Below are 143,525 nucleotides of genomic sequence, written 5' to 3' on the forward strand. Positions count from 1 at the left end.
TGTCTAGGCGCTTCTGTAATAGTGGCATTCTGTTTGTGCAGTTGTATACGGGTCTCTCTCTTGAAAGGTGCACGCAGTCTGACTGATCCCTGTGTCTCGGAATTCGTGCTAAATATCGAGTCTGTGAATGAATGAACGAACGACAAAAGGTAAGGTTTGTCTCTCAATTAAGACGTTCAGATGGGGAGGCGGTCCATCCCCCTACTAATGAAGTTAGCTACTTCAAGTTTCAGTGAACTTAAACTACAAAATGGGCAAACGGACACCTCAGACCTCACAGCGCAGTACTGAGATCTGATAAAACGCTGGATTTGAAGCCTTCGTAAAAGGAACATCCTCTCCCAACCTGGGCGTGCTGCCGGGTATCGGAGACGTCCCCGCCCACACTGCAGAGGCCGGCGCCGAGCCCCCGCTCCGCCCTCTCTTCCTGGTTTTTCCGGGCAACCCGCCCCTCCGGCGACACGTGACAGGGGTGCCCGACCGGACCCAGCCCCTGATTGGCCGGGCTGTGGAACGCCTCGCGATTGGCCCGAGGCCGGCGGGCCCCCGCCTCCCTCCTCCTCCTCGCCGCGGCCCACGTGAGGGGGGCGAGTCACGCGATTTCCGGGAACCCGTCAGGAAGGACATAAACAAAACAAACCCGAGGCAGCATGGAGAGGGGCCGTGGCCCCTGCAGCGGAACCGGACCCAGTCCCTGAGCCGCCCCTACACCCACAGGTGAGCGCCGCCACCCGCTGCCCGGAGCCCCCAAGGGCCTGGGCTGGGGGACGAGCGGAGCGGGGGGCAGAGGGCCGCTTGCCTAGGCGGCAGCAGCGCTGGGACTCTGGGCCGGGCCGGCGCAGGGCGGGGGCCGGGACCACGGCCGAGTGCCAGGGCGCGCGGGCCTTAGGCCACCGCCTGCGGGTCACGGGGGCTCCGCTCCCCTCCCCCACCCCCAGCCCGGGACGGTTACATAAAAGCGCGGGGCGGCGGTAGATGGGACACGCGGGCGGGCAGTAGGTTAGGCCGGGGGTGGGCAGCGCCGGGCGTCCGTACTGCCGGGCCGCCCGGCCCTTCCCCGCTGCCTCCGATCCCGGGGCCGCTGCTGCCGGCAGTCGGCCTGTCAGAGAAGAGAGCGGGTGGGAGGGGCCCGGGAGGGGAGGGGAGGCGAGACTGGCGGGGGAGGAGGGGAGAGAGGGGCGTGTGAGGAAGGGCTGGGGCCGCGGAGGTTGGAGCCAGGCTGGCAGGAGACGAGGAGGCGCGGGCTGGGGCTAGGGGGCTTCAAGCAGGGCGTCTCGGGGGTAGCCGCTCCCCCTTCTGTCCCCGCCTCAGAGGCGACGGGCGAGAGGGGCCTCCCTCCCGGGATTTGTTTATATGTCTTCTCAAAGTAGCTTGAAGCGGCTCAGGGGCGGAGCCCTCGGAGCTGAGTGGCAGGCTCTGGCGTCCAATGGACCGGGCGGATGGAGACTTCTGCACCAATGGGCGTGGGGGAGGCGGTGCCGCGGGGGCCACCAACTGGTTAGGCTGTGCCGGAGGTGGGCCGGGCGGGGCGGCCATGTTAGATGGGAGGGGACCAGCGGTGGTGGGTCACTGAGAGGGGAGGAGACAGGGCAAAGGGCGAGGGAGCCGGGCCGGGGGTGTTTCGGGTGTCCGAAGGCGAGTCCGATCGGACCAGGAAGTAGCTCAGGGGAGCCTGACCCCGACCCGCCTTTCTCCTCACACGAGCTGAGGAGGCAGGGAAGTACCGAGGGCAGTCAAGCCTCCTCTGGGGGTGGTTCCTGGGACTAGATGGAGCTCAGTCTCTGGATTCTCCCTCTTTCTTGGCCCTATGCTTCCTGACAAACCTGGCCGCCAAACGCTGTAATCGCCCTCCTGTTAACCCAAGAAAGCAAATCTTTCTGCCGTTTCTGAGCTGGCTTGAGCCTTAAGACTACCTTAAGGAGGTACTTGGATAAATAGCGATCTGAATTTCTGTACCAGGCCTCAGATAAGAGACAGGCAGTGAGGGGGAAGTTTTGCTTTTCTCAATTTTGTAAAAGAAAACGGGACTAGAAAAGCTGAGAAAGTTGAGGGCTGGGCGAGGTTTCTCTCCACCCCCCCCCCCCCCGCATCAGGATGCCTTTTAAAGATTAGGCCCCGTGCTTGTCCTAGTCTTCGTAGTAATTTGCCCCTCTTGCTAACATAAGTTGGTGGCCCACATTAATCAACTTCTTGAGAAAACTGAGCCCAGAGAAAGTTATTTAGTTTCGAAGATTCTTTAGGACTTTCTCTTGCGAATACCCTGCAGGTGAAAAATAGGATCAAGGCCTAGAATTTCTTTTTTTTTTTTAAAGCAGAAAACAAGACTTCTGTGTAAATCTTGTGATCTGTTGTAAACTAGTTGTCACTTGATTGTACTTTTAAATATCTTTAATCTTTTAATCCGAAATAGCTAGGATATACACCAGAGGCAGGGAAAAATGGTATGAATAATTTGAAAATAACTTATTTTAATCTAATTGTATTATTATTTTGGCATCCTTTTGGCCTTATTAAATGCTTAATTTAGGCTTGTGTTTACATCGGATTACAACCTGTGGCTACATTGGTATTGTCAAGGGTACCAAACTGTTGATGCATCTTTGGTTAAGTACTTAGGCATAGGAACATGCCTTGGATAGATCATGCAGGGGCTAATCCAGAGTTAGCTGTATTAAGAATTTGCGTTATCTTCTATTTTATTAGCTGGAGAAAAAGAATAATTGGTAAATGATTCATCAATTTTTTATTTTTATTTTTATTATTTATTTTTTTTTGAGGCAGAGTCTCTCTCTGTCGCCCAGGCTGGAGTGCAGTGGCGCCATCTTGGCTCACTGCAGGCTCCGCCTCCCGGATTCACACCATTCTGCCTCAGCCTGTCGAGTAGCTGGGAATACAGGAGCCCGCCATCACGCCCGACTAATTTTTTGGTATTTTTAGTAGAGACGCGGTTTCACCGTGGTAGCCAGGATGGTCTCGATCTCCTGATCTCGTGATCCACCTGCTTCGGCCTCCCAAAGTGCTGGGATTACAGGCGTGAGCCACCGCGAACAGGCTTTTTTTTTTTTTTTTTTGAGATGGAGTCTCCCTCTGTCGCCCAGTCTGGAGTGCAGTGGCACGATCTCGGCTCACTGCAACCTCTGCCTGCCGGGTTCAAGCAATTCTCCTGCCTCAGCCTCCCCAGTAGCTGGGACTACAGGTGCGTGCCACCATGCCCAGCTAATTTTTTGTATTTGTATTTTTATTTTTAGAGACGGAATTCTCTCTCTGTCGCCCAGGCTGGAGTGTAGTGGCGCGTTGTCGGCTCACTGCAAGCTCCGCCTCCCAGGTTCACGCCATTCTCCTGCTTCAGCCTCCTGAGTAGCTAGAACTGCAGGCGCCCGCCGCCACCCCCGGCTAATTTTTTTTTTTTTTTTTTTTAGTAGAGACGGGGTTTCACCGTGTTAGCCAGGATGGTCTCCATCTCCTGACCTCGTGATCACCCCGTCTCGGCCTCCCAAAGTTCTGGGATTACAGGCGTGAGCCACCGCGCCCGGCCTGTATTTTTAATAGAGACAGGGTTTCACCATGCTGGTCAGGCTAGGTATTAGCTTATTTATCAGTTCTTATTTTTTTCTTTCTTTCTTCTTTTTTTTTTGAGACGGAGTTTCCCTCTTGTCTCCCAGGCTGGAGTGCAGCGGGAAGATCTCGGCTCACTGCAATCTCCGCCTTCCAGGTTCAAGCAATTCTCCTGCCTCACCCTCCCCAGTAGCTGGGACTACAGGTGCGTGCCACCATGCCCAGCTAATTTTTTGTATTTTTAATAGAGACGGGGTTTCACCATGCTGGTCAGGCTGGTGTTGAACTTCTGGCCTCAGGTGATCCACCCACCTCGGCTTCCAAAGTGCTGGGATTACAGGCGTGAGCTACTGCGCCCGGCCTGATTCATCAATTTTTGTAGTACTTTGGCATGACTGACTCAGTTCTGTTAATAATGATACATAAAAACATCCCTGATTATTTGATAAACTTGAGTTGTTAAGTATAACTTTTGGGGTCAATAAGGGTATTAGCTTATTTACCAGTTCTTCTTTTTCTTTTTTTTTTTTTTTTTTTCGAGTTTTGCTCTTGTCACCTCGGCTCACTGCAATCTCTGCCTCCCGGGTTCAAGCAATTCTGCGTAGCCTCCCGAATAGCTGGGATTACAGGTGCCCGCCACCACACCCGGCTAATTTTGTATTTTTAGTAGAGACGGGGTTTCACCATGTTGGCCAGGCTGGTCTTGAACTCCTGACCTCAGGTGATCTGCCTGCCTTGGCCTCGCAAAGTGCTGGGATTACAGGCGTGAGCCACCACGCCTGGCCTATCAGTTCTTATTTTATCAGGTGGCATTGTGTTGCTTTTGAAACCGTAGCCCTTACAATGCCCTAATTAGTTTAACAGAGAAGTATAGTGAAAATTAAAATAAAAACTTTTCATTGATACCTAGAATATTCCAGGCAGTTTTCATTGTTGCATTGGTCGATGAAGTCAATCAATTAGCATTGCTTGTATAATGCTCTCTTATTCTAAGAATGGCAAATAGATGCAATAGAACTTATTTGGGTATAATTCCTTCATATGACTGGTATATATCAGCTTTGGGATTTTTATGTTCATAAACATAGAAGAGGCTAAATACTTCCAGAAGAGAGTCTGGATGCTCCATTTACCATCATTCTGTCATGGCAGGTGAAAGCAAACTTTTATATAGACAATGTTCTACTTAGTTTACAGGGTGGTTGTGTGTGGGTTCTAGGATACTAGTGTGAGAAGTAAAGGAATAACTAGCATGGTTCCTGGTGGTGGTTAACTAAATACAAGTGACGAGTACAGTAAGTTTGTGTATTGATTCTATTAATGTAACTCAGTTTTTAAAAGATAAAGAGCTAAAATCGCTGTTTGCTTTTAAAGCTTAATTTTCAGTCAAGATGGGCATTTATATATTTATTTAAAAAATACATATATCTATTTTTTTGAGACAGAGTCTGACTCCATCGCCCAGGCTGGAGTGTGGTGGCATGATCCTGGCCCACTGCAAGTGGGTTCAAGCGATTATTCTGGGTTTCCTGGGTTCAAGCGATTATTCTGCCTCAGCCTCCTGAATAGCTAGGATTACAGGCGTGCCCCACTATGCCCAGCTGATTTTTGTATTTTCAGTAGAGACAGAGTTTCACCAAGTTGGCCAGGCTGGTCTTGAACTCCTGATCTTAAATGATCTGCCCGCAGTGGCCTTCCAAAGTGCTGGGATTACAGGTATGAGCCACTGTGGGCCCCCCCCCCCCGCCCCAGTTTTGTGATTTTGAAATAAATCCATGCAGGGTTGAACTTGGATTTTTTTGAGGAACAATTCACTGACACTTTCACCATATTCAGTAGCTCATTTCGGGATAGATAAACTCTTAGACTAGACATAAATTTGTCAGATAGTTGGTTCTGATTATTTTAAGACAAGAGTTGACAGACTTTTTTTTTGTACAGGATCAAATAGTTAATATTTAGTCTTTTTCAGCCTTATAGTCTCTTCCACAACTACTCAACTTTGCAATCTGTAACATGAAAACAGCTGTAGAAAATATGTTCTGCATATTTTTGGGCTGTATTCCAATAAAACTTTATTTACAAGATCAGGCTGTGCCTCTATTTGTGCTTCCACGGCTATAGTTTTGTCAACCCTGTTGTAAGACATCACTGAGGTTTTTTTTTTTTTGTTTGTTTGTTTTTTGAGACGGAGTCTAGTTCCGTCCCCCAGGCTGGAGTGCAGTCGCACGATCTCGGCTCACTGCAACCTCTGCCTCCCAGGTTCAAGTGATTCTCCTGCCTCAGCCTTCCAAGTAGCTGGGATTACAGGTGCCTGCCATTGCGCCCAGCTAATTTTCGTATTTTTAGTAGAGATGGAGTTTCACTGTGTTGGCCCGGCTGGTCTCAATCTCCTGACCTCGTGATCTGCCTGCCTCGGCCTCCCACAGTGCTGGGATTACAGGCGTGAGCCACCACGCCCGGCCCAGTCATTGAGCTTTAAGTACTTAGATGTTAAGGTATTTCAGAATATACAAATAGACACTTTAGGTAAATTTGAGCATTTGTAGATTGTACACATTTTCTGCCTTGAAGAATTTTTAGTACAAGAGCATATGGCAACATTGTATTTTGTATTTTTGCTTCATTTACATATAAATGTTTTCTTGAAAAGCTGTTTAAAGCAAATATTGGTACAAATCCTGTTGATTTTAGAGACGCATTCTGATTGAAAAAATTTCGGCCTTAAGATACATTCAGGATATGGTTGTCTTGAGGTTTCCAAGCACATTTAGCATATAATCCTTAACAAAACTGTTTGGCTGTTTCAAGAGATGATAGTCAGGTGAATAGTCAACACGTGTAGTTCTTATATTCAAATATACAGTTAATTTAGAAGCTATGAAGACATCGAGTGCTTATTGCCTGAGGTGCCTGAAGAATTAAAGAGAGAAGGATGATTTTTCCAGGCCCAAAAGGTACAGGTTACCTCCTCTTTTTCCGGGGAAAATGTCAAGTGGTGCTAAGTGCCTAGTGAAGCAGAGATGCCATAATCTAAAAATATAACTGGCAAATACTTAATTTTTTTGATAGCTTTTGCTTTGTTTTTAATGTAATATTTCACCATTTTTGTTGACTTGAACTGGATTTCAAGTGGAAGCATAAAAGTTTGGAAAAGAGAATATATTGACCTTTATGAACTGAAAAACATGTGGCCTGCAATCTTGTTTCTAGTTCTAGCTAGCCTAGGTTCTGGCTGGATGACTACAGATAATCTCAGTTTATTAATTTGTAGTGGTAGGGATTAATGATGTTTTCCATCTCACAAGGGGATACTGGGAAATTTTTAGTTACTATATTCTTAAACTCTTGTACTTTGAATATGCTAATATTGTGGGCTGCTTGAAACTACTTCTCAAATCTGGATTCGATTTTCTCTTGGCTTATTTGTCTTCTTATTAAACTGTGAGCTCCTTGAGGTCGGAGTCTGTGTTTTATTTCTGTATTCACTGCCTCACACTGTGCCTGATACCTTTTAGTGCTCTTGAACTGTTTAAATGAATGCATGCATTGCTAAGAACCGCTTATCTGGTAAGTAATAAAGTCTACTATTAGAGATGTTGGGCTTTTCTTAGTTAGAAGGGAGGAATTAATCACCATCTGTTCAAACAAAAAGCTTTCATTCTAAAATTGATCCGCTCTTTTAAGAAAGTTTTTAGAGAAGCTATTTTGATGTTTAAAAATCTCTTTAATTCCTTTGTTGTTTTCAGATGAACTCCATTAGTTAGACTTGTTGAATATTCCTTGCAGGTATTTAAAAAAAAAAAGTTGTGCTTTGTTCTTTGGATTTGTCCTATTTGGCATATATGAATGGAATCTCTTATTTCATATAGGTTTGGGATAATTTTTCATCTGCATAGTAGGATCCTTTTTTTTTTTTTAGGGGGGCACTGTAAAATCATTCTTGCTAATAAGACTGACTCACCTTTGTAGGGTAGGCTAGGATTTGGAGCAAGTTTGATGCAGGGTGTGGCAATGGTATCACCAGCCAAGCCTTATATGCATTTTTACCAATTTATGACCTTTCGTCCAAAGTCTATGTTGTAACTCTCCTTCCTAAACAGCTTTCTAAACTACTGCTTTCCCTACTTACTCTTGGCAACTTAAATCATCCTCCACTCTCCTTTCAACACGAAAACCACTTTTATATCTTTTGGGTATTATTGATTTTGAGAATTTCCTATGAAAGCCTCACAAATTTGCTGATTTCTTTTTCTCTCTTTTTTTTTTTTTGAGACGGAGTCTCACTCTGTCGCCCAGGCTGGAGTGCAGTGGCGCGATCTCGACTCACTGCAACCTCCTCCTCCCTGGGTTCAAGCAATTTTCTTGTCTCAGCCTCCTGAGTAGCTGGTATTACAGGAGCATGTCACCACACTCAGCTAATTTTTTTGTATTTTTAGTAGAAATGGGGTTTTACCATGTTGGCCAGGCTGATCTTGAACTCCTGACCTCAGGTGATCCACCCGCCTTCACCTCTCAAAGTGCTGAGATTACAGACGTGAGCCACTGTGCCTGGCCTGCTGATTTCTTTTTCTTAATTTTTAATTTTTTTTTTTTTTTTTGAGACGGAGTCTCGCTCTGTAGCCCGGGCTGGAGTGCAGTGGCCGGATCTCAGCTCACTGCAAGCTCCGCCTCCCGGGTTTACGCCATTCTCCTGCCTCAGCCTCCCGAGTAACTGGGACTACAGGCGCCCACCACATCGCCCGGCTAGTTTTTTTGTATTTTTTTTTTTTATTAGAGACGGGGTTTCACCGTGTTAGCCAGGATGGTCTCGATCTCCTGACCTCATGATCCACCTGTCTCGGCCTCCCAAAGTGCTGGGATTATAGGCTTGAGCCACCGCGCCTGGCCAATTTCTTTATTAAAAAATAATTTTTTCTTGTTTTTTTAAATTTTTTTTTGAGACAAGAGTCTGTGTCAACCAGGCTGGAGTGCAGTGGCGCAATCTCTGCTCACTGCAACCTTCTCATCCTGGGTTCAGGCAATTCCCCTGCCTCAGCCTCCCAAGTAACTGGGACTACAGGCATCTGCCATCATGCCCAGCTAATTTTTATATTTTTAGTAGAGTCAGGGTTTCACCATGTTGGCCAGGCTGGTCTCGAACTCCTGACCTCAAGCCATCTGCCCGCCTTGGCCTCCCAAAGTACTGGGATTACAGGCGTGAGGCAATGCATTGGCCTAAATTTTTTTTTCTTAAAGAATAGTGTGATAGTAAAGCTTGCTGGGTTTTTTTTTGTTTTTTTGTTTTTTTTTGCCCTCCAGTTTTTTTTTTTAGATTCTTGTTGTGCATTTGTTTTCTTCAGTGTAATGTTTTGTCCTGAGGGTTTGAGGTGCTCCTTTTATAAAAGCAGTTTCTTTTTTGGCTGCTGATGGAATTGCTGCCTTTTCTATTATAGGTTAGTCATTTACTGAGAAATTTAAAGCATTACAAAAATAAAACTTTAAAAAGGTCTTTGATGATATGGGGGGAGGAATTAGGGGTAGGGTGGATGTACTTTTGAAAATATTCACTGTAGAATTCCTTAAAACAGCAAGGCTTCTAGCATCCTATTGGTGTGGTATAAATGAGGTGGACTCGTGCAGATTTTGTTGTTGTTTTTTGAGACAGGTTCTTGCTCTGTCACCCAGGCTGAAGTGCAGGGGCACGATCATGGCTCACTGCAGCCTTGACTTTCCAGGCTCAAGCAATCATCCTGCCTCAGTCTCCTGAGCCTCCTGAGTATCTGGGACTACAGGTGCACACCACCACACCTGGCTAATTTTTTTTTTTTTTTTTTTTTTTTTTTTTTTGAGACAGAGTCTCGCTTTGTCACCCAGGCTGGAGTACAATGGAACACTCTTGGTTCACTGCAACCTCCACCTCCCAGGTTCAAGCGATTCTCCTGCCTCAGGCTTCCTTGTAGCTAGGATTACTGGGATGCATCACCATGCCCAACTAATTTTGTATTTTTAGTAGAGTTGAGGTTTCTCCATGTTGGTCAGGCTGGTCTTGAACTTTCCACGCCAGGTGATCCATCCGCCTTGGCCTCCCAAAGTGCTGGGATTACAGGTGTGAGCCACTGCGCCTGGCCCACCTGGCTAATTTAAAAAATTCTTTGTAGAGAGAGAGTTTTACTGTGTTGCCCAGGCTGGTGTTGAGCTCCTGAACTCAGGTGACCCTCCTACCTCAGCCTCCCAAAGTGTTGGGGTTACAGGTGTGAGCCACTGTACCCAGCTGTACAGTTTTTGAACTGCTTTTTAGTAAGGCTTTCATCTTTACCTTTGAATCCCCTACTAGAGTTGCCCATAGACTAGGAGAGGAGATACACATTGCAACCCAATGTTACGATGGTTTTTCAGAACAAAATGTTCTGAAATATGGAAGAAGGACTGCTAACTCTGCCTGGGGAAAGTTGAATATTCATAGAAAAAGTGGTGTTTGAACTTAGTTTTGAAGATTAGTGAAGGAAGCATTCTAGTACAGTTGAAATGTAAAAGATGTGTAGTGTGGGGTTGGGTATGAGATGGTTTGAGCTAAGGCAGAGGTGGGAGGGAGAATGGAAGAGGAGGAAACTGATTTGTAAGATTTAGGAGGAAATAGCTTTTTTTGCTTTCTCTTTGTCCTCTAATTCTCTTCAGTCTGTTCTATGCTGTCAGGTCTCCAGTCTCTTTTCTCTGTAGCTCCCTGTACCTCTGACTTTGGTTGATTCGTCTTTTCCCGTAGTGTTTCATTTTTCTTTTAGTCCCACCTTTTCTAATGTGTTGGTACTAAGGTACTGTTCATTCTGACTCTATTTGTCTCTTGCCTTTATTTCACCTCCCACCCTCCCTGCCTCTCTCTCTTTATTCCCTTTGGGTTATATTTCTTTTCTCTTCTTTCTCTCCCCCTTCCTTCCTTCCTTCTTCTTCTTCTTCTTTTTTTTTTTTTTTTTTTTTTTTAGACAGGATCGTGCAGTGGCATAGTCGTGGCTCACTGCAGCCTTGACCTTGGGTTCAAGTGATCCTCCCACTTCAGCCTCACGAGTAGCTGAGACTACACGTGTGTGCCACCATGCCCAGCTAATTTTTTTTTGTAGAGACAGGGTCTCCCCACATTGCCCAGGCTGGTCTTAAACTCCAGGGCTCAAGCCATCCCTTGGCCTCCCAAAATGTCCGATTACAGGCGTGAGCAACCGCACCTGGCCCCTTTGGGTTTCTCTTTGCCCCTACCTTTACATTTTATTTGCTTTATTTATTTTTTATTTTTTTGAGGTGAGGTTTTGCTGTGTTGCCCAAGCTGGCCTGAAGCTCCTGGTGTCAAACAATCCCATCTCAGTCTCCTGAGTAGCTCAGGCTGCAGGTGTGTGCCACCTCTCATTATGTTTTATTTAAAATCAAAGCAAAATAAATTCTTCCACACTATCTGCTTATTTTGCATGTAAATAGCATATAAATTGATTCCCTCTTAGGAAATCTTGTAAGATCAACTCCTTTTGATACCTGTCCAAAGACTTAATTATCCATTTTTATGAATTTCTTTTTATGAAACATTTTCCCTTGTATTCAAAGATGCTACTTCAAAGGCCACAGTGTAGAATGTGACTGCCCGTGTACCCTGTTTTCTATTTCTTATGCACCTACAAATTGTTCTATAACAAAGTGCAATTCACCTTTTCCCTAAAGCTTTCCCAAACTTTCCCAGTTAGTATTCTTCTTGGTAGTTTTCTATTATTTTCTAAACACCTCTTTTTAAAATTCAGCTTTATTGAGTTATAGTTTATGTAAAAGAAAATTCAACCAATTTTGAGTTTTGACAAATACATGGTGTCATCTAACGACTGTTATATCTCCATCATTTTTATTACCACAGAAAGTTCCTCCTGCCGCTTTCATTTAGTTCTCCTGCCCTCGTCCTTGGCTCCAGTCACTGATTTGCTTTGTATCACTATTTTCTCTGGAATTTCATATAAATCTTTTGGTATAATGTGTTGTCTTTTGAGTCTGACTTCTTTTAGTTAACAGTGATTTTGAGATATTCATATTGTGTTGTGTATTCGTTGAGTCTTTTTTTTTTGTTTGTTTTCTTCTTTTTGAGACAGGGTCTCGTTCTGTTGCCCAGGCCGAGTGCCGTGGCGTGATAATGGCTCATTGTATCCTTGATCTCCTGGGCTAGAGTAATTCTCCAGCCTCATGAGTGTCTGGGACTACAGGTGTCATCATCATGCCTGACTAATTTTTGATTTTTTGTGGAGATGGGTTTTTGTCATGTTTCCCAGGCTGGTCTGGAACTTTTGGTTGCAAGCAGTCCTCCTGCCTCAGCCTCCCAAAGTGCTGGGATTACAGGTGTGAGCAACCTTTCTTAGCCTGAGCCACCATGCTGGGCCTGAGCCTTTGTTATTGTATGGACATACCACAATTTATGTGTTTACCAGTTGATAGACATCTGCATTGCTTCCAGATTTTAGGCTATTATAACTGAAATGGTTTTAAGTATTCATGTACAAGTCTTTTAGATACCTCTCTTTTAACATTAATTATATTTTATTTGGAAGTTGAGTTGCAGAGCTGTCAAGAGTGAACCCCCAGCATTCACAAATAGGCATTTTGCTAGTTCTGTGGTTTTGAGCATCTTTCAGCTTAGATTCATCATCTGTAAAATGGGACAGGCTGGAGATCCAAGCAAGCTAGAGAGCACAGGCCAATTTAAGGAGGAGATCTCTTTCTTCAAGTGATCATCTTTCTGGGAATATGTACCCAACGTCTAATTTTTTCCCCCAAAAGAGTGGTATTTGAGATCAGACATCAAATTTTATATGAAATTTTATGTGAAATTTAAATACTGGCAGTTACAATTTAAAAAAACTAATGCAACTGATTTGCAACTGAACACAACTTTGTGGGCATTGTTTTCTCGCTGCAGTCCAGTTTGAGACCTCAGCTATAAATCTTCAGTTGATTTTGTCTTCTGTTTTAAAATGTATATCCTCCCAGTAGAGTGCACTTGTTAGGTCCTTTTTACCTTAGTTTTATAGCTCAGCATAATAACTTGCTGGTTGTCAAAATTCCCAAGTTAAAAACTAACGAGTTACTGTAAATTTTATTCTTTCCTCTGATTGGAAGGATATTAAGAATACTGACTGCCTGATGGAGGAGTGGAACTAGGTTCTGGTTACTCTATGTACTTCTTTAAGAGCTGCTGATTCTATTCAGTGCTATGTTTTCTCAGCAGTTGGAATAATCTGCCTCACTTGTTAGATTTATCTCAGCACTTTTGAGACAAATATGGTATAGATTAAACTCTGCGTGTCTCTTTATTAGAAACTATGCAAGGTATTACAAATATACATATAAATTATGTATCACTCTATTTCCTCAAATTGTCTAGAACCATTTGGTGAAGCCAGTATAATGAACTATGAAAAGGTAATAAATTGTATTTGTTTGAACAATAAAGAGCAATAATCTCTCTAAAGAGGTCTTTTCCTCTTTATCTGCTATTTCTTTATTGTGTATAGAGATGACTAGTTTGGAGCTTTATGAATTACTTTGTAAGTCCAGAGATTCTTTTGCTGATTAAACCTGCATAATTGACATACACCCTCATAAGGCTGGGGGCAAGGGTGTTAAGTGTCCTGTGTTGCCTGAGTATCCCATATTCACCCTGGTTCTAGCTTGGTGGAATGTGGAATTTAGACAATTTAGGATTCTGAGTGGGCTGGGCACGGTGGCTCACACCTGTAATCCCAGCACTTTGGGAGGCCGGGGCAGGCAAATTGCCTGAGCTCAGGAGTTCGAGACCAGCCTAGGCAACATAGTGAAACCCCATCAGTACTAAAAAAAAAAAATTAGCTGGGTGTGGCAGCATGTATCTGTAGTCCCAGCTACTCGGGAGGCTGAGGCAGGAGAATTGCTTGAACCTGGGAGGCGGAGGTTGCACTGAGCTGAGATCGTGCCACTGCACTCCAGCCTGGGCGACAAAGGGAGACTCCATCCCAAAAAAAAAAAAAAGGGATTCTGAGTTGACTTTGGTTTTATACCTTAATAGCAGCAACATCCCAGGAGTATCACATACCAAGGAATAGATTTGAGAATAAAAATAGCCACCATTTATTGAGAGTCTGTTTTATGCTAGGGCTAGATACTTTATATGTTATTTTATTGTTAATCACAGTATCCCCACAAAGTAAAGGGGAATTCTTGCATTTATATGTAAAGTAAGGGAGATGAGAGTCTGGAATGAAATTCTTTTTTTTTTTTTTTTTTTAAATATATTTCTTTTTTTTTTTTTTTGAGACGGAGTCTCTGTCACCCAGGCTGGAGTGCAGTGCCTTAATCTCCACCTCCCAGGTTCAAACAATTCCCCCATCTCAGCCTCCTGAATAGTTGGGATTACAAGTGTGCGCCACCACACCTGGCTAATTTTTGTGTTGTTAGTAGAGATGGGGTTTCACCACGTTGGCCAGGCTAGTCTCAAACTCCTGACCTCAGGTGATTCACCCACCTTGGCCTCCCAAAGTACAGGGATTACAGGCATGAGCCACCATACCTGGCCATGAAATTCAAAATGTTCATTCCCAATGCATAGCCTTTACCTAGAGTTTGTTCCTCATAAAGTAAGCTTTTTAGGAATGTTAGAGCCAAAGAGGCACCAAGCTTTTCTCAGTGTTAAAAGAGATGACTGCAAAACCATGTTCATATAACCTCTGTACTGACTCTTACATAGTTTATGCTGGTAGTAAAACCTATTTCACAGTAGGAAGGAATTTGAAGAGAATTTGAAAATTATCTCTAGTATATGTCATGCTGCTTTTGAAACGGTGCCAAATCTGAGAAAAGAGGAAGGAAACAATTTTTTTTTTTTTTGAGACAGAATCTCTCCTGTAGTCTAGGCTGGAATGCAGTGGCGTGATCTCGTCTTACTGCAACCTGCACCTCCTGAGTTCAAGTGATTTTCATGCCTCAGCCTCCTGAGCAGCTGGGACTACAGGTGTGCGCCGCCACACCTAGCTAATTTTTGTCTTTTCAGTAGAGACAGGGTTTCGCCATGTTGGCCAGCCTGGTCTTGAACTCCTCACCTCAAGTGGTCTGTCTGCCTTGGCCTCCCAAAGTGCTGGGATTATAGGCAGTTAGCCACCATGCCTTACCCCTGCAATGAATTTTGAAGAAGAGCTCAAATCCTTGCTAACAACAGCATCAAAGTTGTTAGAGTGTGTGAAGAACGTCTGGTGTCACTGGAATCCTGCTGTGTGCTCCAGTGTGTTCTCGCTTGCATCACTGCCTGTTTTTATGGTGCTGCCATTAATTGTACTATTCTCTTTTTAACATTTTGTAGATTTCTGCAGAACAGCTTAAAAAATGAAGTGATTCTTTTTTTTTTTTTTTTTTGAGACAGAGTCTCGCTCTGTCGCCCAGGCTGGAGTGCAGTGGCGTGATCTTGGTTCACTGCAAGCTCCGCCTCCCGGGTTCACGCCATTCTCCTGCCTCAGCCTCCCAAGTAGCTGGGACTACAGGCGCCTGCCACCATGCCCGGCTAATTTTTTGTATTTTTAGTAGAGATGAGGTTTCACCGTGTTAGCCAAGATGGTCTCGATCTCCTGACCTCGTGATCTGCCCGCCTCGGCTTCCCAAAGTGCTGGGATTACAGGCGTGAGCCACTGCACCTGGCCACAAAGTGATTCTTTAAAACTTAAATATTTAACATCCTGCATAAAATATTTTGTTTTAATATGGTGAGTTTATCTTCCTGCTGTGTAGTTTAAAACATTAAAATACAATAATGACGAGGGAGAGAACAGTGTAACATATATCAGTCCAGTGCCTGAATTCAGTTGATTTAAATTAAATTTAATTCTACTTCTTCCTCTATCCTCTTTTCCCTAGACAATAATTCTATCAGGTCTTTAAAATGGACTAAAATTTAAATATCACTCTTCTTGGAAATTAAAAAAAATTCAATAGTACAATTTTTCATATTTTTACTATATGATACTACAGTAGTTCAAGACTCAGTTTAACAAACTAAGATCTCTGGAGCACATAAAAGATGCTCAATAAATATGTATTGAATGACTGACTTTTTTGTAATGTCCTCATTGTGAAGAGCACCGCACTTTTGACTCCTTATCCAGAAGGACATGTGGTCTTAGGGGATTTCCCATTCATTTTCAGCCAACTCTTGTGTGGATGACTGCTCGGAAAGGCATTGCTTTTGGCACTGTAGTGAAACAGATGTGAGATGTGATGGTCATTCTCAAAGATGTCACAATCTGGTAGTGGAAGCAAGGGAATAGGAGAGAAGAGGAAAAATATGAGCTAAGATATGAAGGTCAGAGTCTCACTACTGGAAATTTTTAGTGGAGTGAAGTAGGATTGTAACTGTCTTGAGGATTAGGGGAAATGGTAAAATCAATCTAATATTAGACTTTAAAGAAGAGTAGTGGAAGACAGGGTTGGAAAGATAGTGTCATTGTGTATGAGTATGTATATGTGTGTGTGTGTGTGTGTATATATATGTGTGTGTATATATTATATATATATATTTTTTTGAGATGGAGTTTCGCTCTTGTTGCCCAGGCCGAGTGGAGTGGCACGATCTCGCATCACTGCAACCTCTGCCTCCCGAGTTCAAACGATTCTCCTGCCTCAGCCTTCTGAGTAGCTGGGATTATAGGCATGCACCACCACGCCCAGCTAATTTTTTGGGTTTTTTTGGTTTTTTTTAGTAGAGACAGGGTTTCGTCATGTTGGCCAGGCTGGTCTCAAACTCCTGACCTCAGGTGATCCATCCACCTCAGCCTCCCAAAGTGCAGGGATTACAGTGTGAGCCACCGTGCCGGCCTTGTTTTTGTTTTTTTTTAATGAGACTAGGTCTTGCTATATGGCCTAGCTGGGCTCACGTGATCCTCCTGCCTCAGCCTCCCAAAGTGCTGGGATTATAGGTATGAGCCGCTTGTGTCTGGCCTAAGGTCTGAGTAGTTTGGACATTATCCAAGAAACATATGGGAGTTGCTGATGACTTTGGAGCACAATGTTAATATGACATGTGATAGGTTAGAAAGAATAATTTTATATTAATAATTATTTTAGGCTAAGCGTGGTGGGTCATGCCTGTAATCCCAGCACTTTGGGAGGCCAAGGTAGGTGATTGCTTGAGCCCAGGAGCTTGAGACCAGCCTGGGCAACATGGTGAAACCCTCTCTACAAAAAATGCAATAATTAGCCAGGCGTGGTGGCATGTGTCTATATTCCCAGCTACTCAGGAGGCAGAAGTGGGAGGGCTTGAGCCTGGAAGGTGGAAGTTGCAGTAGCTGAGATCACACCACATCTCTCCAGTGTAGGTGACAGAGCAAGACCCTGTCTCAAAAAATTATTTTAATAATTTTCATTAATTTTTAATAATTATTAATTTTAAAATAATTTTTCTTTTTTTTTTTTGTAAGAGATCGAGTCTTACACTGTTGCTGGGGCTGAAGTGCAGTGGCACAGTCATAGCTCACTACAGTCTCAAACTCCTGAACTCAAGCCATCCTCCTGCCTCAGCTGAATAGCTGGGACTATAGGCATGTGCCACCATGCCTGGCTAATTGTTTTATCTATTTTTTTTTTTTTCTTTTTAAGATGGAGTCTCACTCTGTCGCCCAGCTCAGGTCGGAGTACAGTGGTGCAATCTGGGCTCACTGCAACCTCCGCCTACCGGGTTCACGCCATTCTCCCACCTCAGCCTCCCAAGTAGCTGGGACTACAGGGGCCCGCCACCACGCCCAGCTAATTTTGTTTTTGTATTTTTAGTAGAGATGAGTTTTCACTGTCTTAGCCTGGATGGTCTCAAACTCCTGACCTCCTAATCCGCCCTTCTCGGCCTCCCAAAGTGCTGGGATGACAGGCATGAGCCACAGCACCCGGGAGGCTCTGTTGCCCAGACTGGAGTGCAGTGGCGCGATCACAGCTCACTGCAAGCCCCACCTCCCAGGTTCACGCCATTCTCCTGCCTCAGCCTCCCGAGTAGCTGGGACTACAGGTGCCCGCCACCATACCCGGCTAATTTTTTGTATTTTTAGTAGAGACAAGGTTTCACCATGTTAGCCAGGATGGTCTCCATCTCCTGACCTCGTGATCTGCCTGCCTTGGCCTCCCAAAGTGCTGGGATTACAGGCGTGAGTCACTGCGCCCGGCTGCCAGGCTAATTTTTACGTGTTTTTTTTTTTTTTTTTTTCTGTAGAGACAGGGTCTCACGATGTTTCCAAGACCGGTCTCCAACTCCTGGCCTCAATTAATCATCCTGCCGTGGCTTCCCAAAGTGCTAGGATTATTGGCATGAGAATAATTTTAAAATGGGGCATAAGAACTCGAGAGCAAGGGGAGGATAGAGACAGGAAGACTGTAGGGCAAATACTAGAATGGTAAATATAAGATGATGAGGGCCAAGTAGGGGTTGAAAAAGAGGGAAGGGCATAGTGAAACAGATGCATTTGTGTGCAGTACAAGGTAAGTGATCTGTATATCTTTGTTAAAAAGAATTGGTATGATTTAACAAAGCAAGTAGGGGAGAAGAAGTTAGAGTGAAGGCTGAAATCAGCCTTCTATCCCTGAATGTCAGAGAGTGATAGTATTATTGACAGAATAGGAATGTTTGGATGGGGAGATGGCATGTTGTATCTGAGGTGATGGAATGTGAACATGGAGATAGCCACATATCAGATGATAGAGCTCATGCATGCACATGTTTAGGTTCAAAATGTAGATTTGGGAGTCCTTTGGAAATGATCTTTGAGGCCCTAAGAGTAGAGATAGTCTTGTGACGATGGGTTTGCTTGGAGGCATCCATTTACTGAATGACCTTGGACAAACCTCTTATCCTTGCTGTAGTTTTTATTTATTAATATAAAAAGGTTGGACAGGGACTGGGGGATAGTGGTTACCCTGATACCAAGACTATGTTAACTAGATGTTTTATCAAAATACTGGTTCTTGTTACTTCACCAAGTTGTTTTATCAAATGACAGGGTATAGAAATGTACTTTAATCTGTAAACAGCTACACAGATACAAACTGTGAATATTTTGTCCCCAGTAGTAATCAGAGTTGGCTGGGATTAGAAATGCATCCTCTGGTTCTGTCTAAAATTGTTCCATGCTCTTATTCTTTGCTCTGAACAACTTAATTGACAGATACCAAGGCTGCAGAAAGCCTCCAATACCTTGCAATTGATAGTTTTCAGAAAAAAAAAAAAAGCAGTCCTTCCCATTCAACTCAGATGAATCCAGACACTTGCTTTAATAGTCTTCTTTTTAGGGCTGGGTGCGGGGTGGCTCACGTCTGTAATCCCAGCACTTTTGGAGGCTGAGGTGGGCAGATCATGAGGTCAGGAGATCAAGACCATCCTGGCTCATATGGTGAAACCCTGTCTCTACTAAAGATGCAAAAAATTAGGTGGGCGTGGTGGCAGGTGTGTGTAGTCCCAGCTACTCGGGAGGCTGAGGCAGGAGAATCGCTTGAACCCAGGAGGCGGAGGTTGCAGTGAGCCGAGATTGCGCCACTGCACTCCAACCTGGTGACAGAGCGAGACTCCGTCTAAATAAATAAATAAATAATAGTTTTCTTTTTGGCAGGGTGCGGTGGCTCATGCCTGCAATCCCATCCCTTTGGGAGGCTGAGGTGGGTAGATCACCTGAGGTCAGGAGTTCGAGACCAACGTGACCAACATGGTGAAAAACTGTCTGTACTAAAAATACAAAATTAGCTGGGTTTTGTGGTGCATGCTGTGTGAAAGTAGCTGTGGTAAAAGTAGCTGTGGTAAAAGTAGCTGCGTAAAAGTAGCTGTGGTAATCCCAGCTACTTTGGAGGCTGGGGCAGGAGAATGGCTTCAACTCTGGAGGTGGAGGTTCCAGTGAGCAGAGATCACACCATTGCACGCCAGCCTAGGCAAGAAGAGCGAAACTCTATCTCAAAAAAAAAAAAAAAAAAAAAGCCTTCTTCCTTATTGGTTCCCAAAGAGCTTTGACTAAGCTCCCATATGTTGCCCCTATAACCCAAAGATTAAAGTTGGATAGAAGCCTTTGGAAAGGAATTGAACAAAATTGTAACTGAGAGTTCTTTCTCTAACATGGCATTCTAAGGAGAGATCGCTTTTGAGATTTAGTATATTCTCTTTGCTTTTTAAGATTTTCAGTAAAAGGTGGTTTTCGTTATTTTGTTTAATTACATTTTTCATGGCAGACCTAATTCACCTCCCATATTTTATTTTTTTAATTTTTGTTGTTTTTTTATTTTCAGAGTCTCACTCTGTCACCCAGGCTGGAATGCAGTGGTGTGATCTCAGCTCACTGCAGTCTCCACCTCTGGGGTTCAAGTGATTCTCCTGCCTCAGCTGCCCAAGTAGCTGGGATTACAAGTGCCCACCAACACACCTGGCTAATTTTTATATTTTTAGTAGAGAGGGGGTTTCGCCATGTTGGCCAGGCTGGTCTCGAACTCCTGACCTCACATGATCTGCCTGCCTTGTCCTCCCAAAGTGTTGGGATTACAGGCATGAGTGACCGTGCCTGGCTACCTCCCATATTTTAAAAACTCTCTGAGTGTGAGGATAAAAGACTATTGGATTGATCATGTATACAGAGTGTGCAAGGTGGTATGGCAAAAGGATCACAAATTCTTATAAGGTCATTATAAGTACCGCTTTGGCTAGGAAAATGATCTTTTTTCACCTAATCTGAGGGAAAAGATACACCTTCTTCCTCCTTACTTTCCTCTTTTCCCATTGTTCTTCCTTAAAGAGTAGCAGCAGCAGAATTTGGAAAATAAATAAATAAATATTTTTTTTCCAAAAAAAATTGGAAAACTAATAATCGTGACATAAGCTATAATAATGTATTTTGAATTTTACTTGCCTATTTCTAAATTTTGGAGTCTAGAGAACTGCTCTCAGAGGGTAAAATATAGTGATTCACCTGTAGTTTTGGTTACAGGATTCATATTACATAATAAAGGGAGAACTTGAGCTCCACCTTTCCCCCAGTGTATTTCTTGCATAGGCAACCTCTGCTGCTTAAATGTTTTGGAGACTTTGGGATATCTGATTTCAACTGTACCATGAAACAGGTAGTGGCTTGACTTAGTAAGCATCTGAAGGACTGTTTTGTTCTACTCTTGCAGAGTAGGGTAGTTTTCAAAAGGAAAGGAAAGGAATTGTTGAGCGGGACCTTTGAAGTATATATAGCAGGTATAGCAGGATGGATAGAATATAAGGCAGATGGGTCCTAGTTTGCTAAAGAGCTTGGGCAGTCTGATAAGTTGTCTTTCTTGCCAAACAAGGGAGTCACGTGGGGTATACACATTGTATAACCTTTTCAATCACCAAGGTTGCCTGTTCTTCCTGCCTCCCTGTTTCCTTGCCTCCTTGCCTCCCTTCTTCACTTCCCTTCCTTCTCCACCTCCCTGTCCATACCCCTACCTTCCCCTGCCTCTCTTCCTTTCCCTTTCTTTCATTCTTTCCTGCCCTCCTGCCTACTTCCCTGTGTCCTTTTCTTTACCTCCGGTCTTAGTCTGTTTTCTGTTGCTATAACCACAGATTAGATAATGGATAATTTTAAAGAAAAGAGATTTATCGCTAGGCATGGTGGCTTACGCTTCAAATCCCAGCATTTTGGAAGGCCGAGGCAGGAGGATCGCTTGAGCCCACGAATTTGAGACCAATATGGGCAACATAATAAGACCCCGTCTCTACAAAAAAAAAAAAAAAAAAGTAATTAAGTAAAAAGTAAAAGAAAAGAGATTTATTTGGCTCATGATTCTGAAGACTGCAAAGTCCAAGAACATGACACTGGCATCTGTTCAGGGTCATCCCATAGTAAAAGGCGAGAGGGTGAGAGCACATGAGACAGGAAGTTGATCTGAATTCATTTTTTTCTATTAAGAACCCACTCCTGTGTCCAGTGATAATGTCATTGATACCTACCTCTTAAAGGGTCAGCATTCCAGTACTGGTAGGATGGCAATTAAATTTCAAACATGGCCGGGCGCGGTGGCTCAAGCCTGTAATCCCAGCACTTCGGGAGGCCGAGACGGGTGGATCACAAAGTCAGGAGATCGAGACCATCCTAGCTAACACGGTGAAACCCTGTCTCTACTAAAAATAATACAAAAAACTAGCCGGGCGTGGTGGCGGGCGCCTGTAGTCCCAGCTACTCGGGAGGCTGAGGCAGGAGAATGGCATAAACCCGGGAGGCAGAGCTTGCAGTGAGCTGAGATCTGGCCACTGCACTCCAGCCTGGGCGACAGAGGAAGACTCTCTCAAAAAAAAAAAAAAAAAAAAAAATTCAAACATGTTTTGGAGGGGACATTCAAACCATAGCATCTTCCTTGCCTGTCTTCCTTTCTTTCCTTTCTTCCTCTTTCAACTTTACTGAGGATTAAGCCTTAGGAGAAATGATTTATTTAAATTAGGGGTCATGACCAGGCACAGTGAGGTTGAGGTGTGGTGGAGGTTGCAGTGAGCTGAGATTGCACCACTGCACTCCAGCCTGGGGGACAGAGTGAGACTCTGTCTCAAAAAAAAAAAAAAAAAAATTAGTGTTTAGAACAGTTTCTGCCTCCTAGAATTGTGGATCTGGAACAGTTTAAAGACAACAGAGAGAGGAACAAGACCCCTGGTCACATGAAAGAAATGAGCATGAACCAGCAAAGATTAGGAAAGATCAAAGTAGACCGTAGTATATTAACTACATAGCAGTATAAATTTATTGGCGTTCCTTTTTTGTTTTTCTTTTTTGAGACAGTGTCTCACTCTTAGCCCAGGCTGGAGTGCAGTGGCGTGATCTCGGCTCACCGCAACCTCTGCCTCTCAGGTTCAAGCGATTCTCCTGCCTCAGCTTCCTAAGTAGCTGGGATTACAGGCACCCGCCACCATGTCCAGCTAATTTTTTATATTTTATTAGAGACGGCGTTTCACCATATTGGCCAGGCTAGTCTCGAACTCCTGAACTCAAGTAAGCCGCCCGCCTCGGCCTCCCACAGTGCTAGAATTACAGGATGAGTCACTACGCCCAGCCTGTATTCAGGCACTTCTTACCTAAAAAACTTTAAAAAAAATTGTGGTAAAATGTATAAAAATTTACTATTTTAACCATCTTTAGCTGTATAATTTTATGGCATTACGTACATTGACAGTGTTGTGTAACCATCACCACTGTCTATTTCAGAACACTTTTTTTTTGAGACCAAGTCTCACTCTGTTGCCCAGGCTGGAGTGCAGTGGCACGATCTGGGCTTACTGCAACCTCTGCCTCCCCGGTTCAAGCGATTCTCCTGCCTCATTTTCCCAAGTATCTGGGACTATAGGCGTAAGCCACCACGCCTGGCTAATTTTTGTATTTTTTGTAGAGACAGGGTTTCATCATGTTTTGGCCAGGCTGGTCTCAAATTCCTGACCTCAAGTGACCCACCCGCCTCAGCCTCCCAAAGTGCTGGGATTACAGGCATGAGCCACCACCCCCAGCCCCCAGAACACTTTTATCTTCCCAAACAGAAACTGTGTACACTTATTAAATAATAACTGTTGCAGCCTTTAGTAACCGCTGTTCTACTCTCTTTCTCTATTCTAAGCACCTCATATAAGCCTAACATACAATATTTGTCCTTTTGTGTCTAGTTTATTTTACTTACCATAATGTTTTTAAGGTTCATTCTTGTCGTAGTGTGTATCAGAATTTTATTCATTTTTATGGCTGAATAATATTGTTGTATTTGCCATATTTTGTTGATCCATTCATCTGTTTGTGGACACTTAAGTTGTGTTTACCTTTTGGCTTTTGTGCATAATGCTGCCATGAACATGGGTGTACACATATCTGTTTCAGGCTCTGCTTTCAACTCTTTTAGGTATATACCTAGGAGTGGAATTGCTAGATTATATGGTAATTGGATTTCGCTTTTTGAAGAAATACCAAACCGTTTCCCACGCCAGCTGCAGTCCTACCAGCAAATGCACGAGGGCTCTGATTTCTCTATATCCTTGCCAATATTTGTTATTTTCCACTTTTTGGATAATATTCATCCTAAATGGTGTGTCAAAAATGTTTTAGCATTTACTCTGATGAATGTTAGATGACTCAGAAGAGCTACTTACTGTTGTGAGGAACCGGTCTCCTATAAGGTACTAAAAGGGGGCAATGGCCTAAGTCAGTTCCATATAAAAGGGGAGCTGCAGGGATTCTGGCCATCATATACAGCATCTCCTTATTCATAAAATACTCTCATTTACAAAAAGGTATGTTTATTTACAAAAAGCTATGTTTATTATTAATATATAATATATATTATTAATACATAATAAATATATATTGTTTGTAAAATACTCTCATTTACAATGAGGTTTATATATTTCTTGATGTGAACTTTTTCTTTATATGTGGGCTCAAGGATTAGCTGAAACTCTCAGATTCAGAAAGAGCACAATTGAGGAGCTCTTGAAAATACGTAAGCTGCCAGGACACACCAGTCAAGTCTTGGGCTTGGCTTTTAAAGTTACGATTACTTGTTTCGGCAGTTCTAGGAATGAGCTTTTTGTAAGAAGATTATACCTATTACTTTACCTTTTGTCTTGCCTATCATACATAGTAAGCCTCAATATATGTTCAGAGAAACAAAAACAAATAGAAAAAAAGCCCAGGATAAGACATAGCAGAAAGGGGCTATGTAAGAATTTGAAGCTGTGGCTATTTTCAAGTGATACCATTGAACCTAAAAAATCATGTGTTCCTCCTCATGCTTCAGCCGTCTAGGATCTAGTTCTCTGTTACAGGAATATCTTTGTCTGCCTAACAGCTTTTGTTATTTTTTGAATGAGCCTCAGGTACAGGAAATCTGTTGATAAATAATATTTCTAATGTACCACAGTCCTCTCTTGAAAAATCCATAAAATTGTATTGGGGGCCGGGCGTGGTGGCTAATGCCTGTAATCCCAACACTTCGGGAGGCTGAGGTGGGTGGATATCCTAAGGTCAGCAGTTCGAGACCAGCCTGGCCAACATGGTGCAACCCCGTCTCTACAAAAAATACAAAAATTAGCTTAGTGTGGTGGTACTTGCCTGTAATCCCAGTTACTCGGGAGGCTGAGGCAAAAGAATCACTTGAACCCAGGAGGCAGAGGTTGCAGTGAGCTGAGATTGTGCCATTGCCATTCCAGCCTGGGCGATGAGTAAAACTCCATCTCAAAAGAAAAAACAAAAACTGTATTGGGAACTGGTGGAACAATGCTATGAATAAAAGAAGATAACGACTAGAGGAATTTGGCCTTTCCCTTTCTCCCCCAACTTCCCTGGAAGAAATACAAATCTTGAGGTAGGCATGAGGGCAGGATGGAAGATTTGATGATCAAATACATTTAGGAAATGGTACCTGGGTATACTCACCTTTTGGTGATTTATAAAACACATTAACGGCCGGGCGCGGTGGCTCAAGGGCCGGGCGCGGTGGCTCAAGCCTGTAATCCCAGCACTTTGGGAGGCCGAGACGGGCGGATCACGAGGTCAGGAGATCAAGACCATCCTGGCTAACCCGGTGAAACCCCGTCTCTACTAAAAAATACAAAAAACTAGCCGGGCGAGGTGGCGGGCGCCTGTAGTCCCAGCTACTCGGGAGGCTGAGGCAGGAGAATGGCGTAAACCCGGGAGGCGGAGCTTGCAGTGAGCTGAGATCCGGCCACTGCACTCAGCCCGGGAGACAGAGCGAGACTCCGTCTCAAAAAAAAAAAAAAAAAAAAAAAAAAATAAATAAATAAATAAAACACATTAACACAAAGTTTCCATGAAGTCCTGTATCAAAGGCAGTATACAACTTCATTTAATGTGTTTTTCAAACCTCACAACCCTTTCCTTGAGTAACCATTGAACATTCTTTGTAACAAATATTCCTTGGTTCACACTTTGGGAAATTGACACCTGTTTTGTAAATCGAATTTTGTGTTTATTTTTATTTTTAAAAATACAGACAAGGTCTTGCTGTTTGGCCCAGGCTCGACCCGAACTCCTGGGCTCATGCAATTCTCCTGCCTCAGCCTCCTAAGTAGCTGGGCCTGCAGGCATACACACCATGGTGCCGGGCTACTAGACCGTTGCTTTTGATATATTTTAATATCAAAGCTTCAAGTAAGATATGGATATTCTTGAGTCCAAAGACGTGTAAAGCCATCCTGAAAAGCAAGTTGTTACACCTTCCTCCTCATTGTTGTTATTCTTGCTTTTTTTTTTTTTTTTGAGACAGAGTCTCCAGGCTCCAGGCTGTCACCAGGCTGGAGTGCAGTGGCACAGTCTCAGCTCACTGCAACCTCTGCCTCCTGGGTTTAAGTGATTCTTCTGCCTCAGCCTCCTGAGTAGCTGGGACTACAGGTGTGTGCCACCATGCCCAGCCGATTTTGTGTTTTTAGTAGAGACGGGGTTTCACCAAGATGGTCTTGATCTCTTGACCTTGTGATCCACCTGCCTCGGCCTCCCAAAGTGCTGGGATTACAGGTGTGAGCCACTGTACCCGGCCTTATTATTCTGCTTTCTAAATATTAATGTACCCTTTGTATATGGTTTGCTGGTACAGGATACAGTTTTTGAGTAGTGTATCATTATGAAAAATGCTATGTAATGGTAATTTCTATAGAAAACTTTTTTCTTCCTTCACTTTTGGGTGGGCACTTTCATTCTTTGTGGTTGTGTTGTGATAAATGTTTTGGAAGAGTACTAAGCATTTCTGGAAAATGGGTATGAAATGTTGGGGATGAAGATAGTTTGTTGTGAAGTTGTGTCATTAGTTTTAGAGACTGGGAGAGTTTATCACTGAAAAGGAGTTCCACAGCATAGAATAGAATTGGTCCTTTCCCTGTCCTATTTGCTGCCACTTGTGAGACTAGGAGAAACAACTAGGTGAACGAACTCAACCCATTACTTGGTAAAGACCCTCTCTGGGAATCAGTGCCTTGAAAACATTTAGCCGTGCTGCTAACAGTTATCACAGGTATTGAGCTTTTGAGCTAGACTCACTGTAGGACAAATAATGAAAAACTAAAAAACAAAAACGAACAACAGGCCGGGCGCGGTGGCTCAAGCCTGTAATCCCAGCACTTTGGGAGGCCGAGACGGGCGGATCACGAGGTCAGGAGATCAAGACCATCCTGGCTAACACGGTGAAACCCCGTCTCTACTAAAAAATACAAAAAACTAGCCATGCGAGGTGGCGGGCGCCTGTAATCCCAGCTACTCGGGAGGATGAGGCAGGAGAATGGCATAAACCCGGGAGGCGGAGCTTGCAGTGAGCTGAGATCCGGCCACTGCACTCCAGCCTGGGCGACAGAGCGAGACTCCGTCTCAAAAAAACAACAACAACAACAACAAAAAAACAAAACCAGAAAGCATTGGCACAATATACCTATGGATGATAATCACCTTTCCAAATTAATTTTATTACTACATCATAGTGTAATATGTCATTCATTCCCATAACATTTCTATTACATAGTTAAGAGAGAGTAAGTGTTATTTCTCTGATCTGGGAGCTAAGGCATAAACTTAACAAATTTACTCCAGTTTGTATGGCTGTTTCAATTACGGGATCAAACTTGGAATCCAGATCTCCTAAACAATTGCTCTTTTTGCTAACTGCATTTAACTCATTTGATGTGTTTAAATACATTTTTAAATAAATACATGTATTTGTATTGAAGTTTTATGGCTTAGACAGTTAAATAAACAGGAAAGAGTATTGTTTTTTTTCTCTTAAAGATCAGAAAAGTGAGGCTTAGAAAGATGGCCTTACCTAGTGTTGTATAGTTTGGAGGTGAGAGCTGTGACTGAAATTTAGCCCTTTTTTTGTCCACTGTTGATAAACCAAGATGTCGGTAGATAGTGTCTTTACTGGATGCCAGTAAGTGTGTATTGAATAGAACTCAATCTCTTCCTATTTTTTTTTTTTATTTTTAACAATTTTTAAATTTTTTTGAGACAGAGTCTCACTCTGTCACACAGGCTGGAGTGCAGTGGCGCTATCTCAGCTTACTGGAACCTCTGCCTCCTGGGTTCAAGCGATTCTTGTGCCTCAACCTCCCAAATAGCTGGGATTACAGGCGCATGCCACCACACCTGGCTTTATTGTATTTTTAGTAGAGATGGAGTTTTGCCATGTTGGCCAGGCTGGTCTTGAACTCCTGACCTCAAGTGATCTACCTGCCTCAGCCTCCCAAAGTGCTGGGGTTACAGGCATGAGCCACTGCGCCCAGCTGACCCTATTGCTAGTAAGGTTAATTTTTCAGATTTTAAAGGATATCAAACTTTTCTCCCAGATCCAGGTTTTACACCAAGATTATACTAGTCGACTTTATTGAACACATGACTTGAATTAGATGCCTTTTGGGAGGCCTAAATCATAGGTCTAGAAAAAGTGACTGACCTTCTTATAGGAGTCAGGAGAGAGAATTAGGGCAATGACTATGACTACATACCAGTTGTAGGACAACCGCATGAGGTCACATAAGGAGAAACTGTGCAAGAACAGGCCTTTGGCAGGAACAGGGAGCAATCTAGTTATACTGTAGCACTGAATTGAAAAGCACAGTTAACTCTGTTTCTAGGTGGGCGCTTGACATTGTTTCCTAGGTTAGACCAGTGAGTTGGGAATGACAGCCCACTGGAGGGGAGAGTGCAGCAAAGATGCAGGAAACACAAATTGTAGTCAGTTTATTAATCTAATTAAGTAGAACAATGATTGAGTCCCTGGGCATGGTGTTGTGTGCCTGTAATCTCAGCTGCTTGGGAGGCTGAGGCAGGAGAATCACTTGAACCCAGGAGGTTGAGGTTGCAGTGAGCCAAGATTGGGCCACTGTATTCCAGCCTGGGTGACCGAGTGAGACTCTTGTCCAAAAAAAAAAAAAAAAAAAGGAAATTAATATAATGTACCACTCTAACCCTCTAGCCCAGACAGTGTGCTGATTTCAGAAGGCAAATTCATTGTAAATTGATTGTTTACCAATATAAGAAGTGACACTACATCTAGACCGAATTAGATCAAGGATAGGGCGGTGTGTGTCTCAAACTTTAGAGAGGACCACAATCACCTGGAGGGTGTATTAAGAAACATTGCTGGTACCCACTCCTAGAGGTTCTGTTTTTGATTTTGCATTTTAAACAAATTTTTAGGTTGATGCTGATGTTAATATTGCTGATCCTTGGATCACATTTTGAGACCCACTGATCTTGGACAGGAAAATGAAGCGAGTATAACTGTTCAGTTCCTCCTGATTAAGGTCTTCACGGAGAAGGGAAAAAACACTAACATTTAAGTCTGTACCCTGTCAAAATCCTGTGCCACGTGATTGGTAGTCATTGTTTAACTTAACCCTTGAAACCACTCTGCAAAGCAGTCCCCAGGCCCATTTTCCCTCAAACATACACCTGTTAAAAACTTGCTGGAATAATTCTTTCTTCAATGGCAGCTTATACCTTATAACTGAAAGAATAATGTTGGCATATACCATTACAAATGGGATTTTATTTAATGTAGAGGATATGTTAAGTTCCATTGCTGACTATTACGTATTCATTACTCTTCTTGTTGACTTACGAGAGAGATAAAATGTAGATTAATTTAGCAGTAATGATTATACAATAAATGGAATTAAATTTTGAGATATGGTTTCTCATAACAAAGTGAATGAGAGCTTGACTTTAAAAATCAATATATTACATCTTTCAGATCACAGAAAAAATGAGCCTATGTTAATTTTGTGTGGTTTTTTTTAATGTTGCCAATTGGTTATTGACCAGCTGTACTTTAGAAAAATACAGGAGGAGGAATGGTAAATTTCAGAATAGTAAGTATTAAGATGTGACAAAATCCTTGATAACTCAACCATAAGACTTACTCATTTAAAGCACAGTATTCTCTGCTAATATTGTTTTTGAAAAGTCAACTTTTTTTTGAAACGTCAACTTGTTTTTCCTGGAACTCAGTGAAGTTACTTTGTGTTGTTTGACAGACAGCATCATACAGAATTATTAAAAAAAAAAAAAAAAAAAAAAAAAGCAGTGATCCAAGCAGTTGAATTGGAAGCACTCTGGGGAAACCTGCTGTTTATTGTGAAAATCATCTTCGATCTCGGAATTAAAAGTAAAGCTGGAAAGGAATTTACAAACGAGAAAAAAAAGAAGTTTGGAATCGGATTCACAGGATCTGGGCTTGGAAATGCCTCAGGTAAATCATACAGAGTAGGTGCAAAGTTTTATATTTTCCTACTACAGAAAGTCAATACCATTGACTCTTAAATGAATCTTAACACAACTTTGCATACTACCTTTTTACGATATCTTATTTCTGATCTCAGCTAGTTTTGAGTACATGTTCTTCCTTCTATTGGCTTCTATTTCTTTCTTTGCTATCACTTGAAGTTTAATGAGTTCTACATAGGTAGTATTGTGAATAGGTAGAAGGGGGACAGATCTGTTGGCTTTATGGGGCAAAACCAACTCCCCTGAAAATTAATCTGCCACAGCAATCCCATTTCTGTCTCCTCACTCTTCCTATTTCCCAGTTCTTACCTTTCATTTATGCCAGCTGAATTTAAAAGTAATTAAGAGGAAATAGTGAGAGACTTCAGGCTCCCTCCCCCAACCCCTCTCATCTCTCTCTTTCTCATAGACACACACACACTTGCATATGTGTGCACATATAAATATCTCCTTACAAAACATATCTAAGAATGATTGTATCTGTTTATATTATGGCAGCTACTCTGAATTGATCGGTTTTGTTTTGAGGCAATCACTGAGACAATCAATGAAGCCCTGTTAGTCCCTATTCTGCTTATCTAAACTCCTCCTTTTCTTCTCCAGTGTTTAGCTCTTGCCCCTCCGCTGTTTGTTTCAGTGCTGGGGAAGAACCTAGCAGTAATGAGTGGGCAGGGACTCTTGGGTGACTTTTTGTGTCTGAGCTATCCTTTGAGCATAGGGAATCAACAATTTGCTGGGATTGTCTGGTGACTCGAGACAGGCAGAAGAGGCAAAGAAAGGGGACTTGGTTAATGGATATTGACAAGACAGTGGCCGGCCAGGCCCAGTGGCTCACGCCTGTAATCACAGCACTTTGGGAGGCCAAGACAGGCGGATCACAAGGTCAGGAGACCAAGACCAGTCTGGCCAACATCGTGAAACCCTCTTTACTAAAAATACAAAAATTAGCTGGGTGTGGTGGCACGTACCTGTAATCCCAGCCACTCGGGAGGCTGAGACAGGAGAATTGCTTGAACCTGGGAGGCAGAGGTTGTAGTGAGCCAAGATCACGCCACTGGACTCTAGCCTGGGGAAAGAGGGAGCTCCGTGTCAAGAAAAGAAAAGAAAAGACCAGCGGCCTACTGCCACCCCAACCTCTGTGACAGATGGACTGCACATACCCTTTTGGAGTGGTTGCCCATTCAAGGTTTAGTTTTATATTTACTGAGTACTTGAATTTGGGGCTTAAATTTTAAACTTATTTTCTCAAGCTAACTTTTTCTAGGAAGAAAGGTTCTGCAGGCCTGGAAATGTTGGGGGAAGATAAGAGAAAGAGAAAAAGAAAAACAATAAGATGGGACGTACCAATGAAGAAAAATACGATGAGAAGGTCTATGAAAAGTCCAGTTTGTAAAAGATAGAAAATATATGAAAAGAATAAGCAAATAGATTAATACCATTTAAAAACATTTCTGCAGAAACTTGTAAAAAAAAAAAAAAAAAAAAAAAAAAAAAAAAAAAAAACTAAGAAATTTTTGGCCTGGTGTCAGTGGTTCATGTCTGTAATCCCAGCACTTTGGGAGGCCAAGGCGGGCGGATCACTTGAGGTCAGGAGTTTGAAACCAACCTGGCCAACATGGTGAAACCCTGTCTCTACTAAAAATACAAAAATTAGGCCAGGCGTGGTGGTGTGCACCTGTAGTCCTAGCTACTCGGAAGACTGAGTCAGGAGAATTGCGTGAACCCGGGAGGTGGAGGTTGCAGTGAGCTGAGATCATGCCACTGCACTCCAGCCTGTGCGACAGAGCGAGACTCTGTCTCAAAGAAAAAGAAAAAAGCTGGGTACAGTGGCTTGCACCTGTAATCCCAGCACTTTGGGAGGCCGAGGCAGACTGATCACTTGAGGTCAGGAGTTAGATCAGCCTGGCTAACATATAGTGAAACCCCCATCTCTACTAAAAGATATAAAAAGTAGCTGGACTTGGTGGCGTGCTCCTGTAGTCCCAGCTGCTTGGGAAGCTGAGGCAGGAGAATCGCTTGAACACTGGAGGTGGAGGTTGCAGTGAGTTGAGATCTTGCCACTGCACTCCGCCTGGGTAACAGAGCGAAACTATGTCTCTCCAAAAAAAAAAAAAGAAATTTTGTATTCTTTCTCATTCTCTTTCTTCAGCTCAGTTAGATTTCAAAGTGAAGCCTTTCTATTATTTGACCCACTTTAGAAGGGTGAGCCCAGACTTGACTCTGGAGGGATTTGTATAGATGTTAAAATGTAAACAGAAGATAGAGAAAAAAACAAGAAGGAGAATTAATACTGGGTCTCAAGTCTTTTTTTTTCCCCTTTACTTATTATGGAATGGACTGTGCCCTTTTCGGGAATCAGGATTAAGGCTACAGCGTTCATGCCCAGGTTACTGGTCTTACCAAGGAGATATTTGGGTATTTAGTTGATTCTGTTTCCGTTACCTTCCTGCAGGCATTGGTTGTACTAGATAGTGAATCCCAAACTGTCTTCCAGCTTGCTTTGGAAAATAAGACATGGGACTCACTTAGCAGCACAGAGTGAGAGTGATTTGCTGTATCTGCAGACCCCAGGAAAAAACAGGGAATTCTCTACTGATGATAGTTAAAATAGTGTTGTTAGACAAGGATGTGAAGAAATGTTATATAGCTAAGTGAAAGTACTTGATAGGTGCTGTATGGTGACTGGTGGCTAAATAAGCTTTACTTTCTAGAAGATACTAATTGCTGCTCTATATTTTTTCAATTTTTTTTGACAGGGAAACACTTCTTTAAATTACAAACGCAATTCATTTGGTGTATTTCAAAGGTGCAATACTTTTCTTCATGTATCAGTGAAAGAAGTTAGAAATTAACTGCCCAAAAAATCAACAAATGGCAAACCAGTGTCCGTGAAAGTCACAGTCACATATAGTGTGGCCTAGAAAACAGAGGGGCAAGACAGGCTCCACCTACTTTCATGAGTTTCATCAAATACTGGATCTACTCAAGGGTGGAAAGAAAAGGCAACTTTCAAAAAGGAGTATGTTATTAAATGAGGCGTTTACTATACTCCTTCTTGACAGCACTAGATGGGGAACATGTTTTCTAAACTAGATCTAGGAAGTGGATCCGTCCTCCTCCCCTTAAGGGCTATCCACTGGTTAATGAATAAAAAAAACAAGACTGAAAAACAAATTGCACACACACTCTCCTCAAAAAAATAGGAAAAAAAACCCAACAACATACCAAGATGTCCCAGATTACTCTCCAGAGTGGAACTGGGGAACAGCTTCAACAATTCCAATTAGTTTGTTACAGAGTCAGCCATAAGCATACCTTGCTTTTAAACAAATAATAAAGAAGTTTTAAAACAACAAAACCTAGTACTAATCACTTTTCTGACAATACACAATTACTCAAAATTAACTAGTACTGGGAGGGGGAAGGGGGGAACTATACCTATGGGCCTTGTCCTACACAAGTGCATGTGGGTAGGTTCACGGCATGTGTCATTATTGCAAAAACAAATTTATTTTTATTTATTTATTTATTTTTGAGATGGAGTCTCGCTCTGTCGCCCAGGCTGGAGTGCAGTGGCACGATCTCTGCTCACTGCAAGCTCTGCCTCCCGGGTTCACACCATTCTCTTGCCTCAGCCTCCACAGTAGCTGGGAATATAGATGCCCACCACCACACCCGACTAATTTTGGTTTTGTGTTTTTAGTAGAGACGGGGTTTCACTGTGTTAGCCAGGATGGTCTCTATCTCCTGACCTCGTGATCTACCCGCCTCGGCCTCCCAAAGTGCTGGGATTACAGGCGTGAGCCACTGCGCCCGGCCTATTTTTTATTTTTTGAGTTGGAGTTTCGCTTTCGTTGTCCAGGCTGGAGTGCAATGGGACGATCTCGGCTCACTGCAACCTCCACCTCCTGGATTCAAGCGATTCTCCTGCTTCAGCCTCCTGAATAGCTGGGATTACAGGTACGTACCACCACACCTGGCTAATTTTTGTATTTTTAGTAGAGACAGAGTTTTGCCACATTGGCCAGCCTGGTCTCGAACTCCTGACCTCAGATGATCTGCCTGCCTTGGCTTCCCAAAGTGCTGGATTACAGGCTTGAGCCACCGCACCCAGCCTGAATTTTAACTTTTACTCTTTAGTTTGATTTAAACATTGCTTTTACTATGATGCCGACACCAGCTGTGCAGAAAGGGCTCTGGAGAGACGTTCATAGCAGCACACACCTGCGGCTCTTCTTCAATTCTCGAGGCTCCAGGGCAGTCAATATTGCGTCGACAAATATGTTCTATTTTTTTTTTTTTTCTGGAGATGGACTTTCGCTCTTGTTGCCCAGGCTGTAGTGCAATGGTGCAATCTCAGCTCACTGCAACCTTCGCCTCCCAGGTTCAAGCGATTCTCCTGCCTCAGCCTCCCGAGTAGCTGGGATTACAGGCACCTGCCACCACGCCCGGTTAATTTTTGCGTTTTTAGTAGAGACAGGGTTTCACTATGTCCAGGCTGGTCTCAAACTCCTGACCTCGGGTGGAACACCTGCCTCAGCCTCCCAAAGTGCTGAGATTACAGGCGTGAGCCATCGCGTCCAGCTGTCAAATACATTCTTTAGGCCTTTTTGTGTGAGTGTAGAATACTCTATGATACCTGACAGCCTTCAGGTCACAGGCCAGCTTTTTAGCAGTCTCCAGAGTGATAGGCTTCTGTTTGTTCTTGGAAAGTTTCTCAATAGTAGAGGGGTCATCTCTGATATTAGTTTGGGTCCCAACAAGCAAGAAAGGAGTCTTTGGGACGGTTATCTCAGGCACCCACTTTTTTCACATTTTCAAATGAAGATGGAGAGACCACTGAAAAACAGAGTAGAAATACATCTGTTCGTGGATAACTCAGCAGTTGTAATCTGTTATAATCCTTTGCCCTACAGTATCAAAAAGTCCAAGAGTGTATGGTTCTCTGCCATTCGTAACGGTGACTGCATAGTTGTCAAAAACAGTACGTTATTCTGATGGAAATTTGTTTGTTGTGTAGGATATCAGGAGACATGTTTTACCAACAGCACCATCACCCACAACACAATTGTCTGCATTGCTGAAATAGTTTTGTATCCACTTTCAATATTTCAAATCTGATGTTGACCTCAGCTTCTCCACCGGGGCGTTGGCAGCACTCTATTTTTTCTATTTTTAGGCATTTTCCTAATTTAAGTCTACGGTTCAGTGTTAGCCAAAGCTCTTAAATATACTATACAGTAGAAAAAAGTATAGAAATGTTTTCTGAAAAGAGTAAATTACTTAGTGGGTGTGGAGTTGGGACTCATATGTGATAAATTGGTCTCAAAATAGTCTTTAACTTTCTAAAATAAAAATCACTCTGTTGTAGCCTAGTGTAAGCGGAATGGATCCGCCTTTTGGGGATGCCTTTCGAAGCCACACCTTTTCGGAACAAACTCTGATGAGCACAGATCTCTTAGCAAACAGTTCGGATCCAGATTTCATGTATGAACTGGTAAGCAACATTTTCTTGGTTTTGGTCTTGATTGATTTGGGGTAAAAGTTTGTGGGAGAGTTTTTTACTTATAAATGCCTGGGGGGGGGAAAAAAGATATGCTTGGGCCAAGTTTAATTCTTATGATTATACCTCTAGTAATTTTATTTGTTTGTTTTTGTTTTTTTGAGACGGAGTTTTATTCTGTTTCTCAGGCTGTAGTGCAGTGGTACGATCTTGGCTCACTGCAATCTCCACCTCCCAGGTTCAAATGATTCTTCTGCCTCAGCCTCCCAAGTAGCTGGGATTACAGGCATGTGTCACGACATCCGACTGATTTTTTTTTTTTTTTTTTGTGACAGTCTCGCTCTGTTGCCCAGGCTGGAGTGCAGTGGTGCAATCACGGTTCACTGCAACCTCCGTCTCCTGGATTCAAGCAATTATTCTACCTCAGCCTCCCAAGTAGCTGGGATTACAGCCACCTGACACCACACCCAGCTAATTTTTGCATTTTTACTAGGGATGGGGTTTCACCACATTGGCCAGGCTGGTCTTGAACTCCTGACCTCAGGCTATCCACCTGCTTCAACCTCCCAAAGTCCTGGGATTACAGGCATGAGTCACTGGGCCTGGCCTACTTTTTGTATTTTTAGTGCAGACAGGATTTCACCATGTCAGCCAGACAGGTCTTGAGCTCCTGACCTCAGGTGATCTGCCCGCCTCGGCCTCCCAAAATGCTGGGATTGCAGGCATGAGCCATCGCACCTGGTCTACACCTAGTAATTTTAAAAGTATGCAGCTGTTGGTTGGGTGTGGTGGCTCACATCTGTAATCCCAGCACTTTGGAAGGCCAAGGCAGGTGAACCATGAGGTCAGGAGATTGAGACCATCCTGGCCAACATGGTGAAACTCTGTCTGTACTACAAATACAAAAATTAGCTGGGCATGGTGGTGCGCACCTGTAGTCCTAGCTACTCAGGAAGCTGAGGCAGAAAAATCGCTTGAACCAGGGAGTCAGACGTTGCGGTGAGCTGAGATCGCCCCATAGCACTCCAGTCTGGTGACAGACTGGAGTCTCAAAAAAAAAAAAAAGCAAAAAGCATATTGCCAGGCATGGTAGCTCACGCCTGTAATCCCAGCACTTTGAGAGGCCGAGGCGGGTGGATCACCTGCCTGATTTTTAATTTTTAATCTTTAGTTTGATTTAAACATGCATTTATTTATTTGTTTGTTTGAGACGGAGTCTCACTGTGTAGCCCAGGCTGGAGTGCAGCGGCACAATCTTGGCTGACTGCAACCTCCACCTCCTGGGTTTAAATGATTCTCCTGCCTCAGCCTCCCGAGTAGCTGCGATTACAGGCATGCACCACCACGCCTGGCTAATTTTTTGTATTTTTAGTAGAGATGGGGTTTCACCATATTGATCAGGCTGGTCACGAACTCCTGACCTCGTGATCCGCCCACCTCGGCCTCCCAAAGTGCTGGTATTACAGGCGTGAGCCACCGCACCTGGCCTTAAACATTGCTTTTAGTATGATGCCAACACCAGCTGTGCAGAAAGGGCTCTGGAGAGACGTTCATAGCAGCACACACCTGCGGCTCTTCTTCGATTCTGGAGGCTCCAGGGCAGCCAATATTGCTTCATCAAACACGTTCTTTTTTTTTTTTTTTTTTTGAGATGGACTTTCACTCTTGTTGCCCAGGCTGGAGTGCAGTGGCGTGATCTAAAATTAGCTGGGTGTGGTGGTGGGTGCCTGTAATCCCAGCTACTCAGGAGGCTGAGGCAGGAGAATCGCTTGAACCCGGGAGAAGACGGAGGTTGCAGTGAGCCGAGATTGCGCCACTGCACTCCAGCCTGATCAACGAGCAAGACTCCGTCTCAAAAAAAAAAAAAGAAAAAAATTAACCCATCAAAAATGGTAAAGGATTATGTAAATATTTTCAAATCTAGTTTTTGATAAAGATAATGGGCTTTTCAGTGGGAAAACATTGAGCAAGGCATATGAATGACGTAAAGAATGTGGCAGAAAAATAGCAGTTCCAAACAGGATCTGCATATACTTATCATTTATTCTTGAGGTAAATAGACACTTAAAATTCATAAGAAAAACATTTTAGGCCGGGCGCGGTGGCTCACGCCTGTAATCCCAGCACTTTGGGAGCCCAAGGCAGGTGGATCACGAGATTGGGAGATTGAGACCATCCTGGCTAACACGGTGAAACCCCATCTCTACTAAAAAATACAAAAAAATTAGCCGGGCGTGGTGGCAGGCGCCTGTAGTCCCAGTTACTTGGGAGGCTGAGGTAGGAGAATAGCGTGAACCCAGGAGGCGGAGGTTGCAGTGAGCCGAGATCAAGCCATTGCACTCCAGCCTGGGTGATAGAGCGAGACTCCATCTCAAAAGAAAAAAAGAAAAACATTTTAAAAACAGTTTTAATTACTTCAAATTGAAACAACACAAAAATATATAAAAACTGGAAAACTGAGTGCTTAAATGCATAAATCTACTAAAAATTATTGAATTGTATACTTAATATAGGTTGGTTTTATGATATGTGAAATTATACTTCAGTAAAACTGTAAAAACATACACAGACAGGCCAGGTGCAGTGGTCACGCCTGTAACCCCAGCACTTTGGGAGGCTGAGGCAGGTAGATCATGAGGTCAGGAGTTCAAGACCAGCCTGGCCAAGATGGTGTATCTACTAAAAATACAAAAAAAATTAGCTGGGTGTGGTGGCACGTGCCTGTAATCCCAGCAATTCGGAAGGCTGAGGCAGAGAATTCCTTAAACCCGGAGGCAGAGGTCGCAGTGAGCCAAGATCACGCCACTGCACTCCATTCTGGGTGACAGAGTGAGATTCTGTCTCGAAAACGAACAAACAAAAACAAAACGCAGACAACGCACGCACACACACACCCCCAAAAATTAAAAAAAAAAAAAAAAGCTCTGGAAGACTGAAAACTTCCTCATTTTCTTCCTGTGCCTCCACCTTCCAAGCCTTTTACCAAAACATAACTAACAGGTTTTTTTTCTATGCATATGTAAACATATGTATATCTTTTTTTGTATATATATACTTTTTAATTGGATAATATAGATAACAGTTTTCTGTAACTTGCTCTTTTAAAAATAAAAATATATGGTGGGCAGTCTTTCATGTTTGTACATTAGAGCTAAGCTGCATTCATTTCAATGACTGCAGAGTCTTAACTGATATTTGAAATTGACATCTCCAGTGGCACAAGCCTGTAATCCCAGCAATTTGGGAGGGCAAGGTGGGCGGATCACTTGAGGTCAGGAGTTTGAGACCAGCCTGGCCAACATGGTGAAACCCCATCTCTACTAAAAATACAAAAAAAAAAAAATCTCTAAAATTCATGAGGAGTATTTTACTCTGCCTGCCCAAGTGTTGTTATAAGATCTTGCAAAAGATCTTACCATTCTGTGGCTGAATTCCAGCTCTCTTTGGATTGTTCTTTGCCTCTATATTTAAGTTCCCACTGAAAAGCTATCTTCTTCTGTAATGAGGGTGTCTTTATTATTTTCATTGTTATTAATATTTAAAATTTTCCTCTCTCACATATCACATTATTTGCTTTTTAATTGAAGTGTCCCCCCACTCCCCACTACTGCTAAGGAGATCCCCAAATCCTTCTAAGGTAAGGAAATGTAAACTATTTTCAGGAAGAATGTTTATGGTAAACTCAAGAGCCCTTGATACTTGGATCATACCTGAGCCTCTTAAGGGGCACACTTTTTCTCTTTTTTAAATTTAATTTTTAATTGTTTGTTGTTTGTTTTATTTTCACTCTACTTTTTCTTGCCTAAGGAAATGATAACATTATATGGAATAATAAAGCATCATGTCAGTAGCCTTTATGTTAAAACAGATCAAAAGTCAAGTATTGATTTATCAGTTTGACATATGGAAGTGAATATTTCCTTCCTAAAATATGATGTGCAATTTCTTTTTTAAAACCTTTCTCAGGATAGAGAGATGAACTACCAACAGAATCCTAGAGACAACTTTCTTTCTTTGGAGGACTGCAAAGACATTGAAAATCTGGAGTCTTTCACAGATGTCCTGGATAATGAGGGTGCTTTAACCTCAAACTGGGAACAGTGGGATACATACTGTGAAGACCTAACAAAATATACCAAACTTACCAGCTGTGACATCTGGGGAACAAAAGAAGTGGATTACTTGGGTCTTGATGACTTTTCTAGTCCTTACCAAGATGAAGAGGTTATAAGTAAAACTCCAACTTTAGCTCAACTTAATAGTGAGGACTCACAGTCTGTTTCTGATTCCCTTTATTACCCCGATTCACTTTTCAGTGTCAAACAAAATCCCTTACCCTCTTCATTCCCTGGTAAAAAGATCACAAGCAGAGCAGCTGCTCCTGTGTGTTCTTCTAAGACTCTGCAGGCTGAGGTCCCTTTGTCAGACTGTGTCCAAAAAGCAAGTAAACCCACTTCAAGCACACAAATCATGGTGAAGACCAACATGTATCATAATGAAAAGGTGAACTTTCATGTTGAATGTAAAGACTATGTAAAAAAGGCAAAGGTAAAGATCAACCCAGTGCAACAGAGCCGGCCCTTGTTGAGCCAGATTCACACAGATGCAGCAAAAGAGAACACCTGCTACTGTGGTGCAGTGGCAAAGAGACAAGAGAAAAAAGGGATGGAGCCTCTTCAAGGTCATGCCACTCCCGCTTTGCCTTTTAAAGAAACCCAGGAACTATTACTAAGTCCCTTACCCCAGGAAGGTCCTGGGTCACTTGCAGCAGGAGAGAGCAGCAGTCTTTCTGCCAGTACATCAGTCTCAGATTCATCCCAGAAAAAAGAAGAGCACAATTATTCTCTTTTTGTCTCCGACAACTTGGGTGAACAGCCAACCAAATGCAGTCCTGAAGAAGATGAGGAGGACGAGGAGGATGTTGATGATGAGGACCATGATGAAGGATTCGGCAGTGAGCATGAACTGTCTGAAAATGAGGAGGAGGAAGAAGAGGAAGAGGATTATGAAGATGATAAGGATGATGATATTAGTGATACTTTCTCTGAACCAGGTATTATCATGCTTGCAAGCTTACCAGACTGACCTTTGTATTACTATTTTGAAATAGAAAGGTTTTTGTTTCTATTTTGTTTGGATAATTTCTTTATTTTAGTTTGGGAATTAAATGACTTAAACCTTGGCTTGGATATGTAACTGATTTTTCTATTCAAATAGCTCTAAAATGATCACTTTTGCTTACATAGGGATTCATAAGCTGATTCCTTGAGGGCTTATTTTTTATTTTATTTCTTATTTTCAAAATTAAAATAGAGATGGGAGCTTGCTGTTGTTGCCCAGGCTGGTCTCAAACTCCTGGGCTCAGGCTATCCTCCCACCTTGGCCTCCTAAAGTGTTGGGATTACAGGCATGAGCCACTGTGCCCAGCTGAGGACTTACTCTTAATGTATCTTATGTTAAGTGACCTGTTTTGTCATTCACTTGAGCTTTTATGCTAAGACACCAAGAATTTATTGTTTTAAAAATAATCCTGTTTAGGGCCAGGTGCAGTGGCTCACACCTGTAATCCCAGCACTTTGGGAGGCCAAGGTGGGTGGATCACCTGAGGTCAGGAGTTAAAGACCAGCCTGGCCAACACAGCAAAACCCTGTCTCTACCAAAAATACAAAAATTAGGTGTTGTGGCACGCACCTGTAATCCCAGCTACTCCGGAGGTTGAGGCAGGAGAATCACTTGAACCCAGGAGGCTGAGGTTGTGGTGAGCTGAGATTGTGCCATTGCACTCCAACCTGGGCAATAAGAGTGAAAGTCTGTCTCAACAACAACAAAAAATAATAAATAAAAATATTCCTGTTTTTGCTTATGTCTCTCTATTATAGTTGAGATAAGTTAGGAGTATACAGAATGTTGAACCAAGTGATGATGGTTTATATTACTCATGCCAATACCCAGCAAAGTCTATTTATGAATAATGTAAAAGAGAGCATTTTCTTTGTGTCTGCTAACATTTTAATTTACATCATATTTTCCTATTTAAGAAAAATACATGCTGTAATTTGGTGAGCATGAAGGAGACTCTGCTTTATTTATATACAATGCATATAAGTAAAAGGGACAAAGAAAATGAAATCTGTGGGGGAACTGGTTCACTTTAGCATTTACATGCTTGGGGCTTTTGGCACTGTTGGCTTGTGCAGTTTATAAAAATGGTATTGCCGGCTGGGCGCGGTGGCTCAAGCCTGTAATCCCAGCACTTTGGGAGGCCGAGATGGGCGGATCACGAGGTCAGGAGATCGAGACCATCCTGGCTAACACGGTGAAACCCCGTCTCTACTAAAAAATACAAAAAACTAGCCGGGCGAGGTGGCGGGCGCCTGTAGTCCCAGCTACCTGGGAGGCTGAGGCAGGAGAATGGCGTGAACCCGGGAGGCGGAGCTTGCAGTGAGCTGAGATCCGGCCATAGCACTCTAGCCTGGGTGACAGAGCGAGACTCCGTCTTAAAAAAAAAAAAAAAAAAAAAAAAAAAAAAAAAAAAAATGGTATTGCCAAGTGGCACATGGTTGAAAATGCACAAAGAAGTAAAGATCTTCAAATTTAAACTAAAGTGATTTTCTTCAAAAATAGTGTTGATACTAACTCTGCATGAAAACTAAGTTATTATTATAAAAAAAGAAACCGAAATATCAAAGAGAACCCTTTTGTTATAATGATGATTGCTGGAATTTCAGGTAGTGTAAACATAGATACTTAATTTTCTGAAAGGTGTTTAAAGTATAATACCTGTATTGTAACTAGTGAAACATTATTATTACTAAGAATTTTTCCTTTGGTGAAATCTTTCTATTACACAAATGTTCAGATTTATGCATTTGACACAAACAAATTTTTTGATTTGGGTGGAGTTTCAGGTGAGTAAAAGATACTTGAATATGGAAGAAAAGGGTTTGTGCCTTCTTCGTTGGTTTACTGTACAACTCTGTGTAGTCTAGGTAGAATAATGGTCTTTTTATAATACAGGAAAATTTTTCTCTTGGCAAGTGAATAAAATCTGCTTTGAGATGTTTCAAGGAGACTTGACTATAGGTAGGGGTAATTTATGTAACTCCCTGCACTTGGAAGATCATAGTGCTGTTCATGAGTGGTCCTTAAAGTCTTGACAGATTGGTCCTGTTGCTTTGAATCTCGTATGTAGAGGTAGGGGAAGGGTGAGACAAAGAGAGGATGGGTAATTAAGGGAAATGGCAAATGTAGGGAAGGAAATGCCTTTAGCAGCTGGTGCTTAAAGGAATATATAGATCAGAAGGAGTCAGTAAATCCTATAGTAAACCCTACCATCATCAAGGCAGCAAGGACTACATTATCTACCTGACTTTTGATTGTAGTTTTGCTTTTCTTTGACTTTCCCCCCACAACTTTATCAAGGTATGTTTGGTAAATAGAAATTGTATACGTTTAAAGTGTACAACATGTTTTGATACATGTACACGTTGTGAAATGATTACCAAAATCAGGCTAATTAACATACCCATCACCTCACATTGTAGGGTGGTAAGAACATTTAATATCTACTCTCTTAACAAGTTTTGCCTACACAATACAGTTTTGTTTTGTTTTGTTTTGTTTTGTTTTGTTTTTGAGACAAGATACGGCTCAATTGCCTACGCTACAGTGCAGTGGCACAGTCTTGGCTCACTGCAACTTCCGCTTCCCTGGCTCAAGCTACCCTCCCACCACAGCCTTCCAAGTAGCTAGGACCACAGGTGTGCACCATCATGCCCAGCTAATTTTTGTATCTTTTGTTGAGATGGGGTTTTGCCATGTTGCCCAGGCACGTCTTGAACTTGGGAGCTAAGCCACCTGCCTGCCTCGCCTCCCAAAGTGCTGGGATTACAGGTGTGAGCTACCACTCCCAGCCCAGTATTGTTATATGTAGTCACAATGCTGTATGTTAGATCTCCAGAGCTTATTCATCCTGCATAACTGAAACTTTGTACCTTTTGACCAACATCTTCCCATTTCTCCTAGCCCCCAGCCCCTGGCAACCTCCATTCTACTTCCTACTCTCTGATCCTGAGTTTGACTTTTTTTCTAAGATTTCGCATGTAAGTGAGATCATGCTGTATTTGTCTTTCTGTGCCTGGCTTATTTCACTTAGCATAATGTCTTCCAGGTTCATCCACGTTATCACAAAGACACGATGTCCTTTATTTTTAAGGCTGAATAATATTCCTGTGTGTGTGGGCATGTGTGTATAACTCTTACATTTTCTTTATGTATGTGTTCATTGTTGGCCCCTTTGTTGATTCCTTATCTTGGATTATGTGAATACTGTTGCAGTGAACATAGGAATGCAGATATCTCTTCAAGATACTATTTATTTTGGCTGTATCCCCAGAAGTGGGATTGCTGGATCATATGATCTTTCTATTTTTAATGTTTTGAGGAACTTCCAGGCTGTTTTCCATAAAGATGGTACCAATCTGCATTCCCACCAATAGTTTACAAGAGTTCTCTTTTTTTTTCACATCCTTAACAACACTTGCTATCATTTATCTTTTTGATAATAGCCATGGCGACAGGTATGAGGTGGTATCTCATTGTGGCTTTCGTTTATATTTCTCTGATGATTAGTGGTATTGAGCATGTTTTCATATACTTCTTGGCCATTTGGATGTCTTTTTAAAAATGTTTATTCAGGTCCTTTGCCCGTTTTTTAATTGGATTGTTTTCTTGCTATTACGTTGTTTGGGTTCCTTGTATATTTTGGATATTAACTCCTTATCAGATGTATGGTTTGCAGATATTTTTCTTTCATTTCATAGGTAGTCTGTTCACTCTGTTAATTGTTTATTTTGCTGTGTGGGGAGCCTTTTGGTTTGATGATGCAATCTCATTTGTTTATTTTTGCTTCTGTTGCCAGTGCTTTTGGAATTATATATTTAAAAAATCATTGCCCATACTAATGTCAAGAATCCTTTTTCGTGTTTTCTTCTAGTATTTTTATTGTTAGTTTTTATGTTTAAGTCTTTAATTCATTTTGAGTTGATTTTTAAATATGGTATGAGATAAAAGTCTCCAATTTCATTATTCTGCGTTTGAATATCCAGTTTTCTCATAACCATTTATTGAAGAGACTGTCCTTTACTTATTGTTGTTTCTGGCACCTTTGCCAAGGATTAATTAATTGGACATAGTGTGGGAATTTATTTCTGGGCTGTTTTATTGGTATATATGTCTGTTTTTATGCCAGTACCATATTGTTATAATTACTATAGCTTTGTAATATATTTTGAAATCAGATAATATGATGCCTCCAGCTTTGTTTTTCTTGCCCCAGATAACTTTGGCTATTCAGAATCTTTTGTGATTTCATATGACTTTTAGGGTCTTTTTCCCTTTATTTAAGGATTGCATTGAATCTGTGGTTCACTTTGGATAATATGGATATTTTGGCCATATTAATTCTTCCAATCCATAAACACAGGATATCCTTCTATTTATTTGTGTCTTCAGTTTCTTTCACCAGTGTTGTATAGTTTTCAGTGTATAGATCTTTCACCTTCTTGGTTAAATTTTTTTCTAAGTTTTTTTTTGGTGTGATACTATTGTAAATGGGATTGTTTTTCTTATTTATTTTTTGGATAGTTAGCATATAGAAACACAACTGATTTTCGAATAATGATTTTTATCCTGCACCTTTACTGAATTAGTTTATTAGTTCTAACAATTTTATGGTGAAGTCCTTTTTCTTTTCTTTTTCTTTTTCTTTCTTTCTTTCTTTCTTTCTTTTTTTTTTTTTTTTTGAGGCAGAGTCTTACTCCATCGCCCAGGCTGGAGTGCAGTGGCACGATCTTGGCTCACTGCAAACTCTGCCTCCTGGGTTCACACCATTCTCCTGCCTTAGCCTCCCAAGTAGCTGGGACTACAGGAGCCCGCCACCATGCCCAGCTAATTTTTTGTATTTTTTTAAGTAGAGACGGGGTTTCACCATGTGAGCCAGGATGGTCTCGATTTCCCTTACCTCGTGATCTGCCCGCCTTGGCCTCCCAAAGTGCTGGGATTACAGGCGTGAGCCACTGCGCTTGGCCTTCGTCCTTTGGGTTTTCTATATACAAGATCATGTCATCTACTAACAGAGACAATTTCTTTTCCTATTTGGATGCCTTTCCTTCTTTGTTTTCTTTCTTTCCCTGCCTCCCTTCCCTCCCTTCCTGTCTTCCCTCCCTCCCTCCCTCCCTTCCTTTTGTCTTTCCTTACCCCTCCCCTCCCCCTCCCCTCCCTTCACTTCCCCCTTCCCCTCCCCCTCCCCTCCCCCTCCCCTCCTGTACTCCTCCTTTCCCTTCCCCCATCCTGTCCCTCCCCCTCACCCTTCCCCCTACCCCCTCCTCCACCTTCCCCTTCCCCTTCCCCCTCCCCCTCCTCTCCCCTTCCCCTCCCCCTCCTCCACCTCCCCCTTCCCCCTCCCCCTTCCCCCTCCCCCTCCCCTCCTCTCCCCTTCCCCCTCCCCTCCTCTCCCCTTCCCCCTCCCCCTCCTCCCCCTCCCCTCCTGTCCCCCCCGTTTCCCCCCTCTCCCCTTCCCCTTCCCCCTCCTCCCCCTCCTGTCCCCTCCCCCTTCATCTCCCCTCCCCCTCCTCTCCCCTTCCCCCCTCCTCCCCCACCCCTCCTCTCCCCTTCCCCCTCCTCTCCCCTTCCCCCTCCTCCCCCTTCCCCTCCCCCCTCGTCTCCCCTCCCCCTCCCCCCTCATCTCCCCTCCCCTTCCCCCCTCGTCTCCCCTCCCCTCCTCTCCCCTCCCCTCCTCTCTCCTCCCCCTCCTCTCCCCTCCCCCTCCTCTCCCCTCCCCCTCCTCTCCCCTCCCCCTCCTCTCCCCTCCCCTCTCCCCTCCCCCCTCCCCTCCCCCTCCTCTCCCCTCCCTTTTCCCCTCCCTTTTCCGTCTCCTCCCCCCTTCCCTCCCTTTCCCCTCCCCTCCCCTCCTTTCTTCTCCCCTTTTCTTCCCTTCCCTCCTCTTCCCTTTCCTTTTGCATAATTTCTCTAGGTAGGACTTACATTATTATCAATATATTGAATAGTAGTTGAGAGAATGGGCATCCTTGTCATGTTCCTGGTCTTAGAGGAAAAACTTTCAGGTTTTCATCACTGAGTATGATGTTAGCTATTGGTTTGTCGTGTATGGCCTTTATTATGTTGAGGTACGTTCCTTTTATATGTAATTTGTTAAGTGTTTTTTATCATGAAAGCATGTTGAATTTTTTTAAGCAAATTCTTTCAGATCTTAAAGCATGTTGAATTTTGTCACGTTTTTTCCATATCTATTGAAATGATCATATTGTTTTTATCCTTCAGTCTGTTAATGTGGTATATCATTAGTTGATATGCATATATTGAAACATCCTTGCATCTCAAAGATAAATCCCACTTAATCATGATGTATGATTCTTTTAATGTGCTGTTGAATATGGCTTGCTCGTATTTTGTTGAGGATTTTTGCATCCATGTCCATCAGGGATACTGGCCTGTGGTTTTCTTTTTTTTTTTTTGAGATGGAGTCTTGCTCTGTCCCCCAGACTGGAGTGCAGTGGCGTGATCTCGGCTCACTGCAAGCCCTGCCTCCTGGGTTCACGCCATTCTCCTGCCTCAGCCTCCCAAGTAGCTGGGACTACAGGCGCCCGCCACCACACCCGGCTAATTTTTTTTGTATTTTTAGTAGAGACGGGGTTTCACCATGTTAGCCAGGATAGTCCCAATCTCCTGACTTTGTGATCCGCCCACCTCGGCCTCCCAAAGTGCTGGGATTACAGGCTTGAGCCACCATGCCCGGCCTGGACTGTGGTTTTCTTACCTCATGTGTTCTTGTTTAGGTTTGGTATCATGGTGATACTGGCTTCATAAAATGGGTTTGGAAATGTTCTCTCCTCTACATTTCCTTTGGAAGGATTGGCATTCTTCCTTCAATACTTGAGTTTTTTGTAAGTTTTTGTAAGTTTTTTGTAACTCATTGAGAGTTTTTTGTTTGTTTGTTTGAGACGGAGTCTTGCTCTGTCACCCAGGCTGGAGTGCAGTGGCACGATCTCAGCTCACTGCAGTCTTCACCTCCCGGGTTAAGTGATTCTCCTGCCTCAGCCTCCCAAGCAGTTGGCACTACAGGCACTCACCACCATGCCTGGCTAATTTTTGTATTTTTAGTAGAGATGAGGTTTTGCCATGTTGGCCAGGCTAGTCTGGAACACCAGACTTCAGGTGATCTGCCCGCCTTGGCCTCCCGAAATGCTGGGATTACAGATGTGAGCCCCCGTGCCCGGCTGACAGTTTTTAATTACTGATTCAATGTTCTTTCTTGTTATTGGTTTGTTCAGCTTTTCTATTTTTTCTCATGATTCAGTCTTGGTATGTTTCTAGGAAGTTATCAGTTTCTTCTAGGTTATTCAATTTGTTGGTGTGTAATTGTTTATAGTAGTCCTTGATGATTCTTTGCATTTCTGTGGTATTAAATCTGATTTCTCCTCTTTCATTTATAATTTTATTTGAGTCTTCTTTTTTCTTAGTTTAGCTAAAAGTTTATAAATTTTGTTTTCATTTCAACAAAAAACTCTTCATTGATCTTTTTAGTGTCCAATTCATTTATGTCTGCTCTGATCTTTATTTTCTTCCTTCTGCTAACTTTGGGTTAATTTGTTCTTCTTTTTCTACTTCCTTGAGGTATAAAGTTTGGTTGTTTATTTGAGATCTCTTTTTTTTCTTGATATAGGTATTTATTACCGTAAGATTCCCTCTTGGATTTACTTTTGCTGCATCCTGTAAGTTTTGATATGTTGTGTTTCCATTTTTGCTTGTCTCAACATATTTTTGTGTTCCTCTTTTGATTTCTTCTTTGACCCATTGGTTGTTCAGGAGTATGTTGTTTAATGTCTACATATTTGTGAATTTTCCTTCTTTTTTTTTTTTGAGACAGAGTCTCGCTCTGTCGCCCAGGCTGGAGTGCAGTGGCACGATCTTGACTCACTACAAGCTCTGCCTCCCCGGTTCATGCCATTCTCCTGCCTTAGCCTCCCAAGTAGCTGGGACTACAGGCGCCCACCACCATGTCCGGCCAATTTTTTTGCATTTTTAATAGAGATGGGGTTTCACCATGTTAGCCAGGATGGTTTCAATCTCCTGACCTTGTGATCCACCTGCCTTGGCCTCCCAAAGTGCTAGGATTGCAGGCTTGAGCCACCGTGCCTGGCCCCAATTTTCCTTCTGATTTCTAGTTATACAATTGCCAAAATATCATACTTGGTGTTATTTCAGTCTTCTTAAATTTGTTAAGACTTGTTTTGTGGTCTCACATATGATCTAAACTGGAGAATGTTGTGTTTGTGCTTGAAAAGAGTATATATTCTGCTGCTGTCAGGTGAAATGTTCTATATAGGTCTGTTAGGTCCATTTGGTCTGAAGTGTTATTCAGATCCATTGTTTTCTTAATTGATACTCTGATGATCTATCCATTGTTGAAAATGGAGTGTTGAAGTCCCCTGTATTACTATCTGTTTTTTCCTTTAGTTCTGTTAATATTTGCTTCATTTACTTAGGTGCTTTGATATGGAAATACATATATTTACTATATATATAAAACCTCTTGATGAATCAACAAACCCTTTATTGTTATATAAAGACCTTCTTTGTCTTGTGACAGTTTTTTTTTTTTTTTTTTTTTACTGTAGTTTTTTTTTTTTTTTTTGAGACAATCTTACCCCGTTACCCAGGCTGCTGGTGTGACAGTACCAGTACTGTCACAGCTCACTGCAGCCTCAACTACTTGGGCTTCAGTCTCCTGAATAGCTGGGACTATAGGTGTGTGCCACCTCTTGTGACAGTTTTTGATTTAACATCTGTTTTGTCTGATAGTTGGTATAGCCAACTCTGCCCTTTTTGGTTTCCGTTTCCGTGGAATATCTCTTTTCATTTCTTCACTTACAGCTTACATGCATCCTTTTTATTTTTTATTTTATTTTTTTTGAGACAGGGTCTTGCTCTGTTGCCCAGGCTGGAGTGCAGTGGTGCAGTCACTGCTCACTACAACCTTGACCTGCCAGACTCAAGCAATCTTCCCACCTCAGCCTCCTGAGTAGTTAGGACTACAGGCATGCACCCCCATACCCAGCTAATTTTTGTATTGTTTGTAGAGATGAGCTCTCTCTTTGTTGCCTAGGCTGGTCTCGAACTCCTGGACTCAAGTGATCTACCTGCCTTGGCCTCTCAAAGTGCTGGGATTACAGGTGTGAGCCACTGTGCCTGGCTATGTGCAGGCAACATAGAATTGGTTCTTGGTTTTCTATTCATTCAGCCACTCTGTATCTTTTTATTGGGTATTGATAGGTAAGGATTTACTATTACCTTTTTTTTAATGTTTTCTGTTTTATAGTCCTTTTGTTACTTCCTCTTTTGCTGTCTTCCTTTGTGATTTGTTGGTTTTTTTGTAGTGGTATGCTTTGATTCCTTTATCTTTTGTGTTATCTATACTACAGATTTTTCTTTGTGATTACCATGGGACTTACATGAAACGTCTTTTTTAAGCTGGTAATAGTTTAACTTCTGATATATATAAAATATCTACACTTTACACTTTTTATTGATACCACTATTAACATCTTTTCATATTGTGTATGTGTATCCCTTAAGAAATTATTTCATATAGAGCTTTTTTTTTTTTTTTTCAGACAGAGTCTTGCTCTGTTGCCCAGGCTGGAGTGCAGTGGCACAATCTTGGCTCATTGCAACCTCCTCCTCCTCCCAGGTTCAAATGATTCTCCTGCCTCAGCCTCCCAAGTAGCTGGGATTACAGGCACCTGCCACCACACCTGGCTAATTTTCTGTATTTTTTTTTTTAGTAGAGACGGGGGTTTCATCATGTTGGTCAGGCTGGTCTTGAACTCTTGACCTTGAGTGATCCGCCCACCTCGGTCTCCCAAAGTGCTGGGATTACTAGTGTGAGTCACCATGTATAGCCAAAATTATTTTATATATAGTTATTTTTAATGCCTTTTTCTTTTAACTTTTATACTAACATTAAAAGTGTTTTGCATACCACTGTTAAATAGTATTAGTATTAGAGCATTCTGAATATGACTGTGTTCTTACTTTTACACAGTTAATTTTATACTTTCATGTTTTCTTTTCTTTTTTTTTGTTGAGATAGAGTCTCACTCTGTCGCCCAGACTGGAGTGCAGTGGTGTGATCTCAGCTAACTGCAGCTCCGTCTCCCGGGTTCAAGTGATTCTCCTGCCTCAGCCTCCTGAGTAGCTGGGATTACAGGCGACCACCACCACGCCTGGCAAATTTTTGTATTTTTAGTAAAGACAGGGCTTCACCATGTTGGCCTGGCTAGTCTCAAACTCCTGACCTCAGGTGATGCACCCACCTTGGCCTCTCAAAGTGCTAGGATTGCAGGTGTGAGCCACCGCCCCTGACCCATGTGTTTTCTTGTTGTTGGTTAGCATCCTTTTATATCAACTTGAAGAACTCCCATTAACATTTCTTGTAAAGCAGTCCTACTGGTGATGAGCTTCCTCAGCTTTTGTTTTCTGGGAAAGTCTTTTTTTTTTTTTCCCTTGAGAGATAGAGTCTCACTATGTTACTCAGGCTGGTCTTGAACTCCTGAGCTTAAGCAATCCTCCCAGTTCAGTCTCTCTCTTTTTTTTTTTTGGAGATGGAGTCTCGCTCTGTTGCCCAGGCTGGAGTGCAGTGGCGTGATCTCGGCTCACTGCAAGCTCTGCCTCCCAGGTTCATGCCATTCTCCTGCCTCAGCCTCACGAGTAGCTGGGACTACAGGTGCCCACCACCACGCCCGGCTAATTTTTTGTATTTTTAATAGAAATGGGGTTCCATCCTGTTAGCCAGGATGGTCTCGATCTCCTGACCTCGTGATCCACCCATCTCGGCCTCCCAAAGTGCTGGGATTATAGGCATGCGCCATCACGCATCGCCCCAGTTCAGTCTCTTGAGTAGCTGGAACTACTGATGTGCATCATCATTCCCAACTCAGGAAAGCTTTTATTTGTTTTTTTCCTTTGTGAAGGACAGCTTGCTTGCTGGATATGGTGTTCTTTGTAGGTTTTTTTTTTTTTTTTTTTTTTTTCTTGAGACAGGGTCTTACTCTGTTGCCCAGGCTAGAGTGCAATGGCGTGATCCCAGCTCACTGCACTCTCAATCTCCTGGCCTCAAGCAATCCTTCCACCTCAGCCTTCCAAGTAGCTGAGGTGTATGCCACCACAGCCAGCTAATTTTTTTCTTTTTTTTTTGCAGAGATGGGGTTTTACCATGTTACCCAGGCTGGTCTTACACTCCTAGGCTGAAGCATTTTACCCACCTCGGCCTCCCAAAGTGCTGGGATTACTTGCATGAGCCACCGTGCCCAGCCCAGTGGTTTTTTTTCTTTCAGCAATTTGAATATGTTATCTCATTCTCTTCTAGCCTTCAAGGTTTCTGCTGAGAAAACCACTGACAGTCTTATGAGAGTTTCATTGTATATAACAAGTTGCTTTTCTCTTGCTGCTTTCAAATGAGAGTTTCATTGTATATGATAAGTTGCTTTTCTCTTGCTGCTTTCAAAAATCTGTTTTTGTCTTTGACTTTCCAGAATTTGATTATAATGTATCTTGGTGAAGTTTTTTTTTTCTTTCTTTTTTTTTTGAGGCAGAGTCTCGCTTTGTCGCCCAGGCTGGAGTTCAGTGGCGTGATCTCGGCTCACTGCAAGCTTTGCCTCCCGGGTTCACGCCATTCTCCTGCCTCAGCCTCCCAAGTAGCTGGGACCACGCCCACAAAACATTAGCCCACCACCACGCCCAGCTAATTTTTTGTATTTTAGTAGGGACAGGTTTTCACTGTGTTGGCCAGGATGGTCTCGATCTCCTGACCTCGTTATCCACCCACCTCGGCCTCCCGAAGTGCTAGGATTACAGGCATGAGCCATCGCACCTGGCCGAAGTTTTTTTTTTAAGATGAAGTCTTGCCACTCTGTCGCCCAGGCTGGAGTGCAGTGGCACCATCATGACCCACTGCAACCTCTGCCTCCTGAGTTCAAGTGATTCTCCTGCCTCAGCCTCCTGAGTAGCTAGGATTACAGGCGCCCACCACCTTACCTAGCTAAGTTTTATATTTTTAGTAGAGACGGGGTTTCACCATGTTGGTCAGGCTGGTCTTGAACTCCTGACCTCAGGTAATCTGCCCCCATCAGCCTCCCAAAATGCTGGGATTAAAGGTGTGAGTCACTGCGCCTGGCCTGTCATTATTACTTTAAATAAGCTTTCTGCCCGTTTCTCTTTCTTTACTCTTTTCACTATTCCTATAATGTGCGTTTCATTTTGCTTGTTGGTGTCCCATAAATCTTGTAGGCTTACTTTATTCTTTTTCATTCCTTTTTCTTTTTGTTCCTCTAACTGGATAATTTCAAATGACCTGTCTTTGAGCTCATTGCTTCTTTCTTCTGTTTGATCAAGTCTTCTGTTGAATTGCCTTGTGGAATTTTTCATTTTAGTCCTTGTGTTCTTTAGCTCTGGATTGTATATAGTTGTCTATGTTCTCTTGTTGCTCACTGAGCTGCTTTAATACAATTATTTTGAATTCTTTGTTAGGAAGTTCATAGATCTACATTATTTGGATCAGTTGCTGGTGCTTAATTTTCTTCCTTTGCAAGTGTCATTTGTCCCTGATCATTTGTGATCCTTGTAGCCTTGAATTGGTGTCTATACATTTAAACATGTGGGCACCTCTTCCAGTCTTTATAGACTGGCTTTGTCAAGGAAAGCCCTTCGCTTGTCAGCTCATCTAGAGGTTCTGGGTGGACTTGCTGAAGGGCTCTGCAGGCAAGTTTGCTCCTGGAGTCCTTGGATAGGCTGGTCTGTTGCTGGAGTCAGCGGGCAGGTGGACCTGAGGCTTGGGTCTGTAGAGGTCATCCTGGTGCCTGGAACTGTGGAAGCAGGCCTGGAGCCTGGGTCATTTGGGGTCAGTCTGAAGCCTGGGTCCATAGGAGCTGACGCGGCAATGGGGTGGGCTTTGAGTCTGAATCTACGAGAACTTACCTGGCACGTGTATCTGTGGGAGTGGACTTGGTCCTGACTCCACAGGCACCAGCGTGGCATGGGGTTCTGTTGGGGCAGGCCTGTCAACTAGGACTGTGGGTATGAGCCTGGAGTCCAGGTTTTCAGGGATGGGTGAGCCCTGAGCCTAAGTCTGCGGCTGCTGGCTTGGTGCTGGGGTAGGCCTGTAACTAGGTTCTGTTGGGGCTAGCTTGGGGTCATACTTTTCTTTGATCTTTAACTCCACTCTAAATTCATTCTTGATCCCTTGACTTCATTCCCTCTGGATGTGATGAGAGATAAGGAGGTCTGTGAAGGGAGATCACATGGTTAATTGATCGCCATTTTTATTTTCTCATCCCTTTGACTCTCACAGGGAGGCAGAACTAGTGTTGTAGTTGTTATTGTCCTGTCATGTCACATTCTATTCCCTTGACCTTAGTAGAAGCCTTATATGTTAGCGTGTTGCTCTTACATAACAAGACAGTGGCTTTATACATTAGCTGGCATTTGGCAGGGTCAAGTTCTCTTCTTGGACCTATTTGACAATTATTCCAAATTTGTGGATGGTATTTAATTCATTCAGTTTCAGTTGACTTGAAGTAAAACCCTTTTGATTAGTATTATTTGGACAGTTCTCACAAATGTTAATGAGCAGCAGGCTTTCACCACAAAATTGTGTTAATTTTGTGGTATTATTTGGACTTTATTCACATTTGCTAGTAAAATTTTCTCCTTTTCCTAGAAGAGCTAAGCAGCTGACTTTAAAGATGCAAAAGTGAGGTACCGGTGAGGAGCAGAAAGAAATTCTTCGTAGCAAAAGAGTAAGGATAGCTATAGTTTCTTCAGTCCTAGTTTAGAGTGGATTGATTGGTTTAATTTATAGCTGACAGTTTACAAAGGCCCTTTTGTGAGGACTAGCTCCCTTGATGCTGTTTCTTGGCACTTGGCTACAACAGTTCATGAGCCTACAAAGTTTCAGGAAAGGTGCAAAATGGAGTTTTAGTTTCTTTTCTGGATTGGCTCCCAAATTTTAATAGAGCCTTTTCTGTGGACAGGCTACAACTGTTTGGGGTCATGAAATTACATGGTTGTAAGGCTAAGAATTGGGCTCCTAGAATGATAATTTATTTTGTAATTTTCACTAAACATTTTCACAGTTGACTTTACCAGCTTATTGACAGTCTGTACTAACCAGAGATGTGTGATTGAAATTTTAGGCAGTAAATGTGGTATTTGTTACTTTTACTTTTTTGGTAATCATGTTGGATAGGAATGAGTTAGGTCAGGATGATGATCTGTCACATGGAAAGAAAAGAGAAAGGCCCTAATGGGAAATGTTGCATTAAACAAAATCATTGATTTGTTTAAAAAATTTTGAGTGCCTACTTTTGTGGTGGGCACTGTGTATATTAGGTACTGGCTATACAGAGATGAAAAAAGTAGACATCTTTATCTTCATGGAACTTAGTGTTAAATGGGTTTATTTACTGTTATGATTTCTTAGAGTCTTTTAACATGTCTATGTGTACTTTGATTTGGCAAGAGAGATATGCAGGATGAGAGATTTTTAAACTTATCTGAGTACATAATTCACTTTGGATAAAACCATATCTTATGGTAATAGTGTTCTTTGGAACCTAGTTTGAGAAATATTTACATTGGTAGTCTCTGTATTGACATGGTAATTCATGCCTGTAATCTCAGCACTTTGGGAGGCTGAAGTGGGAAGATTGCTTGAGCTCGACTTCGAGACCACCTTGGGTAACATAGGGAGACTCCTGTCTCTACAAAAAATACAAAAATTAGCCCAATGTAGTGGTGTGTGCCTGTAGCCCTAGCTACTCTGGAGGTTGAGGTGGGAGGATTGCTTGAGCCCAGGAGGTCAAGGCTGCAGTGAGTTGTGATCACACTGCTGCATTCCAGCCTGGATGACAACACCACCATCCCAAGAAAGGTGGATGGCTTTAGGCAACAGAGAGAGAGAGAGAGAGAGAATGTGTTTGTGATGGTGAATTTATGGTGTATGCTATTAGAAAACGTTACTATATTAAGTCAAAGAAAACTGATAGCTTTTAAATACTTCTGGGAAAAAGGCTGAACACCTACCTATAGGTAATAAAACTAGTAACTAATTTGGATGGGACAGAAGAAATAAAAACATTTCATGATTATTTAAACTTGACATGAAATATATGCAGGAAAAAATCTATTCAGATCATTTAATTAGGCACAAGAAAAGTGGGAAGCCCACTTGGAGCAAGACACCTTGAGTTGTGGGGCCTGACTTAGTCCCAGCTGTGCCAAATCATGTCAAGTCTCCATGAGCATTTTAGTTCATATAAATGGAGCTGATAACCTTCTTCCTAACCAGGGACGGTTTTTTGCCAGAGATCCAGGTGCCCGCAGAGAGGCAAAGGTAGTTACTATCTAAGGGAGTATATCAAGTAAAGTATCCAGAAGGATGGTGTGCATTTATATATATGTGTGTATATAGGCGTGGAACACCCAATTACTGACATTGATAGGAAGGTGGGAGTGTTTTGGTTGGTGCATCTGCCTGTGTTGAGGTGTTCACAGTCAAACTAGGGTAATCTATGTGAGCCAGTAATTTTTGCTTACCTAGTGCAACAAGGGTTTGTTTGTTTGTTTATTTATTTATTTATTTATTTATTGAGATAGAATCTTGCTCTTGTTGCCCAGGTTGGAGTGCAGTGGTGTGATCTCGTCTCACTGTACTCCGCCTCCTGCGTTCAAGTCATCTCCTGCCTCAGCCTCCTGAGTAGCTGGGATTACAGGTGTGCACCACCATGTCCAGCTAATTTTTGTATTTTTAGTAGAGATGGTTTCGCCATGTTGGCCAGGCTGGTCTTGAATTCCTGACCTCAGGTGATCCACCTACCTCAGCCTCCCAAAGTGCTGGGATTATAGGCGTGAGCCACCGTGCCTGGCCACAAGGGCCTTTTTATTTATTTTTTATTTTTTGTATTTTTAGTAGAGATGGAGTTTCATTGTGTGAGCCAGGATGGTCTCGATATCCTGAACTCATGATCCGCCCGCCTCGGCCTCCCAAAGTGCTGGGATTACAGGTGTGATCCACTGTGCCCGGCCACAACGGCCTTTTTCAAGGCCATTTCTGTTGACACAATATGGCCCTTGCATCTTTTCCAAAATTGGATTGATAATTAGAACAAAACAAATCCTATAATTTGAAAAGAAACATAAGCACAAATAAATAGGCCAAAGCCATTGCTTTATTCTAATACAATTTTAAAAAATTAGACTTCTAGAAATGATTGTGTCACTCAACTTGTGCGTCATTTTTTAAGAAGAGCCTAAGGGTCACCATCACACTGCTTGCTGTTTTGTTTTAAACTACCACATGTGCACTAATAAAATGCTGTTAATGCCAGCAGTGCTACAAAAGCTTGTCTTAACTGTTGCTCAGAAATCATTCTGCTTTCCAAATTGATTCCTTTTTTAAAGTCATATTTATTGTGGCATAATTTTCACACAGTAAAATTCACCCCCTTACAGTGTACACTTTTATGAGTTTTGACAAATCATGTAATCATATAACCACCACCACAATCAAGATACAGAATAGTTTCATCACCTCCCAAAATCCCTATTTTATTTATTTTATTTTATTTTATTTTATTTTATTTTATTTTATTGAGATGGAGTCTTGCTCTTGTTGTCCAGGCTGTAGTGCAATGGCACAGTCTTGGCTCACTGCAGCCTCCACCTCCTGGGTTCAAGTGATTCTCCTGCCTCAGCCTCCCGAGTATCCAGGATTACAGGCACCCACCACCATGCCCAGCTAATTTTTGTATTTTTAATAGAGACGAGGTTTCCTCATGTGGGCCAGGCTGGTCTCAAACTCTTGATCTCAGGTGATCCACCCACCTCAGCCTCCCAAAGTCCTGGAACTACAGGCGTGAGCCACCACACCCGGCACTTTATGTTCTTTTATTGTCATCCCTTTCCTCCACTGTCAATCCCTGCCAACCACTGTGTCCATATAGTTTTGCCTTTTCCAGAGTACTATTTAAATGGAAGCATACTTCTGATTCATTCTTTGTTTGGAGAAAACCTAGTTCCTCAAAGCAAACATGTCATCACCTTATGTTTTCAGGAAGGAAAAATGACCATTTTACTTATGGCCAATGCTGCCCAAGTTTTCCTGGTTACCTTAGGTTTGGATTGTGTACGTTCTTTGCACAGCTCATCCCTCTTCTTCATGTACCTAACATTAAGGATCCGGAGTACATCAGAGGTGGCCATTCTCTGAGGGTATTTTAGATTTATAGGTCATTCAGTATTGGGTCTGACCAACAGTTCTAGCAACTCAGAATTTAAGTATTTTCTGAAACTTCCTTTTAGGAAAATCCCCCCTTTTTAAACAGTGAAGTTAATACAGATAGCTTTCAATAAAATATTAACTGGAATAGGCATGTAAGTTTTTTATCTGATAGCCAGTATGAGAACTGTCATCTTTTATACTTTTCCAAAAGAAGTAGGATGAGAGGTAGGAAGAAAACTAATGCTGCCTCATAAAATTCTGCCCAGTAGAACACTATCATAGAAATGTATATAGCTGGGCTAGGCATGGTGGCTCATGCCTGTAATCCCAGCACTTTCAGAGACTGAGGCCAGAGGACCGCTTGTGAACCCAGGAGTTTTAAGACCAGCCTGGGCAACATAGTGAGACCTCTGTCTCTGCAAAAAAAAATATATTTTTTTTGGAGACAGAGTCAGAGTCTCATTCTGTTGTCCAGACTGGCGTGCTGCGGCACAATCTCGGCTTGTTACAACCTCTGCCCCCTGGGTTCGAGTGATTCTTGTGCCTCTGCGTCCTGAGTAGCTGGGATCACAGGCATGCACCACCATGTCCTGGCTAATTTTTGTATTTTTAGTAGAGACAGGGCTTTGCCGTGTTGGCCAGGTTGGTCTCAAACTCCTGACCTCAAGTGATCTACCTATCTCAGCCTCCCAAAGTACTGGGATTATAGGTGTGAGCCACTGCCCCCAGCCTACAAAAAATTTTTTTTTAAATTAGAAAAAGAGAAAAATAAGAAAAAATAATTTAAAAAATGTACATAGCTCTCTGTCTGAGATGTTTCAGATACATAAATATTAGAAGGAAGACATTTAAAAGTCATAGTATATGTATCTAAGTACCATTATCTGATAGTACTTTTGATATTCCTGTGGCTATCCTGTAATTGTTCTCTCAATCCTGTGTGAAGATAATAAAAATAGTATTGCATACTAACTTATAAAAACTAAAGAGAAACCCAAGGAAGATGAACAGTGTAGTTATCCATGTTAATCTCTGAATGTTTTATGAGTTAGAGATTTACATAATAAAAGTTCTCTTATAGACCTGGTTTTTATTGTCTTTGACGTGCCAGTGATGTTTTCAGATGCAAGGAAATGTATCAAGTTACAAATAGAAGGGATCTTTTCGTTTGTTCTGATTGATTTATTGAAATTTATGGAGCTTAAAAATTGCGGGACCTTTTTTTTTAAGGCTATGAAAATGATTCTGTAGAAGACCTGAAGGAGATGACTTCAATATCTTCACGGAAGAGAGGTAAAAGAAGATACTTCTGGGAGTATAGTGAACAACTTACACCATCACAGCAAGAGAGGATGCTGAGACCATCTGAGTGGAACCGAGATACTTTGCCAAGTAATATGTATCAGAAAAATGGCTTACATCATGGTAAGAGGGGATTGCAGTCAGATATTTAGTGTCACTTTAATTAAGTTGAGATACTAATCCATAATGCTTTGCTTATTACTCCATGTACCTAGACATTCAACCCTTCCTAGCAAACTGGAGATGGGGACTATAATAGAGCTGCTACGTTGCATGACTACTCTTCATCACTCACAAATAGCTTTTATCAGTGTTAAGAGTTCTCACCTAAGCAGGGAGGAAGGACTATGTAAACATGATTTCATTTCTAGTCCCTTCTTAATCTACTTACCCCATCCAGGAAATGACCAGGAGGCTGCTGATTTCTGACCTGTCACAGTTGCTATAACCAGAAAGGGTTGAGGAGAAAGTGAACGGGCTGTCTTACATTCTTGTCTAATCCCCAGATCTAAATGTAAATGGGGGGACTGGAATTCAAATCATAGTGGGGATAAAAGGACAAGGAAAGAAAAGAAAGGGAGGATGGTTATGGAGAAAAGGAGTAGTAGAGAAGAGTTGAATACCTGTAGTAGGAATCAAAGTTTATAAGCTTAGGTAGGTCAGGTCATGTGCTGTGACTCATGCCTGTAATCCCAGCACTTTGGGAGGCTGAGACGGGAGATCACTTGAGTCCAGGAGTTAGAGTCTGTGATGAATTGTGATTGTGCTGCTGTGCTCCATCCTGGGCGATAGAGTGAGATCCTGTCTCTAAAAAAATTTTAAAAATGACAGTCTTAGGTAGGTCAGACTTTTTATTGTGATTCCGTACAAATGTTACTTTTTTATTTTTATTTTTATTTTTTTGAGACGGAGTCTCACTCTGTCGCCCAGGCTGGAGTGCAGTGGCCGGATCTCAGCTCACTGCAAGCTCCACCTCCCGGGTTTACGCCATTCTCCTGCCTCAGCCTCCCGAGTAGCTGGGACTACAGGCGCCCGCCACCACGCCCGGCTAGTTTTTTGTATTTTTTAGTAGAGACGGGGTTTCACTGTGTTAGCCAGGATGGTCTCGATCTCCAGACCTTGTGATCCGCCCGTCTCGGCCTCCCAAAGTGCTGGGATTACAGGCTTGAGCCACCGCGCCCGGCCCACAAATGTTATTTTTAAATTAATCCAAAGTTTCTAGTTCTTCTGCTCTGAATAAAAAAAAAAAAAAAAATTAATACCAAGTCTTTACTGGAAAAAGTGGGGAGGGGAACTACTAGTAAGCGTGATGGTCAGTAAACAGGTTATTCACTCATCGTACAGATGTGAGTTGCTAAGGATTTTTGAGGACAAGAATTCCATCTGACGTATGTTTGTGCCTCATTTTCCCTTTCCACTCGCCACCATGTGTACTATATTGTCGCTCACTAAATAATTACCAAGTGTTTGCCTTCAGATAAGTTTTCTACCAGAAATGAAACATTAAGTCCAGTCAGTATCCCAAGTAGCATATGATGAGTACTAGGAAAGTTGAAGGAGTTCGGAGGACAGAGCCATCCCTTTTGCCTAGAGTGATAGACCAAGACTCCTTTGGTCTTCTATAATGTTATTTATCAAAGCAACCAAAGAAGAGCTTTTAAACAAGGTTATGCTTACTTGTTGGATTTTCAAGTTCAGTACAAAAATGTGTATGTCTGACAATTTTCAGACATAACATCAGAAACATCTTGGTTTGGGTAAAATCTCCAAGCTTTCTTCTGACTATATATTATACCCTAGTCCTGATTTTGGTGTTTAGTTGAACTCCTACTCATCCTGAGATTTGAGATGCTTAGTATGCCATGCAAATAATGAAGAATCTGTCATGCTAAGACTATAAGCCTAGGGTGGGGAAGAGCTTGGAAAAAGTTAGAACTCTGCTATATCACCCCCCCATTTCCTGCAGCCACAAGATGGGAAAGAGAGGAGGCCAGCCCTTCTAGGATAGATTGTTAAACATGCTAAGACTTCTGAAACATGCCAAGACTTCTGAAAAGAAAGGGTAGTGGTGGGAAGTGGTTTAAAATGTGGCTGTGAAAAATGTGTCTCTTGTTAATTAAAGTGATCTAACTTAAACTTCTTTTAAACTGTTTATAGGAAAATATGCAGTAAAGAAGTCACGGAGAACTGATGTAGAAGACCTGACTCCAAATCCTAAAAAACTCCTCCAGATAGGCAATGAACTTCGGAAACTGAATAAGGTGATTAGTGACCTGACTCCAGTCAGTGAGCTTCCCTTAACAGCCCGGCCAAGGTCAAGGAAGGAAAAAAATAAGCTGGCTTCCAGGTAAATGCTAATAATGTTCACTCATGTGAAAAAAGTTTATGAGGTGAGGTTAGGCCCTCAGTGAGTTTTTATAGAAGGACAACCACTTCAGCCATTATTCAGAAATTGTATTTTTATTTTATAAATACTACAATGAGAATATTATAATTTTTCTTTTGAAAGTAGGAGATGGTATTTTTGTTTTATGGAAAAAGTTTTTTTTTTTTTTTTTTTTTTTTTTTTGAGGCGGAGTCTCGCTCTGTCGCCCGGGCTGGAGTGCAATGGCCGGATCTCAGCTCACTGCAAGCTCCGCCTCCCGGGTTTATGCCATTCTCCTGCCTCAGCCTCCCGAGTAGCTGGGACTACAGGCGCCCGCCACCTCACCTGGCTAGTTTTTTGTATTTTTTTTTTTTTTAGTAGAGATGGGGTTTCACCATGTTAGCCAGGATGGTCTCGATCTCCTGACCTCGTGATCTGCCCGTCTCGGTCTCCCAAAGTGCTGGGATTACAGGCTTGAGCCACCGCGCCCGGCCGGAAAAAGTTCTTAAGAGGGGAGAGATGAATGGACTCTGGTGCATTATGTTATAGTATAACAATAAAAATTTTTTGATAGCTTTATTTTGTGTTTGCTTTTTTAGTAAATCAGAGTTATTGAGCTATAACTTAACAGTAAAATGTATACCTTTTAATGTATACTTTTATGAGTTTTGACAAACATATCCAATCACATAACCACCACCACAATCAAGATATTGAACATTTTCATCATCTTAAAAAGTTGCCTTCGGCCGGGCGCGGTGGCTCAAGCCTGTAATCCCAGCACTTTGGGAGGCCGAGACGGGCGGATCACAAGGTCAGGAGATCGAGACCATCCTGGCGAACACGGTGAAACCCCGTCTCTACTAAAAAATACAAAAAAAAAACTAGCCGGGCGAGGTGGCGGGCGCCTGTAGTCCCAGCTACTTGGGAGGCTGAGGCGGGAGAATGGCGTAAACCCAGGAGGCGGAGCTTGCAGTGAGCTGAGATCCGGCCACTGCACTCCAGCCTGGGCCACAGAGCGAGACTCTGCCTCAAAAAAAAAAAAAAAAAAAAAAAAAAAAAAAAAAAAAGTTGCCTTATGTCTCTTTGTAAAAGCAAACCCTTTCCTGCACCCATAGCTCCTCAAAGCCACTTACCTATTTTCTGTCTCCATAGTTTTGCCTTTTGCATAATGTCATGTACATGGAATATACTGTATGTACATAGCCTTTGATTGAACCTGTCTTCCTTTTTTTTTGAGACAGGATCTCACTCTGTCACCTAGGCAGTGGCCTGATCTCTGCTCACTGCAGCCTCTGCCTCCAGTGCTCAAGGGATCCTCCCACCTCAGCCCCTTAAGTAGCTGGGATTATAGATGTGACCCATCATGCCCAGCTAATTTTTGTATTTTTTGTAGAGATGGGGTTTCACCATGTTGCCCAGGCTGGTGTCAAACTCCTGAGCTTAAGCGATTTGCCTGGCTTGGCCTCCCAAAGTGCTGGGATTACAGGTGTGAACCACCACGCCCAGCTGAATCTGTATTCTTTCACTCAACATGATGCATTTAAGATTCATCTATATTGTTGCCTGGAGTAATAATTTGTTCCTTTTTGTTGCTGAGTTGTATTCCTTTGGGTGGGGATATACTACAGTTCATCCATTCACCAGTTGAAGGGCATTTGGGTTGCCTTCAGTTTTTGGCAATTACGAAAAAAACCACTATCAACATTCACTTACAGATGTTTGTGTGAATATATTTGCATTTGTCTTAGATAAATATCCAAGCAAATATGTTAATAAGAAACTGCCAAACTATTCTCCAAAGTAGCTATATGTACCGTTTTACATTCCTACTAGCAATACATGAGGGTTCCACTGGCATCACATCCTCTACAACTTTTGGTATTATCAGTTTTTATTTTTATTTTTGTTTTATAGTCACTTTAATAGGTGTGTACTGATCATAGCTTTATTTCTAAATGTGTGCTAAATTTTTAAAAATCAATTTGCATAAATGATTATGTTGTGTTTTCTGGTAACTCAGTCATTTGATAAACATCAGTAGGCAGCGGTTTTGGATTGCTGTTAGAAAATGAAAGATGAATATTCACTTAAAAGAGAAAGCAGGCTGGGCATGGTGCCTCATGCCTATAATCCCAGCACTTTCGGAGGCCAAAAAGGGAGGGTCACTTGCAGCCAGGAGTTGGAGAGTAGCCTGGGCAACATAGCAAGACCCCTTCTCCATAATTAAAAATAATAAAATTGAAATTAAAGAAAAAGAAAGTGAACTAACTGCTCCTTCCTTTCACAGAGCTTGTCGGTTAAAGAAGAAAGCCCAGTATGAAGCTAATAAAGTGAAATTATGGGGCCTCAACACAGAATATGGTAAACCTAAAGTTTTAAGAAGTTGATTAACCACCTATTGATTTGCTGAGCACTCTCTTTTCTTTGGTTTGTGATTTGCTTTCCCTGTATTCTGCCTAGTTTTTGGCTAGCCTCCTATTTGTTTATCTGTTCAGTAAGCCACATACTCATTTTCCTTCATTCTTGTCCTCCTTTTAGTATAAGTTTCTGTACTGGTGACTTCCCAATCCACATCTTATCTGTACGCTAACAAGCTGATCCACTTGTGACCATGATAATGTATTTATTTTATTTTTTCTGTAAAAGATGTGGAAAGTTTTACTATTAAGAATAGGCAGCAAAAGCAACCTGCATTTCTCAAAAGATCACAGTAATTTCTTGTTTTATAATTGTGTTACTGGGTTAGCCACTTCTGTTGACTGATTTTAATATTTTCCCTAAATTGAATAATGATATTTTAGGCTTCATATGAATAATTTAGACCTGTGTTTTTCAGATTTGATTGCTCATTGGAATTGTCTGTGTACTTGGTTAAAATACACATTTCTAGGCTTCTCTGCAGATCTTCTGAATTAGATTGTGTGTACAAGTAGAACTCAAGAATCCATATTTTTAACACTTCTCAGATCATTCTCTTTTTGTGTGTGTGACAGGGTCTTACTCTGTTGCCCAGGCTAGAGTGCAGTAGTGCAATCACAGCTCGCTGCAGCCTCTACCTCCCGGGCTCAGATGATCCTCCCACCGCAGCCTCCCGGGTGACTGGGAATACAGGAGTGCGCTACTACGCCTGGCTAATTTTTTGCATTTTTTATAGAGGTGGAGTTTCTACTGTGTTGCTCAGGCTGGTCTCAAATTTGTGGGCTCAAGCAATCCGCCCACTTCACCCTCCCAAAGTGCTGGGATTACAGGCACGAGCCGCTGCATCCAGCTAAGATTATTCTTTTTTTTTTTTTTGAGGCGGAGTCTCGCTCTGTCGCCCGGACTGGAGTGCAGTGGCCGGATCTCAGCTCACTGCAAACTCCGCCTCCCAGGTTTGCGCCATTCTCCCGCCTCAGCCTCCCGAGTAGCTGGGACTACAGGCGCCTGCCACCTCGCCCGGCTAGTTTTTGTATTTTTAGTAGAGACGGAGTTTCACTGTGTTAGCCAGGATGGTCTCGATCTCCTGACCTCGTGATCCGCCCATCTCGGCCTCCCAAAGTGCTGGGATTACAGGCTTGAGCCACCGCGCCCGGCCTAGTCTTTTTTTTTTTTTTTTGAGATGCCCTGTCGCCCAGGCTGGAGTACAGTGGCTCCACCTCGGGTCACTGCAACCTCTGCTTCCCAGGTTCAAGCAATTCTCCTGCCTCAGCCTCCCGAATAGCTGGGACTACAGGCCTGCACACCACACCTGGCTAATTTTTGTATTTTTAGTAGAGACGGGGTTTCACTATGTTTGCAAGGCTGGTTTGGAACTCCTGACCTCAGGTGATCCACCCGCCTTCGTCTCCCAAAGTGCTGGGATTACAGGCATGAGCCACTGCACCTGGGCCCAAGATTATTCTTAATGCAACCATTCTAGCACTTATTCAGGAACTACTGGTTTTGATCTAAACCAAAGTGCTTCTCGGCGTTTCACATCGTAGCACATGTAGAAAATTATCATCTCTTAGGCATCATGGAATATAAGAGGAGTAGGCTGCTCATGGGAGGAGATCCCCATGAGCTGAGGGGATAATTATTTTACACATCTAGAACCCTTTTACAGCACTTCACGGGTATGGGAAGCTCTGGTTTTGATCTTCTGTGATAAGAACACCTCCCTTCTCTCTTATTTTGTTTAAGCCTGGTGTTATAAGTAAGTTAGTATATTCCTTTGCCTCAAAATTTGTCCTCTTCAATGTGTGGTTCTTTTGGGCAAGTTGAATCTGAAAGTGAAACAGTGTGAAAAATGATCAGTTATTTGTTTCTAGAGGTTTTCTTAAGTTTAGCATGTCTGGCACATAGGTGTTCAATAAACTGTGCAGTTTTTCTTAATCCTTTATCTTGATTATTTTCCTTTGGTGAGGGCAGAAAAATAATTTTCAACTGTAAAGTTTTCAACTTAATGAAATGAACTTGTGTTTTATTTAACAGCCACTCAGTAAATGAATGAAATAAAATAATTGTTGGTGTGTTGTAATGCAAAGCTACCCATTTTCCTATTGTTCTTTCTTTTTTTTTTTTTTTGAGGCGGAGTCTCGCTCTGTCGCCCGGGCTGGAGTGCAGTGGCCGGATCTCAGCTCACTGCAAGCTCTGCCTCCCGGATTTACGCCATTCTCCTGCCTCAGCCTCCCGAGTAGCTGGGACTACGGGCACCCGCCACCTCGCCCGGCTAGTTTTTTGTATTTTTTAGTAAAGACGGGGTTTCACCGTGTTAGCCAGGATGGTCTCGATCTCCTGACCTCGTGATCCGCCCGTCTAGGCCTCCCAAAGTGCTGGGATTACAGGCTTGAGCCACCGTGCCCGGCCTGTCTTGATCATTTTTAATATGTCATAAACTGGCATTGTTCCAGGGACTAGCTTCAGGGGCCCACTATACTACTCATCTCATCCTATCCCACCAAACTTCCTTCTATTGATTCCTCCTGCCAAAGCTTACTGGAGACTACTCTGTGAATCCTGTGGAAACTGGTTGACTCCGAATGAGAAATAGAAGTGTTAACCCTTCACCCTGACTGACGTATTTTGTCCCTAAGAAAGCTATATGGAAAAATTAAAACCAGAAAATCCCTTGATGAATATGGCATCAGAGGAGGAGGATCTGTTTATGAGTTGAATGTTTGGACTCAATTTCTGAGAGCCAGGTGCTTCTATTTCCTAAACCGGAGGTTTGTGGTAGCATGAGAGCCCTTTCCCTTTTTTCTCCCTGCCCCGTAATGTGCTTGGACACTGTCAAGGCTTGAGAAGAACTATTCTGCTCAGTTTTACTTTAGATTTTATAGTGTTTTTTCTTTTTCTTTTCTGTTTTTTTTTTTTTTTTTTTTTTTTTTTTTGAGACAGAGTTTGACTCTTGTTGCCCAGGCTGGAGTGCAATGGCGCTATCTTGGCTCACCACAACCTCTGCCTCCTGGGTTCAAGCGATTCTCCTGCCTCAGCCTCCCGAGTAGCTGGGATTACAGGCGTGCACCACTACACCTGGCTAATTTTGTGTTTTTAGTGGAGACAGGGTTTCTCCATGTTGGTCAGGCTGGTGTCCAACTCCTGGCCTCAGGTAATCCGCCTGCCTCGGCCTCCCAAAGTGCTGGGATTACAGGCATGAGCGAACATGCCCGACCATGTTTTCTCTTTTAAAAGTAACTTTATTTACTTTTAACGTATTGAGTATGGGAGAACCCCATTGTTTTCCCTAAGTCTAGCCTGTATGCAGATATCCTTGAGTAAGTAGTATTCTCTTTCAATTATTCATGGAGGAGAAAACACAGATTTTTTGTTTCAAGTGATTTAGGAGGTTAGCTGTACTTTACTTGTTCAGTGACACATTTTACACATATTGGCCCTGAATGTGGTTTTTTTATTTTTATTTTTATTATTTTATTTATTTATTTTTGAGATGGAATCTTGCTATCTCACCCAGCCTGGAGTGCAGTGGTGCAATCTCGGCTCACTGCAAGCTCTGCCTCCTAGGTTCACACCATTCTCCTGCCTCAGCCTCCCGAGTAGCTGGGACTGTAGGCGCCTGTCACTACACCTGGCTAATTTTATTTTTTTGTATTTTTAGTAGAGATGGGGTTTCACCGTGTTTGTCAGGATGGTGTCGATCTCGTGACATCGTGATCCACCCGCCTTGGCCTCCCAAAGTGCTGGGATTACAGGTGTGAGCCACCATGCCCGGCCTCTGAAAGTAGTTTTAAATTGTCCCTCTCACTTTCCTCTTCAACTGCAGTTTAGATTGGCCCCTTCTCAGTATTGCTAGATGAAGAATAACAAATTACTGGTTTTTACACCAGGCGTGTGGCATGCTTCTGTAATCCCAGTTACTTAAGAGGCTGAGGTGGGAGGATTGTTTGAGACCAGCGTGGATGATAGAGAAATACCCTGTCTCTTTAAAAACAACAAAAACCTCAAATCACCAAGGCAGTCTCTGAAGAGGTAGAGATTAAGTTCAGACCGTAGGAATCCTGTGTGCTGAAATAAAAAATGTGTTTTCCTCACAGCTTTACCGAGGTATAATTGAAGTACAGTACCTCTACACATTGAGAGGGTATAATTCGATTAGTTTACATATACACATACATGTGTGAAACAATCAAGATAATGAATATTTCCATTACCTCCAAAAGATTCCTAGTGCCCCTTTGTAAGTTATTCTGCTCTCCACTCCTATCCCTGGGTAGCCACAGTCTGCTTTCTGTCACTATAATTTACATTTTCTAAGATCTTACATTAATGGAATCACAATATGTTTACATTTTTGCCTGGCTACTTTCACTCAGCATAATTATTGAAAAATTCCTTCATGTTGTTACCTGCATCAGTAGTTAGATCCTTTTTATTGCTAACTAGTATTCCGTTGTTTGGATATACTACTATTTGTTTATCTCATCACCTGTTGATGGATACTTACATTGTTTCAAGTTTTTGGCTATAACCAAGGGGCTATGAGTATTTGTGTACAGGTATTTGGGTAGACATGTGTTTTAATTTCTCTTGGTTAAATAACTAGATGTAGAATGACTGATTCATAAGATAAGTGTATATTTAATTGCATAAGAAACTGCTAAACTGTTTTCCAAACTGCCTGTACCGTTTTACATTCTTTTTTTTTTTTTTTTTTTGAGACGGAGTCTCGCTCTGCCGCCCAGGCTGGAGTGCAGTGGCCGGATCTCAGCTCACTGCAAGCTCTGCCTCCTGGGTTTAGGCCATTCTCCTGCCTCAGCCTCCCAAGTAGCTGGGACTACAGGCGCCCGCCACGTCGCCCGGCTAGTTTTTTGTATTTTTTAGTAGAGACGGGGTTTCACCGTGTTAGCTAGGATGGTCTTGATCTTCTGACCTTGTGATCCGCCCGTCTCGGCCTCCCAAAGTGCTGGGATTACAGGCTTGAGCCACCGCGCCCGGCCCGTTTTACATTCTTAAAAACAGTGTAGGAGGGTTCTAGTTGGTCCACAGCTTTGCCAACACATGGCAGGGCCGATCTTCTTACTTTTACAAATCTAATGGGTGTGTGATGGTATCTCATTGTGGTCTTAACTTTTCATTTCTCTGATTAATAACATTGAGCCTCTTTCTTGTGCTTATTGGCTGTTCATATGTTTTCTGTTGTGAAGTGTCTGTTCAAATATTTTGCCATTAAAAAAAATTGGTTTCTCTTCTAAAGGTTCTTTATTCTGGGCCAGGTGCAGTGGCTCATACCTGTAATCTCAGCACTTTGGGAAGCTGAGATGGGCCGATCACCTGAGGTCAGGAGTTCAAGACCAGCCTGGCCAACATGGTAAAATGCCGTGTCTACTAAAAATACAAAAAATTAGCCAGGCTTGGTGGTGGACACCTGTAATCCTAGCTACTTGGGAGGCTGAGGTAAGGAATCACTTGAACCCGGGAGGCAGGGTTGCAGTGAGCTGAGATTGTGCCATTGCACTCCAGCCTGGGCAACAAGAGTGAAACTCCGTCTCAAAAAAAAAAAAAAAAGTAAGTAAGTAAGTAAATAAATAAGGAAATGTTCTTTATTCTGGATATAAGTTCTTTGGCTTGACTTTTTGTTTTCCTCATTGGCATCTTTTCCTTTCTTTTCCTCTTTTCTTTTCTTTTCTTTTCTTTTCTTTCTTTCTTTCTTTCTTTCTTTCTTTCTCTCTTTCATCTTTCTCTTCATCTGTCTCTCTCTTTCTCCCTCTCTCTTTCTCCCTCTCTTTCCTCCTCTCTCTTTCCTTTCTTTCCCTCCCTCCCTCCCTCCTTCCCTTCCTTCCCCTCCCTCCCTCCCTCCTTCCCTTCCTTCCTTCCTTCCCTCCCTCCCTCTCTGCCTCTTTCCCTCTCTCCCTCTCTCCTTCTCTCTCTTTCTGTCTCTCTTCTTTCTCTCTTTCTCTCCCTCTCCTCCCCTCCCCTCTTCTTCCATCTTTCTATCTTTCTTTTCTTTCCTCACTCTGTTGTCCAGACCGGAGTCCAGTGGTGCGATCTCAGCTCACTGCAACCTCTGCCTCCCAGGTTCAAGTGATCCTCATGCCTCAGCCTCCCAAGTAGCTGGGATTACAGGCGTGCACCACCACGCCTGGCTGATTTTTGTATTTTTAGTAGAGACAGGGTTATGCCATGTTGGCCAGGCTGGTTTCAAACTCCTGGCCTCAAGTGATCCACCTGCCTTGGCCTCCCAAAGTGCTGGGTGGGCTTACAGGCATGAGCCACCATGCCTGGCCCTCATTGGCATCTTTCAAAGATCAAACAATTTTAATTTCGATGAATCAATTTGTCAATTTTTTTATATTTCATGATTTTTTGTGTTGTAAGAAACCTTTGCCGACTCCAACATTTACAAATCTTTTCTTGTATTTTTTTTTTCTTAGAATTTACGTAGTTTTAGGTTTTGCATTTAGGCTTATGATCTATTTTAGGTCAATTTTTGCATATGGTATAAGGTAAAAGATGATGTTCATTTTTTTCCATGTAAATATCTGGTTGATCCAGCACCATACATTGAAAAGACTTTCCCTTACCTATTGAATTGTTTTTGCACCTTTGTTCGGTCAATAGACCATATATTTATGGGTTTACTTCTAGATACTGTATTTTATTGATACATTTATCTTCCTTTATGTGGATACAAAACTTTTTTTTTTTTTTTTTAAATAGAAACGGGGCTGGGCATGGTGGTTTATGCCTGTAATCCTAGCACTTTGGGAGGTCAATTGGGAGGATTGCTTGAGGTCAAGAGTTCAAGACCAACCTGGCCAACATATTGAGACCCCTGTCTCTGTTTAAATTATTTTTAAAAAGAAAAAAAGATAAAAAAATATGTATAGACGGGGTCTCCCTGTCTTGCCCAGGTTGGTCTCAAACTCCTGGGCTCGAGCGATTATCCCATCTTGGCCTCCCAAAGAGCTGGGATTACAGACATGAGCCATCGCGCCCAGTCATGTGGATACAAAATTGTCTTGATCACTGTATAGAACTGTCTTAATTACTGTAAATCTTTAAGTCAGGTAGGGCTAGTTCTTGTTAGACCTCCAATTTTGCTCTTTTTGTTTAAATCTGTTTTGGCTATTACAGGTCTTTTGCATGTCTATATACATTTTCAAATTACTTTATCACCTTTTACAGAAAAGCTTACTGGAATTTTGATTGGGATTGCTTTGACTCTTTAGATCTATTTGGAGAGAACTACTATCTTAAAATGGAGTTTTCCGATCCATGGACCTGGTATCTCTCTCCACCTAGCTAAGTCTTTGTTAGTTTCTCTCTGCCATCTTTTACAGTGTTAAGTGTAGAGTGCTTGAACATCTTTTATTAGATGTAATCCTGAGTATTTTATGTTTTTTAGTGCTTCTGTAAATGGAATTGCTTTTGAAATTTTGGGTTCTTTGGTATTAATGTATAAAACATGTTTTTGTGTATTACTCTTAGTTCCAGTAGTAGGTGTGTAGATTCCCTGGGATTTTCTGCTGACACAGTCATCATCTGCAAATAGGAATGGTTTTATTTCTTCCTTTCTGATCTTTATGGCTTTTGTTTTTCTGCCTTGTCAAAATGTCTAGAACAGCCATAATATTAAATAGAGTGGTGATTGCCTTGTTTACAATCTCAGGGGAAACCTTCTGTCTTTAGGTATGATGTTTGTGTTGTGCTTTTTTGTGGATGAGATATCCTTTATCATTTTGAGAAAATTTCCTTCTATTTCTGGTTTTGTTTATTATGAATGGGTGTTGATGATTTTTTTGCATCTGTTGGAGCAGTCATATATTGTTCTCTTTTATTCTGTTAATACATCACATATTCACCTGTTAAGTGGTGAATTACATTTGTTAATATTTGGATGTTAAGCCAACCTTGCATTCTTGGAATAAACTCTACTTGGTTATGATATATCTTCCTTTTTATATTGGAATCTATTGCTAATATTTCATATTCTATTCTAATATGTTGGATTCCATTGTTAATGCTTTGTTAAGGATTTTGTGTCTACATTCAAGAGGGATATTGGTCTATGATTTTTATTTTCTTTTTTTATAAGGTTTTAGTACTAGGGCTGTACTGGCCTCATATAATTAGTTGGACCATGATTTCTCTTCCTTTTTTGTTTGACAAAGTTTTATAAGATCAATTTTATTTCTTCATTGTATCTATGATCGAATTTGCTATTAAAACCTTCTGGGTTCTTTTTTTTGGGGAAGATATTTGGTAATTTCAATTCTTTTACAAGGAAAAGCTATTCAGATGCTTTATTTCTTCTTGTATGGATTTTCTTTTTTTTTTCTTTTGGGACAGTGTCTCACTCTGTTGCCCAGGCTGGAGTGCAGTGTGTCACGATCTCAGCTCACTGCAGCCTCTGCCTCCCGGGTTCAAGCAGTTCTCATGCTTCTATCTCCTGAGTAGCTGGGATTACAGACATGTGCCACTGTGCCTGGCTAATTATTTTTATTTTTAGTACAGATGGGGTTTCAGTGTGTTGGCCAGGCTGGTCTGGAACTCCTGGCCTCAAGTGATCTACCCGTCTCGGCCTCCCAGAGTGCTGGGATTACAGATGTGAACCACCATGCCAGGCTTCTTTTTTTTAGACGGAGTCTTGCTCTGTTGCCCAGGCTGGAGTGCAGTAGCACAATCTCAGCTCACTGTAACCTCCACCTCCCAGGTTCAAGCGATTTTCCTGCCTCAGCCTCCCGAGTAGCTGGGATTACAGGCAACTGCCACCATGCCCAGCTGATTTTTATATTTTATTAGAGACGGGGTTTCGTCATATTGGCTAGGCTGGTCTCGAACTCCTAACCTCAGGTGATCCACCCACCTCAGCCTCCCAAAGTGCTGGGATTACAGGCGTGAGCCACTGCACCCGGCCTTCCTGGCCTCTTATATGGATTTTAAATCGTGTTTTCAAGAAATTTGTTCATTTCATCCAAGTTGTTACATTTGTTAGCACCATATTTTCTTGTTATCCTTTTAATATCTGTAGATTCTAAAGTGATGACACCTTTTTCGTTACAGATATGAGTGATTGGCGTCATCTCGTATTTTTCACGATGGATCTACCTGGGTGGGGGGTGTCAGTGTTGTTGATCATTTCAAAGAACCAGTTTTTGGCTTCATTAATTTTCCTTATTGTGTGTTTGTTTTCTGTTACATACATTTCTGCTCTTTATTATTTCCCTCCTTACTTTGGGTTAACTTGCCTTTTTTTTTGAGATGTAGCCTCGCTCTGTAGCTAGGCTGGAGTACAGTGGCGCAGTCTCGGCTCACTGCAACCTTCGCCTCCTGGGTTCACGCCATTCTCCTGCCTCAGCCTCCTGAGTAGCTGGGACTTAAGGCACCCGCCACCACGCCCAGCTAATTTTTTGTATTTTTAGTAGAGACAGGGTTTTACTGTGTTAGCCAGGATGGTCTCTATCTCCTGACCTTGTGATCTACCAGCCTCAGCCTCCCAAAGTGCTAGGATTACAGGTGTGAGCCACCGCGCCTGGCCTTACTTGCTTTTTGTTCTGTTTTGTTTTAAAGCTTTTCAAGGTGGGGAAATCTGTTCTTAAAGCTTTTGTTTTTGAGGGACTTGGTTTGATTTATTTAATAAACATTTACTAAGGTCCTATGATTTGATACAGCAGGCACTATCAGGCTCTATCAGGTCTTAAACCAGTGAAGACAATGTCCACAGGATGGTGGACATTGATGCATGTCTACAGTGTGTTATCTTTTTTCATTGCCCTTTTTTTAGTTGGAGATGGGGTCTCACTGTGGTACCTAGGCTGGATCACAGTGGTTATTCACAGTTACTATCCTAGTGCAACTGCCTGCAACTCCTGGGCTAAAGCGATTCGCCTGCCTCAGCCTCCCAAGTGTCTGGGACTGCAGGTGCACACCACCACACCTGGCTACAGTGCAGTGTATTATCAAAAGTGCATACCCAGTAATCTTGAGGGGTTTTTTTGTTGTTGTTAGTGTTGTTTGTTGTTGTTTTTTGAGACAATCTTGCTCTGTCGCCCAGGTAGGAGTGCAGTGGCGTGATCTTGGCTCACTGCAACCTCCACCTCCTGGGTTCAAGTAATTCTCCTGCCTCAGCCTCTGGAATAGCTGTAACTACAGGCACATGCCACCACACCTGGCTAATTTTTGTGTTTTTATTAGACACAGGGTTTCACCATTTGGCCAGGCTGGTCTCTAACTCCTGACCTCAAGCAATCCACCTGCCTTGGCCTCCCAAAGTGTTGGGATTATAGGCGTGAGCCACCGCACCTGGCCAATCTTGAGATCTTTTTAAAAACCAAGTGCCACATCATTTGAAATTAGTTTCTTTGGGTAGGAGCCACTTGTAATCATCACTGCTTAATGCTTTCTTACACATTCTCAATTTCTTAATTATCTGTTATTACATAATTAAAAGGAAAGTCTTTCATGTTAGTGACATAAGTGTTTTGTTCTGTCTTACAGATAATTTATTGTTTGTAATCAACTCTATCAAGCAAGAGATTGTAAACCGGGTACAGAATCCAAGAGATGAGAGAGGACCCAACATGGGGCAGAAGCTTGAAATCCTCATTAAAGATACTCTCGGTAAGAAGACTATTAGATAAATTCATAACAATTAATAACATGTATAAGATGTATAATTTAAGGGGATATTAAAAGTTCTTTTAGTTGAAGGAAAAACTCAAGTGCTCTCATTGTAATCACTGTCCTTTATGAATAATTTTATCTTCTGAGATTTAGTGTTTCATAAGCATGTGTTGCAGGTGACCACAGTTTGTAATTTAGACTTAATCATGAAACTATTTTAACATTTAAGAAAAACAAACTTCTAGCAACTTTAACCTTTCATGGAGGACAAAAGGTCCCAGAGCTGTCAAGCCTACAGTTTGCACTTTAGTGTAGAGATTCTTACTTGTTTTACTCAGTAATGCATTTCACAGGATTCTAACAAACTTGGCTCTCTGGTTTCCCATCCCAGAAAAGATTGCACAATGTGGGGAGGATCAGAGATGCAGGGATCTAGACGTCAGGCCAACTGAGAGCCAACAGGGAAGAGAGAGCTAGCTAGTATAGACGTAGACATGAGAACTCAGCTCAGCTGTTAAAGGAGAAAGTCGCTGACAAACAGTAGCATCCAAGGCATCCAGCATTATACAACTCACGAAAACCCCCAGAATTTAATTTACACAATAAAAGGTCAAATGTTTTTCTTGAACAAAACTATATTTATATTGAAAACAATCAGGTGGAGAGTAGACCCTAAACATCAGTATTTTCCTCAGCAATCACTTACTTCCTGCTTCCATATGGATTAACTCTGTGCTTGACCTTTTCTTCAAATGGGTTGATGCTATGTTAATTTTTTATGTATTCTTTCATAGCATTTCTTTCTTTTCTTTCCTTTTATTTTTAAAAGCATTTTTATTCTTCCTTTGTTAGCTACAGGGGGAAATTTAACATTACAAGAAAAAGTTATTTTTACCTTTTTATTTTTTAATGTAAACATCTTATATGTTTGGTAAACGTATGTACTCCTTTACACTTGAAAGTCAGTTTTACCAGGTATAAAATCCTCAACTCGTATTTTCTTTCCTTGAGTATCTTGAATATGATTCTCCATTTTCTTTTGGCATAAAGTGTTGCTATTGAGAAGCTAATACTGGCTGGGTGTGGTGGCTCATGCCTGTAATCCCAACACTTTGGGAGGCCAAGGCAGGCGGATCACTTGAGGTCAGGAGTTCAAGACCAGCCTGGCCAACATGGTAAAACCCCGTCTCTACTAAAACTACAAAAATTAGCTGGGCGTGGTGGCAGGCGCCTGTAATCCCAGGTACTTGGGAGGCTGAGGCAGGAGAATCGCTTGAATGCAGGAGGGGTGGAGGTTGCAGTGAGCCGAGATCACGCCACTGCACTCTAGCCTGGGTGACAGAGCGAAACTCTGTCTCAAAAAAAGAGAAAGAGGCCAGGCACGGTGGCTCAAGCCTGTAATCCCAGCACTTTGGGAGGCCAAGACGGGCGGATCACGAGGTCAGGAGATTGAGACCATCTTGGCTAACACGGTGAAACCCTGTCTCTACTAAAAAATACAAAAAAAAACTAGCCGGGTGAGGTGGCAGGCGCCTGTAGTCCCAGCTACTCGGGAGGCTGAGGCAGGAGAATGGCGTAAACCCGGGAGGTGGAGCTTGCAGTGAGCTGAGATCTCGCCACTGCACTCCAGCCTGGGCGACAGAGCGAGACTCCATCTCAAAAAAAAAAAGAAAGAAAAGCTAATATTGCCTAATTATTTTTTCCTTATAAGTACTTTGCTGTTTTTGCCTAGGTGTCAAAAGGATTTTTCCTTTAAATACCAGTGATTTTACTAGGTTATATCTTAGAGTTGGTAATTTTTAGTTGACATTTTTATGTTTATACTGTGCTCTTTCAATATGTACTTTCAAATACTTTTAGTGTTTGATCTGTTCCCTTGGTTTGCTTTTCTTCTGTGGGGGCTCATATCTGTAGGTTGGCTCTTCTTGGCCCATCTTTAGTATTTGTCTGTCTTTCTTTTCTCTCTCTCTCTGTCTCTCTCTACTTTCTCTCCTTCCTCTCTCTCCTCTCTTTTCTTTCTTTCTTTCAACAGTGTTTTTCTGTCACCCAGGCAGTAGTGCAGTGGCACAGTCTTAGCTCACTGCAGCCTCCACCTCCCAGGTTCAAGCGATTCTCCTGCCTCAGCCTCCTGAGTAGCTGGGATTACAGGCATCTGCCACCACACCTGGCTAATTTTTGTATTTTTTAGTAGAGATGGAGTTTTAACATGTTGGCCAGGCTGGTCTCGAACTCCTGACTTCAAATGGTCTTCCTGCCTTGTGTCACTTTTTCTTGAATCATTTTTATCTCTTCATTTCTTTTTTAACATTATTTCTCCTTTTTGCCTTCTGTTTCTCTTAAAGCATTGTTTGCTGTCATTAGTTGCTGATCTTAGGTTCCTTTTAATTTCAGGAATTTTCCCCTGTATTTCTAATTCTTTTCTGAATCCTGTCACCTTATTTCGTAGTTATTCTATTTCTGATTTATGTTCTTTCATGTATCGTGCCATTTTCTTTAATGTCTTTTATTCTCTTTTTTCTTAGAAAAAGTTGTGGGATTCTGACCTTGATACTTCTCTGTTGTTCATATATATATGAAATTAGTTCCTCTGAACTTCTAAAAGGAGGTTTGGTTCAGAATAGCTTTTCTTTTTTCACAGAGTCTCCGCTTTTCAGTTAACATTTAAAAACATGGCGGCTGGGCACGGTGGCTCACGCCTGTAATCCCAGTACTTTGGGAGGCTGAGGCAGGCGGATCATGAGGTCAGGAGATCAAGACCATCCTGGCTAACGTGGTGAAACCCCGTCTCTACTAAAAATACAAAAAATTAGCTGCGCGTGGTGGCATGTGCCTATAGTCCCAGCTACTCGGGAGGCTGAGGCAGGAGAATTGCTTGATCTCAGGAGGCAGAGGTTACAGTGAGCCAAGATTGTGCCACTGCACTCCCACCTGGGCAACAGAGTGAGACTCTTGTCTCAAAAAAACAAAACAAAACAAAAAAACATGGCATGCCAGCTTTGGTGGCTTTTTCCTGTAATCCTAGTCACTTGGGAGACTGAGGCAGGAGGATCATGTGAGGTCAAGATTCTAGACCAGCCTGGGCAACATATCTCTGAAACAAAAACAAAAAAATGGCACCTGGCTTTCTGAGATTTCTTTTTTTTTTTTTTTTTTTTGAGACTGTGTCTTGCTCTGTCACCTAGGCTGGAGTGCAGTGGCACAATCTCAGCTCACTGCAAGTGCCGCCTCCCAGGTTCACGCTATTCTCCCACCTAAGCCTCCTGAGTAGCTGGGACTACAGGCACCCACCACCACGCCTGGCTAATTTTTTTTGTATTTTTAGTAGAGATGGGGTCTCACCATGTTAGCCACAATGGTCTTGATCTCCTGACCTCGTGATCCGCCCACCTCGGCCTCCCAAAGTACTGGGATTATAGGCGTGAGCCACCGCTCCTGGCCCTGAGATTTCTTTTTCTGCTCCCCTCCCTCGTTTTATATGGACCATCTCTGTTTCATGTCTTTAGTTCCTTTCTTGCTCGATTTTAATTTCAACCCCAGGGTTTTTTGTTTTGTTTTGAGACAGAGTCTCACTCTGTTGCCCAGGCTAGAGTGCAATGGCGTGATCTTGGCTCACTGCAGCCTCTGCCTCCCAGGTTCAAGTGATTTTCCTGCCTCAGCCTCCCCAATAGCTTGGATTACAGGCACACACGACCATGCCCGGCTAATTTTTGTGTTTTTACTGGAGATGGGGTTTTACCATGTTGGCCAGGCTAGTATCAAACTCCTGACATCTGCCCGCCTTGGCCTCCCAAAGTGTTAGGATTATAGGCCTGAGCCACTGTGCCTGGCCAGTTTTTTTTGTTTTTATCACGGCTTGCTCTTATCCTGCAAGAGTCCTGGCTGGTCCATTTTCAGAGCTCACAGAGGCTCAGCTGTGCGCCCCTTCACTTCCAACTGTGGGCTCCTTGTACTCACCTTGTATTCAATATTGGGTTGGAGAAAATCCCTCACAGCTTTAGCTGTGGTTCTCAAGTTGACTGTGCTGTATTTGCCAGTGGGTAACCTATTGGCTATTTACATTTTTTTTGTTTTCATTTGCATTACTTCCTTTTGGCCCATCCACATAAATATTGATAATGCTGTTGCCGTACATGTCTTAAAGATTTTGGTAGTTTGTTCCTATCTTCTTGAATATTGGCGTTCCTAGGGATACCTTATCACTTGTAAATATTTTCCATGGGTTTATGGTTTTGCCATTTAGTGCTCTGTTTTTATATGGGGAAATTGGAAGATGAAAAATATGTGGTGGCTGAATGCAGTGGTTCATGCCTGTCATCCCAACACTTTGGGAGGCTGAGGTGGGAGGATTGATTGAGGCCAGGAGTTCAAGACCAGTCTGAACCTGGAAGGTTGAGGCTTCATTAAGCAGTGATTGCACCACTGCACTCCAGCCTGGGCAACAGAGTGAGACCCTTTCTCAAAAACAACAATAACAACAGCTATACAGCTCTATTCCCAGAATTTGCCTCTGGACCAGTTTAAATGGGTTGGAGTTTTTTTTCCTTTTCTTTTTGAGACAGTCTCTGTCACCCAGGCTGGAGTACAGTGGCACTATCTTGACTTACTGCAACCTCTGCCTCCTGGGTTCAAGTGATTCTTACGCTGCAGCCTTCCGAGTAGCATGTGCCACGACATGCGGCAAATTTTTTTTTTTTTTTTTTTTTTTTCTGAGAAGGAATCTTGCTTAGTTGCCCAGGCTGGAGTGGAGTGGCGCGATCTCAGTTCGCTGCAAGCTCTGCCTCCTGGGTTCACGCCATTCTTCTGCCTCAGCCTCCCAAGTAGCTGGGACTACAGGCACACGCCACCATGCCCAGCTAATTTTTTTTTTTGTTGCATTTTTAGTAGAGATGGAGTTTCACCATGTTAGCCAGGATGGTCTCGATCTCCTGACCTCGTGATCCACCTGCCTCGGCCTCCCAAAGTGCTGGGATTACAGGCATGAGCCTCCGCGCCCAGCCTAATTTTTGTATTTTTAATGGAGACGGGGTTTCACCATGTTAGCCAGGCTGGTCTCAAAGTCCTGACCTCAAGTGATCTTCCCGCCTCAGCCTCTCAAAGTGCTGCAGTCTTGAGCCACTGAGCCTAGCTGAGTTTATTTTTCTTAAAGGTAATTTCTCTGTCAGGTTATAAATTCTTCTGGAGTCGTTTTTGATAATTTATGTATTCCTGAAAAATTACTTCCTCCTGGGCCTCAAATTTATTAAAAGTGAACAAAGCATTTTTGTTTGATTTTTTATTTCTTCTGTATCTGTTGTTAGTGTTCCTTTTTCATTTCTTATTTTGTGTCTGTTCTCCCTAATTGCTTGATTCATTATAGGTTATTCTACTTTCTCCCCCCAAAACCAGCTCTTAACCCACCAGTTCTTCTAATTTCTTGAGTTGTTAGATGCTTAATTTTTTTCTTTTTATTCTTTCTTGACCATTCATATAAATAACAGCCTTTGAATTTTCTTCTTAGGGCTACTTTAGCTGATATAAATTCTGACATAAGTTCTGATTTGTCATTTTTATTGTTTTCTGAATACTTTGAAATTTTAGGTTTGATTTACTCTTTAACCCAAGAATTCTTTGAGAGAGATTTAAAATTTCCCCCTGCAGGTAGGGATTATTTTCCAGTTTTACTACTGACCTCTAGTTTTTTGTATTGAGATTTTCTTGGCTGCCTAATATAAGATTACAATTTTTTTTTAATGTTCTACGGGAGTTTTAAAAGAAGATGTATTTTCTATTTTATAGTAAGAGTCCCACGTATTGACTAGGTATTTTTAATTAAGCTTTTTCCTTTCTTTCTTTCTTTTTTTTTTTTGGTGTGGCAGTCCATTTACTCTGTGTAGAACTGAGAAAAGTTTCCAGTAATGTACTTCAGTTTCATCTCATATTTTCTGTTTTTGCTTCTGAATGTCAGGATGTTTGAATAGTATTTATTAGTACTAAATCTGCATTATGAATTACAGTTTTTATCGTCACAAAGTATTCTTGTCTGGTATTATCACGAATGTAGTTTTCTTATTTGTTTGGTATTGTTTATAATCTTATTATTTATATTTGTTTGGTATTCCTTTGTCTACTCTTTTATTTTCAATCCTTCTGAATCATTTTATATTAGTTACATCCTTTTAAAACATTTTAGCCAGGTGCAGTGGCTCATGCCTATAATCTCATCATTTTGGGAGACCAAGGCAGGAGGATCACTTAAGCCCAGGAGTTTGAGGCCAGCTTGGGCAACATAAGAAGACCCCATTTCTAGAAAAAAAAAATACAAAAAATTCGCCAGGTATGGTGATGCAAGCCTGTAATCCCAGCTTCTCAGGAGGCTGAGGTGAGAGGATCGCTTTTGCCTGGGAGATGGAGGCTGCAGTGAGCCAAGATCATGCCATTGTACTCCTCATCTCAAAACACACACACACACACAACATTTTAGTTAAATTAAAATTTAACTTTATTTTAATTCAGATATCAGAAAATCTTTTCTTAGATTTTTTAAATTTTTTATTATTATTTTTTAGACAGAGTCTCGCTCTGTCGCCCAGACTGGAGTGTAATGGCGTGATCTCAGTTCACTGCAACCTCTGCCTTCTAGGTTCAAGCGATTCTCCTGCCTCAACCTCCTGAGTAGCTGGGATTACAGGCGCGTGCCACCACGCCTGGCTAATTTTGTATTTTTAGTAGAGACGGGATTTCACTGTGTTGGTCAGCTCAAACTCCTGACCTCGTGATCCGTCCGCCTCGGCCTCCCAAATTGCTGGGATTACAAGCGTGAGTTCCCACGCCTGGCCTAGATTTTTTTTTTTTTTTTTTTTTTTTTGAGGCGGAGTCTCGCTCTGTCGCCCGGACTGGAGTGCAGTGGCCGGATCTCAGCTCACTGCAAGCTCCGCCTCCTGGGTTTACGCCATTCTCCTGCCTCAGCCTCCCGAGTAGCTGGGACTACAGGCGCCCGCCACCTCGCCCGGCTAGTTTTTGTATTTTTAGTAGAGACGGGGGTTTCACCGTGTTAGCCAGGATGGTCTCGATCTCCTGACCTCGTGATCCGCCCGTTTCGGCCTCCCAAAGTGCTGGGATTACAGGCTTGAGCCACCGCGCCCGGCCTAGATTTTTTTATGTAGCATGCATTTGGATTTTCCTTGTTATTTATTCTGGAGGTTGTTCTTTAATAGGTGAGTTTAGCTCATTTTTTACAAAATTGATCTATGTTTGGTTTTAGTGCTCTCATCAAAAGATCTGCTAGAGTTTGTTTATGTGACCTTTATTTTTTTCCTTTATATGATCCATTATGGTTTCACTTTTGTTTGTATCCTCTGATAATTTGCAAAGCTTTATGTTTTTACCTTGTGGGTAGTCTTGTAGCTGTAACATAAAATGTGTACTTATTTTGTCTGTCAACTTTTAAGATTTTAATCCTATAGAAGAAAGAATTTTACAATGAACATATACGTTTCATTCAACTAGATTCACCAATTGTTTTCGTTGTTCTTTAAAATTCATTGCTTTTTTTTTAGAAACGGAGTCTTGTTCTGTCACCCAGGCTGGAATGCAGTGGTGCTATTATAGCTCACTGTAGCCTCCAACTCCTGGACTCAAGCGATCTTTCGGCACCAACCCCCAAGTAGCTAGGACTACAGGTGTGCGCCACTCTGTCCAGTTAGTTAGTTTATTTTTATTATTATTATTATTTTTGAGATGGAGTCTCACTCTGTCTCTCGGGCTGGAGTGCAATGGTGTGATCTTGGCTCACTGCAACCTCTACCTTGCAGATTTAAGCGATTCTCTGCCTCAGTCGACTCCCAAGTCACTGGGATTACAGGCGTGCACCACCACGCCTGGCTAATGTTTTTGCATTTTTAGTAGAGACAGGGTTTCACCATGTTGGCCAGACTGGTCTCAAACTCCTGACCCCAAGTGATCCGCCCACCTTGGCCACCCAAAGTGCTGGGATTACAGGCATAAGCCACCCACCTGGCCAGCAGCAAACTTATTTTCATGTTTGTAGAGACAGGTTCTTGCTATATTGCCCAGGCTAGGCTCAAGTGATCCTTCCTCCTCAGCTTCCCAAAGCACTGGGATTATAGGCATGAGCCACCCCGCCCAGCCCTCACCAGTTGTTAATATTTTGCTACATTTGCTTTATTTCTACCTCTGTCTACCTGTATATTTTGGACAGAGAATATTTGAAAATAACTCGTAAAAATCATGATTCTTTGTCTCTATTTTAGCCTGTACTGCTTGAAGTCAAGGACATTCTCTTAGTCACAATGCCAGTGTCACATCCTAGTGCTTCAACATTGATATAATATCTAATATGGAATCCATACTTAATTTTTCCCAGTTGTCTCAATAATGTCCATTATAGCATTTTTTGTTTTTTTGCGTGTGTGATCCAGTCGAGGATCAGGCATTGCATTTAGTTATATCTCTTCTTTTGTTTTCTTTAGTCTACATCAGTCTCCCCATCTTATTTTATTTTTATGAAAAATCCAGGTCTTGTAAAATGTCTCAACATTTGGATTTATCTGTTTCCTCATGACTAAATGCAGTTAGATTTTCTGGTAAGAATGCATCATACTTCCTTTTTATTCCATCAGTCAGGAGCCACATAATATCAGATTGTCTCATTATTGGTCATGCTAAGTTTGATCACATGGCTGAGCTTGTATCTATATATATACACACACTTTTTTTTTTTTGGAGACGGAGTCTTGCTGTGTCACCCTGGCTGGAGTGCAGTGGTGTAATCTCAGCTTCCTAGGTTCAAGTGGTTCTCCTGTCTTAGCCTTCCGAGTAGCTAGCATTACAGGTGCCTGCCACCATGCCCAGCTAATTTTTGTATTTTTAGTAAAGACAGGGTTTCAACTTGTTGACCAGGCTGGTCTCAAACTCCTGACCTGTGATCTGCCCGCCTCGGCCTCCCAAAGTGCTGAGATGACAGGCCTGAGCCACCATGCCCGGCCAATATTTTTGATATCTTTTTACTTCTTCCTATGAGCAATGACAAATATATATATATATATATATATTTTTTTTTTTTGAGATGGAGTTTCACTCTTGTCATCCAGGCTGGAGTCTTGTGGCACAATCTTGACTCACTGCAATCTCTGCCTCCTGGGTTCAAGCAGTTCTCCTGCCTCAGCCTCCTGAGTAGCTGGGATTATGGGCACCCACCACCATGCTCAGCTAATTTTTTTTATTTTTAGGAGAGACAGGATTTCACCACGTTGGCCAGGCTGGTCTCAAACTCCTGACCTCAGGTGATCTGCCTGCCTCGGCCTCTCAAAGTGCTGGTATTACAGGTGTGAGCCACCGCGCCTGGCTGACAAATACATTTCTTTTCTTTTCTTTTTTTTTTTGAGATAGAGTTTCACTCTTGTTGCCCAGGCTAGAGTGCAGTGGCACGATCTTGGCTCACCACAACCTCCATCCCCCGGGTTCAAGCGGTTCTCCTGCCTCAGCCTCCCGAGTAGCTGGGATTATAGGCATGTGCCACCATGCCTGGCTAATTTTGTGTTTTCAGTAGAGATGGGGCTTCTCCATGTTGGTCAGGCTGGTCTTGAACTCCCGACCTCAGGTGATCCGCCTGCCTCAACCTTACAAAGTGCTGGGATTACAGGCGTGAGCCACCGTGCCTGGCTGACAAATATATTTCTATTTCCATCCTTTTTATTTTTCTTAATACTTTAAAAAATGTACTTAAACCTCTGTTATTTGATTTACTGATTTTATCTTTTGGTCTTACTATGGAAGATGAGGAAGATGAGAAAATCTACATACTTATGCTGCTCCCACCTTTCTCCCTCTTCTCTTCCAGCATTTCTTATTCATTCATTCACTTTTTAAAAATGAAGTAAAGGAAACTTAAACTGTATCCAGTAATTATAAAAATGACCCAAAACATCCTTCAGGTCTATATTTTCAGTTTCATGGGTGAAGCCCACCCATGGAACTTGGTGAGTTTAGAGTAATGGGAATAGATTGGCTGAGAGAACAGGGAAAACCAGGACATGGGAAGCAGTGCCTGTCGGCAGGCTTTGGGTTTAGGTTTGGACTGTTATTTGGACTGTTACACTTGTCATCTGCCTCACTTTAAATGTTGGTTTTACAGTTTTTCATGGCTATTCCTGGTTTGACAGTAATATGAAGGGTAGCATTGTTTTCTGAGCTGCAATAACAAGTGCCAGGGAATTCATTTGGGACCAGTATCAAGCTGAGGGCCACACCTGATCCTCAGATGTTACCAGCTCCTTCCCTTCCCTTCGTGGCCTTCCATTTCTGTGTCTACATGTGCCATTTATTCTTTTTTTCAGGTCTACCGGTTGCTGGGCAAACCTCAGAATTTGTTAACCAAGTGTTAGAGAAGACTGCAGAAGGGAATCCCACTGGAGGCCTTGTAGGATTAAGGATACCAACATCAAAGGTTTAATCAGCCTCATTGGACCACTGGTCAGAAATGTCTGCGTTTTGTCACGTTATCCATTGTAAATTTTCATTCTGTTTTGCATGTCAGTTAGCATTATGTAAACATTTACAATTAGGTTACATTGTTTTAAGAACTAAGTAGCATAAGTGAAGCATGATCCAAAATACTTGATTATTGCATTTTCAGAGCATAAACCATGATTAAAACTGCTACTGGCATCAGAATTGAAAATCATAGTTTAAGTAAATGTTTAGGTACAGATTACAAAAATCTGTTAAATCAAAACATTTTGGAGGAGTGAAATAGTAAAATGCCAAGTATTGTGGCAGATTTATGCTCTGAACCACACACAAAAAAAATTGAGGAAGCATTTTTTCAAACGGTCGGTTTAAATTGTTTTTAGAATTATTGCTTTTTGTTCTAATTTTCCACAACCATTAATCTCACTTGTATATGGCACACCCAGCACTTGTGCCTGTGGGCCATATTAGATGTTCATTGTCAGAGCTCAAGATGATATATATAAATATATATATATATATATATACACACAAATGTCTGTGCAAGTAAGAAAAAAAAGCATATTCTTTGTGCCTTGTATTTTGGGGAAACTATAAAACTGGTAATATTTTGTATGATGAAAACCCTAATGAGAAAAAACAAGATATATAGATGGAAAAATTATGGGGTTTAAATGTTTTTTTGTTCCAACTCTTTTTCAGATTTTTTGAATGTATATAGGACTATGTTGAAATGTAGATATATGCCACAGAGTCTGTGTATTGTATAAAAAACAAAACAAAAAAACAACAAAAAAAAGATGGCTCTAGAAAACTCATATTTCGGTACTTGACCGGAAGAAGACAAATACTTGCACATTATTGCGATTGTTTTATTTTTTGTACCAAAGACAAATGCAACTGATATGGCAAACTGCCAGTCTAAGTAAAGTTTTGCACAGCTTACATGATACTGTATGAATGTATGAAAAAAAGGAGAAAAAAAAGAAAAAAAAAAGGTCAGGGTTAGGGATCTTACTGAACTGTGAATTTTATTTCTGTTTGGGTCCAATTATCTACAGAAGGAGCATCCATACATACAAATATTATTTTGCTGTTCCTCTAGTTCGCTTCCATAGTAGATAAGTTGGTGGCCATTTAGATGTCTTTTATTTCTGCACTTACTGTAGGAAATTTTAATATATTTCATTTTAGTAAGCTATTGGTAAAATAGTTTTTGACTTTGAAAATTAAAATGTTTATTTAGCTTATTGTAGTATACTTCCACCAGACAACAAAATAGATTATTTTTATTGTATTATGTATATATATATATGTAAAGAAAGAAAAAAGCTAAAAATATCTGATTCTTTAGTTGCCACTTTTCCAATTGATGTATTATTGTGCATGTAATATTTTCAAAGATCAACACAGGCTTAAAACAAAAACAATTTATAGATTTTTATATTTTTGTACAGGTATTTTCAAACTAGCTTCTTCAAACTTAACATGTGACTTATTCTTCTATAGTTTCTAGAATTGAGAAACATTAACACATTTAGTTTTTAGGTGCTCTTTTTTGCTCATATAAAACAGCTTCATTAGTCAGTGTTTTAACTGTGTTCAAGCTTTACCTCTTGATGAGAAATTTCTTATGTCAAGGCAGCATTATAAACCTTCCCCCACAGATTTTTCCATCCTGTCTCTCTTACTGTTTTATTCTCAAATCTTGTGTTTTGAACTCTGAAAACTGGTGGCTTAAAAACTAAAAAAAGAAAAAAAGCATATTTAGCAAGGAAAAAAATACCAAAAATTTCAGGCACAGCTGCTGGTAAAATTATTTCTCCATTACCCACTGTAGGATTTCTTTTTGAATTATACTTTGACTATAAAGTGTCAAAGTATAATTTGTTCTTTTCTTTTAACCCTATTTGTAAGCTATAGCATATGAAGCTATAGCTTGTGAAGGTTTGATCTAGAACACCCAGTAACAAATGAACAATGTTGCTTACCTGCATCTTTGACATCTTAAAAAAGAAACCCAAGAAGAATTGTAAGGATTGTCTTACCACCTTAGCTGAACTGTGATGCACAAGATTTTTCTGTGTGTTTGGTGGAAATGTACCTGGTTAGGGCATTCACGCTAAACAGATGATAAGCTCAAGTCTAATGGTTTAATAGAATGTAAGTTCATTGTTTAAAGCTTTTCATTTATAGGTGAGAGAAGCAAAGCACAGGCTTGCAAGTTGGAAGTATATGAAGTCTTGACAGAATGTGTCTGGTAAATTGAAAAGTGTTTCAAACTATGGCAGTTTTGCAATCAGGTGAAAATCACCTCATGATATTCAGCTGATAAGGTTTATAAAATTGCCCCTTTCTAGCTGCTCTGTTAGAATTCTGGTTTTTGATACTTTTTTCCTGTCTGCAAACCAGAATTTGATTTTTTGGTCTTGCATTTCAAAAAAAAAAGACTTTGAATCTGTTTAGTAGATTCCATATCCTTGAGTTTCAGTGTTTTATATGTACTACTTAAGTTAAATAGTTAAAAGCTTTTAAATAGTTGAGCTTTTTAATGTTGACACTTTATTTTGTACCTATTTATATATGTATGTATATCTTAGAAAAGCACTTTGTTAAAAAATTGCATTTTATATGATTCCTGCCATTTGCTGCTAAATCTGGGCTGGTCAGAATGCTGCAGCGATACTTGATCTATATAAAAACCTGGCAGTAAAATGTAGAGTGAAAGTTAAATCCTCTTGCTGTTTTAACTTTATCATAAAGATGACATAGGCAAGCTGTGCAGCTTTACATTTTAACCAGGGGACTCTGTGGCATTTAAAACCGTCTAGAAATGGTTGTACTTTAATGCCAGTAATAATCTGCTTCCTCTATTGTCATTAAAATATATACGTTTAGTGTATCACACAAACCAATCTTATAAGGGTAATGTAAAAACCCCAACAATTGTACATGTTCTGTTTTTGAAAATTGTGGCATGTATTTTCGGGTGAAGATCATTAGAGAAGAGTTCTCTAAAGGTTTTCTGTGTTCATACATGGTATACAGATAGCTCATAATGAAGTCCAGAATCTTACTTAAGTGAAGGCATTGTGAATTCACCTCAAGTAAACCCATTGTTCCAAAGCAATTATAAACTTTGACTCTAGTACTACTATGATTTAAAAAAAAAAAAAAAACCCCAACAAAAACCTTTTTTCCTAGTTTCAGATACACTGGATTCTTTATAGAGTTTGTCTCCATATGAAAGCATGCTGTCCAGTCGCTCTTGTTAAGATCTTGTCTGAGTTTTGAATTGGGTGCCACACTTTTCCAGTCAATATAATTGCTTGTTCTACTGTACCATGTATGATTCTTGTCCTTTCCTATATCCTTCACGACAGATTATGATGTGGCTTTATATTGTGCCTTACTTGTACATTTAAAACTAAACGTCTTCATTCCCTTTCACTTCCTACATCTTTAACTTTGACCTTTTTGGTAAGAGAATCAGAACTATTACAAAAGCATCATGAAGGATTTCAGATGGGTATGGTTTCAAATTCCCTCTCTTTATAGTTATTTTATATTTGTATGAAAGACCAGTTTTGGATGGTCTTTGAATATGAGGGGGAAAGATTAGCAGTAATTTCACTACATCCCTTTTCTCTGACTTTCATGCATTTCTCATACATCTTCTTTCTGATGCTTGACTTTATTTGCTTCCTAGCAATAGTCTGCATTTAAAGAAAGGTGTGTTCAATTCATCAGCTTGAAATTGACTATTTCATTTTTCCAGGATTTTTTAGGAGAAGAGTACCCATTTTGTTTTATAAAAACAAATGACAAGTCTCTTTAAAAGAAACAGAAGTACAGTACTTTTGAAATACAATGCTGTTAGTTTGGATTTCTTTTTATATATATATATATATAATATTCATACAATGATCTGATGTTTGCCTTCATTAATAAAGCTGTTAGTTTATTCACCAAAATGTCAAGAATGGATGTGCTTTTCTTTATTGCATACATTTAAAAAATTTAGCTGCTAAGATTTAGTTAATGTTCTAATAAATGAATTCAAGTTGCCTTCAGCAAGAATTAACAAAAACTTACGTTCCCTTTCTTTATATAGTTTCCTAAAATTCTGTTCAAGTATTTTCTAGTTAATTATGTAACAGAATGTTAGCATCTCTCCATATCTTGAAACTTGAATTTTGAGAATGCATTGAATTATGCTTTCAGTGTTAAAGTAAAAGGTTTCAATGATCCTTCTAGTGAAGTCTGTTGTGGAATACCATTTCCCATGGAACTGAGGCCATTTCCACAACTTTGCACAGAACTTGCAGTCTTGTTCTTCCCTTGGATCATGACAAATAAGTCTCACACAGTGCCGTAATACTTGTGGATTCTTTTGTAATCTTTGTAATCTTAATAAGGGCATTATGAGAAGACGACTCCATGTTTTTTTAATACTTCAAACACATTGGGATGTAACAATGAATGTCAACTGTAGGAATGGTTGTTTCGTTTTAAGGAATAAGCATGTTGGGGAAAGATGATGAAAATGTACTACTGAAAGTTATACACTTCCATAGGCAAATGGGATTATGTGTTGAAGCATAGTCCTCATGCTTAATAAACTGACTGAAATTGTAGAAATTACACCTAGGAACTGAGCTAGGCCAAATTGCCATTTTTGTTTAGATAAGAGAGTTTTGGAGGTAGTAGTGAGGGGATAGAACCTTAAAACTGCTTCCAAACAGTATTTTGCAATTGAAGACTTGGTGACTAGTGAAGAACATCAAAGTTGGGTATTTCAATGTGCCAAGTTTGGGTGAACTAGGTTCGGTTTGCCTCTTTCATAACAATGTAAACACAATTGTGTAGTTAATTAAATTCTGGGTGGATAGGAGCAGGACTGATTACTGTGTCTTGCCCTTCGCCCTGTTTTTTTCAGAACCAAATAACAGAAACGTATATGTGTGTACTGTATCTGCCTTTCCACCACATTTTTATGACACTGTATTCCACTGCCTGCTTTTTTACCTTCTTTCCCTAGGATTTGTCCTACAGCTTAGTATTGTGGTTGACAACAATACTAGGGCTGACAGCACAGAAGTCACAAGAGAAGAGTGGAAGGGCAAGAATTCAAAGCATTTGTTCATACAATGTGGCAACCTCTTTTGCATAGTTGCGTAGGATCCTGTTTGTAATGCTATCATAAATATTCTGTAGTTTTTTTTTCTCTCTCTCTCTCCCAACTGGAGCTATGACACTTTTTGTTGGATTCAGTCTTGTCTCTTGTCTAGAAAGAACTTTATCTTGTTGACGCATGAGCTGTTTAAAAATTATCCTATTAAATGTTGGTTAATAGTTGTGCAGTTTTTCATTTCAGAAGGAAAGGCAATGCAAATTTTGCCTTTGTTTTCTGTCACCTTCCAACCCCTGAGCACTTCTAGTCAGATACAGATTCATCAGTGTATGCAACATCCTTTGTAATTTAAAATAAAAAAAGATGAAAAGAAAAGGTTCTGAATTGTTTGCCTCGTATTTTCACCCTTCCTTTCTGTACTTGTATCATGCTTACCTAGGTAACCATCCACTCCTCAAAATAACCTATTCCAAAGAAATTCCAAATCACAGAGAGTGGAGAACTGCTGGTCTGCTGCTCCTCTCGTGGTAATAATCAAAGAGCTAACATTTTTTTGACACGATAGGTTGATTTTTCAATATTTTACTGACATTTAGCTATTAGATAGAATTATTTGTTGATACAAGCATTTGCATTCTTCACAGTTTAGAGGATACTCTTATTTCTCCTCTTTGAATCTTTGGGCAAGTGTTCTCCATGGGAAATAAAATACTTTTTGAGTCTCTCCTGATTTAAACATTTGTATGTGTTTGTGTGTTTAATCATTCTAAGTAAGTCTCCAAGCTAAGCTGGGCATATACATAGAGCCTTAAGTCCAGAGACCTAAGTAAAGGCTACCATCAGAGTATGTGGCTGAAAGTCAGCCAGCAAATATTTGTGGAGCACTTACTCTGCCAGGACCTGTGCTAGGTACTGGGCAATAGAGAGATGAAAGAGAACTCCAGGAACTCACAGCCAGCATGTGAACAGGACTGCTGAACAACACAGGAGCTGTTACAGACATGCAAAGGGCTCCAGGTACATTATCGTTGCCGAGGTGTTTTCAAGGACACAGGTACCACATCTAGTGGCATATTTTAGAGAATTGATAGACTTGTGTTCTTAGTATCCTGGACCCTTGAAGAAACCCTATTTGTTTCATGTGAGTGACAGTGGGGCCATCAAGAAACAAAGGGGAGGGACATGACTTCCCATGGACTGGTTCTGCATCAGGACTTACCTCTCAAGACCACTGCTCACAGGAGCCTCTGTCAAGGTCTTGAGACTGTTAAAGGGCTGGGTGAGCCAGATCAGTATAGTCCTTAGGAAACTAAACCTGTGGATAGCATCCAGTTAGATGGGTCATTCAGTTGGTGAGCTGTTTAGCCACAGTACAGTGGAGAATTTGAAAAAAAAAAAAATTGGCTGGGAAATACTATAATATCCCAGCTAAAAGGTTCAGAGCAGGAAGAAGGTGTTAGCCCTAGGGGAGGGAGTGGCATTCCTTAAGGACTCCACTAGGTGCTTTTTTGTTACAGGAAACTCAGCTGCTACTCTCAAGGGCCCAGTGAGGCTGGTGGTCATGTACATTTTACAAAAGAGACTAGACTCAGGTGAGGAGACTAGCCCCAGACCTACCTTATATGATTATAGAACTCCAACCTCAGTTGGCTTGCTCCACTACAGAAATAATTCGTATTCATCTATTTGGGATCAGGCCAAGTCACAGTATTTGGAAGGATGTCTCTGTAGCGGGGGATAAAGGCCTTAGAATCTAAAAACCAAAAAGAAAGCCAAAACCTAGCAGATAAACAAAAGCTAGTCTCAGGATCAGTGGGTAAAGGTGATAGGGGAAGCAAAACAGAGTTAAGAGGAATCAGTAATTGGATGTAATGATCACCAGACTGCATATCTGTTCCTCGAAGATGGCCTCTAGCTTAAGGTTTAGGATTGGGTCTCCTTATTGGAAGGAAGTATATTGGAGGGTAGAGAAAAAAGGGAGTTTATGTTTTTTTCTTTAACTGCAGCATAGAGATGCAACTGGGGACTGTTGATTGCATACAAATATCCAACAAGAAGCATGATGTGAAAGGGTCCTAAGGGCATATGCGCAGGTCTGCCAACTGCTGGCTTTGGGGCTTCTCTGCTGTCCTAAATAGGGAGCTTCTATGTGAGTATCCAAAACACTGGAGTGACCTGAAGAAAGTAAACCTCAGTTTCTTTACAAGGTTTTAACCTTAAAATATTACCAGGAATAAACTTTATAGAATAACTTAATAACTAATAAACTTAATAGAAAATGTATACAAGGCCTAGGATAAAGAAAACTTTGAAAGTACCGTGAAGGACACAGAAGGAAACTGAAATAAATTGAAAGATACACCAAGTTCTTAAACAGGAGCAGTGACATAAAACTAACAGTGCTAAGTTAAATTAAAAATAAAATGTTGCTAAAAGTGTAATGTGCTAAGAAAACATACCAAGAGGTCATAAAAAAAAGTTTACACGGATAAAATAGCTGAAAGATGCTGGTAGGCAGTGGGGGTGAGGGGGCAGTGATGCGGGGGACAAGGGGAAGAGGTATTTAATCCTAGCAGATATTAAAAGTCATTATAAAACCATAGTAGTTAAAACTCATTTTGATGCATGAATAGGCCAAACAGAATAGAAGGTCTAAAAGTAGACTCAAATATATACGACAATTTAGTATGGCAAATGTGGCATCCAGAACCAGTGAGAAAAAGGTAGACTCTTCATTAAATAGTATTGGAATAACTGAGTAACCTCCTGAAAAAGTAAAATTGGGTCTATATCTCACACCATAAGCCAACATATATTTCAAAATAGATAATGATCTAAGTGTAAAAAAAAAAAAGTCACAAAAAACCACCCATAGAAACACTACAAGGTAATGTGGACAATTCCTTTAAATCCCTGTAAGTGGAGAAGGCTTTTCCAACTTGGACCCTGAATCCAAGAATCATAAATGAAGATTGATAAATTCAGTGTAAAACAAGATTAACAAAATGTTTAATACCAAAACACCATAAGCCAAATCAAAATTCTATAGACTTTTTAAGGCTGTAGATGTCTTTAAAAAAAAAATGAAAATAGAAAAGCTTTGAAACTCATCTCTAAGGACTAATCCTCCTAATATATAGAGTTCCTGGAAACGGATTTGAAAAAAACCAACAACCCAATAGAACGACGAGCAGACAACAGAATAAATACAAATAGCTCTGAAGCATAGGTAGAGTTTCTCAGCCTCCTTCATGGTTAAGTGCAAACTAAAGAAGCCCTTTTCACCTAATCACATCGGCAAAACTTCCAATGTTTGTTAACCTATCATGTTGACGAGGCCACGGGAAACAGGCATTTATGCCATGTTGCTGGAGGGAGTATGGATTGACATAATCCCTAGGAAGAGCAATTTGGTAATACGTCAGATTTTTTTTTTTTTTTTTTTGAGACAGAGTCTCGCTCTGTCGCCCAGGCTGGAGTGCAGTGGCCGGATCTCAGCTCACTGCAAGCTCTGCCTCCCGGGTTTACGCCATTCTCCTGCCTCAGCCTCCCAAGTAGCTGGGACTACAGGCGCCCGCCATCTCGCCTGGCTAGTTTTTTGTATTTTTTTAGTAGAGACGGGGTTTCACCCGGTTAGCCAGGATGGTCTCGATTTCCTGACCTCGTGATCCGCCCGTCTCGGCCTCCCAAAGTGCTGGGATTACAGGCTTGAGCCACTGCGCCCGGCCTACGTCAGAATTTTTAAATGCATATATCCTTTGACCTAGCAACTCCATTTGCTGTGGGCAAGTCATTATTCCTCTCTGCCCCGTTTTTATCTCACAGAGTTGTTGTGAGAGTTAAGCGAGACACACATGAAGCACTTAGTACAAAGTTCCTGGCACATAGGAAGTGCTCCCAAAATGTTGGCTAGTAGTAGAATAACAGAAGCTAACGGGAATTGAGATCTTACCGTATGCCACATTAGCACACTGTGCTTGGTGCTTTTCATGTATTATCTCATTTAATTATCCAATCTGTGAAGTAGGTGCTATTGATTATCACCAGTTAGCCTCTGAGGAGACTGAAGCACAGGCATGCAGTGCTGTGGACAGGATTTGAGCCCAGGCAGATGCCAAGCCTGGGATACACTGCCTCTCTATTAGGTGCAGTAGGGTGATGAATACCTTACGAGAGGGTGTGTAGAGGCCTGTAGCAACACAGACAAGCACAGAGCCCTGCTTACAACAGGTGGGAGCCATATTGATTTTTTGGGGAAAAGATGGCTTTCAGTAGAGGCTGTGCCACTTTCAAGATAGGTAATCTTGCGACAGGGTTGGTTGGTTGGTATTTTAATCTACTTTCAGCTCATCTCCTGAAGTGTGATACTAGTGTAGTGCAATTTCAAGGGTGGTTGTGAGGATTAAGAGAGATGAACATTCAGGTCCTAAGCATTTAGGTCCTCACAATCGATTCTTGCTGAAGTGACCTGAACAAAAGCAGATGGAGTGGGGTCGAGTAGGGGAAAAGCTTTCTAGGGAGAGGGAACACCAATTATAAGGCTACACATCCAGAAAGAGCTTGAGCAATCCAGGAAGGGCGCAGGGTGGGGGTGGCTGATGACCTTGAGGACCAGCTAAGAAACTTGGATTATTTACTAACAAAAATAAAAGAGCCACCATTTGTTGAGGGTTTCCTCTGACATTTCCATCAAAACTACGTAAATCCATCAAAACTACCCCAGCAAGGTAGATTTAATAAATCCAGTTGTATACAAAAGGGAACCACCAGAAGCCATAGGAGGGCTGCATACAGGGAGGCGACTTGATCAATTTCGTGTTTTACAAAGATCCCTCAGATCATGTGTTGGAGTGATAGGAAGTACTCTACTGACTCTACTGAACTCCATACTTTAAAAAATATATAACATTTATCATTTTCTCTTTTACTCCACAATTTATACTCACTGTAGAAAATATTAAAAATATAAGAAAGTTTGAAGAAACAAAAAATTGTCACTTGTACTTTCCAGAGACATCTCAATTGATACTTTTCTTCCAGTCTTTTTTTCTATGCAAAAAATATATAGTCATTAGAATGCCTGACAGAAGGAAGATGGAAAGAGACCACTGTGAAGCATTATTGATATTCCCTCTTCTCTTCCTCTCCATGATATTAAGGCCATACCAAGAGGAGAGGCTGATTTCCCTACACGTGTCAGGGAAAGTCCCAACTCTGCGCAGGAACCCAAGCTTGCCATTTTCGCCGGTCTCTAGGGGGCGCTGCCCCGAGACTGGGTGGGTAGGGAGAGAAGGCGGTGCGAAAACGCGTTTGAACTTGGGCCCTGCCGCGGCCCGTAACCGGCGTCTCCAACATGGCGGCTCCCCAAGATGTCCACGTCCGGATCTGTAACCAAGAGATTGTCAAATTTGACCTGGAGGTGAAGGCGCTTATTCAGGTACTGATCCCGGGACCCCTGCCGGGCTCCAGCAGCCCTAACCCAAGCTCTGCTGGTCTGTGAGCTCGGTAGTGTCACTCCCGAACTTTCCCCACTTGGTTTCCCAGGCCACTGGCTCCGCCCCATGGCCGGCTACCCGCCCTCGTCCCCGTTTGGTTGTGTCCCCGTGACTGCTGGCCTTGATCCTTTTTCCGGGTGCCGCCGGATCGCCCATCTCCAGAGCACCCAACTGTTCTCCGCCCCTGACCCAGCTACTGCTTCGAGGCTCGGCTTTGCCACTTCCACTTGCAGCCCTGGTCGTCGCCCCGCCCCTGACCACCTCATAACCTACCTGCCACCCTGCTTGGCCCAGCCCTCTGACGCTGCTTCCCCATCCTCTGGTAGCGCCCAGTAGGCAGCTAGCCCCGCCCCCTGCTGGCCAGCTCCCCTGGCATCCAAGGGCACCTGGCTCGGGAGGCACCAGGTGAAACGAATGTAACCTGGACGGTAGTTGTGATTTTATGCTTGAGGAAATCGAGTACGGCGCCAAGGCCTAGGTTAGAAGGCAGGCCGGGGTCAATGGCAAAACTGGAACCTGGACTGGGAAAGTCAACCTAGGAATAACACCTTGAAGAGTGTTACCCCGTTTGAACAGAGAGGAAATGAGGTGTTTTCGCCTTAAGCCATTTAAGGGTAGAGGTAAAATAAACGAGTTGACGTAGACAAGAATTAGGAATGTAGACACGGTTCCATGAGTTTAGCAAAAAGAAACCAAGAGTTTTAAACTTTTTTTGTTTTGTTTTGTTTTTTGTTTTTGTTTGTTTTTGAGACGGAGTCTCGCTCTGTCGCCCGGGCTGGAGCACAGTGGCACGATCTACTCACTGCAAGCTCCGCCTCCTGGTTTCATGGCATTCTCCTGCCTCAGCCTCCCGTATAGCTGGGACTACAGGCGCCCGCCACCACGCCCAGCTCATTTTTGTATTTTGTTTAGTAGAGACGGGGTTTCGCCGTGTTAGCCAGGATGGTCTTGATCTCCTGACCTCGTGATTTGCTCCCCTCAGCCTCCCAAAGTGCTGGGATTACAGGCGTGAGCCACTGCGCCTGGCCTAAACCTTGGTTTTTAAAGCAAATCATTTTCAACAAAGTCACTAAACATTAGATGTAGACTCAGAGTTTGTAACAAGGTGTGGCAAAAAGTGCAGGAAAGTAGGGCTCCCCAGATAAACCAGATGCAGAATAAACCAAATTAGATGCAGAATAAACAAATACGGTGCAAAGAAGTGTGATTAAATTAATAACCAGAGAAAAAGTGAAATTTGATGCAGATTTTAAAACTTCTTGAACTTCACTTCTCTGATGTATACATTACAAAACTTCTGGGCCAGTTATAGAAAAATAAACTTAGGTTTCATACAAATGAAATTACATTTTCACATAATCTAAATTGCTCAGGCACCCTTCTGTACTCTTTCTAACATTTGGGTTCTTGTGATTGCTGATGAGAAAGATTGATTATAGCTGGATGTATTACACCCTTACCGTGTTCCAGCAGCTTTGCTAAGTGCTTTACATACATACATAATCTATGATGTTCTCTGAGGTAAGTAGGGTTGTGATGAGGAAACTGAGACACAGAGAATTTAAATAACTTTCCAGGTAACTTTACACAGCTAATAAATTGCTACAGCCAGGATTCGAATCCACATGGTCTGTCTCCAGAGCCTGCTCTGAAAACTGGCACCAGTAATTCTGAATGTCCAGCAACAGATTCTAAATCTACCCTTAAACATGTTTATATAAACACTCTGACTTATCACTGACAGTTTGTAAAATCACACTGAAAAAGTTAATCTCATCATATGAGGCCAGATCTTTAAACATCCTGATCTTACAAGTTAGAAGGATCTAAGGTTCTGAAGTTATAGTATAACTTTCGCATGTCCATTCTTGTTGGGCATATAAGCTGTTTTAAGCTTTTTCATACTGGCCAGGTAATGTTTTGTTAAAATTTAGGCACTAGAAATTAGGTCAAAACAGTTGTGTTTCTTTCTAGGCTTTTATATTAATTCAACATTAATCTAAAGAGGAATGAGAAAAATGCCAATGATAATGTTTTTGCTTGTGTTGCAGAGGTAAACAGCAAAGATCAGGATGAATTATAGTCAGTATCAGTACATTAATATTAGTTGGTCTAAACTAACTCTCTCACTGTATGGATGGTGTCATTTCATTTCCTTGCCTTGAGAAAGGCCTTTCATCTGTTCAATGTCTCCTAGGATATCCGTGATTGTTCAGGACCCTTAAGTGCTCTTACTGAACTGAACACTAAAGTAAAAGAGAAATTTCAACAGTTGCGTCACAGAATACAGGTGGGTATTCTCAGAACTGAGATGCTGAGTATCTATCAATGAAGGGGGCTCAGTCCTGGGTATATCCTCTGCTTGAGAGCCGTCTGGGTTCTTCAAACACCGGCTGATAGGAGCAGTCAACACTTAGACAGTGAGAGTGACTCTGTACTAACCTGCTCTCCAGGTAAAAACGAGAAACTTTAGCGTGCAGAACACTGCCAGCTGTGTCAACAGCTGGAACACCATTGTTCCATGGCAGGAACACCATTATCCTTGGAATGTTTGAAACCCTGGGGCCACTTCAAATACTTTCTCTTCTCTACCATTCTTTCTACCCTATTCATTCATTCACTACCTCAATCCATCACACTCCTGGGTTTTGTTTTTGTTTTTTTTTTTAATGCTGTTACTTTGCTCAGCATCTTCCTTATTTCAGTAGTCACCAGTCACATCATGTACACATTCAATATGCCTGAATTCAACTATGGTATATGTGCTGTCTCAAAAAACACTAGAGGGTGACAAGTAGCAGTTTGGTTTGTTTGTTTTATTTATTTCACATTTTATTCTTATTACACTGGGCTGGGCAAAGGGTTGTGCACCACTGTGTAGGTCATATTATTCTGTTGCTTTCATTTTTTTTTTGAGAGGGAGTCTCGCTCTGTCGCCCAGGCTGGAGTGCAGTGGCCGGATCTCAGCTCACTGCAAGCTCTGCCTCCCAGGTTCACGCCATTCTCCTGCCTCAGCCTCCCGAGTAGCTGGGACTACAGGCACCCGCCACCTCGCCTGGCTAGTTTTTTGTATTTTTTAGTAGAGACGGGGTTTCACCGTGTTAGCCAGGATGGTCTTGATCTCATGACCTCGTGATCCGCCTGTCTCGGCCTCCCAAAGTGCTGAGATTACAGGCTTGAGCCACCGCGCCCGGCCTGCTTTCATTTTTAAAAATGAAAATGAGGCCAGTAGTTTGAGAACAGCCTGGCCAACATGGCAAAACCCTATCTCTACTAAAAATGCAAAAATTAGCTGGGCATGGTGGTGTGCACCTGTAATCCCAGCTACTTGGGAGGCTGAGGCAGGAGAATCACTTGAACCCAGGAGGCAGAGGTTGAAGTGAGCTGAGATCATGCCACTGCACTCTAGCCTGGGTGACAGAGCAAGACTGTCTCAAAAACAAACCAATTTTTTTTTTTTTTTTTAAATAGAGATGGAGTCTCACTATGTTGCTTGGGCTAGTCTTAAGCTCCTGGGCTCAGGCAATCCTCCTGCCTCAGCCTCTGAAAGTGCTGGGATTACAGGCATAAGCCCAGACTATTGTGTTGCCTTCAGACACAATTGGGATTTGGGTTCTAATTGTTTCCAAGTTCAGGATCTAGATCAGAATCAGACGACGAAGACCACTGTTTTGTGGGTCTAGGGGCTGCTGAGAAAAAGCCAGGAAACAGGTATAGAGCTGACTATGGAGGGCTCATGTTTCAAGGCTCCCATCTGGGCATCCAAGGATCCTGCATGCAGCTCATAGGTAGAGGGGCCCACAGCAGCCCCTCAAAAAGTGAACAGGAATGGCACAGGCCTAGAGCTGGAACTCAGGAGTTGGAAGGATGACTATGTCTGCACACCTAAAAAGATGTCGTCCATCTGTATCCTGGAATCCTGTGTAGGCCTTCTCCATGAGGACAGGAACAGGGTTGGCTCCTTGGCCTCTAGTTGGCCTCATGAGTAGTCCAGTAAAAGTCCTGCAAACTTGTCATTATCTGGAGACATTCCTGCCAGCTCCTCTTCATGCCCCTCTACTTGAAACACTAGGCAGTTGCTTTATATTGTTCATGATTCTTCTTCCTCAATTCTTTAAATTTGAGATAATTGCATTCTTTTAAGAAACTCTGGATCTCCTGGTCACTCCAAGTGTTGATTACTATTCTGATGGTTTTTCTGGTTTCTTGGTTTCTTCTTCCTTCTTTATTTCCTGAGGGTTTCTAGTAATTTCAGTCTGATGTCTTAGGTTCTCCATTTTTATCCCGGAGTTTCCTGAGTTTTCTCCTGGGAGTGTTCTCACCATCGCCACAGGACCTAATGTTGGGTTGGCAGAGAACTAGCACTTACTCTGTCCTAATGGGACCCAGGAGTGTCAGGAGGTACTCTGAGTGTGGAAACTTGCTTGCTCCTCTAGACTTCTGGAGGTCTCTTAGAAGTAGCAGTTTGAATAGTGGAGATGTTTCCACTGCTGTGCCTTCAGTGATGGTGAGGTGGGTGTCATGGATCTGCCCATCTGTATTAGTCTATTTTCATGCTGCTGATAAAGACATACCTGAGACTGGGAAGAAAAAGAAGTTTAATGGACTTCTCACATGGCTTGGGAGGCCTCACGATCATGGCAGAAGGCAAAGAGGAGCAAGTCACGTCTTACATGGATGGCGGCAGGCAAAGAGAGAGCTTGTGCAGGGAAACGCCTGTTTTTAAAACCATCAGATCTCATGAGACTCATTCACTATCATGAGAATAGTGCAGGAAAGACCCACCTCTGATTCAGTCACCTCCCACCAGTTTCCTCCCATGACATGTGGGAATTGTAAGAGTTACAATTCAAGATGAGATTTGGGTGGGGACACAGCCAAACCATATCACCATCCCTGGATAGATCTTGTGGCACCTGGTCTTGTGGTATTGGGGTTTTGTATTGGGTCTTTCTTGCATTGCTATAAAGAAATACCTGAGGCTGGTAATTTATTTTAAAAAATGAGTTAAGCTGACTTATGGTTCTTTGGGCTGTAGGGGAAGCATAGCAGCATCTGCTTCTGGGGAAGCTTCAAGAAGCTTCTGGTCATGGCAGAAGGCAAAGAGGGAGCAGGCATGTCACATGACAAAAGCAGGAGCAAGAGAGAGAGAGATTGAGTGAGAGCTCACTTATCACTAAGGGGATGGCTTATGCCATTGATGAGGGATCCATCCCCATGATCCAGACACCTCCCACCAGGCCCTACCTCCAACATTGGGGGTTACCATTCAGCATGAGATTTGGGCAGGGACAAATATTCAGACTATATCAGGTCTAAAGACTTGTGCTTCTTTGGCCAGCACAGTGGCTCACTCCTGTAATCCCAGCACTTTGGGAGACCAAGACAAGTGGATCACTTGAGGCCAGGAGTTCAAGACCAACCTAGTCAACATGATGAACCTCCGTCTCTGCTGAAAATACAAAAATTAGCTGGGCATGGTGACCCGTGCCTGTAGTCCCAGCTGTTTAGGTGGCTGAGGCATGAGAATTGCTTGAACCTGGGAGTTGGAGGTTGCACTGAGCCGAGATTGTGCCACTGCACTCCAGCCTGGGTGACAGAGCAAGACCCTGTCTCAAAAAAAAAAAAAAAAAAAAAATTGTGCTTTTCATATAACATGGCCCCTAAAGCCCACCAGCAACTCTGTTTTTGCTTAACAGAGGTAGACAGTCTGTTCTAAAGCAGGTAGAAAAGCTGGCCAAGTGGACCTCTGAGAAACAGTATGTCTGTGTCCTGTGTATTGCCTACCTAAGAGATTTTCAAGAGCAATTTTGAAAATGTGCAATTTTTGCTATTGGAGTTAATTATAGAATTTCAGCAGCATCACCATACCTAGCTGACCTCTTCCTGCCTCCATCTTCAGTACTGATATAATCATCTTAATTTTTTATTTTTGGTGTTCCTTTTACATGTTTTATATATGTGTCTGTATCTGTAAATATCAACATTCAGTGAAAAGTCTCAGTTATGCCCCAGTTTTGTTTTCTGTTCCCCTCTTCCAAACAGGTAGTCACTTTTGTTACTTATATATCACTCCAGAGTTTCTCTACTCAAATATTTAAAAAGATAAATTTCTTTTTTTTAATTTCTTTTCTTTTCTTTTTTTTTTTTTTTTTGGAGATGGAGTCTCACTCTGTCGCCCAGGCTAGAGTGCAGTGGTGCGATCTCGGGTCACTGCAAGCTCCGCCTCCCAGATTCATGCCATTCTCCTGCCTCAGCCTCCTGAGTAACTGGGATTACAGGTGCATGCTACCACGCCTGGCTAATTTTTCAGATTTTTAGTAGAGATGGGGTTTCACTGTGTTAGCCAAGCTGGTCTCGATCTCCTGACCTTGTGATCCACCTGCCTCAGCCTCCCAAAGTTCTGGGATTACAGGTGTGAGCCACCGCGCCTGGCCATTAAGTATAATTTTATTATACGCACATTGGAAATCTTTCCATTTCAGTAATTAGAGACTGTCCTCATTTTTCTTTTTCTTTTTCTTTTTTTTTTTTTGAGACAGGGTCTTGGGCTGTCACCCAGTCCAGAGTGCAGTGGTACAATCTCAGCTCACCACAGCCTTGACTTCCCAGGCTCAAGCGATTTTCCTCCTGCCTCAGTCCCCCAAATAGCTGGGACTGCAGCTGCGCGCCACCCCCCCCCCACCCCCCTCAGCTAATTTGTGTATTTTTTATAGAGATAGGGTTTTGCCATGTTGCTCAGGCTGGACTTGGACTCCTGGACTTGAGCAGTTGCCCACCGTGGCCTCCCAAAGTGCTGGGATTACAGGCGTGAGTCACCGTTCCTGGCCTCTCATTCTTTTCTAAATAGCTGTCATTTTTTTTTTTTTTTAGTCAGTTCTCTATCAAAGGGCATTCATTTGAACTGCTTCCACTTTTTTTTTAAGCTAACTTATTCCTTGACAGACTTTTCTTCAACTCAGCATGACTTCAACTCTCCAACTATACCTGTTACCTTCAGTATGAGTATTTTTATGTTCTTTTTAAATATCTGGGTGCTCACCCAGTGTTTATTTCCTTCACTAATTAAAATGACCTCACGAATATGTTTACATTTACATATTTATGATGGCACCTAGTAGGGACCTAATAAGCACATGGCCAGTAAATGAATAACCCCATCCCAGTTTTAATCTGCATTTCTTAAGTATTTACATACTCTTTTTATACCTGGAAATAAATACAAGATTCCTGTTTGTTTGCTATTTTTAGCTTTTATTTGAATGTCTTTTTTGTGTGTTTCAAACAAGATTGTGTGATACCAGAAAACTGGCCTCATATCCTCAAAATTGTGTGTTTGGCGCATGGTAAGTCTTGGGCATTGACTGTGTATAAGTATCTGTGTGTTTGTCTTTGTACGTATAGCTCTCAAACTGGAATTTGAGAACTACTCGACCCCGCCATTCCTTTCTCCCGAACTATCACTGGTTCTCTTTGACAGAACTTCCAGGCAATCTTTCATGAGTAAATTGTACATTTCTCCCCCTTTTTAATCTCTCCCTTTTTCCTATGCATTCATTCTTCCATTCAGTGACTCAGTGCCCAGTATGTGCTGGGCACAAGGAATATATGTAGTGAATAATGCGAGATAAAGCTCTGCTTATTCATAAAATTTACATTCTTTTTTTTTTTTTTTTTTTTTTTTTTTTTTTTTTTTTTTTTTTTTTTTTTTTGAGATGGAGTCTCGTTCTGTTGCCCAGGCTGGAGTGCAGTGGCATGATCTCGGCTCACTGCAATCTCCGCCTCCTGGGTTCACGCCATTCTTCTGCCTTAGCCTCCCGAGTAGCTGGGACTATAGGCGCCCGCCACCACGCCTGGCTAATTTCTTTTTGTATTTTTAGTGGAGACGGGGTTTCACTGTGTTAGCCAGGATGGTCTCAATCTCCTGACCTCCTGATCCACCCGCCTCGGCCTCCCAAAGTGCTGGGTTTATAGGCATGAGCCACCACACCTGGCCTGTATAATTTACATTCTAATAGGAAATACAGATTTTAAACAAATAATTATGAAAATAATTGATGACATTTGCAAAACTTTTCCAAGTCACAGTTGATTATTTCTTTTACTCTCTACCTCAGCAATATTTGGGGGCATAAATTGAAAGTCATCTCTGAGCTGTGGAAATGGTGGATACACAAACTTGTTCCAAACCAGCATGTGCAAATTGATACATAAATAAGTAAATTAGTATAATTGAGCAAATACATTGATATTTCAGATCACTCGCATGATTGAAGCTAGAACCTGTTTTAATTTGTAAACCAAAAAATGTGAATGGTGTAATGCTATCTTTAATTATAGTCCCTCTGATGGTTCTCTTATCTGAAGTTCTTGGGGTTTAATACTTCTGGGTATGTCTGCTGACCCTCTCTTATGGTAGGTTATTTCCTTGGTGCTTGGTTATTTTGGACTGTGAGCACTCATCTTCAGCAGACCTTATCTGAGGGACTTTGTGCAGCTGAGTCGAGGCCAAGTCTCTACAGAGGCTTTTGCATTAGCTTCCCGCCAGGTCTCCTGGGATGATCACAAGACTGAGAACACTTTTTTTTTTTTTTTTTTGAGATGGAGTCTCTATCTGTTGCCCAGGCTGGAGTGCAGTGGCGCAGTCTCAGCTCACTGCAAGCTCCGCCTCCGGGATTCACGCCATTCTCCTGCCTCAGCCTCCCGAGTAGCTGGGACTACAGGTGCCCACCACCACGCCCGGCTAATTTTTTGTTTTTTTTAGTTGAGATGGGGTTCCACCGTGTGAGCCGGGATGGTCTCAATCTCCTGACCTCATGATCTGCCCACCTTAGCCTCCCAAATTGCTGGGATTACAGGCGTGAGCCACCATGCCCAACCGAGAACACTTTTTTTGTTAATTTCTCTTCATGGAGTTTCACGAACCACTCAGGGAAGATAAATTGAACCCTAGATCAGTGGGAGGAGCAGCTCCCTGGTTGGTTATAAATTCTCAGGGGAGATATTTTTTAACCCCTCTATTTGGAACTCATACCAAAAAAAGGCAGGCATCCATGTTTTCACTCTGTGCTGGTAGATGCACATTTTTCTAGACTATTTTCCTGTGTCTATAACCTTTCGTGGGTTTTGGATTTGTGGTGATCTCAGTTCATCTTCCCATCCTCAGCCTCAGATGGCCCAAGGCTTCATTTTTCTGTCCCTACATGAGCTCTCAAACCTTCAAGTGCTCAAACTGCCTATTACTCGTCTTTAATGAAATAGGCACAGAAATTGTGAGTATCTGGAAATGAACAGCAGTTTGATATTTTAATGATATCTAAGTGTGGGATCAGTGTGCTTGTATTTCGTCATTGTTTTTCTTTTCGTTTCGGGCCTGCCCTTGGTGACAGGAGCACCAGCTCTGACGCCAGGGTAGCCGTGCATACTCCCAGGCTGACTGTTCCAGCTGTTGTTCCCTTCTCACTTTTGGGCCATAGGGGTTTTCCTTACTTTCTTGGAGACTTAGCTATGGATTTAAAAGGATGTGTGTTATATGTTACCTAGCATTCTGAGGTGTTCTGTTTTAAAAGGGTGCTTCAAGTGCTATTGTATGCCCTTGGCAGAAATAGAAATGCTCTTCTGTTTTCATGTTGACTTTTGAAATCATTTTAACATGGAGTTATTTTTCCTCAAAGGACCTGGAGCAGTTGGCTAAAGAGCAAGACAAAGAGTCAGAGAAACAACTTCTACTCCAGGAAGTGGAGAATCACAAAAAGCAGATGCTCAGGTAGGCAGGGCCTGCCCCCGCCAGCAGCCTCTGCTGGCTCACTTGTTCCCTGTGAGCCTTGCACGTGTATTTGCCTGACTTACTGGTGTTTTTTTTTTTTTTTTTTTTTTTTTTGAGGGACAGTGTCGCGCTCCATGACCCAGGCTGGAGTGTAGTGGTCTGATCTTGGCTCACTCTGCCCTCTGCCTCCCGAGTTCAAGCAAGTCTTCTGCCTCAGCCTCCTGAGTAGCTGGGATTACAGGCACCCGCCATCACCCCTGGCTAATTTTTGTATTTTTAGTAGAGACAGAGTTTCGCTATGTTGGCCAGGCTGGTCTCTAACACTGGCTTCATGTGATTCACCCACCTCAGCCTCCCGAAGTGCTGGGATTACAGGTGTGAGCCACCGTACCTGGCCAATTGCGTCAGTTGCACACGGGTGGAATGTTCTCTCCTAATCAGTAATTCTCAAGTGGGGGCGAGTGGGGAAGGGATAAATAGGGCCTATCTGAGCAGGTGGAGCTGTGCATAGTTTACAAAAGCATATTTAACATTATACTGTATTGTGTATTTTTAACCAAAAAATATGATTGCTTTTGTAATACAGGGTCATTTTTTTATCTAAGGATAATTGGTACCAGAAAAAATCTACAGAAAGAAAACTTGCTTAAGGTGGACCACAATTTAGAAGGTTTTGAGTGGGATGCTATCTAAAAAAAAAAAAAAAGAAAAAAGCAACAAAAACCGTAAATTAAACAAAATTGAGATCAAAAGATAAAACCAACATTGAGGTTGTAATTGCAGGTGTGTGCTAATCCTTGATTATATAATTATGGCTATATGCCATTTCTTGTTATTGAATTGGGAGAGGTTTAACTTTTCCGATGAAATTGTCAGACAACATGAAACAGTATCTTTCCCTTCACATTTGACTTTTGTAGCAATCATAAAGAGGGTTTTTCCAAATATCTTTGAGGTATTCAAATCATTCTCTCTCTTTTTTAAAAATTTATTTTTGGCCGGGTGTGGTGGCTCATGCCTGGAATCCCAGCACTTTGGGAGGCAGAGGTGGGCAGATCACGAGGTCAGGAGTTCAAGACCAGCTTGACCAACATGGTGAAACCCTGTCTCTATTAAAAATACAAAAATTAGCTAGGCGTGGTGGTGGGCACCTGTAATCCCAGCTACTCAGGAGGCTGAGGCAGGAGAATCGCTTGAACCCGGGAGGCAGAGGTTGCAGTGAGCTGAGATCGCCGCACTCCAGCCTGGGTGACAGAGTGAGACACCATCTTAAAAAAAAAAAATTTTATTTTTAAAAAATTAAATTTTAGAAATGAGGTCCCGCTGTGTTGCGCAGTCTGGAGTACAGTCATAGCTGACTGCAGCCTCGAACTCCTAGGCTCAAGCGATCCTCTCACCTCAGCTTCCCAAGTAGTTGGGACTACAGGCACACTCCACTGTGCCTGGCTAGATCATTCTCTTTTGAAACCCCTGCTAAGTCGTCATTCATATGGGTTTTCTCTTTGTCTCTTGTTCACTGGTCTGCCTCTGCCAGATCTGTATTTGTGGCTTTGTGTCTGATTTGAGCAATTTACCAGCATCATCTTCCCTGAAAGCAGCTGTGTATGTAACAGTCAGCTGTCAGGAGGACACCGATTGGCAAAAACACAGGCACGGGGAGGCCAGTTAAGCAGAGGGAGGGCTGTATGAGTGGTGGGCAGTGATCCAGGGCTTGGCTGTTTCGCGATTACTTTATGTTATGATGGCTTTTGCTTTCCTGAGCCACCAAGCCTACTCAGATTATAAACACTGAGTACAGAGAAGCCCTTGTATAAAGTATAGTAAGTTATGCCAGACACGCTCAGCTTAGCATGGGTTTTAAAGCTGGGAATGGCCATCCACAATGTGGCATTACAGGCCAGAACAGAGAAAGCTGTCAATGTATACTTTGGGGCTGGGTACAGTAGCTTACACCTATAATCTCAGCACTTTGGGGGCCGAGGCAGGAGGACTGCTTGAGCCCAGGAGTTTAAGACCATCTTGGGCAACAAAGCAAGACCCCATCTATTAAAAAAAAAATTAGCTGGGGGCATGGTGATGTGTGCCTATAGTCTCAACTACTTGGGAGGCCAAGGCAGGAGGGCAATGGGCTTGGGAGGTCAAGGCTACAGTGAGCCGTGATCATTCTGCTGCACTCTAGCCCTAGGAGACAGAACGAGACCCTGTCTCTTTTCTTTTTTTTTTTGAGACAGAGTCTTGCTCTGTCGCCCAGGTCGGAGTGCAGTGGTACAGTCTCAGCTCACTGCAAGCTCCGCCTCCTGGGTTCACGCCATTCTCCTGCCTCAGCCTCCTGAGTAGCTGGGACTACAGGGGCCCGCCACCACGCCCAGCTATTTTTTTTGTATTTTTAGTAGAGACGGGGTTTCACCGTGTTAGCCAGCATGGTCTTGATCTCCTGACCTCGTGATCCGCCCGCCTCGGCCTCACAAAGTGCTGGGATTACAGGTGTGAGCCACCGTGCCTGGCTGACCCTGTCTCAAAAAAAAAAAAAAAAAAAAAAAAAACAAGGGAAAAAAAAAACTTTGGCAGTTGAAACAGTAGTTGTGCTTGCTTGGGTCATCATGCTTGTCACACTATACAGTGAGTATCTGTTTGCTCGTCTTTTTCCCAAATGAATGTGCGGTGGTAGAGGAGAGGTACAGACCCCTCATTCATCTCTGGATCCCAGGGCCCTGCAGAACCCCCTTGCAAACTGTTTCAGATGTAATGGATTCTTTAACGTGGCAGGTGTGAAATGGCGGAGGAGGTGCTCATTAAGACCTTCAGCATAGAGGTGCTATTAGAAAACCACCCTGTCAGTTCATGTACTCTGTGTTTTGAGTTTTGAGTATTTCCAGAGATTATCACGATTGGTTTGAGCTGGCTACATAAGAGTTCTGAAGTATGAGTTTGATTCTTAGACTCAATTAGCTTTTTCATAGTCTATCAACAACTGTCACTTTTTTTTTTTTTTTTTTGAGATGGAGTCTCACTGTCATTGCCCAGATTGGAGTGCAGTGGCGCGATCTTGGCTCACTGCAACCTCTGCCTCTCAGGTTCAAGTGGTTCTCCTCCCTCAGCCTCCCGAGTAACTGGAATTACAGGCACTTGCCATCATGTCCAGCTAATTTTTGTATTTTTAGTAGAGACAGGGTTTTACCATGTTGGCCAGGCTGGTCTTGAACTCCTGACCTCAAGTGAGCCACCTGCCTTGGCCTCTCAAAGTGGGATTACAGGCGTCAGCCACCGCGCCCAGTCAACTGTCATATTTCTAACTCCAGGAAGCTGTTCACCAACTTTCCGTTATCACCCACAAGTTAGCACAAGTGACGGATGTAGATCAGCTATGTCAGTCAGGGCTCTGCTAATCCATCATGTTTCTGTCGTTCATGACTGGTCTGTAGTACGGAAAGAACAACAAACCTTGAAGAAATATTTTGAAAGATTGGCTTCTTGTGTGTGTGTTTTTTTTTCTTCTTGAGACAAGGTCTTACTCTGTCACCCAGGCTAGAGTATAGTGGTACCATCATGGCTCACTGCAACCTCCACTTCCCAGGCTCAGGTGATCTTCCCTCCTCTGCCTCCTGGGTAACTGGGACTACAGCCATGCACCACCACCATGCCTGGCTAATTTTTTGTATTTTTAGTAGAGATGGGGTTTCTCCATGTTGCCCAGGCTGGTCTCGAACTCCTGGGCTCAAGCAGTCCACCCACCTTGGCCTCCCAAAGTGCTATGATTGCAGGTGTGAACCACTGTGCCTGGCCACCATTTTTCATTTCCTACAAACTATATTAACTCAGCAGCTGAAGGGCCAGAAATGGTTGTTCAAGATACTGGAGATGAGTAAGTCATGGTTCTCAAAGGATGGCACCAACTAATGCACAGGCCATAGCAGTACAGCCTTAGAGGCAACAGGACAGAAGAAGAGCCTCTGTGCCCAGATGGGAAGTTTGGATGTCTCCCTGAGTCCAGCCATTGTGGAGCTGGGCACAGAGGAGTGCCATGTTCACAGCCCCTTGGGCTGACAGTGGTAGAGGGACAGCTACAGAGCCTCCCCGTGATGGCCTTCAGGGTCTGGTCACGGGGTATCAGGACCTGAGCAAGAACAGTTGCTGGGGGACCAGGGGAGGAAGTGGCAGGAGTTGGGATGGGCTCTGAAGGCCGTGCCTGGTGGCCTTCCCCCATGGTGGCCTTCCCCCTGGTGGCCTTTGTTGATGGGAAGTGCTGTGAATTGAACTGACTTATGGCCTGGTGGAGTGGACACACTCACACATGAACCTTCCAATTCCAGCAATCAGACCTCATGGAGGAAAGCTAATCTCACCTGCAAAATTGCAATCGACAATCTAGAGAAAGCAGAACTTCTTAAGGGAGGAGATCTCTTAAGGCAAAGGTACCTATTCTTTTATTTTTCTGGGCTCTGATAAAAATGGATAACAATTGGCAAGGTGTACAACCCACTGTAGGAAACCCCCTCTTGTTTTCAGCTTGGTGTTTAATTTGTGTAAGTAAGTTTTTTTAAGTTTGAAAGAAATGCATACTTATTTGTAGTAAATTGGTAAAGTATGAATTACAAAATTAAAATATCAATTTTTTTTTTCCTGAGACGGAGTCTCGCTCTTATAGCCCAGGCTGAAGTGCAGTGGCGCCATCTTGGCTCACTGCAACCTCTGCCTCCCAGGTTCAAGCGATTCTCCTGCCTCAGCCTCCCGAGTAGCTGGGATTACAGTTGCGCGCGACTGCACCCAGCTAATTTTTTGTATTTTTAGTAGAGATGGGGTTTCACCATGTTGGCCCGCTGGTCTTGAACTCCTGACCTCAGGTGATCCACCCACCTCAGCCACCCAAAGTGCTAGGATTACAGGCGTGAGCCACCGTGCCCAGCTGAAAATATCGAATCTTATTACTCATAAACATTTTGGTATATTCCCTCCCTCATTTTTACTTCTACATTTCTTACAAAGTCAAAATTGTACCATACATAAAAATTCATATTCTGCTGTTTCAGCACAAGAGTTGCTCATTTAAAAAAAAACAAAAACTTTTTAAGCCTAATTCTGACAGTACATAGTATGTAGATTGTATGTTAATACAATCGCCTGTGTGTGTTTGCATTTCTAATGTTTCAGGAGGGTAAGTAATACACCAGGGTACGTCTTAGAACATAAGGCTTTACTTGCATTTTGGATGTCTCCTTTGGAGGGATTTCCAGGGATGAGATGATTGAGTCAAAGGATTAAACATTACCAAGGCTCCTAAATTGGCAAATTGCTTTACAGAAGGCAGCACTGGTTTATGTTCCTACTAGCAGTCCACAGGGGCGTGGGTCTCAGCATACCCTTTCCAGCATTGAATGTGATCATTTAAAATATATATACTAATTGGATAGGTAAAACATGAGATCTCATTTGGATATGGGGCCTTCTTGCAGGGAGGCTTTTGTTGACATTCCTCCCCTTTCTCTTCCTCTGAACTTTTAGGAAAACCACCAAAGAGAGCCTGGCCCAGACATCCAGTACCATCACTGAGAGCCTCATGGGGATCAGCAGGATGATGGCCCAGCAGGTCCAGCAGAGTGAGGAGGCCATGCAGTCTCTAGGTAAAGCCGGGCCTGGAGCAGGAAGCTTCTCCCAGAGACACTGCTCTAGGGCCCTTGTCCCAGCACCTCCACTCTGGGCTCCTCCACCACAACCCACACGAAGTTCACTGACTTGGGTGGCTTCTCCCTCATGAGATGACTTGACACCGTGGTCTTATCCAGAGTGAGATGTGCTGCTCGTATTTCTCTCTCTCTCTTTTTCTTTTTTCTTTTTTGAGATAGAGTTTCTCTCTTGTTGCCCAGGCTGGAGTTCAAGCAATTCTCCTGCCTCAGCCTCCCGAGTAGCTGGGATTACAGGCATGTGCCACCACGCCTGGCTAATTCTGTATTTTTAGTAGAGACAGGGTTTCTCCATGTTGGTCAGGCTGGTCTCGAACTCCCGACCTCAGGTGATCTGCCCGCCTCAGACTCCCAAAGTGCTGGGATTACAGGCATGAGATACTGCGCCCGGCCCATATTCTGTTTACTAGAAGACCCCACACCCCCATCAATGTTTCCTCAGGGGGAGCATTTGCAGGGGCCCATGTGAAAAGCAGAGGTCCCCAGCCCCTCTCCTAGAGAGGGTGTTGGCAGGGCTGGGTAAGGGGCCTGGGAGCCTGATTTTCAGTGAGGGCTCTGGGGACCCATATGGCCTGGCAAGTTTGGGAATCGTTGCTTCAAGAGATGTTTGGTGAATCGGCTGCTGATAGGACTGCTAGGACCTCAGTTTACAATGATGCTCCCCAGTGTTATTTTTCCTATGAGTTCCTTTTAAAAGATGTGAATCACAGGCTACAGGAGAGACTGCTTGAGGCTATCTGGTTTCCTCCAATAGTTTTCCCAGAGTGTCTCCTCTGTGACGCAGAAGAACATCAGCCCTCCCCAGGGTCCTTCAGTATAAGACAACAGAAAAAGGGTGTTTACTCCTTGAAACACTTTTGGGAAATTGCACACATGGACAAAAGTAGAAAGCATGGCATCCTGAATCCCCTGAGCCCATTACCCCAGCCAGTGTCCTTTCAGTTCTACCCTCAGCCCATCCCCCATCTGGATTATTTTGAAGGAAATCCCAGACATCGTCCATAAATATCTCAGTACAGCTGTCTAAAAGATAAGGGACTCTTTGGGGAAAAAGCAGAAACAACCCCGTAACTACAATACCGTGATCACCCCTAGAAATTATAATTTTGAACCACTTTTTTTTTCAGTGTGCCAAAGAGGCAGAAGCAAAAGGATAGTAAGCAGGTGACCCCAAGGTCACTCCTTGGGTTTGCAACTTACCTGAACATTTGGGCTCGGAACCAGCCAGGGGCTTCCTCTCAGTGTGTGCTTGGAGAGAGAGGGAGCAAGGAGACAACTTGGCCTCTGAGTCCAGGGCTTTTTTTTTTTTTTTTTTTTTGAGACGGAGCCTCGCTCTGTCACCCAGGCTGGAGTGTAGTGGCGCCATCTCGGCTCGCTGCAAGCTCTGCCTCCCGGGTTCACGCCATTCTCCTGCCTCAGCCTCCCGAGTAGCTGGGACCACAGGCGCCGCCACCACTCCCGGCTAATTTTTCGTATTTTTAGTAGCGACGGGATTTCACTGTGTTAGCCAGGACGGTCTCCATCTCCTGACCTCGTGATCCGCCTGCCTGGGCCTCCCAAAGTGCTGGGATTACAGGCATGAGTCACTGCGCCCAGCCGAGTCCAGGGCTTTTATGCTGTGGTGTGGCGACAGGACACCCCCTGCTAAGAGTCGGAAGGAGACACAAATGCTGGTGGCTTCTGGGGTGTTGAGAGGGTCCCAGTGTTCTCGGGGCCCATTTCATAGAAGCAATAGCTATTGAAGAAAAGAGAAGAATACAGTTCTTAACCCCTTCCTTATGCCTCACAATTCAGCTTGATTTAAAAGCCTACTAGGACCATAATTTTGAAACAAAAAGCTCATTAGGAATATGGTGTCTGGAATTTGCTGTACAATTGCAGGAGTTGGGAGTTAATGGGAGAGGGGGACAGGATTTCAGAGGTTGGTGGTCCTTAGTTATGGGTGGTGGACACATGACATTTCATGATATCATGCTGTCTACTTTGTGATGGTTCGAAATTCTCCATAATAATAAAGTTTAAAAAGAAAGGCCTATTAAGTTTTTACATAGCAAGATCTCAGGGTTTTGAAATTGCAGCAGGCAGGCGTGGAGAAAGTGGGCAGAGAAGGATTCCTGTTCTGTGTTTGTTTTTCTCCTTTTATCTGTCATTTTCAAAACGCTGCTATGTTTTCTCTGATAATTTATCTTATTTACTTATTAGCTTTTAATTTTGTGAAAAGGTAACACATACAACATAGAGAAGGATAAAAACTCTAGCCCAGGACTGCCAGCAGAAATGTAACAGGAGCCACATATGGAACTTTAAATTTTCTAGTAGGCACATTTTAAAAAGTAAAAAGAAACATAAGAAATTAATTTTAATAAGATAGTTTATTTAATCCATTATGTAAAATATTGTAATTTCAACATACAACTAATATTAAAAATTATTGAGATATTTTACATTCCTTTTTCTCTTTTTTTTTTTTTTTTTGAGATGGAGTCTCGCTCTGTCGCCCAGGCTGGAGGTCAGTGGCGCAATCTCGGCTCACTGCAAGCTCCGCCTCCCGGGTTCACGCCATTCTCTTGCTTCAGCCTCCCGAGTGGCTGGGACTACAGGCGCCCGCCACCACGCCTGGCTAATTTTTTTGTATTTTTAGTAGAGACGGGGTTTCACCATGTTAGCCAGGATGGTCTCGATCTCCTGACCTCGTGATCTGCCCGCCTCAGTCTCCCAAAGTGCTGGAATCACAGGCATGAGCCACTGCACCCGGCCCTTTTTCTCATATTAAGTCTTTGAAACATTGTGTGGATTTTGGCCAGGCACAGTGGCTCACACCTGTAATCACAGCACTTTGGGAGGCCGAGGCGGGTGGATCACCTGAGGTCAGGAGTTTGAGACCAGCCTGGCCAACATGGTGAAACCCCATCTCTACTAAAAATACAGAAAGATAATTAGCTGGGCGTGTGGTGCATGCCTGTAATCCCAGCTACTCGGGAGGCTGAGGCAGGAGAATCATTTGAACCCGGGAGGTGGAGGTTGTGATGAACCAAGATCATGCCACTACACTCCAGCCTGGATGACAGAGTGAGACTGCATCTCAAAAACAAACAAACAAACAAACAAAAAAACGTTTTGTGGATTTGACACTCACTGACATCTCCATTTGGATTAGCCATGTTTTTATATGCACAGCAGCCTTGCATGTCTAGGGGCTGCCATATTGGCCAGCACAGCTCTGGGCAGTACAAAAGGGACACAGAAAAGATCACTCTCTGTTCTGACCTCCAGCTGACCCCTACCTGCCAGCCCTCTGGTCCACTTCCCAGAGGCAACCACTGTTACCAGTGTCTTTTTAAAAAAATATCTTGTAATCCCCCAAGCTTTTGTAACTTAAGCAAATGAAATACTATTTTATCTCCCTGTTTCTTACCTAAATGGAAACATTTCACAGGTGTTCCTTTACACTTTCCCTTTTCACTCAACTATTCTATTCAGTGGCTGTTCTGATGATGCCTCACTCTGTTTTGTGAGAGAACCTCGCCAGGTACACTTTCTACCCTCAGCATCAGGCCCAGATACCCATACTCAGAAATACATCTGACTCTGGGCACAGTGATCCCTTAAGGGATATTGGCCTCTTCTTAGGTGTCACCTTCTTAAAGCTACAGCCAGTGTCCCTGGACTGAGGGACTGGCATGTGTGAGGGCTTAAGGCAGAGCCTGGCACACCCTTGCCCTTTTGAGATCCTGCAAAGAGCCAGTCTGGCCAGCAGATGTCCTAGAGGCCACACCTCGCAGGTGGAAGGTTCTGGTGTCTTCGGCTGCTGCCCCAACACAGACCTCACAGTGCCCGCCCAAGATCCTTGGGTTGGTTTTGTGGCTGGTGGTTCCTCTGAACAGCGTCTATCTGCTTTAGAGAGCTGAGGAGGTGGCTGGGTGAGCAAGCCTCTTTGCCCTTCTCCCTGGTGACATTCATGTTCAAGGACTCCCAAACAAACCACCTCACTCTCTGGAGCTGATGGGACCTGGGGAGGAGCCTTTGCTTGTCCACTCCTTGGCTGGTCTCCACATGCTTTGATTCCAGCTCAGAGGAACTCACTCGAGAATGCTGGTTTTTATCAGCGTCCCAGACAGCAGAGTGAGGTCTTTGGATCTTGAGCTGCAGTCTCTCTGAGTTCGGCCTCCTTCCTCTCTTGTTTCAGTCACTTCTTCACGAACGATCCTGGATGCAAATGAAGAATTTAAGTCCATGTCAGGGACCATCCAGCTGGGCCGGAAGCTTATCACAAAATACAATCGCCGGGAGCTGACGGACAAGCTTCTCATCTTCCTTGCGCTGGCTCTGTTTCTTGCTACGGTCCTCTATATCGTGAAAAAGCGGCTCTTTCCGTTTTTGTGAGATCCCAAAGGTGCCAGTTCTGGCCCTTTCAGCTCCTGTTTCAGGATCCTGGTTCCTGAGCTCTAGGCTGCCAAGCTGAGCCACACACCCCTCCATTTGTGCCAGTTGCCTGCAGGTTGGATGGAACATAGTGCCCCACTTTTCTGCAAGTGGCTGGCTTGTAAAGGATGAACAGAGCCATGGGAGGCAGGCCTGTCATTGGGATGCTGCCCTGGGGACATAGGAACTGCCTCCTTCCCCCATCGTGCACTATGGGAGGCCGCGGCCACTGTGTGAGGCACTTAAAGTCCAGCCTCCAGGACCCAATGCCTCTCTGTCTCCCTCTCCCACGGGGCCCTTAAATGCCAGATCTGGTGGAGTGAAGAGAGAAGAGGTAGGAAGAAAGGTGATGAAAACTCCTGGTCATTCCTTGAATAAACTTGATTTTATTTAATAGAATAAAATGTATTAGATTTTGTAAGATAGCCCTCTGGGAATGTGTGTTCCTCTTTCCTTATTTCTTTTTCTTTTTTTTTTTTTGAGATGGAGACTTACTCTGTCGCCCAGGCAGGAGTGCAATGGTGCAATCCTGGCTCACTGCAGCCTCTGCCTCCGGAGTTCAAAAGATTCTCTTGCCTCAGCCCCCACAAGTAGCCGGGATTACAGGCATGCACCACCACACCCTGCTAATTTTTGTATTTTTATAGTAGAGATAGGGTTTCTCCATGTTGGCCAGGCTGATCTCAAACACCTGACCTCAGGTAATCCACCCGTCTTGGCCTCGCAAAGTGCTGGGATTATAGATGTGAGCCACCAAGCCCGGCCCTCTTTTCTTGATGTCTGGATTTCTAGGACATGAACTTAGATTATTTATTCATTCATTCAACAAAGAATTATCATTATTATTTTCTTTCTGTCCCCACCCAACAAGGAACTATTAAATAGCTGCCACACGCAGGGTGTTACAGACACTGCTGAACATTACAAATACATTGGTAAACCAGACGTGGTTCCTCCCTCAAGGAGGAACAGAAGGAGGCACAGACATAAAATCTTCCAGACTATCAGGAAGGAGGGTCCAACAGCCCCTGTTCAACCAGGTGTGGTGACTGATACCTCTAATCCCAGCATTTTGGGAGGCTGAGGCAGGATGATCACTTGAGCCTAGGAGTTCAAGACCAGCTGGGCAACATAGCAAGACCCTGTCTGTATTAAAAAAAAAAAAAAAAAAAAAAAAAAAACAGAACAGAAAACAGCCCTTGTTGGAAGTGGCTCATACCAACATCTGAAAAGGTTGAGAGATGCCTTTCTCTACCACAGCAGCCTGGCCAGGCCTGGGGGTGTGCAGTGATTCGGGCTGGCACATGCCTTTCTCTCTGATGTCCAGAGCTAAGTATAACCAAGGAGGGAGAAGCTGGTGAGAAGCTGAGACTGTGTGAGCCTGAGTTCTGTCCAGACCAGAGGGAGAGGGCCCAGGCTAGGCCAGCCCTAGAGGTGCTGTGTCTTTTGTGTTACAGGCCTGGCTGACCTCAAGCTTGAAATCCCAGCCTCCCCCACCATTTATAGCCCCAGAGGACTTGGGAGGGGCAGTGTGGAGGCTGAAGGGAAAGTGGAAAGAACATGGACTTTGACCCTTGGCTCAAAGACTTGGTTTTGAGATTTGGCTCCACTGCTAATGGACCGCAGGACCATTGGCAAGTTACCTTATGTTGCTAAACCTCAGTCTTCCCATCTGTAAAATGGAGGAGATCGTCCATATGGGTCCTCGTAGAGTCAACTTGAGAATCCAAAGAGAATATAAAGCAGCAAGTGTAGCTAGCTGTCTTCAGACCAGGCCTGCCATGGCGTTTCCAAATGCTGCCACCCCCAGGGCCCTGGGCACTGAGATTTCCTGCAGCTGACAGCAGAGGTGCTTCAGGAAAAGCTGGGCCAGGCACCAGCATTCTGTTAGAGGTGTTTGAGCAGAGGATGTCAAGAGTTACGGCCTCAGTTATAAAGTGGCAGATCATCATGGCACCAAGTTATAAAAACCTAGCTGCACATCTCAGACTAGCTTCATGAGTGGATTCCAAATACACACATGTACACACGCAAGCACAGATATTTTGTAGGCTGTATATCATCCTTAAACAATTCCTGGCCCCAAAAGACATTCGCTGCAGATTGTGCACACATGTGTCTTATTTATAGTCAAATTAAAGCTGAGAATAAAGCACAGATGGGAAATTCCCACTCAGATTCCAGCTGTAAGTGCAGCAGATGGATGTTATCAAGTTAGGATTTTCTTGTCTTAACATTTTTCCTTACTGCTTCCCACTAATTGTCAACATCCTCCTCACAATATGGAATTGCGTGGGCTCTGTATGCCCTAAAAATGCTCCCTTTGACACTGTATTCCTCTTTTACTTGCCTCCTTCTGAAAATAGAGTCAAATGTGACCCATTTTGAAATGTCATTGATAACAACATCTTGCAGCCTCCATCAGCCACCAGGGTGAATCCTTCCCCAAGGCAGAGCGCGGCCCTCTCCATGCTCAACCATGAGAGGGCAGTGTCCACATTTGCTCTACTGTCTTGCAGTGAGTGTGGTAATCTTCATCGGTCCATTTGAAATGTTCTTATGGATATAGATGCACTGCATGTATACGTATATATGTACTGCATATGTATATGCAGTATATATATATAGGTATCAGTTTTTTTGTTTGTTTGTTTGAGACGGAGTCTCGGTCTGTCACCCAGGCTTGAGTTCTGTGGCACTATCTCAGCTCGCTGCAACCTCCGCCTCCTGGGTTCAAGCAATTCTCTGCCTCAGCTTCCCGAGTAGCTGGGATTACAGGCACCATGCCTGGCTAATTTTTTTTTTTTTTTTTTTGTATTTTTAGTAGAGACTGGGTTTTACCATTTTGGCCAGGCTGGTCTTGAACTCCTGACCTCGTGATCCGCCTGCCTTGGCCTCCCAAAGTGCTGGGATTACAGGCGTGAGCCACCACGCCTGACGAGATTTTTTAAAACATAACTTACCTGTATTTTATTTTTGGAATATGTTTCCTAAGTGGCCTTAATTTTCACTGTTAAACAGTAATGCAAGCTCAGATGCTACATTTTTTTTTTTTTTGAGTCAGGGTCTCGCTCTTTTGCCCGGCTGGAGTGCAGTGGTGTGATAACGGCTCACTGCAACCTCTGTCTTCCAGGCTCAAGAGAGCCTCCCACCTCAGCCTCCTGAGTAGCTGGGACTACAGGTGTGCACCACCACGCCTGGCTAAATTTTGTTTATTTTTTGTAGAGATGAAGTCTCACTTTGTTGCCCAGGCTGGTTTCAAACTCCTGGGCTCAAGCAATCCTTCTGCCTCAGCCTCCTAAAGTACTGGGATTACAGGCATGAGCCACTATGCCCAGCTCAGCTGTGACGTTTTGATGAGTTGACAGTCAAGGAGTTAAAGGTATGGAGCAGCCATCAAGAGATCTTTCAGTCAAAAAGTATTTACTGAGCACCTACTGTGTACCAGGCACTTGTGTTAGAGCTACACTGTGAACAAAACAAAGATTGTCTGTTGTCATGGAGCTTCTGGTGTGTGGGGGATGGTGGGCAGATGATAACAATCCCGGAAATAAGCCGTTCGGGAAGAGTGGAGCTGATTCATGGCGATCTGCATGGAGAGGTGGGGGCAGGTTTGCAGTGTTAAGCAGAGTGGTCAAGGTTGGTCTCACTGAGGTAGGGTTTGAGCAAAGACTTGAGGCAGGGGAGGTGAGTCCTGGGGACAGTTGAGAGGAGAGGGTTCCTCACAGAGGGAGCAGCTAGAGCAAAGGCTGGGCAGAGGCACACTGGCACATCCGAGAACGTCAAGCAAGGCCGCGTGGCAAGAGCTGAGTGTAGGGGCCCAGTGACCTCAGGATGACCTCCAACCTGGAGGCCATCTCCTGCCCCTACCCACCCTTTTCTTACCTCTCACAGTTGTTGGCCCTGTTGGGCATTGGTTCCTCCAGAAAGCTCCCCAGCTATGTGGTGCCACACTCTCTTGGCTTCCCTCTTACCTTTCTGGCAACTCCCCCCCTATTCAGGTTTAAATGCCTCAGATCTTGTTCTCTTTGTATCAAGGGCAAGGTCATCCATGTCCCTACACATTGACCATATCTACAGGATACTCAGCCATAATTCAAAAGTCGAATGTGCAGTGCAGCCGTCCCAGGCGAGCTCCAGACCCTGATCAGCCCCACTGCCCCATGGCTGCTGCTCCTCATCCGCCCCACGGCCTGGGCCTTCCCGGGCTTCCCTGGCCTGCTTCCTAGTTCTCCCTTCTTGGGTCCCTTTTCCCTTCGTCCAGCTCATCTCCTTGAAACCTCTTTCTCACCAAACTAGGAGATGAGCATTCGCTTTATTTGGACAGATTCGCGTCAACCTTGTTCTGAAAAGAAGGCATCAATACATTGTGTTAGTGTATGTAGGTGGCTGAAAAAAGATAGTGAGGCGAGTTCTGTGCTCTTCCTTGGCTAATGGTGGTCTTCCCTGGGGCCCTGCTGGAGGGCTTCCCCTAGCTGTGTTTCTTCCCTAAGCAAGAGCAGAATAAAAATAGCTGTGGGCTAATCTAAGAGATAGCAGACAGGAGTCTCAGCCCTGTTGTCAGGAATGAAAGGCTCAGCCTGGGGGTGAGGGGAGGGATGGATGTTATCACCCCAGTGTCCCTTCAGTCCCCAACAGCAGGCCCAGGCCGCTACACACCAGAAGCCTCAGGGCTCATAGTGTTGGTCAACTTGCATCTTTAATGGGCCATAGTGCCTCAGTCAAAAGTGTGACCTTTGGTGGCAGAGACCTGGATTCTGGTTGTACTCTTCCTGGCCATATGCCTTCAGCCATGGATCGCCTCCTCCGCAATAGTTCTGACCTCTTAGTGGTGCTGGGATGATCAAAGGGCAAGACGCGTGCCAGGAGCTCCCGCAGTGCCCTTCACACAGTGACCCTGGCGGCTGCCGCATTCTCTCCCAAACAAAGCGGTCTCATACCCCTTTCTGTCTGGGGCTTGACTTTAGGAAAACAGTGCTTAGGCAAAGAAGAAGAGGATGCTGGGGTAGGCAAGAAATCAGGACCCAGGGACGGTGCAGAGTTTCCCAAATGGCAAAGGACTGAGAGGGGTAGAGCAGGCCCGGGCAAACTGGCCATCTTTCCCGATCCATGGAAAAAAAAGATGGGTAGAATTAGCTTAATGTGCAATGTTCTCTTTTTTCTTGTTCTTAAATTTTTGCTCTTCCCCTACCTCCCCTGCAATCTTGTTTGCTGGCAGAGTACCCCTAGATAAAATGAATCCATAGAATACCAAATGAATATGGTGGAAGAAGGAGAAAATGGTGAATCCGTTTTAATCCGATACCCTGACTGGTACGAAGAACAAGAGTGCTCCTGGCAGAAATTTCATAATTTTTAAGAAAGCCATTCTTGGTTTGCAAGAGATAGCTTTTCCGTGGCATTCTGCACTGCCACCTGAACAGGCTTCAGAAGCAACGGGTTAGAGGACCAAGAGGGTGTGAGCTGTCAGACTCTGCAAACTCCTGCTGCCATCCTGAGGGACCTCATCCTCCCGTCCATTCCCATATCTTATTGAGTGTGTACTAAAGCTACACTCTGCTGCATCCTGTGGACAGAAGAGTAAGATCCCACCTGCCTTGCAGAGCCAACAGCTTGTCAGAGATTGACCTGAAGTCAGACAGATACACAAGAGGGTGTATTGAGATCCCGTAGTGAATTCCAATTCACTATGCCGAAAGAAAAAAAAATTAAGCTGAAAGCTGAGTCACACAAGAAATTGCCTTTCCTTTGGTTCCTCAGCAAATAGCTACAGATAAAAGGTTGAATATCTCCACAGGTGGCTACTCTATGTTCACCTTACCTTATGCAAAGTGCTAATTTACTGAGCACCAGAGAATTCATAATTGACCATCCCCCTACCTGCTCCTTCTCCCTTGCAGCCTGTGGGTGACCATACACCCTCCCTCTTTCCCTTCCAGCCAGCTTTTCCTCTTTAAATATTGAAGCCCTCAAAATCATCCTCGGAGAAAGGCACAGACCACGGACTGTTTCTGTGATTCTGTGTTTTTATCTTCCAGATATGTCCTTAACTTTGACGAAATAAACCTTTAAATTGATTGAGATCTGTTTCAGATACCTTTTGGTTTACAAAAGCAATATATATTAATTGTGGGAAAACTAGGAAATATATCTAACCAAAACAAATTCCTCCCGCAAAAGATAATATGGAGTCATAGTGTGGCCAGGCGCGGTGGCTCATGCCTATAATTCCAGCACTTTGGGAGGCCGGGGCAGGCAGATCACTTGAGGAATTCGAGACCAGCCTGGCCAACATGGTGAAACCCTGTCTCTACTAAAAATACAAAAATTAGCTGTGTGTGATGGTGTGTGCCTGTAATCCCAGCTACTCAGGAGGTTGAGATGGGAGAATCGCTTGAACCCAGGAGGCGGAGGTTGCAGTGAGCCAAGATTGCACCACTGCACTCCAGCCTGGGCAACAGAGAGAGAGAGAGGAAAAAAAAAGTCATAATCCCATGTAGGGAGAATTGCCATTAACAGTTGGGAGTGGATTATGTGTCTTTTTCTTCTTTTCTCCCTCTTCTCCACCTTTGTTGTGATCATAACTCCGTCTCCTGGGCTCAAGCGACACTCCAGGCTCAGCCTGCCAAGTAGCTGGGACTACAGATGAGAGCCACCATATCCAGCTAATTTTGATTTTTTGTAGAGACAGTTTCACCATGTTGCCTAGGCTGATCTTGAACTCCAAAGCTCAAGCAATCCACTGGCCTCCACCTAGAATTTTTGTGTAATAAACTTTACCTAAACTGTACAATTTGATGGGTTTTAGAATATGTAAGCCACAATCAAGATAACGAGCCTATTCCATATCCCCCAGAGTGGTTCCGGGACCCTTTGGAACCTGTGTGTCCTCACTGTCCCCCACCCATTCCCACACTGTCTCCAGATCTCCCTGACCTGCTTTCTAACACCCTAGACTAGTTTACATTTGATCATTTACTATAAATGGATCACACACTAGTTTTGGGGGTGTGGCTTCTTTCACTCAGTATAATTATTTTGAGGTTCATGTGTGTTGTTGAGTGTATGGATAATTCATTCCGTTTTGTTGCATAGTAGTGTTCCATTGCATGGCTGTATCAGCTTGTTTATTCATTCCCCTGTTGATGGACATTTGATTACTTCTGATTTTTGCTATTACAAGTAAAGCTCATATGAACATTCAGGTACAAGCCTTTGCATGGACCTATGCTTTCATCTGTATTCAGTGAAACACCTGGAGCATATTGGTTGAGCCATATGATAAACGTGTGTTTAACTTTATAAGAAACTCCCAAACTGTTCCCAGAGTAGTTGCATCATTTACAGTCCCACTGTGTGAGAAAGTTCTAGTTACTTTATGTCCTTACCAACACCGGTATTGTCAGCCTTTTACATTTTAGCCATTCTGGGCTGGGTACAGTGGCTCACGCCTATAATCCCAGCACTTTGGGAGGCCAAGGCAGGCGGATCACTTGAGGCCCAGAGTTCGAGACCAGCCTAGTTAACATGGTGAAACCTTGTCTCTACTAAAGATACAAAAATTAGCTGGGCATGGTGGCGGGCGCCTGTGATCCTAGCTGCTCGGGAGGCTGAGGCAGGAGAATCGCTTGAATCTGGGAAATAGAGGTTGCAGTGAGCCGAGATCGCACCACTGCACTCCAGCCTGGGTGACAGAGCAAGACTCTGCCTAAAAAAAAAAAAAAAAAAAAAATTAGCCCTTCTGGTGGGTGTGTTGGAGTCTTTATTGTGGCTTAGTTTGCATTTCCTAAGGATAATGATGTTATGTGCTTATTCACTGGCCACATATCTTCTTGGATGGAGTGTCTTGCTATGGTCTGAATGTTTGTGATTTCCTCTCCCTGTCCCAATTAATATGTTGAGATTCTAACCCCCAAGGTGAGGGTAGTAGAAGGTGGGGCCTTTGGGAGGTGGGATTAGGTTATGAGGGTGGAGCCCTCATGAATGGGATTAGTGCCCTTATAAAAGAGGCCCAAAGAGGCCCTAGAGAGACCCCTGACCCCTTCCACCATGCAAGGACACAGCAAGAAGGTGTCATCTAGGAACCAGGAAATTGGCCCTCGCCAGACACTGAATCTGTCAGTGTCTTGCTCTTAGACATCCCAGCCTCCAGGACTGTGAGAAATTTATTTCTGTTGTTTGTAAGCCACCCAGTTTATGGTATTTTGTTATCTCAGCTTGAATGGACTAAGATATGTCTTTTCAAAAAAAAAGTTGTTTTTTTTTTTTTGAAATGGAGTCTTGCTGTGTCGCCCAGGCTGGATGGAGTACAGTGGTGCCATTTCGGTTCACTGCAACCTCCACCTCCCGGATTCAAGCGACTCTTCTGCCTCAGCCTCCTGAGTAGCTGGGATTACAGGTGTGTGCCACCACACCAGGCTAATTTTTATATTTTCAGTAGAGAAGAGGTTTTGCCATGTTGGCCAAGCTGGTCTTGAACTCCTGGTCTCAAGTGATCCACCTGCCTTGGCCTGTCAAAGTGCTGGGATTACAGGCGTGAGCCAATGCACCCAGCCCTTTTCAATATTTTGACCATTTTTTAATTAGGTTGGTTGGTTTCTTCTTGTTGAGTTGTAAGAGTTGAGTATTAGTTGGGTTAGCTTATTTCCTTTTCCATCAACAGCTTTATAATTAATACACAAGCACTGCCATGAGCTTCTTATATCTCCTTCCAAACATGTTCTTTTATATCCACAAAAGCAGGCTCAGGCTTAGCCTTTGGGTGGGATGCAGCGATGCAGCACACCTGCCAGCCTCTCTGCTAACAGGTGGCACCTTCTCTCCCAATTGTTAAGTACTTTGCCCCTGTATTCAAGTATCTGTGAGTTTATGTGTATATATGTGTATACATGTGTGAACATAAAATTATCCAAATGGAAGATTGCTGTGCACACAGTCTTGCACTGTCATCAGTGTATCTTGGTGATCCTCCGTTTCAGTTTCCACAGAGCTGCCACGTTCTTTTTTTTGTTTGTTTTTTGTTTTTTGTTTTTTTTTTTGAGACAGAATCTTGGTCTGTCACCCAGGCTGGAGTGCAGTGGTGTGATCTCAACTCACTGCAACCTCTGCCTCCTGGGTTCACGCCATTTTCCTGCCTCAGCCTCCCGAGTAGCTGGCATTACAGTCGCCCACTACCAATCCCAGCTATTTTTTTTTTTTTTTTTTTTTTTAGTAGAGACGGGGTTTCACTGTGTTAGCCAGGATGGTCTTGATCTCCTGACCTCGTGATCCGCCTGCCTCCGCCTCCCAAAGTGCTGGGATTACAGGCGTGAGCCACCTCACCCGGCCAGAGCTGCCACATTCTTTCAAATGCCTGCATACTGTCCCACTGAGACATACTGTAAATAATTTACTCTGTAGGCCAGAAGTGGTGGCTCACGCCTGTAATCCCAGCACTTTGGGAGGCCAAGGCAGGTGGATCACCTGAGGTTAGAAGTTTGAGACCATCCTGACTAACATGGTGAAACCCCGTCTCTATTAAAAATAAGAAATTAGCTGGGCGTGGTGGCAGGCGCCTGTAATCTCAGCTACTTGGGGAGGCTGAGGCAGGAGAATCACTTGAACCTGGGAGGCAGAGGTTGCAGTGAGCCAAGATCATGCCATTGCACTCCAGCCTGGGCAACAAGAGTGCATCCTCCATCTCAAAATAATAATAATAATAATAATAGTTTACTCTGTTGATGGACACTGATACGGTTTGGCCGTGCATCCCCTTCAAATCGCATGTTGAAATGTGATCTCCTGTGTTGGAGGTGAGACCTAGTGGGAGGTGTTTCGGTCATGGGGGCGGATTCCTTCATGAATGGCTTGGTGCCTTCCCTGTGGTGATGAGTTCAAGAGACATCTGGTTAAAAAGAGACGCTAGGTGCAGTGGCTCATGCCTGTAATCCCAGCGCTTTGGGAGGCTGAGTCGAGCAGATCACTTGAGGTCAGGAGTTCGAGACCAGCCTGGCCAACATGGTGAGACCCTGTCTCTACTAAAAATACAAAAATTAGCCGGATGTGGTGGTGGGCACCTGTAATCCCAGCTACTCAGGAGGCTAAGTCAGGAGAATGGCTTGAACCCAGGAGGTGGAGGTTGCGGTGAGCTGAAATAGTGCCACTGCACTCCAGCCTGGGTGGCAGAGCAAGACTCCGTCTCAAAAAAAAAAAAAAAAAGATAAGTAAGCAAAAACAAAAACGAAACAAAACAGACGGAAGGCAAGTGCTTACCTCACAGACTGTGATGAGGGCTGAGAGAAGGGTGTCGTGTCCCAGCCTCCAGGGCCCTCAGCCAGACTGGTCACTTGTACCAAGTCCATGTGGAAAGGCCACTGGTGGCTGGGAGTGCAGAGCTCAGAATCAAGTGGGCAGGGGTCAGGAAGGACAGAGCTGGGGGTGTCCACCTCTGCTCAGTGCCCGAGGGGTGGATGAGGTTCTTGCAGAGTGCATGTGGGAAGAGAAAAACGCTCTGAGGTTGACTCCAGGGCACATGATGATGAAGGGCAGTGGGCGAAAGGAACTAGCAGAAAAGGCCCCGGAAGGTGAAAGGAACCCTGGAGGGGGTGGGGAACCAGGTGGTCCCACAGGCAAGCAGAGAGGAGGGGGGAAGTGTCTCGGTGTCAACGGTGAGGGAAGGCCCAGGAGGCTGAGGTCTGAGGAGAGGCTGTTCTATCAACCTCTGGAGTGCCCAGAGCAGTTTCAGTGCGTGGGGAGGGCAGAGGACAGCTCAAAAAGGGACATGTGTCTGTGAAGCCTGTCAGTGTGGACTGTCTGTCAAAAAGTCTCATCAGTTGAACAGAAGGGAGACTGAGTGAAGAGGAGGCTGAGAAAGGAGGCCCATTTCATAAAGTGAGAAAAGGGGATTTACTAGGGAAGACAATATGGGGGTTCCTCAAAAATATAGAATTATCACACAACCCAGCAATTCCACTCCTGGATATGTACTCCAAAGCATTGCAAGCAGAGACTCAAACACATGTTTGCACACCCATGTTCATAGCAGCATTATTCACAGCTGCCAAAAGCTGGAAGAAACCCACGTGTCCATCAACAGAGGAAGGAATGCATGAACAAAGTGTGGTCTATCCACACAATGGAATATCATTCAGCCTTCAAAAGGAAGGAAGTTCTGATACATCCTACAACATGGGTGAACCTTAAAGGTGTTACACAAAGTGAAATAAGCCAGACACAAAGGACAAACACTGTATGATAAAGTCAAAGTGATAGAAACAGAAAGTAGAACAGAGGTTAGCGGGGGGTGGGGGGATAAGAGAGTGGGGAGTTGTTGTTTAATGGGTAGAGTTTCAGTTCGGGAAGGTAGAAGCGCTCTGGATGGATGGTGGTGCCAGTTGCACAGCGACCTGAATGCCACTAAACTGTACACTTGGAGATGGCTAGCATGGTCAATTTCACAGCTGCAGTTGGTTCTGATTTTATTTGTTCTCACTTCTCACACTCCCAGAACCCACCTCTAATAGATCAGAGGCACCAGCAACCGCCAGGCAGAGCCCTTCCCAGATTCAGGCTTCTGGGTTCTGATGACCCTGACCTCTCCCCGCTGCCCATCCTCCTGTAGGAGTAGCAGCTGCTCCCTTCAGTGACTCTTTGTATGAGTTCAATATTCACTTTCGTTTTGCCTTTTGGATTGTTTGCCATGGCATTTGCTCCTCTGTTTAACTAGTCCCTATATTAAATTCTCTCTATTGAGAAAAAAAGGTAAATTTTATTTTATGTTGTGTATGTTTTATTGCGATGCATTTGTTATTGTTGTTGTTGTTTTGAGACAGAGTCTTGCTCTGTTGTCCAGGCTGGAGTGCAGTGGCACAATCTCAGCTCACTACAACTTCCACCTCCCAGTTTCCAGTGATCCTCCTGCCTCAGTCCCCCAAGTAGCTGGGATTACAGGCATGTACCACCACGTCTGGCTAATTTTTGTATTTTTAGTAGAGACAAGTTTTCACCATGTTGGCCGGGCTGGTCTCAAACTCCTGATCTCAGGTGATCTCCTTGCCTCGGCCTCCCAAAGCACTGGGATTACAGGAATGAGCCACCACACCTGGCCTGCAATGCCTTTTTTTTTTTTTTTTTTTTTTTTAAGTGGAAGGGATATTCTGGGGACATCCTGGAAGGGCTTCCAGGTTCAAGGGAGAGTGGCGGAATCCTGGGCAGCTCTGGGACCAGGTCCTGCCTCAGAGACTCACCCCTTCCTCCACCCAGGCCTCCACTCCTGCCCTCCTCCCATCTCTGTGGACCTCTAGAAGCAGCTTCTCCTCAGCTTCTTCACAACAGGATACATGGCCATTAAGGGGACAGAGGGAGCTGTCTCCTAAACCTAGTAAGAAAGATCCCAGGCAAGGGATTCATGGGATGCAGAAACTGGAACCTCAAAGTGGTGTTCAAACCTCCTTATCCCCGTTATCGTCACCTCTGGAGGATGACCCTTCTACTTCCAAAATGAGCTTTCTTTTGGCCTTCCCCTTCCTTTTTGTCTCCTGCCCTGATCTGACATTGGCTGGCTTATTACAGACTCCTTCTGAGTGATCTCCCTACCCCAGGCTTAAGGGATGGGTTTACTTAAGTGGAAGAAACCTAGCACATTCCAAGAATGTGAGGGAAGGGAAGAGGAAGGATAACAGATTGGGCGAGGTCATGAAGGAGGCAAGGTGTCTCCAGACTCAGTGGAGGATTCAACATGGAAATGAGGTTCAAGTTCAGCACCAAGGGCATCTGTGGGGGAGATGTGCTGTTTTGGCTTCCCTTTCATGAGGAGACGAGGTCTTCTGCTGAGAGCACAGGGTCTAAGGTGGAGTTCAGTGCTGAGAAGATGCACAAAATGGGGACTGAGAGGCCAGTGGGTAGGATGACTGGTTGGTGTTAGAGTACCACTGGGGTGCTTGCGAACTTTGGTTCAGGAAAACACTGTGCAGTCCTTTTAAAAGATGTCTGAAAGCTTATTAACAGTCCACTTAAAAGGTGGAGTCTAAGTCTTCTCCCCTTGAATATGGTTGACTTGCTTCTAATAATAGGCTGTGGTCAAGGTGATGCTGTGTGATATCTGGGACTAGGAGAGAAGGCAATATAGCATCTCCCTGGTTCTCTTTCTTGGGACACTCACCCTTGGAACCTAGCCACTGATGCTGTGAGGAAGCCTGGGCCACATGGGGAGGCCACTTGCTGGTGTTGTAGCTCAGCTGCGCTCCCAGTCAGCAGCCAGCATCAAATGCCAGACACATGAGCAAGCTCCTCACTGACTCCAGCACCAGCCACCATCTAACTGCAACTGCAGGAAAGACCTCAAGGAAGAGGCACCCTGCTGAGCCCAGCCAATCCGAAGAAGCAGGAGAGAGAATTGTGATGAATGGATGTTGTTCCTTGATGCCACTAAGTTTGGGGTGATTTGTTAGGCTGCAGTAGATAACTGGAGCATGCTGCTATACCACTGTCAGAAAGTCAGTTTCTTTGGTTGGTTTTGTCCTTATTGATTGAACATCGGTTTTTTTTTTTTTTTTTTTTTTTTTTCCTGATAATAAAAGTGATACATGCTCATTTTAGAAAATTTGGGGTTGGGCACAGTGGCTCAAGCCTGTAATCCCAGCACTTTGGGAGGCTGAGACGGGTGGATCACGAGGTCAGGAGATCGAGACCATCCTGGCTAACATGGTGAAACCCCATCTCTACTAAGAAATACAAAAAATTAGCCGGGTGAGATGGCGGGCGCCTGTAGTCCCAGCTACTCTGGAGGCTGAGGCAGGAGAATGGCGTGAACCCGGGAGGCGGAGCTTGCAGTGAGCCGAGATCGCGCCACTGCACTCCAGCCTGGGCGACAGAGCGAGACTCTGTCTCAAAAAAAAAAAAAAAAAAAAAAAAAAAAAGAAAATTTGGAAAACTGGAAAAATTCTGAAGAAGGAAAAAAAATGGCCTGAAAACCATGATACCCAGAAATAATCACTGGCACACAATAGGTGATCAATATTTACAGAATAGGTGAAGGAACCTGATGGGTGGAGGGTATTTGGTTTGACCCCTCCTCCTCCCCACAGTTGGGCATTTAGGTTGTTTGCAGGTTTTTAGAGTGGTAAATTCTTTCCTTTTTCTTTTGCAGCCACATTAGATGATAAAAATGGTCGATTCTTTTTTTTTTTAGGTAATTTTTTATTTTTATGGATTTAGGGGTACAAGGGCAGTTGTATTACATGGACATATTGTGTGATGGCAAAATCTGGGCTTTTAGTGTTCTCCTCACCCTGAGTAGTGTGCATTTTAAGAAGTAGTCCATTCTTGACTTCTGGAGTTCACTGTGTCAAGCAAGAGAGAAGAGAAATAGAGTGAATTAATGTCAGGCAAGCCACCAAGTCCCACCATGAGGTTTGGAACCTCAAACATTAAGTCTTTCCCAGGCAGAGAAGCATTTTCCAGAGCTCCCAGCTTCTTCCTACCTAGAGCACTGATTCACCCCAGAGGACACGGTGGGTCAGGAAAGAGATTGCAGACATTTTCCTTCTGGAGAATGAATTTATACAGGAAGGAAATCTTCTGTGATAAAGTTTACATCCATCTTTCAGCCTCACCGCTCACATTACACAGCATCACGTTGACTTCAAACACTCCTACATGGCAAGTGCGGGCACTGCCGTCTGCTGCTCTCTGGAACAAATGTGGTTGTATGATCCCGGGGCCTACGAGGAATGTGGCAGATAAATGCAGCAATCGAACCCAAATTATTTACCATTTTCTAAACCAAAAACCTGGAAAGGGGATAGCAGAGATACTCTTGAGCAGATCATGTTAATGATTCATAATTTTATCAGCCCTGCAACTACAAACACTTCCAATTCCATCTGGCTTGAAAGACGCCTCTCACAAAGTTAATGTTTTTTCTTGTGCATATTTTAGTACATTCGGAATTGCTTTCTTCCCCTGTTTTGTAGCAGTGGCATAACTGGTAAAATAGGTGTGAGGCAGGGTTTGATGTGGATCCCCCTGGTTAATCAGAAGTACTTCCCTCCTTTTTTAGGGAAGTGGGCCTAGCTAAGCAGAGATGAGATTTTTTGGTTCTGATAGGGATGGCCTGGGAGAAGGACCCTTACTTTTCCCCACTGGGTAGAGAAGGCAGGGGTTGAAGGACAAATGCCCTGCAGTGGGGATCTGTCTGTCCAGCACCCATTCCCTTTCATCTGGGATCAACATCTAGTTTTCTTTTGAGAAACCATTCCTCCCCAACTCAGTCCACATGGGGACAAAGCTGACCCAACCCCTGATGCCAGGGTTGTGGAGGTGACCCAGATGGTCAGGGTCAGAGCGATTGGTTCACATAACCAAACTAGACAACTGAGCATCAGTCCTGGGATGTTTCCTGGAATTTGGAGGAAAACAGCATTTTCTTTCTCTAGGGTCACCAAGCTGCCAGGAAGGGATCCTGGAGCTACAGTGAGACTATCTTTAGGGGAGCCTGTCTAAGAGGAGAGCAGAGCTGAGAGGCAGAGAGACAGCATCCTATTCACATAATTTGAGCCCCTGGATCCAGCCATGCCTGAAACCCATAATATTGCTCATCTTCCTATTTAGGCCAGCCAAAAACTAATTTCTTTTACTTGGGGTTCTGTCACAACCCAATGGGTCCTTAGTACTATAACTCCTGTGTGCCTTATTGGAAGAGGGAGAGATTAAGAGGGATGAAACTGGCAGGCCAGCCATTCCCCTAGTTAGGCTTCCAGAGAGGAGGCCTCCACATCAGTATGGTCAAAAGTATAAACGTGTCTGTCCAGAGCTCTTCCTGCAGAAGGCCCAGGCATTGGCCCTTGTGGCTTACTTTTACCACCATCATTTTGATTGACTGTGAACTAGTATAAATATTGCTCAAAATCCAGAGCTGGAATAAAAGTTGCCCCCAAATCTGGGATTTGGCCCTTCTTTTTAATTTTTATATATTTATTTTTGAGACAGGATCTTGATCTGGAGTGCAGTGGCGCGATCATGGCTCACTGTAGCCTCAACCTTCTAGGTTCAAGCGATCCTCCCACCTCAGTCTGCTGAGTAGCTGGAACTGCAGGTGCATGCCACCCACCATACCTGGCTAATTTTTAATTTTTTTTTGTAGAGATAGAGTCCCACTATGTTGCCCAGGCTGGTCTCCAACTGCTGGACTCAAAGGATCCTCCAGCCTTGGCCTCCCAAAGTGTTGGGATTACAGATATGAGTCACTGTGTCCAGCTGGATTTGGCCTTCCTTGACATCAAGCCTGTTCCTCAGCTTTGCTGCAGGCACTGACTCAGACCAGGTCCGCCTGAGTGTAGTAGATAAGTGACGGATGCCTAGGTGAGTCAGGCCAGTGACCAAGAATAAAGAAACTGATGTCGGCTGGGCGTGGTGGGTCAGGCCTGGAATCCCAGCACTTTGGGAGGCCGAGGCGGGTGGATCACCTGAGGTCAGGAGTTTGAGACCAGCCCGATCAATATGGTGAACCCCATCTCTACTAAAATTACAAAAATTAGCCAGGCGTGGTTGCAGGAGCCTGTAATCCCAGCTACTCGGGAAAAAAAAAATCCCAGCTACTGTCTCAAAAAAAAAAAAAAAAAGAAACTGGATGTCAAAACCCTTACCAACCCCAGCTGAGTTCTGCCACCTCCATTCCCCATTTTGGTTGCAACCAAGTGATCACCTGGAAGCTTCTCCTCTGATTGCCACTGGCCCCTGGTGCTCCTCAAAAGAAACTCAGCCTCTTCACGTCTCCTTTGTCTTTCTCTCTTCTGACTGGTCACGTCCAAGGCCCCCGTTTGTACATTTGGCCTCTGCCTACCTCGGGCCTCCCTGTGCCTTGCTTGGGTCATTCTGGCAGCTTCTGACTAGGCCCAGTGCAACTAGAATTTCCTCATTCAAGTTGGTGCTCATGTGTCAGCCCCTCTCTTTCAGAGGCACATGCCACGGTCTCCTTGAGAACTCTCCAGTGGCCGCCCTGCCCAAGTCAGGGGCACAACACAGGTGTCCTCAGGCCAAGCAGGGACATGGGCCCAGTGACATCACATTTTCAGAGTTTTCTAGAAAAGCCAGATGCTTGAATTTTGGGGGGTAATTCACTTGATTTTTATGTGTTAGCTATTAATTAACAGAAAACAGCCCAGGTGCAGTGGCTTATGCCTGTAATCCCAGCACTTTGGGAGGCTGAGGTGGGTGGATCACCTGAAGTCAGGAGTTCTAGACCAACCTGACCAACATGGTGAAACCCCGTCTCTACTACAAATACAAAAAAATTAGCCGGGTGTGGTGCAGGTGCCTGTAATCCCAACTACTTGGGAGGCTGAGGCAGGAGAATCGGTTGAACCTGGGAGGCAGAGGTTACAGTAAGCCGAGATCATGCCACCGCACTCCAACCTGGGCAACAGAGCGAGACTCCGTCTCAAAAAAAAAAAAAAAGAAAAAAGAAAAAAACCAAACCACCAGAAAACAAACAAGAAAAAAAAATCCCCCAAATACACAAAACCTGCTGTCTTTGTGCAGGATGACCACTCGGGAGACGCATTTGGCAATATCTAGTTAGGCTGAGTTTGTGTCTGCTCTTCCTGTGGTCATTCCACACCGAGGCAGGTACTTGAGAGCAGGCGTATTCAACATTTGGACTAAGTAATCCTTTATTCTCTTAAAAATTATTGAGGACTCCAAAGGAGTTTTTATTTATTGGGTATTAATATTTACCCTATTAGAAATTAAAACTGAGAAATATTAAAAATATTTATTTACTAATTTAACAACAGTGCTAAATCAATCATAATGTAACATAACATCTTTTTAGTAAAAAGTAACCATGTTTTTTCAAAATGAAAAAATTAATGAGAAGAAGGCACTGTTTTGCATTTTTGAAAATCCCCTTAGTATCTTATTCAGTAGAAGTCACTGGAATCTCGTTAATGCATCTGCAGTTGTTTTAGTTAAAATACGCAAAAGTATATCTGGCTTTATTTACACAGATATGTAGTTAGAAAGGGAGATTCTCTCAAACAAATAAGCAAGAAAAAAACAAACAATCCCATCAAAGAGTGGGCTAAGGACATGAATAGACAGTTCCCAAAAGAAGATACACAAGTGGCCAACAAACGTATAGAAAAACGCTCCACATCACTAATGATCAGGGAAATGCAAATCAAAACCACAATGAGACACCACTTTACTCCTGCAAGAATGGCCATAATCAAATAATTAAAAAATAATAGATGTTGTTGTGGATGTGGTGAAAAGGGAACACTTCTACACTGTTGATGGGAATATAAACTAGTACAACCACTATGGAAAACTGTGGAGATTCCTTAAAGAACTAAAAGTGGATCTACTGTTTGATCCAGCAATCCCGCTACTAGGTATCTACCCAGAGGAAAAGAAGTCATTATACAAAAAAGATACCTGCACACGCATGTTTATAGCAGCACAATTCACAATTGCAAAAATGTGGAACCAACCCAAATGCCCATCAATCAACGAGTGGATAAAGAAAATAGTACATACACCGTGGAATACAACTCAGCCATAAAAAAGAATGAAATAATGGCATTCACAGTAACCTGGATGGAATTGGAGACTATTAGTCTAAGTGAAGTAACTCAGGAATGCAAAACCAAACATTGTATGTTCTCACTCCTAAGTGGGAGCTAAGCTGTGAGGAGGCAAAGACATAAGAATGATACATTGGACTTTGGGGACTTGGGGGAAAGGATAAGAGGGGGGTGAGGGATAAAATACTATAAATTGGCTGCAGTGTACACTGCTTGGGTGATGGGTACACCAAAATCTCAGGAATAAGAAAAAAAGAAAAGAAAAAAAGAAAAGAGCCTCAGGGACTCCCCAGGGTTCCTCTGAGCACACTTTGAGGACTGATACCTTAGGGCCTCCTTGAACAGGTTTGTAAGTGCACGTCTATACAGGAAGAACATTAACTCATTGTCTGTTAATGTTTCAAATAGCAAATATTTGAAGCAACTGAAATGCACATCTATAGGATAAAGAAATTGGAGTGTATTTCTTCAGTGGACTACGATGCAGTAGGAAGAGGAATGTGTGGCGCCTGTGTGTATCAGCATGGATCAGTCTCACAATGTCAATCAAAAAAAGCAACCACAGAAAGATTCTCATAGTTGACTACTATTTGAGTAAAGTTGCATTTTTTGATTATGGTAAAATACATATACAATTGACTATCTTAACCATTTGTAAGTGTACATTTCAGTGGTATTAAATACAATCATGATGTTATGCAACCATCACCACCATCCAGCTCCAGAACTCTTTTTTTTTTTTTGAGACAGGGTTTCACTCTTGTCCCCCAGGCTGGAGTGTGGTGCGGTGCGGCGGCACAATCTCAGCTCACTGCAACCCCTGCCTCCCAGGTTCAAGCGATTCTCCTGCCTCAGCCTCCCGAGTAGCTGGGATTACAGGTGCCCGCCACTACGCCTGGCTAATTTTTTTTTTTTTTTGTATTTTTGTATTTTTAGTAGAGACAGGGTTTTGCCGTGTTGGCCAGGCTGGTCTCAAACTCCTGACCTCAGGTGATCTGCCCGCCTCGGCCTCCCAAAGTGCTGGGATTACAGGCGTGAGCCACCGTGCCTAGCCTCAGAACTCTTTATCTTGTGAAAGTGAGGCTCGGTCCCCATTGCACAACTCCCCCCTCTCCCCTTCCCCTAGGCCCTGGCAGCCACCATTCACTTCCTGTCTCTATGATTTTGATTACTCTGCTCTGATAAATGGAATCATACTGTATTTATCTTTTTGTGACTGGCTTATTTCATCTAGCCTGATGTCCTTCAAGCTTTATTCATGTTATAGCATAGGTCAGAATTTCCTTCCTTTTAAATACTGAATAATATTCCTTGCGTAAAGTTTTAAACATGCAAAATAATTATATATTTTAATGGATATATACACATATGGTAAAATAAAAAGAAATGAATGAAAAGAATAGATACCAAAGTCAGGATGGTGTCTGCCTCTGCAGGGGTGAGGGGAGATGGTACTGGGAGGGGCGTGCGGGGGTTTCAGTAGAGTCAGCAGTAGCTTGCTTCCTAGCCAGGGGGTGCTGTGCTGCAGGTTCCCTGTGCTATTCTCTATGCCAGAGCTTCCTTGCACTCATGCCATGCCCAGCATACACATTTGCTGAGCTCAACACTCAGGTGTGCCTGAGACATCCATACCTTGAGTCCTCTGGGCAGCCTAGCAGAGCCTGGGGCAACTGGATCCCCTGGGGATCCAGCTGACTTTGGGGAAGCCCAACTGAGTGGCAGGACCTGAGGGGCAGCCTGTGGTGCCCCAGCGGCCTCAGGAGCACCGTGAGCCTTGGTGGCATGCCCTGATCTGGGCAAGGTCCTGGGTGCAGCCAAGAAAGAGCTGCTTGCCGCCTGAATGTGGAGGACAGTAGCCAGCCACCAAGAGTTGTGCTGTCTGGTTTGGGCGAGAGCCACGGGGGCTGGTGAGCTTACATTGCAGGTGCTTAGGAGTAGTGGGTACAGACTGAAGGGAGGCCCATGGGGGTTGGAGGGAAGGATGAGGGCAGGTGCCTGGGCAGGCCCAGCTCTGGGCTGCCTCTCTGTCTTCACACAGATGCTTCCGTGTGGGTGGCTAATGTTCCCTGCAGGGGTAACTGTGCCACCTGCAGGCAACCATCGCAGTCATTCACGTGTGATCTACAAGTAGAGTGTCAGCATTATTGTGACATATTCAGTACGAAAAAATTGGACTAGGCCAGATGCAGTGGCTCATGCCTATAATTCCAGCACTTTGAGAGACCAAGGTAGGCAGATCACTTGAGGTCAGGAGTTCAAGACCAGCCTGGTCAACATGATGAAACCCTGTCTCAAAAATTACCTGGGAGTGATGGAGCATGCCTGTAACCCCAGCTACTTGGGAGGCTGAGGCACAAGAATCCCTTGAATCTGGGAGGCAGAGGTTGCAATGAGCTGAGACTGCACTACTGCACTCCAACCTGGGTGACAGAGTGAGACTCTGTCTCAAAAACAAACAAACAAACAAAAGTTGGACTGGATTAGAAATCCCAAGAAGTTCCTATATCATAATTACCAAGGAAAGAAAGGGTGATCCTTTATGTGTAGTTTTGACCATTGTAAAATTTTTAAGGTAGAAAAACACAATTTTTAAACCTTTTTAAAAGTCACTTACTTGTAAAAGCAAAATTTCTTGGCAATGATGGTTACTAATAATATGAAGCTCTTGCATTCAAGGGCTGATTTGTCATTTAACAAAAAGAAGAGGAAACTGGTCACAGTGACTTATGCCTGTAATCCCAGCACTTTGGGAGGCCGAAACAGGAGGATTGCTTGAGGCCAGGTCAAAGCTGCAGGGAGCCATGACTGCACCACTGCACTCCAGCCTGGGCAACAGGATGAGACCCCGTCTCTTAAAAATAAATAAATAAACAAACAAACAAACAAATAAATGATGAAGAATCATTAAAAAAAAAACCAAGAATTTGAAGCTTGTCTCATTAAATCAGGACTCACTGAGCCTGAAGCCTGACATAAAAATTATTTTTATGGAAGTAAGTCTTCATTAAGATTTTGGAAAATATTTTATTCAAATTTTATGTTAAATATATTTTCTCCTTTTTGTGTTTTACCTTTGAATCAGAATTATATAATCTAAAGATGTGGTCATTTTTTTTCTTTTTTTTAGAGACAGAGTCTTGCTCTGTTGCTCACTCTGGAATGCAGTGGCATGATCATGGTCCCTGCAGCCTTCACTTTCCTGGGCTCAAGTGATCCTCCCACCTTGGCCTCCTGAGTAACTGGGACTACAGGCATATGCCACCATGTCCAGCTAATTTTTGAATTTGTAGTAGAGATGGGGTTTTGCCATGTTGGCCAGGCTGGTCTCAAACTCCTGACCTCAGGTGAGCCACCTGCCTTGGCCTCCCAAAGTGCTGGGATTACAGACGTGAGCCCCCATGCCTAGCTTGATTTTCCTTTAGAAAAGTGACTAACTACATGGTTCCTTAAAACACAAAATGTAAAGCCTTTGTAGAGAGTAGTTTCTTTTATTTTTATTTTATAGAGACAGGATATCTCTGTCATCCCAGGCTGGAGTGCAGTGGTGCAGTTATAGCCCACGGCAGCCTTTACCTCCTGGGCTCGACCGATCCTCCTACCTCAGCCTCCTGAGTAGCTGGGACCGCAGTCACACACTTCCATATCTGGTTAAGTTTTTTATTTTTATTTTTTGTGGAGATGGGGTCTAACTATGTTACCCAGGCTGATCTCAAACTCCTGTCCTCAAGCGATCTTCCCACCTCAGCTTCCCAAAGTGCTAGGATTATAGACATGAACCACTGCTCCCAGATGCAGATAGTCATTTCTTAGCAGACACTTAACATGAAACATTCACTTGGGTATTCATCTCAGTAAAATGAAAAGTATGTCCATACAAACATCTGTACACAAATGTTCATAGCAGCTTGAGTAGCCAAAAAAAAAAGAGACACAACTCAAATGTTCAGCAACTGAATAGTTAAACACACTCCGGGATGACCGTACAGTGGAATACCACTGAGCAATGCGGAGGGTCCACCTGCTGCTCTGGGCAACCGCCGAGATGGACTGCAAGGGAATGATGCTGAGTGAGAAAAGCCAATCTCAGGTGGTTACATACCATCGGAGACCATCTCTATAACATTCTTGTTTTGGAAACACCTTTATTGATGTATATGCTCACATATAATTTACCCATTTATCATGTACAATGCTGTGGCTTTTGGTATATTCACAGAGTTGGATAACAATCACCACAATCAATTCTAGAACATTTTCATCGCCTCCAAATAAAACCTTTTAATCCCTCAATTCCCCCCTCAACCACCCCCTCCTTAGGCAATCACAATCTACTTTGTGTTCTATAGATTTGCTTATTCTGGACATTTCATATAAGTGGAATTATGCAGTATGTGATATTGTGTGATTGGCTTCTTTCACCTGGAATAATATTTCATTTTTTAAAAACTCCAAGTTCAGGAGGCACATCATGTGCAGGTTTGTTACATGGGGATATTGTGTGATGCTGAGGTTTGGGCTTCTAATGATCCCGCTGCCCAAGTGGTGAACATAGGACCCAGTAGGTGGTTTTTCAACCCTTACTCCCTTCTTCCCTCCCACTTTTGGAATCCCCAGTGTTTACCATTCCCATCTGTGTGTCATGTGTACCCATCTATAACATTCTTGAAATGACAAAACTACCCAGATGAAAAACAGAGTAGTGGCTGCCAGGGGACAGAGGTGCAGAGGGCTGTGAGTGTACAGAGGCAGCTTGATAGAGTTCCTGTGTAGAAATGGGGACTGGTCTAGATTTTTTTTTTTTTTTTTTGAGATAGAGTCTCTGTCACCCAGGCTGGAGTGCAGTGGCACGACTTCGGCTCACTGCAACCTCCACCTCCTGGGTTCAAGCAATTCTCCTGCTTCAGCCTCCCGAGTAGCTGAGATTACAGGCATGGGCCACCATGCCCAGCTATATTTTTGTATTTTTAGTAGAGACAGGGTTTCACCAAGTTGGCCAGGCTGGTCTCAAACTTCTGACCTCAGGCGATCTGCCTGCCTCGGCCTCCCAAAGTGCTGAGATTACAGGCTCGAGCCACCATCCCCAGCCTGGTCTGGATCTTAATTGTGGTAGTGGCTACGCAAATGCAGTCCACAGAATAATATTACACAGAATGACCCTCGCACACACTATTTCAAATGTGTGAATGCAGGTAAAAAACCTGCAGGAATGGATTCAGGTGGCTGGTCCAGCTTACATTATCAAACCCATGTCAATTTCTTTTTTTTTTTCCCCTTTGAGACTGAGTCTTGCTCTGTTGCCCAGGCTGGAGTGCAGTGGTGAAATCTCAGCTCACTAAAATCTCTGCCTCCTGGGTTCAAGCATTCTCCTGCCTCAGCCTCCCGAGTAGCTGGGGTGTGTGCCCACCCCAGCTAATTTTTTTGTATTTCTAGTAGAACATGCCCAGCTAATTTTTTTGTATTTCTACAAAATGCCCAGCTAATTTTTTTGTATTTCTAGTAGAGATGGTGTTTCACCATATTGGCCAGGCTGGTCTCAAACTCCTGACCTCAAATGATCTGCCTGCCTCAGCCTCCCAAAGTGTTGGGATTGCAGGTGTGAGCCACCACGCTTAGCCTCAATTTCCTTTTGATGTTGGACTATGTAAGACATCACCACTGGGGGAAGCTGGGGGAAGGGTACACGGACTCCTATGTACTATTTTTTCAACTTTCTGTGAATCTATAATTATTTCCAAATAAAAAGCCTTTGAAAAACCCTACACATTAGGGGCTCCTGCAGATGAATATAAAGAATAAAGAAAGAAGTCTTCACAGCTGGACCCTGGGATCAGTTTACCCAGGCTTGATGCACTGAATACCTTTTGGGTGAACAAGCTTAAGCACAGGCTTGTGCTATTGACCTTATATGCTTGTAAATTTGATGTGCCTATCCCCGAACTGGGTGGCTTAAAACAACACAAGTGTATTCTCCTACAGGCCTGGAGGAAATCAAGGTGTGGGCAGGGTCGGGCTCCCTCCGAAAGCGCTAGGGGAGAGTCCTTCCAGCCCCTTCCAGCTTCTGGTAGCTCCAGGAGTCCCTTGGCTCGTGGCGACATCACTCCACTCTGAGCCTCCGCCTTCACATGGTCTTCTTCTTCGTGCATCTCAAGTCTCCCTCTGTGTCCCTTATAAGGGTTGCTTGTCATTACAGTCAGGACTGGCCTGGCTAATCCATGATGATGCCATCTCAGGATCCTTAACTTAATTGTATCTACAAAGACCCCCCCCTTTTTTTCTTTTTTTTTCCAAATAAGGGCATATTCACAAGTTCCAGGGATTTAATGAGGACCTATCTTTTAGGTGGCCACCATTCAGCCTGCTATACCAGGGAGACTCTGCTAGGGAGTGGCAGGGCCAGGATGAACTCAGACTGCTCTGATGATCTGGGGGATGAGGATGGGGTGGAGGGGGATTTGTCCTGGTCATCTGGTAACCTCCAGAGCCAGGCCCAGCAGAGCCTGTCTAAGGTGGGCTCTCTGTGAATACTAGTTGAATGAATGAGTGAATGAATGAAGGGAGGGGGGAAGGGAAGAACTGACTGAAGGGGGAAGGGGCTTTGTTCCTGGACTTGCCATCCCTCTGGTCATCTGTTTTGGTGGGGATCACAGGTCCCTGCTGGCAGTAGCATGGCCCTCTGGTCGTCTCTCCAGCCCTTCCGGAGAAGGCCTGTTCAGTGCCCCACTGCTGGCTTCAAAGGCGGCCCTTTCAAGGGGGCAGAGAGTGCTCAGCTGTCTGTGTTCTGTGAGTGGTTATGAATTTGGGTGGGAACTCCAGAGAATCACAGGCAGCTCTGATTCCTGTGCTTAGGGCCACTCAATTCACTGGCTTTGAAGCCGCAGATGGGGCCTCTGTGCAACTTCCAGCAGAGCAGAGTTCAGGAAAGGAAGATAGACGGCTGAGCCATTAGTGGAGGACGAGGGGAAAGCATCCTTCAGCTGGAAATCCAGAGCTCCAGATGGGTTCGCAGTGTCCCCTTCAGAAGCTCTGAGCTTCTAGAAGAATATAGGATGCTGCCAGCCTCAGTGGCACCTTTGGTGAGTAAGAAGAGGCTGTCCGGGCCCAGTGCAGTGGCTACTACCTGTAATCTTAGCACTTTGGGAGGCCCAAGTGGTAGGATCACTTGAGTCCAGGAGTTTCAAACCAGCCTGGGCAGCATGGTAAGACCCCATCTCCACAAAAAATTTAAAACATAGCTGGATGTGGTGGCGTGTGCCTATAGTCCCAGATACTCCGGAGGCTGAGGTGGGAGGCCCACTTGAGCCCAGGAAGTCGAGGCTGCAGTGAGCTCGCGGTTGTGCCACTGAACTCCAGCCTGGGGGACAGGGCAAGACCCTGTCTCAAAAAAAAAGAAAAAAAAAAAAAAGAAAAGAAAGAAAAGAAAAGTGTGTCCTTCTGAGGGCCACAGTCCTCAGAACCACAGTGGCATGCTTGCGTGAGTGTATTCAGCCAACTTAGGGGAACACAGACAACCAAGGGTGGATGCTGGAATGCAGGCTGAAACCAGGCTAGGAAGGACTTTGGTTTTCATGCCAAGGGATTTGGACCTCATCCTGTGCTTGATGGAAGAGCCAAGTGTTGACAGTCAAGTGAGGCGTATTACCAAAACCTAGATCTAAGGGAAATCTGGTTTCCTATTAGTGGATGTAACTGACTGTGGTGGTTTTAAAACGTGGCTGCACATCCTTGGCCATTCCCCCTATGGAGTGCAGGTCTATGTCTATGTCCACAACTCTAAGTCCTTCCCCCTGAATCTAGAAGGGCTTGGGACTGCTCTGACCAATAGGATGCAATGGAGGTGAGCCATATGACTTCCAAGGTTAGCTCATAAAAGGCTATCCAGTTTCAGCCTGGTTTACTGGAACTCTTTCGCTTTGAGAATTGTGCTGTCACGTAAGAAGTCCAACTCTCCTTGAGGCCACCATGCTGCGAGGAAGCCCAAGCCAGGTGGAGAGGCTGCATGAAGTTGTTCCGGTTGACAGCTCCAGCTGAGTCCAGTCTCTGAGTCATCTCAGCCCAGCCTCCAGACACTTCCAGCCCCCAGCCATTCCAGTCTTCCCAGCTGAGGCTGCAGACATGGTGGAGTAGAAACCCAAGTCATCCACATTGTGCTTCATCTGACTATTTGACCTACAAAAGATGAAAACGCTGGTTGGTGCATGCCATTATCCTTGGGGTGGTTGGTCACAGAGCAATAGATAAATGGAAAATCATCAGTTACTCAAGAAAGCCAGAGATCACTGATGCTTTCATCTGGGTAAGGCAGGCAGGAAAAATGTGAGAGAGTGGAGGGATCTGGGGCAAAAGCACTGCACCCAGCAAACAGGGCACCCACCTGGTGGCCCTAGGGTGAGCCCTTTGTGACACCTGGACTACAGCAGTAACACCTTGCTATATGTGAATGAAGAGTTCTGGGGACACCTCCAACTTCAACCAGCCTCACCTGGGACAATCTCGGGGAGGCCCAGCTATTGCAATAGGACCGGAGTTTGTGAAGCAGAAGCCTCAGCCATCGTGTTGGGCCCATCTCGAGAAGCCAGCTGTGGACCCACCCAGGGGGGTTGGAAAGGGCTGCCCAGAGGCTCCACTGAGTTCCCAGCTCTGCCCACCTGGAAGGAGTGGGTCCTCTCCATCTCTGCCCCTGGCCCCGTCTCCTCCACAAACACCTCTCCAGGAGCACACAGCACACAGTGCCCTGGTCCTGCCACCTCTGTCCCAGGCCTGCAGCAGCCTACCTTCTGGCCTCTCAGCATGAGAGGCCAGATGAGTCCCCAGATGAGTCCCCAGCACCTAGCACAGACCTGGGGAGTGGTAGTTGCTCAGTAGGTCCATGGTGCATGAATGAGTGGCTATGAATTGGCTTCCCATGGGGCTCGTGTGCAGGGAGAGAATTTACTGATCTGATGCTGAGTGATTTGGTTCACCGGGTGATGCATTTTCCACAGCCAAGCGATAAGTCACATCAGGTTTTCCACATTCGTCTGTGAGCTTTGGTGTCAGTTTCCTAGAGATGCACCTAACAAAGTACCGAAAACTACGCGGCTTAAAACAAGGGAGGTTATTGTTTCTGGAGCCTGGAAGTCCGAAATCAAGGTGCTGGAAGGCAATGCTTCCTCCGAAGGCTCTGGGGAGAATCCCTCCCAGCCTTTCCCAGCTCCTGGTGCTGCAGCAATCTTTGGTGTTTCTTGGCTTGTAGCTGCATCACTCCAGTCTCTGCCCCGTCGTCATGTGGCTGTCTTCTCCCTTTCTGTCTTCAAGTCGTGTTCCCTCTGTGTGAGTCTGTCATTGTGTCCAAATGTATACTTTTTTATTTTTTTGAGACCGAGTCTCGCTCTGTCACCCAGGCTGGAGTGTGGTGGTACGATCTTGGCTCACTGCAACATCTGCCTCCTGGGTTCAAGCAATTCTTGTGCCTCAGCCTCCCAAGTAGCTGGGATTACAGGCACCTGCCACCACCCCTGGCTAATTTTTGTGTTTTTAGTAGAGACGGGGCTTCACCATGTTGGCCAGGCTGGTCTCGAACTCCTGACCTCAGGTGATCCACCTGCCTCGCTTCCCAAAGTGCTGGGATTACAAGCAT

The 143,525-nt window shown here is 43.3% G+C and overlaps 2 protein-coding genes across 5 annotated transcripts; both read left to right on the forward strand.

Annotated features, from left to right (window-relative positions):
* Window positions 1-594: 594 nt before the first annotated feature.
* Window positions 595-90,364, forward strand: CREBRF (CREB3 regulatory factor). 3 transcript variants are annotated; one of them, XM_030927283.1, is made up of 10 exons: window positions 597-717; window positions 29,564-29,778; window positions 35,185-35,310; window positions 39,283-40,369; window positions 58,904-59,098; window positions 61,133-61,322; window positions 63,631-63,704; window positions 74,259-74,381; window positions 84,719-84,854; window positions 89,893-90,364. In XM_030927283.1, the coding sequence occupies exons 2-9, from the start codon at window positions 29,770-29,772 to the stop codon at window positions 84,832-84,834; spliced, it is 1,920 nt and encodes a 639-aa protein (XP_030783143.1). In that variant the 5' UTR covers window positions 597-717; window positions 29,564-29,769; the 3' UTR covers window positions 84,835-84,854; window positions 89,893-90,364. The 3 variants fall into 3 exon arrangements, with proteins under 3 accessions (XP_010371632.1, XP_030783143.1, XP_010371634.1); XM_010373330.2 differs by having other exon boundaries at window positions 595-717; window positions 84,719-90,360; XM_010373332.2 differs by having other exon boundaries at window positions 29,564-29,792; window positions 84,719-90,360.
* A 4,850-nt stretch (window positions 90,365-95,214) lies between these two features.
* On the forward strand, window positions 95,215-115,771 carry BNIP1 (BCL2 interacting protein 1). 2 transcript variants are annotated; one of them, XM_010373333.2, is made up of 6 exons: window positions 95,224-95,422; window positions 97,678-97,770; window positions 105,155-105,246; window positions 109,557-109,658; window positions 110,746-110,864; window positions 115,111-115,771. In XM_010373333.2, the coding sequence occupies exons 1-6, from the start codon at window positions 95,339-95,341 to the stop codon at window positions 115,305-115,307; spliced, it is 687 nt and encodes a 228-aa protein (XP_010371635.1). In that variant the 5' UTR covers window positions 95,224-95,338; the 3' UTR covers window positions 115,308-115,771. The 2 variants fall into 2 exon arrangements, with proteins under 2 accessions (XP_010371636.1, XP_010371635.1); XM_010373334.2 differs by lacking the exon at window positions 109,557-109,658 and having other exon boundaries at window positions 95,215-95,422; window positions 115,111-115,763.
* Window positions 115,772-143,525: the final 27,754 nt, after the last annotated feature.

The sequence above is a fragment of the Rhinopithecus roxellana genome, chromosome 3, assembly GCF_007565055.1.
Source record: "Rhinopithecus roxellana isolate Shanxi Qingling chromosome 3, ASM756505v1, whole genome shotgun sequence".
Lineage (NCBI taxonomy): Eukaryota > Metazoa > Chordata > Mammalia > Primates > Cercopithecidae > Rhinopithecus > Rhinopithecus roxellana.

What these genes read in the sequence shown, in the direction of transcription:
- CREBRF (XM_010373330.2), top strand. An exon ending in GAAAAATGGCTTACATCATG is followed by an intron (nt 59,099 to 61,132) that starts GTAAGAGGGGAT and finishes AACTGTTTATAG; the next exon opens with GAAAATATGCAGTAAAGAAG. An exon ending in GGGCCTCAACACAGAATATG is followed by an intron (nt 63,705 to 74,258) that starts GTAAACCTAAAG and finishes TCTGTCTTACAG; the next exon opens with ATAATTTATTGTTTGTAATC.
- BNIP1 (XM_010373333.2), top strand. Translation starts at nt 95,339, where the DNA reads ATGGCGGCTCCCCAAGATGTCCACGTCCGGATCTGTAACCAAGAGATT. An exon ending in AGGTGAAGGCGCTTATTCAG is followed by an intron (nt 95,423 to 97,677) that starts GTACTGATCCCG and finishes AATGTCTCCTAG; the next exon opens with GATATCCGTGATTGTTCAGG. An exon ending in AGTTGCGTCACAGAATACAG is followed by an intron (nt 97,771 to 105,154) that starts GTGGGTATTCTC and finishes TTTTCCTCAAAG; the next exon opens with GACCTGGAGCAGTTGGCTAA.